The sequence below is a fragment of the Eulemur rufifrons genome, chromosome 29, assembly GCF_041146395.1.
Source record: "Eulemur rufifrons isolate Redbay chromosome 29, OSU_ERuf_1, whole genome shotgun sequence".
In the NCBI taxonomy this organism is placed as follows: Eukaryota; Metazoa; Chordata; class Mammalia; order Primates; family Lemuridae; genus Eulemur; species Eulemur rufifrons.
In genome coordinates, this window is record NC_091011.1 from 71,068,295 (window position 1) to 71,170,714 (window position 102,420).

At 37.3% G+C, this 102,420-nt stretch overlaps 2 protein-coding genes across 3 annotated transcripts; both read right to left on the minus strand.

Annotated features, from left to right (window-relative positions):
• Nucleotides 1-1,336: 1,336 nt before the first annotated feature.
• On the minus strand, nucleotides 1,337-38,813 carry WNT2 (Wnt family member 2). The gene is made up of 5 exons (XM_069462099.1): nucleotides 38,731-38,813; nucleotides 36,374-36,600; nucleotides 30,704-30,981; nucleotides 16,712-16,976; nucleotides 1,337-1,567 (listed from the first exon to the last, which is right to left on the minus strand). Exons 1-5 carry the CDS (start codon nucleotides 38,811-38,813, stop codon nucleotides 1,338-1,340), a joined length of 1,083 nt encoding a protein of 360 aa, XP_069318200.1. The 3' UTR covers nucleotide 1,337.
• Nucleotides 38,814-62,481: 23,668 nt separating this feature from the next.
• ASZ1 (ankyrin repeat, SAM and basic leucine zipper domain containing 1) lies at nucleotides 62,482-102,203 on the minus strand. 2 transcript variants are annotated; one of them, XM_069462126.1, is made up of 13 exons: nucleotides 102,067-102,203; nucleotides 101,549-101,648; nucleotides 97,412-97,534; nucleotides 95,579-95,690; nucleotides 83,484-83,595; nucleotides 82,796-82,930; nucleotides 81,063-81,187; nucleotides 80,221-80,296; nucleotides 79,153-79,209; nucleotides 78,062-78,171; nucleotides 67,155-67,260; nucleotides 66,232-66,345; nucleotides 62,482-63,002 (listed from the first exon to the last, which is right to left on the minus strand). In XM_069462126.1, the coding sequence occupies exons 1-13, from the start codon at nucleotides 102,169-102,171 to the stop codon at nucleotides 62,832-62,834; spliced, it is 1,446 nt and encodes a 481-aa protein (XP_069318227.1). In that variant the 5' UTR covers nucleotides 102,172-102,203; the 3' UTR covers nucleotides 62,482-62,831. The 2 variants fall into 2 exon arrangements, with proteins under 2 accessions (XP_069318227.1, XP_069318229.1); XM_069462128.1 differs by lacking the exon at nucleotides 83,484-83,595.
• Between the last annotated feature and the right edge of the window lie 217 nt (nucleotides 102,204-102,420).

Consider the following 102,420-nt stretch of genomic DNA (forward strand, 5'->3'; position numbering starts at 1 on the left):
ACTGATGTTCCCATAATTACAGTTGTGTCCCTTAAATATAGTCTCCAAGTTACGATTTGTTTGCAACATAATATGGGAGGATTACCAAGTTTATAAGCAAAGCTATGTGTCATTTGCTTTAGGCTACAGTATCACGTCATCTTGTAAGCATCGAATAAATACAATTAAACATGACAGGTCTTTAAAGAGTGTTTGAAGGGTGACGGGCACTGGCTGCTGCTCCCCAGCACACGTGGCCGACTTCTCTTAGGCATCTGCTGACGGTAAAGGCTGCCCCAGGCGTGGTTTAGCTCTGGAAACCTCTCTGTCAGCATTTTAGTTCACTGGTCTTGTCATCCCACAAGTTTTCATTCTCAAAGTCATTTCAGTTACAAAATGCCATGGGTCACATGCAAAATACCAGATCGGAATTTTATTCTCCTTTTTTTTTTCTTTATCTGTACAGACACATTTTCTGATAGTCCACGCACTGAATTATTTTCTGCCATATTCAACCAACAGTTAGAGAATGCTGCCAGATCGTCCATCTTCTTTTTAATTCCCTTCAGACCCTAAGTGAGAAGGAAGTCTCATCCCATAAAGATTCTTTATAGTGAGGGATGGTAATGCAGAGCAGGCGCTTTCTAAGGCTTTTGCTATCGCGAAGACTGAACATGCCACTGTAGCCGAGGACACACATTCCCACCTTGCTACATGAGCTGTTAATACGGCAATAAGTGCCATATTGGTGGCACATTTATTGGAAAACATACGTTTTAAACCTGAAGTTTACTGAAAGCCATCCTTCTCCAGGCAATGACCAATGACCCCTGGGGCTGGTGGCTATAAAAACACTTGCTCGGACAAAAGCCTTGCTTGTTTTTCTCAAGAATTAAAGTTAATTCAGTGGCAGTTGATTGTGCTTTCTTTACCTATCGAAGAGAAGTATGGAATTTCTTAACTGGGAGCATTTGTTGGAAGACATTGAGAAAGCTCCTTTGAGACACTCTTTTTTCTGCCTGGCCAATTGCTCTAGAAAGAGGAAAAGTCTAGGTGGATGGAGTCAGTGGTCTAGGCCCACCACCCTCCCCCTGGAACAGCCTGTCATGCCATTTCCAAAGAGAACTCACTAGGAAGAGAGGTTCCCAGAATGCCGGAAGACATAGAATAAGGTATGCTTTATGTGCAGCATGTGGCCCCCGGTTCTGGGGCCCCAGGGAGGAAAAGGGGGCTTCTGTTGAGACAAAGGCCATATGCCTTAGGAAACATCCCCCCAGAGAGAACCCCAAGGTCCAGCGTCCTTGCAGATCCAATGGAGTCCTTGCGGGAGGGAAGGTGGATGGTGACCTCTGCTGGGGTCATGTGGGGGTCGCCCAGTCGGCGTTCTTGGGGGCCTTACACGTGTGCACATCCAGGGCCTCCAGGCAGTCCTGACAGCGCACGGCGCAGCACCAGTGGAACTTACACTCGCACTTGGTCATCCGGGTGACACGGGAGGTGTCGTAGCCTCTCCCGCAGCACATGACTTCACAGCTGTCCATGCCCCGGGAAGTCAGGTTGCACACACGGCCTGCTGTACCCAGGGAGCCTGGAAGACAGGACAGGGAGATGTCACTGAAAAGGCTGGGCAGAGTACAATATGCCTCAGGAGAAGAGTCATGGGTCCATCCTCCAGGAAAACAGCCCTGGCACCACCTCACCAGAGCCTGGGGCTGTCCCAGCCATTCTGTGGGTCTGTGCCCTGCGTAATCCTCTGTGCCAGCTGCAGGGAGCATAGCAGTGCCAAGAGGGCCCAGTCCAGGAAGGACAGACGTGAAGTTTTGGATTTGTCTTGGGCAACCTGAATCCAGCTCTCTCACTTCTGAGTTGGATAAACTTTTCGGATTATCCTTACCTGGCCTTAAATTGAAGGATCCTTGAATGGGCAAGGCCAGATCAAAGTGAAAGAAGGAGCTATCCTTGTTTCCTCTCTCCTGACCTCAAATCAAATTAAGCAAAACGTGACCACGGTTAAGCTCTCTCAAAATTCATCAGGGCATGGAATCCTTGAAGGGAAGGAATTCTATCTCTACAGTCCTGATTACAGCGGCTTATTAGGAAGGGAATGGAATTGCAGTTGCTGAGGGGGAGATGTGGACATCATGTGTGTGAGACTTGAGGAGGGAGCAAGGTCCTGCTGGGTTTATCCCATAACTGTCTCCCCTGCTGCAGCCTCTCGGACCACACAGCCGTGTGTGTGGTGCTGGGTGAAGCCAGGATTCTAGGCCTTCAACGAACAAAGCTGGCATCAAAACCCTGTTGGAAATTACTGACAGAACATCAGCTTAGTTAATCAGGGTGATGTTGCTAACCAGCAATCCCTATTTATGTATTTGTTTCTGAAAAAGAATTTCAAAGATAAAAAGCCTCTTAATTTGCTTTACTCCTGCGGAAGTACCCAGAATTCTTTTACAAGAACACTATCAGACAACAGAACCAAGGGTAGCGGACATTTTTAGAGTTTGCTCAACTTGCAATGATCCTTTCTACTTCCTCTTCCACAGAGATGGCCACCTGGCAGCCATGTTGTACAACATGTCCCTGTTCAATGGCAGCAGATGATTGGACCAGGGGTGAGCACCTGACTCATGCTGGGCCAATCAGGTAGATTTCCCTGGAGATGTGTGATTTTGGCAGGCAGTCAACATCTCTACATATAAACTCGGTTGCCATCGGCAGCCACATCCCATGATGAGGTCGGTGGACTAGATCAGGTCCACACAGAGGCAAGAACAAAGCAAATGTAGAGACAATGAAGACCAGACATGGAATGAAAAAGCTACCCACATTCCAAACTATTTTCTGGTTCTGCATCTATTTCTCCCTGAGGCCTGGCTGCATTCCAACCTGTGAGGTCCTAGAGACTCTGTATCCTTATAAGAAATTTCCCTAGAGAAACTAAACTCTTTATTTAAAAACAAAACAAATCAGGGTGAAAAAGACAATGATTTAATTCATTTCCAGCTTCTCCATCATTTAACTAGGAATGTCTCCTTCTTCTAACTCCTACAGGGCCTCGTGACTGTCTCTGTTTATCACAATCCACTTTGTGTTAGAATTATCTACAAAAATGTCATGTTGCCCTGCCTGTCAAGGATGACCAGGGAAGCGGCAGGGTTCAAGCAGGGCGCAGGGTTAAGAAGAGGAGAGGGAGGGGTAGAACTTGCTCTGCGTGATCGGCCTCCAAGAGCAGGAAGAGCGGCCGGGGAATTTCATGAGGACAGGAAGGATGGCAAAGGGCCGGGGTCAGGGTGGAGGGTGGATCAGCCAGGGGTGGCCCTGAGCCTGCATCGTGCTGAAGAAGCAAAGGGTTGGAAGAGGTAGCAGCTGGGGCTGGATTCAGGGCAACCATCAGGACAGTCCTTAAAATTACCGACAGTGCAAAAAGGGTGCACTGCCAAATGCTGCCTCTTAACAGCACACCCATTATTTCATTCAATAAACATTTAGTGGACACAAGCATTTGTAAGACACTGTGCTGGCTGCTTGGGGTTTATCGGAGCAGGGGGGTGGGGGTGGGCGTTGGTGAATAAAATAACTAGGACTCAGTTCCTATTCTCAGGGGAACTCATAATGTGGTGCAGAGATAAATAGGTAAAGAGGTACTTCCACTACTTCGGGATAATTGTTTCATTTGCTGAAGAGCTACTGTGACCCACAGTAGAATCATGTCCAAAGCACCATGGCAGACAAAGCTCAAAGACAGTCAAGTGAGGTTATTTAGACCTTGGACAATCAGGGTTCAAATCCTAGCTTTGCCATGTGTTGACTCTGTGACCTTGGGCAAATTACTTCATTTTGTCAAGCGTCAGTCTCCTTTAATGCAAAATTGGGATAAAAACAGTACTTTCCTCATAGGGCTTGTGTTCAGGATGGAATGAGATAATGCATGAAAGAGCCTGGCATAATAAGTGCTCAATAAATGTTAAGGGCTCATTCATTCACTTAGCAAGTGTTTATTGAGTGACTACTATGTGCTAGGCACAGTTCTGGGAGCTTAGGATATATGAGTTTACAAAACAAAATTCTTGCCCTGAGGAGCATGAACCAAGAATACTACAATAATGATATTTCTTAGTATTAATATTAATAGTAACAAAATCAGAAAAAGAGCCATCAACTGTGAGCTTTTACAGAGGAGCCGGCATTAGAGACAGGATGAAAAGGAGGAGGAGATCTGCAGGTAAAGGGTGGGGTCAGTGGCACCCCGGGCAGGAGAGAACCTCCTAGCAGAAATTCCCAGGCAGGTTCACAAAAGACTATAGATTCAAGGTGACCCAGGCACGGGGTTGTGGGGAAAGGCATTAGGCAAAGAGTTTAGAGGGGGAGGTTGGAGCAACAGGTTAAAGAGACTATGCCGTGCTACGATTTGATTTTTATTCTATGGGGGGTGGTGGGCCAGTCCAGATTTTTAATCCCCAAAACCATGTCGGGATAAGTCTGGAAGAACAGTTTGGGCAGGCAGGGAGGGAAGTCTTGAGGCTGTTGGAATAGTCCAGGCAAGAGACAATGAGCAGAGAAGCAGGACAAATACTCGATGAGTTGAAGAGGGAGAGTCACTAGAATCTGGTGACTCACTGAAATAAGGGGTGGAGGAGGTGCCAAGTAGGGAAAGACTGAAATACGTGCCTTGGGCTCCGAGACAGGGAGGTAGCTGGTGCCTCCTCGCTGACAGCAGTTTCAGTAAAGAACGGAGGATGGTCCAGACGAACGCAGCAGAGTGAAGGAAGGAGAGGACTAGGGGACTGTCGGGGACAGTGAGGGCAGACCCGATTTCCAAGGAGCCCGGTGAGGAGGTGGAAGAAAGAGCACAGCCGTGAGGAGCCATGAGGTCGACGACCGTGAGGTTGTTTTAGGCCATTTAGCTTTTTGGTGGTTTGTTACGCAGCAATAGATACCTGATGCCAGGTTTTCATTTCAGACTAGGGGTTCATTTACAATAAGTACAAAAATGAAAAGTACTAGCCAATGTTATTAGAAGTCAGGGAAGTGATTTCTCTTGGGGAGTAGAGAAAAGGAGTGTGGGGGAGTCTTCTGGAATACTGAGCCTTTTTGGGATCCTCATCTGGGCACCAGTTACAAGGGTGTGTTCATTTGGGAAAATTCATTGTGCTGTACACGTGGGACGCGTGCACTTTTCTGCATGCATTTCATATTTCAGTAACAAGTTAAGAAGAGAAAGGTGGTGGTGTTGGAGGAGGAGGAGGAAGAGGAGGATGAGGGGAGGAGGGAAAGGGAAAAGGAGAAAGGTGGCGACCATATGTGTCAAGGCCAGGAAATGAGCAAAGCTGTGTGACACGCGGGGAGCGGCACAGCGTTCCCCACGGCGGAATCCAGCGCTGGGTCGGGGGGCCTCGCAAGAGATGGGGTCTGTGCCCTGAGTGGAAGCTGCACCGTGAGGGGTCGAGCGGCTTGAACTTCCGCTGGCGGGACTGCAGTGCTGCTGAGGCTTTCACGCAAAAGGCATCGTGATCTGACCCGTGTTTCCCAAGGAACCGAGGGTGTGGGGCTGTGTGGCATGAAGGGGGCCTGAGCGAGGACCAGGGGACAAGTCAGAGACCGAGAAAGTGCTCGGGGCAGCAGTAGTGGGAATGGGCGCGGTTAGCAGAGGCGGGACGTGGTGACTGCGTGGACGGATCGGGAGCGGGTGAGAAGCGTCCAGAGGGTTTCTCGGTTCTGGCTTGAGTGACTGCGTTGGCGCCGGCGATTCCCCGAGGTGGGGAACGCCTGGGGAGGGGCCCGCTTCGAGAAAAGATAATGACCTTAGTTTTCAACATGCGGAGTTTGCTGGGACTGTGGTCATCCGGGGAGAATGGCTGGGATGGAGACACAGATTGGGAAATGTTTTGCCCCGATGTGGCGGCTGAGGCCGGGGGTGTGAATGAGACCCTCAGTGGGGGTGAAAAGCGCTCTCACTTGGTATCGCAAAGGCAACTCTGAATTTTTACCTTCTTGTGTTTTGTTCATAAGCCCTACACGCCAATAAACATCCTTCACTTCACACACATCCTTGATCTGTGCGCATCAAAACCAGGAATACATTACTGTGCATTAGAATTCTTTATCCCCCTTGGGGCGGTGGGCTTAGGGGGCAAGGACAGGCAGGCAACGTGTCTTGTTCCTGACCCAGGCTGGGGGTCTCTTTCTGACGTCTAACTTGGTGGTCTTTCCCCAGCGGCTTGAAGCCTAACAAGGTTTGAGCTGGTGGTCTAACTCAGCCTCGTGCCATGGTCGTGGTGTTTTTTGTCCCCGGAACGCAGAAAACTTAACTGGACTCTGTCGGAACAAGACTGCTCAGGGGAATGACTCAGCAGAACTCAGAGAGAGGATCAGACAAAGCAGTGACCACTGACAAAAGCTTAACTTGGAAGTGGTTTCGGGAAAGGAAACAAAGATTCTGGCGGTGAGATGTCTCAGTAGTTCAATGCGCAGTTAGAAAACGCTGGAAAACACAATTAATCTGAACATGCCACTGTCCACTGTCTGCCCCAACAGGGCAGAATGAGGGCCCAGAAGAGGGAGGATGAGAGAGGGTTTTTGAGGACTGAGAGCCACTGATGTGAGGCCGGTGGTGAGGTGGCACCGGGGCAGCAGGGAAGGGGCCAGGCTGGCAGGGAAGGGCGGTCTCTGAAGCCGGAAGGGAGGATGAGGCAGCCTAGCAGTGGACGACAAATTGGCCCTGCCTTGGGGTTTGGATCTGATTAGACCCAAGGACAGGCTACAAGGCAGAAGGGCAGCTGTGACACTTGTCATTTTCGCAGAATATAGAACCATTTCATCACAACTCTTAAAAGTGCATTTCTGGAGTATAGAATCCATACAAAATTTGCTAGTATTGCTTTCCCTTAATGACTTATAATAGATTCCTTATTATTGCTGGCAGTAGGGCTATACTGCCTTAAAGACCTCCCATTGGTCTTTCCAAAACAAAGAACATCACCACTGTGCTTAAAATAAAAGAATAGAGACTATGTATTTAAGTGTGTGTATTTTTTTTTTTTTTTTAATGAAAGGGAGCCACTGAGTTTTATGCTTTGCCTACTTGTTTAGTTTAAAATATTTGGGACACATAGTTCTAGATCATTTTTTCCAAATTAAATAGAGTCACTCATCCCTGCTCTGGCCACAATAGAAACCACTGGGGAAACAATCTCAACTACACCTATGAGCCTGAAACCCATAAAGTGAGTTTTCAAATCTTCCAAGCTGGACAGAATGGGAAGTTCATCCATCCATCATCCTCCCACCCTTCATTCTTCTTTCTTCCTTTCCCTCTACCTCGCTTTTCACTTCCTTTCTTGTCTTTTTGTTCAGAACTGGAGCCGATATGTATGGATCACTTACACAGGCCAGGCCTTGCAATAAGCATTTTATCTGCATTATTTCATTTAATTCTCATAACTTTATAAGGAAGGTCCTCTTACCATCACCATTTTGGAGCTGAGGAAATGGAGGTTCAGGTAGGTTAAGTAACTTGCCCAGGATCACACAGCTAGCTGGTGGCAAGGTCAGGACTTGAAACCAGGCTTGTCTGACTCCAGAGCTCAAGCGTTGACTGTTGAGATATTCTGCCCCTCCGCAGAGCACCCCGTCCTGGTGCCCTGCCCGGCAAGAAAGCAGGCTCCCTCATAACCATACATGACCAGTGCTGCGGCATCTTTCCTGCTCTCTCCCTTAATTCTTTTATCTAATCAAGAACTTGCAAAAGTCCTGACATGTAACTTTTTTGGAAAGGGGTCTTTTTTTTTCCAACTCACAATATGCTGTTGACAATTAAGACATTTAAAGTTTTGTGAGAAAATGCAAAAGCTACTAACATGACATTAGTAGCGTTTCCTGCATTTTTTCCTGTTCTGATATTGTTAGGGGATTCCTGTAACCTTTTTGAGGAATGAGAATAATTTCTTTGCAATGTCAGGATGCACATCTCCAAAACACGTGTGCCCTTAAGGTGGTTTTGATGTCTGCCACTGATGTGACTGGGAAGAGCCCTCTCCAAGGAGAACCTTCTGGTTCAAGGAAGCCAATAGCATCAATTTGTATCTCATCAAAAATGGAATTGCTTAGCTTGATCACTTGTCTAACTCTTTATACTTCATTCTAAGATTCTCTGAGCCTTTCCAACAACCAGCTTGGTCTTCATAAGGCAAATATTGGCACCACACTGTATCTACAAAAAGCATGTGTGACTGGCTCTAAAAATACTCCAAGGGAGACATTTAAAAAATATTTTCAATTACTGGCCCTATCATTAGAGTCTCCCAAATTGATATTTTAAAAGTGTAAACACATATGTGGATGCTTCCCATTTCACATGTTTATTTTACACAATCATTCATATTGCTTTGTAATGTTATTTCGTATTGCACTTTGATTTACACAGTTCACGTATGAGAGAAGTGACAAGTTGAAAGCGCATTTCCCTGACTTCCATTTGCTTTATGTTTGTGATGTGTGCCCAGATGTGTGGCCTGCCCGGGTCCAAAGCCCGATCCCCAGACACAGAAGGTTGTAGACTCAGACTCCAACCTTCTTGTCATCTTTGCATCAAACTGTCTGAGATCATCTGCCTAAACTGTGTCCGTAAGATCCAGGCAGAATCTTGAAGACTGGGCAACATGTGCGCTGTGGGAAGTGCTGCTTCCAGCCAGATAGACCTTTCTCCTCCCTACACGTGTTGTCCTCATCCTGACTTGCACGAGAGCTCACATATGCATGGGAGAAAGGAAGATGGAGAATTGGAGTTTCTAAGTCACATACATTTAGCAGCACATAACACACTTTTGGTGGGGCAACATGGAGGAAACTTTACAGAATCAAGCATCCCATCCCCAGAGCTATAAAATTAATAATGGAGTCAGGGTTCCCAGTGTAAAAACATTTCTGTCTCCACTAACATGCATCTTCCTGACAGCAGAGGAGGAGCAGAGGGGCTCTTGCTAATAGTTCCCAGACCCACACTTCTAGGAGCAAGGGCTCCCTCTTCTCTCTCTCTTTCTCTCTCTCTCTCTCTCTCTCCACCCCCTCCCCTCTCCATAGGCCTGTGTCTTTGGAAATTCCTGCCACTCCAGGCTGACGGAGGCCCATATGTTGACTATTAGGGCATAAAGCAAGATTCACTTAAGCCTGTCATCCAATAGGCTGTTTCTCCTCTGCTTGACTTACACGTTGTCATTAATGACACAGATTTATTGGGGGAACAAAAGAATGTTAAAGAGCAAATGTTAGAGACCGCATGGTGAGGCCTACCCCTTCCTCACATTAAGGATCCCAAAGCTGAAGCTAGTTAGGAAAGACACTATCCTCACTTATCTCAGATGATTTTATTCAATGCTTACATAACTTGGAAAAGTTTGATTGGCACAGGAAAGCATGTCCTATTAAATTAGTAAATCTTACAAGGGAATTAAAGTCATTACAGTCACACTCTGTGAGGCTTTCCATGTCTGGCACTGCCTAGCCCACCCGAGTTATTTCCCACTGCCCCCCACCTGTACCCGCTACCCAGCCATCTCCTCACTCTCCCACCGAAACGACTTTCTGATGTCACAGCCCTGTAGACTGTTTCCTCATAAGAGTTACTCTCATCTGTTGTATTGGCCTTTCCTCTTCCTCCTCTCCATTGCAAGTCTTCCCATCCTTCAAGAGTCAGGCCTATTTTACAGGGCTCCCTGTCCCCAACCAGCTGACCTCCTTCGTGAGGACTGTGATGCATATCATGCAATTGGCCTCAAGAAATGCTTATTCACTTCTCATGCATCTTGACTGCCCAAGGACAAGGGTTAAGCCTTATGCTTTCTTCTATATACTGCATAGTGCCTAGGTGGTCAACACAAATGTGCTGATTCATTAAATATTAAAGTAAAAGCAATTTCTTAAATATTGAGACCAGCCTTCCCATTGAGGGAGTGGGCACCCAGTCTTCACACACCTTGGTGGTAGCAGACCAGCTAAGCCTTATCTCTGTTCAAATTGTCTCACTTGGTATAGAGAGAACACATACAAGAAAGGTGGCACATTTTTAAATGATAGAAATTAAAAATGACAACTTAAGGGAGTTTGTGGCATCAAGTTAAGGTTCTGTTACTGCAAACTTGATTAAAATTAATTAATAATTAATTCACTCATTGAATCATAGGAAGCTTAGAAATTGCTAGATGAAATATCCATACCTTTAGAGACCCAGGGAAGTGAATTTGTCCATGGCTACCCAATTAGTAATCAGGAGAAACAGTAATAGGTAGCAATCTGTAGCTCTAAGTCTTGTAAGGTTATGCTGGGCTCTTTCCCTAATATTATGGAATCTGCATATCTTTAAAGAAGAGATTTACCAGTACAAAACAGGGTTCATGAGGAAAGCTGAAGTGAAGTAGGCAAATTCATTATCTTGAAGTATTTAATATCATCCTTTCCTTAGTAACACATTAATGTGGTAATTAAAAGGGAGGGTTTTTTTCCTATTTTCAAAAGAAAAGGACATCTATTTGGTAAATTCTTTGTTGTCAGTTGTTCAAATTATGTCAAAGAATTGGAATAAGAATTGAGCATTGCTTTTTTGAAAGAAATTTTTCTCTTTTTTTGAAAAAAAGTTCTTTTTTTTCAATTTTCACAATTCAATCTGATTGCCACTGTCAATTCAAATTAGGGCACGTTTTGGTGTATACTAAAAATATAGTAATTCTAAGTTTGTATTTTGAAAAGTAACAGATTTATAGATCATGCCTATAACACAAAATAGCAGTGGATATAAAAAGTATTTTTGTTTATATTAACAATAAAATCATGAACTAACCAGTGATCTCACTGACAGTGGTAAATGAAAAAGCTCCCCTAAATAGAACTATCTGGTGGCAGCTAAACGCAATAGAGTCTGCTGATGCATTCATTTATTTGAGATTTTTATCTCTAGAGAAATGGCCAGCAAGCAACATCTTAAGCTCTGTAAATGTCCCACTCATGCAACTCGAACAGGAGGAAAAGTTCCATTTAACATTAAGCTTAAATGGGAATTTTCATAGGCCATGTGTTATAAGGTAAGCAGTGATAAGTGAAGACATGCTCCATAATTCCCTGCAAAGAAACCAAGTTATCTTTAAGCTATGACACGGCACCAACAAACCTAAGAATTCAGCTAATGTGATGAACCTATATTTTATGTTGTTAATAACCTGCCATTCAATTCAACTCAACGTGTGTTTATATATTAGGTGTTGGGGATCCAGTGAACAAGACAGATACAATTCCTGCCATCATGGAATCTCCAGTGGAGCCCAGCGGGGCAGGCAGGAAACAAACAAATATTTAAACAAACTCACTAAACACTGTGGCAGGTGTTATGAATGAAAGAACAGAGCTCTGTTTGGACCCGGGGGTGGCAGTGAAGACAGAGAAGCACATAGGTCCTTGAAACATTCAAAAGACGCTGGTGACAGATTGGACGGCGTGGCAGAGGCAAGAGAAAGGAGTGGAATGAATGACTCAGGCTTGTGGCTTGACCACCGGAGTGGGTGGCACAACCATTTTCTGAGACGGGGAGGACTAGGGGGAAAACAAGTTTTGGGAGTTCCGTTTTGAACAGAATCAGGTTGATATACATGTGGGGAATCTGAGTGAAGCTGTTCAGCAGAGAATTGGCCACAGGATGAGGGCAGAGAAGATAGATGAGGACAAGGATAGCATCTAAAGCCACAGGAACTGAGAAGACCAAACCTGGGAGAAAGTAGAGCGAGGAAAGAGCTCAGACTGAGCCTCGAAGCCTCAGACTGCTTCAAAGACCACAAGGTGGATGAAGCTACGAGGGCAACACTGAGTCCGCCTTCCTCATCTTTGCATTCCCAGGGCTTATAATAGTCTGGCACATAGAAGGAGCTCGATAAATATTTGTTCGGTGACAAATGAGGGACGTAAGGTGTCCTGGTGGGACTTGTACATACTAGCATCTAAATAAGCTCCGCCCATTGCTATTGGCGGACATGCTTGCTGTTCCCTTGTTTTTGTTCAGCTGCTGGGACACGATCACTGTTCACAAGGTTCTGCAAACCAGGCCACACCACAGGGCATGCTAGGACACTAATCACTGCAAACCAGGATCGAGATTTTGTTCCCGTGGGTTCTGAGTTCAGCTTGCCAAATATGATTTATGTGCAAAAAAAAAAGCGATACCTGAGAGCTTACACCATTCACAGCCCGGAGCTGTCAGGCTGGTATTGGGTTTGCAGCAGGCAACAAGTTAAACAACTGCTGATCTCCATTTGTTTTGTGAACTTGACTGGAGAAGAGGTGGAGGGTTGCTTGTTTCCTACAGTTGGAGAGGAGACCTCAGGGTGACCTCTGGCCCAGGTCAGGGTTTTTACATCCTAACCAGTCAAAGTGGCCTGTGATTAGGTGCAGACGCTTTCTCTGGATGGGACAGCAGCATTCCTCAGTCAGAGATGAAACTATCTCTAACTTAAGGGCTTCTTTGATTTACAGATGCCTGGGGCAATAACCAGAGTAGATAACCACAGAGCCACAGAATACTCATCCCAGAAAGCCTGGCTTCCAGGATCTAGTCTCCAATTTGGCCTGCAAAGTGTCACATGCACAACATCACATGTTTGTACGTACTCTTCTAATCTGAGCGGCATGGGAGAGCAGTAACAGTTGAACCTCAGGGCACTCACGTTCTTCAACTGAAGACTAGGGGAAAATGTCTTTTGTTGTTATTGTTGCCATAAGAATATCTTCCTTCTTGTGTTTTGGGGCTTACTATTTATTTCTTAGGAACAATTAAAGACACTGACACTCTTAAAAACTTGAAGGACTTCTCAGTGAAATGGGCTTCAAGGCAACTGAAGCTAAATGTGGGTGCAGCTGGATTCTGATCACTTTCAACCTCCCGACTCTATGGGCATCTCACCCCATGAAGGTCCTTTGTCCTCATGCTGCCTCCTTGTTACACAGGACTAACCCCCACCTTGAGCATGCACACGCGCACACACACACACACACACACGCAGATACCACCCAAATGTTAGGAGGTAAGTGGTACAGTAGGAAAGGCATGAATTTTTGTTTTGATTTTTATTTACTTATTTATTTTGTTTAGTTTCCCACTTATAGGTCATGCAATCTTGGGCTTAGGTAACTTTTCAGAGCCTCACTTTCCTTCTCGATAAGTAGAAGTAACTGCTGTGAAAAGCCAGAGAATATGCACATGAGGTGTACAGCAGACGGCCTGACTCTTAATAGGAACTCAAGCAATGTTCCCATCTTCCTTCCCCAGCTAGGTCTGCCCTCACCCAGGAACACCCCAGGGTCTCAACTCTGCGATTCTTCTCATCACAATTCGCTAGTCTTGGTACCATTATTTCAGGACTTCCCCAGTGGGCTGGCTTGATAACTTCTGTCAGACTAATTCCAGTGAAAGTTTTGATGATTGAACTCATTTTCATTTGTCAACTTGAAATAAAAGAGGGTTCCTGAAGACACAGGGCTTAAATGTGAAAGAATGGCCTTCTTATATTGGGCAAGCCAGGGTGGGGGCCTTTTGGGTAATGTTTATCTAGAACTCCTCAGATAAACACATTTTTCTTTTCCTTTGTAAGAGATCAGGTACTTAAGAAAAAAAAAGTCTCTCTGCATTTCTTCTACCTAATACTTAGGGAAAATCAAGAATCATGGGCCACCTTAATCACTGATCTTTCAGACTGTGATGTGCTTACATTTGAAAAGCATACAGCATCACAGTTCCTGAGATTCTGGTTCAATAGGTCTCTGAAGGGGCCCTCACTCTGAGAAACAGTGGACTAGACCTGTAGACTTTATCCACTGCACGGACCTAATTGGCGAAACAAGACAGCTCACGTCAGTCAACAAGTTACTCTGAACAGGAAGCAGTTGCTGACCAGCAAGAGTAAAACTAGTCTATTCCAAATACCCGTTACATGACAATATTCAACCTGCTCACCACCATTGCATTTCATTTTGGTAAGCAGAAAGTGCTCACTAAGCTGAATATTTAAATGTGCATGATTGAAAAACCAAAACAATGATTTAAGACAAAAGCAAAAGCAAAACAAAACAAAATACCCACAGCAAAGCAGACTGGGTGGTGTGGGATGTAACGTCAGGATGGGTCAATGCCATTTTTTAAAAGAGAAAATGCAAAAAATAGAAATTATGTGTGACTTGATTTAAATTTCACTGCAAACTTTTGACTTGTTTTGGAGCCTGAGGATAGCGCACTTCAAACATGTGAGAGCTCCATTTGGCAGAAAACAGGCCCTTCCTCATGTATGGTTTTAGCGCAGGGGAGAGGGTCCCTCGGTAACGTGCGTGTGCTGGGTGATTCTTTAACACAGGCTGAGAGGGTGGCCCGTGCTGACCCGACAGCTTCATTTAGAGGACAGGCTCCAGCATCCCACTGTGAGTGACAGACAGGAAACCTCCCCTCTTGCAGGCCACCGCGTGATCCTCTGACAGAGGTTAGAGGCTACTCCCGCATAATTCTGTACCCACAAACTTCTACAAATGTTTTTGACTGCCTGGCTAGAGCACATACTACAGAAGTTTCTAGTAAAAAATGGACAGGATAAAGCCTCATCTTTAAAAGGCTACAGCTATTGGTCACACAACCAAGAGCAAGGCCCTCGGCAGCTGTATGGGTTGAAAGAAGCTTTCTTAGATAAAACCCACCTTTTCGTACATGATGCCAAATATGAACAATGAAAAAAATTCTTTTCACAATCTGAACTTTTGCTTACATGATATCAAATATCTTGAATCGTATTTTTACTAAAATACTCATCTGATGGTCAAGAGAATTAAAAGGAAATATTACAAGGTTTGCATGGATAACTTTGGTACTCTTAGGCCCAGCTAAACAGGGCATGAATTAAGGCACTGTTCAGATAATTTATGAATAATTTAGGAATCTTTCTGGAAATCTGATCCAATACATTAGAATGGATATTTAAAAAAAAGAAAAGAAAAAAGAACAGGGTGGATACTGGGTAATCAACACCAAGCAAGCATCAAATTTACATTTTCTTAAAAGTCAGATAAACAAAAATGAGTCTAAGATGGAAGAGAAACAAGTGAGTAAATAAATTAGCTTCCCCCAGAAAGCCAGCACCTGCAGCTGCACACCTTGTGCCTGGTGCAGAGGGAGGCAGGATGAAATGGCTGAAAGGAAAGACTCAGGTTTAAGTTCCTGCTCTGCCTCTTACCAGCCACAATCCTCAAGTATAACTGCTTGCCTTCCTGTGCAAACTATTTCCAACACACTGATGTCATAGGGCTGCTCTAGGATTCAATAAGACCATGCATGCAGTGGTCTCGGTCCGGTACCCAGCACACAGGCATCAATACATAGGACCTAAAATGATCAAGATACCATCATCTCCATGTTCACTTTGTGGAGGCCAAGGTTAAATAGCAAGTGACTGGCAGAGGGAGAGCCAGACCCTTGGGACAATCCTGTATCAAAGAACAGGTTTCGTGGTGATTCGGCTGAAACTTTGGCCTGACAAGTAGGATGACTTGTTAGAGGTCCCAAAGCGTGTCAGGAATGCAGCAGGGCACAGCATCTGGTCCTCTGCTCAGTTGTCATTAATCCCTAGGCTGCGTGTACAAACCTGCTCAAATGCTGCAAGAAACTAGCGCAGCAAACCACGAAGGAAATTCAACCACTCAGGGGCAGAAAAGAGGCCTTGGCCTCCTTGTGACATTCCCTGGTAACCTTGTCTCTTGGTCAGTCTAATGTTAGGAGCTGGCTGCCAACTGCACTGTTTTACTGGTGCCTTTGCAATTATTTGGGAATGAAAAAAAAGAAAACTCAGAATCTAAGCTAAAGAATGGTTTTTCTGATAATGAATTCCCTTGTTCTCTACCAAGTCAGAGAAACTGGCCTGAGCCCAAGTGGGCTGTGGGCTCCCATCACCTCCTATCGACTTAAACTTGTACTCATTTTGCACCAGAGTCTGCAAAGAACAAGCCAAGCCTGGAGTTCAAGGCTGATCAGGAGGGGTGAGAGGTGGAGCACGCATGTGTCCAAAACCAGACAGGTGGGAGCGGCTGCTATGTGGAGGCTTAGGGAGCTGCTCTTTGAGAGAGCTCAAGACGGAGAGGTTGCCATCTGGAAGGGAAGCGCCTCTCACACAGCCATTATACACTGCCCACCTACAGCCTAGAGATGGGGGTGAATCCTTGCTGTTTAGTATTTGGCAACTTCTAAGCGCATTGAAAAGAGCAAGGGAAGGTGAAGTAGGGCACTTTCAGAGGAGGCTAAATTTAAAGCCCCACAACCCTTTTCCATAGTCACAGAGGGAAGGTACATTGCAAAGCTATCCTCCTCTCAGCTTCAGGATCACAGGAAAGATGCTTGGCTGTCATATCTACGTAGTGCACATTCGTGCACTAATTAGAATTTTGCCCAGGCTGAAGAATGTTGCTAATCTGCATATTTTGACTTTTTGCCCCGTGCATTATTGGGTTCCCATTTCTCCAGAATCTACATATTATCAATCCGCATAGAATCAACCCGTTTCTCCAGTTGCTTAGGAGAGCTCTCTGTGCAGTTTCAATGTGAATTATAAGGAACATGAGCTTTAAACCTGAAGGCAGCAGGCTGAAAATACAGAGCCTCGTTTAAATTGTGGAATATCCATCGTTGAAAGAATTAGGTGCCGTGAATAACATATTTTGAACTTACCTGCCTCTCGGTCCCTGATACAGTAGTCTGGAGAATTCTCAAAATACACGAGGTCATTTTTTGTTGGCTTCTTAAACCTCTTGTTAGCCACAGTGAAACCAGTGCCATCCTGGTTCATGACCACTTGGATGGCCCCATTGTACTTCCTCCAGAGATAGGCACCCGTTTTCCTGAAGTCGGCCATGGCCAGCCAGCACGTCCTCAGGGTACAGGAGCCGCTCACACCATGACACTTGCACTCTTGCTTCAAGAACCGCTTTACAGCCTGCAGGGAAAGACAGGGGCAAGTTCAACAGAGGTGGCCTCGAGCATGTGACACGTGCTACAACTTTCCTTACCTCCAAGCAATCAGGAAGTGACTCTGAGGATGCTGGATCCTGGGGCTAATGACTGGGAGACGGTGGAGCACCACTTGTCACTTGCTGGCCACTTTAGCCACACTGTGCTGACGCAGCAGGAGGGGTCAGTGGGCAGAGACTGGAGAGGTAGTGCCTAACTGCGACCCCCACTGGCTATCGGCATAACAAAAACCTCACATTTAATAGGGTACATGGCCAGTTTGAAGAGTGAGGGAACGAATTGGAGTATTTTCTAAATAAATATAGCTTTGCCATATTAAAAATGTGTACTATCATGCAAATTAGATTAACAAAGTAATTGCTAAGTCTGCGTCTTTCAATAAACCAATAATAGTAATTGTTACTATTTATGGAGTGCTTTCTATGTTCCAGGCACTATGCTAATGCTTTATACACTCTGTTTCGATGAGCTTAATCTTCACAACAATCCTGTGCTATTGTGTTTATTTTGCATAAGGCTGAGGACCATGATTTAGAGATGTTAAAGCGCTTGTTCACAGTTCACAGCCAATAAAGGGCAGAGCCAGGCTGCACTGAAAAGTCAGTTAGTGACCCGAGGCTGACATTAAATTAGGGGGATTATCCCTCCAATCTGCCACGTTATTCAGCTTAGATGACAGGGATGGGTTTGCTCTGATCTTTCTTAGAGAGGATGCAAAAGAAAGTGGGACAGGCCCATCTCAGCTGGCTCCCAAAACAAATGCCCCTCTTCTGTGGGTATGAGGTCTGGGGGTAGGGGAGGGGCAAGTGGTCCTGGAACTGTCCAAGGATGTTTCTGCTTTGGTCTTGGTATGAGCCAGCAGAGGTAGCTGCACCATCCCCAAAACAATTTGGTGAGAGCTATCCTCCCCTGGCCCGTTTCTCCTTGGCTCGCCTAAGTGAAGAGAGTTATTAGCGCTCATGGTCCTCACAACACCCCTGATCTACCGTTCTTCCCATTTTACAGATGAGGGAACCAGGGATCAGGGAGGTAAGGTGACTTGCCCAAGCTCAGTAACGTGATTTGCTCACGCTCTTTCCAGGTCGGGCCTTGGCACCTAGATGTTTCCTCCTTTGCCGCTATAGTGGACTGTGCCCCTGTCACATCTGAAATCTCTCCTCTCTCACATGAGCCAGCCATGGAGGTCAAGGACAGTGAAGTGAGCAGGAAGAACTTCATTAGCTTGGCTCTCTGAGTTACAGGGACCTGGGCATCTTTAAAGTGTGTCTTAGCATGAACTCCCTCTCTAGAATTACACCCTCCCACGTGCTGCGCCGCCTTTGCATTCCAGGTGTTTGGTATGAGGCTCACTGCATGAGCTGCAGGGCAGGCCTCTGCCACAGGCACAACCCTGGCTGTGCCATCTGGGCTCCCCACTCTGCCCTCTGTGGGGCTTGCCTGTCCAGGAGCTTTTCCTCCTAAGACCTTGGAGAGCATCACACAAAACTCACTCCATGCCACGTGCTTGGAAATTGAATACGAATGTTCATTCTTCCACGTGTATTCGTTTAAAGCCAGGTTATGTACTCATAAGTAATGCTCAAAAATGACAAGAAATAGTACTGCTCTCCCTTTGTAATGCTGAGTTTCCAGGGTGCAAACTTCAAAGCTGGTATTTTTACATAATTAATCAAAGGATTTACAAATGAATTTAAAATTGGATCTTAAAAATACAGCTTATAAACCCTTACAAATACATGTGGCAGTGACAGACACCGTTGATCACCTGTGCAGCCACCATTTCCTCCCTCCCTCACTAACAGTGAGATCTGGGGACAGGGGAGGGGACAGGTGGGCCTGGAACTGGTATTGCATTTGCTCATGTCTCCAGCCCCGATTGTTAACACACAACCCGCTCTGGGCTCAATCACAGTTTGGCGCTACCTCACCTCTTCTATGTCCTGGGTTTGCAGACTTGAAATTCAAACCCTTAACCCTGAAGAAGAAAAAACCCTGCTCAATCAGAGAGGCAGCGGGAAGGGGATGGGAGGGCAGGCGGCCTGTTCTAGAGAGCAGTTGAGGTAAGAGTAAGGCTACGGGACCGAGAAACTCACAAGGAGGGCTCCTGGTTTGGAACAGTTTTAACATTCAAATGTTATAATAACATTATTACAATAGTAGCCATTTATCCAGTATTAACTATATGCCAGGCTCCACATCAGGAGGTTTACACATATTACCTTATATAATTATTGCAATTAGGCTAAGTTATTGTTCCCATATTACAGTTATGAAAACCAGGACTCAGTGAGGAAAATCCCTAGAATCACCAAGCCAGACAGAGGCAGAACTAGGATGTGAACCAGAAATGCCTCCCTCCCACACCTGTGCCCTTTCTAAGAAAAATGCTTAAAATCCTAATATAAATCACATTATGATTTTCTGAAATTCTGAATTTTAATACTCAACTCCCCTCTGTTCCTTTGAATAATCAAGAACTAACTGGATAATATTACAGGCCTGTTATAATGGCGGGGGGGGGCGGGTAGAGAGAAAAATAGGAGGGGATTATATTGCATCTTCCAAACAGCCATCAAAAATTCATTAAATAGGCAATTCACAGAAGAAATACAAAGTACTAACAAAAAGACAAAAAGATGTTTAACTTCACTAGTAATCAGAGAAATGTGAACTAATACAACGTAACACCTTTTCTTTTTTTGCCTAGCAAATTAGCAAATAAAGTAAAATAAAATAAAAAAGATTAATAATACGATAATATTTGGTGCTGTTAAGAGCCAGGGGAAACACTTAACAGTGCAGTGCCCAACCCCAGGGCCATGGACTGGTGCTGGCCTGCGGCCTGTTAGGAACCGGTCTGCACAGCAGGAGGTGAGTGGCTGGCCAGCAATTGAAGCTTCACCTGTATTTACAGCCACTCCCTATTGCTGGCATCACAGCCTGAGCTCTGCTTCCTGTCAGATCAGCGCTGGGGAGCGGCTGCAAATGTAATAAATGTAATGTGGCTGAATCATCCCCAAACCATCCCCCCAATCTGTGGAAAAATTGTCTTCCATGAATCCAGTCCCTGGCACCAAAAAGGTTGGGGACCACCGCCTTAACAAACCATTGGTGGGAGAGTATATTGATACAACATTTAAATGGAGAGTGTTTTTGCACTACCTGTAAAAATTTTAAATGTACGTATCCTTTGACCTGGGGATTCCACTCTGGGAAATATTTCCACAAGTTTTGAAGGACACACACCCACATGGATGCTCACTGCAGCTACTGCATAATTAGTAATAACAAAATACGAGGAAAAAACTCAAATGACATCAACGGGAAAATGGCTAAGCAAATTATGGTATATGCTTAATAATGGAATATTATGTGGTCTCTGAATAATGAGGTAGATCAGTCTTACAGGGACAAAAGGAAGCGAATGTTAAAAGCAAAACGCAGAACAATATATGTGGTCTGATCCTCTTTTTAAAAGCCTGCATGTGCGTACACGGAAGAGGAGGGAAGAAATGTTCTTCTACAATCTGCTGCAGTTTGAGGGATTTCATGGTCTAGAAGGAGAGGGGAAAACAAAAAGAGTCAACACTTTGCATGGTAACGGGAATTCGAGGATTGTTCCCTGGCAACTGGAGGGAGCAGAGCCGAGTTTCCCATTCTTGGCTACACATTAAAATCACCTGGGGATCGTTTTTAGCCCCTCCCCAGTCTGGGTAAAGTAGACCCTGGGGTGGGCGTGGGGCCCGGGCTTTGATGGTGCTTGTGTTGCTCAGGTGTTTCTAATGTGCAGCCAGGGCTGAGAATCACGTCCACACGCAGGGATGCAGCGGGGAGCAGGAGTCTGAGGGCTTATGGAGGGCTGCAGCGGTGAGAAATTCCCGCAGCAGAAGCCGTCATTGCATTCCTAGGAACAGGGAAAACCGATGACTGAATCAGAAGTTGTTTCCTACTCTATGCCTCTAAAACGTCGGATCCTACAGGAGAAATGTGCCGCCAGCGACAATCTCTGCTAGCGTTGCTTTGGAGGGAATGAAAGATGGGTGGAGGCCAGTGTAAAACCCAAGCACCCATGGATGGATGGATCAGTGGGCCGCGGCCACAGCAGAGGAACAGGCTACAGCGGCGACCCCTGGGGGCTCCGGAGGAAGCTCTGTGGGAGGAGCTGGGAGTTCCCTTGTGTCCACTGAGGGAGAGGCTGGAAATGTTTCATTTGGACGATAAAAGAATGACTGACTAAAGTAGAGGACCTCTTTCTGTGACTATAGTTAAGTATTCCACAGCATGTCTAGATGTTGATTCTAAAACTTAAAAACATAAACATCTACATCATATTAACTGCATAACCAAGTACTGTGCCAGTGCTGTATCTCATGATCTCTGATCCACTATCACAACCTCTGCATCAATAAGGAATGTTCTTAAAGTGAAGTTTGGCATTTTCTTGTTTTACTTACTACCAATTGCATTGATCATAACTTCACAATCATGCCACCTACTCCATCAATTCTCATTTCCTGGGGGCTCCATGGTCCTCCATTCTCTGACTCCAACCTGGACTGGCTCCACAGCTGAGACCTAACACCATGCCCTCCTCACCCAGACACACACTCTAATAGATGCCATGTTGTTTCTTTTTTGATTTATTCCTTCTTTTTGTTGCAGCGCATTGTTGAGTAACTCCTTCAAGGTGGGCACATTTTTTGAATTCTTGCATGTCTCCTATGTCTTCATTCAGCCTTCACACTTGATTAATAGCTTGGCTGGGTATAGAATCCTGGATTGGAAATAATTTTCCTTCAAAACTTTGAAGGTATAGCACCACAGGCTTTTGGCCTCTAGTGTTACAGATGGGAAGTTTGGTATCTGGCTGATTCTTTTAAAACAGATTTGTTTTTTTTTTTCATTTCACTTTGTATTTTTCCCCTGTGAAAGCTTCTAGAATCTTTCCCTTATTCTTATGGTTCTGAAATATCACAATATTACCCCTGACATTAATCCTGTTGAGCACTCAGCAGGCCTTTCCAATCTGAACACTCATGTTCTTCAGCACTGAGAGATTTTCTTTAATATTTTCTTCCTCTCTACTTATGGCATTCTAATTAGTCACTGAACCTTCTGAATCAATCCTCTATATCTCTCATGTTTTTTCTCATGTTTTTTCAATACTTTCTTCCTGGCTTCTTGAGGAAGAAATTCTGTCTGAGTAACACTCCTAGCTCCCTCCACCCCATGTCTCCCCAGAGAAGTGACTTGTCCAACTGGTGAGTTTAGAGGACTTGTGTGCCTGGGCTCTTTCTGGGAATCTGCCAGCGTTTGGAAATGACTTACAATGGGCTCTGCCATCAGCCTGGGGCTCCCCTGCAGGGGCTCCCGTGGCCACCCAGTGATGGTGGGTCTGCCTGGCTCTGGGGTGGGCTGCGAGGAGCGCTGTGCTTCCAGGCCACATCCTCCAGCGCAGCTTTTTTTTTTTTTTTTTAAGTGAAACTGACATTTTTAGTCCATCTATCTGTCCATTTTTTCAGTTGGTTTCAAACTTAAGTGGGAAAGAGGGGGGTTGTTTATGGACCTCCTTAAATTCCATTTGTCTTTGGGGCTTTTTGTTTTACTTTCTGAGAGATTTCTTTGGCTTTCTCTTCTGAGTTCTTGTCCTCTAATTGTCACTGTTTCAAAGCCTCTCTTCTTATTTATAGATGTTAATATCTTGTATCTCTCTGAGGAGACTAATTCAGCTTTTTAAAAATTCTCTTATTCTCCCTGAATTACTGCTTTTTATTCTGGAGTCATTTTCTGGCAGTTTTCTTTTTTTTTCTTTCATGCTGCTGAATTTAATCTGTGATAATCCTTGGACAGTCTTTTCATAAGAATGAAGTAGTAAAAAGGTATTTAGGGGCTCTGGTTGTATAGGTGGGGCTTGTGGACCAGAGAATTTTGCTTTTTGGTGAATGGGTAGGACGCTGGCTCTTGAATCTTTCCTGAAAGGTCTCTTGTTTTACTCCTCTCTTTGATTCTTAATGCAGGTTGCTGTCAAGATTCAATTTTCAGCCTTCTTATATGCCTCTCTTCACAATTCTCACACCCTTGTGTCTCTTTATCTCAACACACTGGCCTGCGTGATCCCCTCTTCTCTCCCCATTTGCCTTAATCCCATCTAATTTTTACTCTGTGGCATCCTGTCAATACATACTAGCTCATTTGATATGACTACTTAAAAAAGGTAGTTTTCAGATAACATCTAAGGACGGCAAGACTCTGTTGGTGTTAAGCCTCGTAGAAACCATTTTTAGCTTAATATATATGTTTTCTCAACAAAAGTCTTCAATAGGCTCATAATTGCTTCAGTACTAAAATCTTTGCACATTTTTTTATGTGGCCCTTCATCTTTGATTTTGAACATTTTAATCCTTCGACCTGCAGAGGCTTATTTTCTACTTTAAAAATTTAAGAAAATTTAAAAAAACCCAAACTTCTAGATATTAGCATTCTATACTATAGAGACAGATGTCTGAAGGTTAAAAGAAAAATAAAGGGCTATGGAAGAAGGAAATACATGCATTGTGTAGGCTAGAACAATTCTATTTGATATTTCTCTGTCCGAACTTATTGTCAGAGTATAATAATGAAGCATAACATGCATTAGGTTCTTACCATATAGCAAACCATGCTAAGCACTTTACATTCACTACTTTATTTAGTCCACACAACCATATAAAGTATATGCTATTATTATCCCCATTTTACAGATGAGGATATTGAAATTCCCAGAAGCAGAGGAGCTTGCCCTAGATCTCACAGGCAGGTTATAACCCCAGCCTGTCTGACACCAAAGGTGACATGTTAAATCACTCTGCTGGTGTTTCTCATACTGGGGTTTGCCAATCTGGGAGGTTTATGTTTCTTGGATCCAATGAGTTCTACAAGTTTTTACCCTTAGTGTTTACATATCTAACTATAGTCTAAAAAGAATTATTTTGCCAGTTATAAAGACAAATTTTTCCCAAGGAAAATGAAGTTATGATTTCTTAAGTCTGCTTTTCTGAAGGTTCAGCCCAAGCAACACTTAGGGTGTCTTCCCAAGACATCTTTGAGGAGCATTAGAATTTTTGTCTTGTATCTGCATTTTGCTAAGTTGACAAACACTGTATCATGTCATACTGATACTCTTCCTATTAGAAAAAAGGCAATCCACTTTATACCGTGTGGAATATTTGCCAACTTAACAACTGACCTTACCTTAGAAATCTTAGTTAGGATTTATTTTAGGTCCTTAATATGCTGTTTTAACTAAATTATTTAGTTAAACCTGAACATGTGAAGTAATGTTAGTATTTCACTTTTTAGTGTATTCCACAAAGCAACTAACATATTTCTGTTCCTATATCAGTTTTCCTGAGGGAAACACCATATTAAAAACATTCTATTTAATTTTCAGATGCTGGCTTAAAGCCAAGTACATTTATTAACAATTAAACCCTTTTGACAGGTCCACATCTCTAAGATAGGAGTTACTGAAAACTGGACTAATGTATACCCTTCAAACATACATGCTCTGCACTAGGGAAACAAGAAATATTTATTAGCAAACTGTACAACTGATTTGCTTATGCAAACATTCATTACCTTAAATAAGACACTGTGATTTCTCAAGCCCTGTCATTCTTCAAAAACACTGACCGTGGGTGGGCTTAGCTAGAAAATATAAGGTGTGGAATTTATATTTGGGTAATTCAAGAACATTACCATCGACTGACCATATATATAATAATTCTTACTGACTAATGAGGCAAGTCTAAAAAACATTTTCCATTAATAATAGAACTTTACATGGAACTGTAACAATTTTGTTAAGAGTTATTCCCTCTTTTGGGACTTTAATTCTGGTTAGTTTTTGATTCATATGATATATCAAGAGCCACAGTATCAAGTATATACTTTTTCCTGCCCCAGAGTCAAGGGAAACCTTGACTCTCTCACCCTGGCTGGAGTGTAGTGGCGTGATCATAGCTTATTGCAGCCTCAAACTCCTGGCTTCAAGTGATCCTCCTCTCTCAGCCTCCTCAGTAGCTAGGACTACAGACGTGCCACGATGCCTGGCTAATTTTTTAATTTTTTGTAGAGATGGGGTCTTGCTATGTTGTCAGGCTGGTCTCAAACTCCTGGCCTCAAGTGATCCTCTTGCCTCAGCCTCTCAAAGTGCTAAGATTACAGGCAAAAGCTGCCTCACCCAGCCCACATACTATTTTTGGATCCAACAAGACAGAGGTGAGACCGGCAGAACTGACCTAATTTTTCAAAATGCATTTAATTTTATGAACTAAGGAGACCAATCAGAAAACAAATCTACTAAGTGAAATTTGTGCCCCACACAGATGCTCAAGATTACTGAAGGGAGGGTCGGGATGAATAGGAGGTTAAAGCAATCTGGCTCTGTAGTTCAGTGTAGATTTTATTTTCTTTCCTTTTGATATTCCTTACTTTTTAAGAGTATGATTTCTTTTTCATCATGCCCCAGTTCTCTTAGGTCAGACTTGTTATTTACTTATTATTTATTTTAAGTAGCATCAAGAGAACTACTCTTTGAAGTCTTTATTAGAACTTAGATTTCCTTGCCTGTAAGATTTTGCTTCATGTTGTACAATATCCATTTTCTGTTTATTTTGGAGGCTTTTCCTGAAGGTGGAACTTAGAACTCTCTGCTTTGTCCCAAGGCCCCAGTGGGCCACACTCAGGGACAGGCTCCAGAGCTCTGCAGCACTGGGTGCTGCTTGTTTGGACAGCACAAGGAACTAGAAACTCTGGATCCCCTCACTCTCTGAGTTTCCCCATATAACATACAAAATGCCAAGTTCCGTTTGAAGTTCAGATAACTTCAATTAGCAAATATATTCAATTTATTCTAATTCTGGCCACCCTATTAGACCTCAGTCTTCTCTTATGCAAAATGTGGCCAACAAGGGTACCTACCTCTTGGGCTGGCTTAAAACCTGGTGTGTATGAGTATGTATTTTAGTTTCCATGGCAACCCTAGTTAGGCAACCTGTCCAAGGTTATGCTCAAGTATTAGAGTTAGTTTTCTGATCCCAGAGCACTGTCCTTACTGTCTCAGTCAAGATGACATCTGTGGCTAAGAACTCCTAATGCGTAGAGTAGCCCATAATAACATTAACCATTATGTTGAAAATACAAATACAAACAGTTTCCATATGCTAATTTTTGTTATTAATAAACTTCAGGAAGCCTACCATATCTGTCCTTATTTGTATATTTAAGGCTAAAGATAAAATTTAGGGAGATAGAAATTTCTCATCATTTTCCTAGTAAATCTATTTTTTAAGTCATGAATTCAAATGTATTATTGAAAGTCGAACTTTGATATCTACCACTCTTTCAAAGTGGGCTCTAGAGAAATTAACAAATTCATAAAAATTGAACTCAAGTATTTAATTTTCTCCCCCATCATTCAATGCCTTCCTCCTGCCTTCACAGTGACACTCAACTATCTCTGCCCAGTGTTCACGGCTCTCCAGATCTGGTTGAGACAAATTTCCAGCCTGGGCTCCTGTTAACTCTCAGTGCTGAGCTCCATCCTAGAGCCCTCGTCATTCCTCAACTTTATGATAAACTTTCTGCTCCAATATCTGTCTTTTTCTTAGAGTCCCTTAATCCTGGAAAGCATTTTTCCTATCTAAACCATGGGCAATCTTTATCTCTAGTTCAAACACCCAGTTCTTCTATGACACAGTCTTTATCTCAGCTAACTGGCCCTTTGGATGATTTTTCTATTACACAACTTAGCATCACTTGCCTTGCAATTGCATTACACTCTTCTCCCTGACTAAAATTTAGTTGCCTGTGGTCAGGGCTTCTTTGTCTTACTCTCATCCACATCTGACCTGTACCCAAAATGGTGTCTTTCCCAAATATTTATTCCTTAATAAAATATCTGTTGAACCAATTTTAGTCCAAAAACACATGGGAATAGTGCTCTCAAACCTGCAGTGCTATTAGCTGAAATTTTGTGAAGCCCACAAATAAGGCTAAGTTGCTTCGAGCATGTTCACAATGACTAGCAGTTATGTTTTCAGCATTTGAAAATAACTTTTTCCCATATACATTCATTTTAGAAAATTTGTGAGGACATATACAAAGGAAAAAAGTCATGAGTAAACTACCTTCCACGGGCAGATGAAGATGCTTTTTTTTTTTTTTTAGAATATAGAAGTACTGTTTTTCTTGGAAATTCTCAACAAGGGCAACATGGAAATGTAGACAAAGGCATACGGGAGGATACAATGGGGTTTGAACCCCCAGACCCTGAGCTTCATGATTATGTGACTCTGTGTGAGCTACTGCATCTCTCTGAGGCTCAATTTCTCCTCTGAAAAGTGGAAACATTCATCCCATGTTTCATTCCTACAGGGGGTTTGGAAATATCAAGTTACAAAACACTGGATAGTATTCTGTAAGTTAGAAAATACTACATGCCTGGTTTTATGAGTATGTTAACTGAACAGGAGATGACTCCACGCATAGATGGAGTGATGAGGTTGAATCCTAAGTAATAGTTCAAATTGGATTTCTGCCTAGCTCGGTTACCTAAATCACAAATAACCTTCACTTCACTAAAGGGAAAGGAACTAATTTTTACCGAGCACCGACTCCATGCCAGGTTCTGTGCTATCTCCCTTACACTTGTCTTCCCACAGCGCCACGTAATACCCTTCCACACATGAGAACAACTGAGATGCAGTGAACAAAGCCACTGGTATTGCAAGACTAAAACCAAGGTGGTTTGATTTCAAATCCAATGTTCCTTCTATTTTCACTACAGTAGGAGACACCTTTTGGAGAAAGTATTTTTATGGAAGTCCTCTATTGTTATGGAAACTTCCGGAGTGATTGAAGGGCAGTATTTGATGAGATACATGAATTATTTTGATATCAATACCCTTAGGAGAGTAAAAAGAAGTTGTAATTATTTCATCTTAGAGGAAAGAGTGGACTAATTTAAAAGGCATTTGCAAGCCCATGAAAGGGAATAAATGCTGAATATTGACCTTGTATGTAATTTACCTAATACTATCTTTAAGTATAATTAGGAAGTTTTCATAGCATGGCTTCTTCAGATCTAAAAAGAGCTGAGGGAAACTATAGAATGTCCTTCTTGATAGAATATTTGTTTCAGACAAGGTAGACTTATCTTTTTAGTGCTTATTAATAGTCCAATATGGAGGAGGAAAACTAGACTCAATCAGGGATGTGTATTCAAGTAAACATGAAGGGAAAAATATTATTATAAATTCTGCTGAAACTGTGATTAAAATAAATGGTATTATAGCACAGAGGATCTAAAATGATATTACATTAAAATGATATTACAGTACAGAGACACATGAGGGTGCTCTAACCAGCTGCTTTAATAAATAAACTGTTCAAATATTGGGGAAAATTTAAGGCCTATTGTGAATGGAAGTGTTGAAGTCTCACTTTTAATATTGGCTAAACAGAACAGTCTTGGAATAGATGGCTTTTCTTTTAAATAAAGTGTACTGGTCTCTCCTAACCTTCCCAGTTTAAAAAGTAGAAGATGTTCATATTGGACAATTTGGAAAATACTGAAAAGCCCAAAGAAAAAGAAAACAGTGGACTGATGTTACTGTCAGCCCTGGGAGGATGGGGTTTTCTAGAACCAGGCCAGTTGGAGCTTAGCTCAGGAGGCCTGCCTTCAAACACAAGCCCAGCCTGTTCTCATTTTGATTTCACAGACCTTCTGCTGGTACGAAGGGGGAGTAGAGACTGGGGGTCTAATGACCGCAAGAAGAGAATTAGAGACGCATGTTTATCTCAATACATTTACTCTCATTAAAGTTCATATTCACTGACATCATGCATCTCCTTGAAAAAGTCTGCCCACCCACCATTAATTAAAGCCACATTTTAAAAAGTCAGCGTGTGCACTTTTATTCCAATCAAAAGTAGCCTCCTAAGTTTTGCAGAGTAGGCAGGAGAATATCTGAGGCCTGACAGCTGTTCACCTCTACACAGTGAAGAATCATGTGATTTACATTAAAAGTCATGTTTATTCAGGGCCTAAAATATCATAGTTAAAATCTATTGTCTTGAAGAGTTGAAACATTCATTAGCTAATGACCTATTTAGCAAAATTAACATTTATTTTGATAAGCCAACATTCTTTTGGATACAATGTATGATCATATGCCTTTATCTTTCCAAATAGAGAAATATAACTGGACTCCCTGTTTGAACAATTAAGGCAGCACACTTCTATCAAAGACACCACACTTTATAACTTATACATGCGGTATCAATGTTAAAGCAAAGGTCAATGTAGATTTTTTTTAATCCAAATCATTGCACAAGCAGTAATTACCAATAGTTGGAGGATTGCACAACCATAGTCTATATTCTTGGCAGTAGTCACTATAAGTTCATAAATTCATGGAAATAAGGAATGTTGATTTTTAAAGTTCAAGAAAGGTATTATTTGTAAACAGCTCAGGTCACACTCATCTTATTCCATGTGCTAAGAAAGAGTTCTTTCCTTCCAACTTTCTTTAAACAAGATTCGTTCTCTCCAGGATCCTAGTAAAAGGATTTTCATCCAAACAGATCTGCATTCTTTTCTGTTCCTTTTCCTATTAAAGCCTCCCTGGTGACCTTTCAATTTTATGCTGATCTTTCTTTATATATTAATATCAAGCACATTTTTATGTTATGTCGATAAAAGACAAATTATGGTTATCTCTTCCTATTGGCAATTAGATTATTCTAGAATCATTCTGACCAAATATTTGATTAGACCAGCCAGTTTATGCTTTCTATACAAAGGCAACAAGTGCAGCATTCAAATTCTCTACTTACTCTGGTCATGCCACCATATGGAAAGACATGGATCATCAATGAAGCTGAACATTGGCACCAAAATGGTTTAATCCTAAGTCAAAGCACCCTCAGGCTAGGAGTTGAAACCTGACTTCTTGTCCTGACTTTTCTACTGACTCACCACGTGACCTAGAGGTCTTTGGGTGCCTCAGTGTCCTCATCTAACAAGTGGAGGTTAGCAGGTGAATACTGACCCACAGCCCAGGAGGTTAGTTAATCAGGACTAGAGGGCAGGGGACTGGAGTACACTTTTGCGGCCATGTCTTCCCCTGGTCTACTTACTCATTCAATACCAGAAACCATGAGGAAGAGCTGGCTGGGTCTGATTCTAAAAGAGAGCATCCTTGAATCTAGAAGCCAACAAACCATACCTGGTAAGTTGCTTTCATGAAAAGTTTGGGAAAAGATGCTCTGGGTCTTGATATCCCTTAGATAAAAGCATCCAACATAGCATTCCTACGTGGGATGAAGCACTATCTTAACACACAGATTATATCTTCTGCCCAGATGATACAGTATCCACAGGGACCATAAAACACTTGACTCAACACAAGCCAAAAGCAGTGGGTGGACTCCTTCAGCTCAGCTGTGGACAGGAAGGTGGAGTGTGGATGAGGATATTTCAGCCCAGTCAGTGGTATTCTTTAGAACAAACAGCTATGGGCTGGGCAACAGTGGGAAACTGTGACTTTACCGCATTTTATCAACTCTAGGAAGATTTAAGATAAGCTCTGCTTAAGCGATTCATAAAGCCATGCAGTCTACAAAATGAGCACGCTTGCATTTCCATACCTTCCTGCCAGCTCTGTTGTTGTGAAGATTCATCAGGGCTCTGGCATCCTTTCCTTTTCTTTCCTTGGCATCCACAAACGCTCGGGCAAATTTGATCCCATAGTCAATGTTATCACTGCAGCCTCCCCAGTCGAAAGTGCCCTTGCTGTCCTTGGCGGTTCCCTTCTTCTTGGGATCACAGGAACAAGATTTTAATTCTCCTTGGCTACAGGCCCTGGTGATGGCAAATACAACTCCAGCTGAGGAGATGGCGTAAACAAAGGCAGATTCCCGACTACCTGAAACAAAAATGCTTTTCTTAAAAGTGGTCTGGTAGTGCTAGTTCTGAATAACTTTCACATGATGACTATTTCATACTTGATCTACCTCTGACATCCTCTACCACTGGACAAAAAGAAGTTCTGGTATTCTTGAAGGATTCTTTTCTAGAGCCGAGGCTCTTTCCTTAATATGAATCATCTCCATCTAATATAGGTTTTTGTCAATTTAGATATCTGTATGACAACTCTGCTTAAAGTAAATAAAGAATATCAAAGACAGCCATGCCCAGCTCCTAGCTTCATACTAGTCTCATACACACACTTGTCCTGCTTTAGCCAGGAGCCCTAGATGTCCTAGAAGAGCATAGCATCTCTAGGCCTCAGTTTCCTCATTTATGAAATACAGTCAAAATTCTACAATGCTGTCATTTTGTAATATATTTGGGTATTCATGACACTACGGTTTCCCTTGAAAAAAACTTCCAAACTGCTAGGCATTACTGAAGACACACATATACATTTAAATTATTGAGAATGAAATCCTGAATTCAAAGAAATCTAGGGACTGAGGTGGGAAGAGGTTTCTGGCAGTAAGCAGCCCCTTGCATTAACACTGGGGAGCTTTGCTTGGCATTGACTTCCACAAGTAATTGAGAGATTGTTGGAGGCAATATGCAATATCCTTGGGTTACATACTATGTTTAACTATTAAGGTGAATTTACTTTCTTCTGGAACACCTGCACTAATCACTAGTATTGGGTAAAAGACAGCGGAAAGCTTTTCTTTGGTTTTTCTGGAAGGAAACAAATTTACCGCCTATAATTAGACTTGGGCAAAAACCCTTTGGGGTGCTTTCTTAGAATTGTTCTTTATTAGAGCACAGGCTACTTTTACTTATAGGCTGAAAGGTACATATTTCAGTGCAATAACTACATTAAATTATTTTAATAATCTGTAGTAACTCATAACATGGTGTTGTGGTATAGTGACAGATATAAGGCTCTTTAGGGTCCGTGTGCACCTCGTTTTTCAAGTGGAGCTGTATTTCATTGTTATTAGCATGCCCTTTTATTAATGGTTGCTGCAGCAAATATATTAACAATCAAAATAGAAGCCGGACAACCTGATGCCCATGCAAGGCAGAAAACAGAGAACCATTCGGTGATTCAACATGTCAAGACGAGTGTGACTTTTTGAACCACACAGCTGGGAGAACAAACCACCTTTTCGCATTGAAGCCCTGCTTGTTTCCGTTTGTCATTCAGTGCTAAAATTTATTACACATCCCTCGCAATATTTGCTCTGCTAGTCTCATTATTAAAAATCAGGAAAACATATCTACACCATATTAAATGGCACTTACCTCAGCCTTCAGAAAATATCTCCCCCAAACCTCTAACCATCAAAAAAGGAATCAGTCATGCCCCGTAGTTAGGTAAAATCAATTATACGAATATTTGCCATAGGTAGCAGGTAGTGCTCTCCAGAGAGAACTGCGACGGTCATGGGAGCTGTTTTAAAGAGTCTCAGCTTATGTTATAAGGACCACAGATATTCCAAGTGGAACTGAGATGTTTTGTAAAAGAAGGTGACTAATAGATGCTAATGTGGCTTAATCTCAGGTAGTGGCTTTCAGATAAATAAAATTCTTATTATACCCATTTTTATAGTTTGGGAAAACACCTCGTCCATAGTTACCCTATTTATCTTCTAAAGCCTGGTTTGGGATTTGGAGTCCAGTGCCCATGTTTAGAGAGATCACATAGGGGAAAAATTCCCAAATGCTTAAGTATTTAGCACTGGTCTTATTTTTTAAGGAGAAAAAACAGAAGTTTTATGAGGTGGTCTCTTAGGGGAAAGGCATAGAAGATGTGGATGATAGTATGTCAGACACCAGGCAGTATTTTGAAAGCAATAGAGAAATAAATTGTCTATCTAGGTGCAGAATTCATCCTGGTGCAACTTGCAAAACATTACATTAATTCCTTGGCTGAAAGAAAAAGAAAACACACAATCTGTTACCTTTCAGGAATCATTTCCAAAGCAAAAATCACACCTTTCTAAATAGTTCTCATTTATTATTAAAACACATTATTAAATAGCTAGATGTTCATTTATTTAAATAAAAAAATTAGCACATTGACTGACTTTTCATTTTACCTCCAGATGGTCTGGTATCACGTAGATATGGCCTTAAGATGTTTTCAGTTAAGTGTTTTAGATGAATCACTAAAATGCTATGTGTGAAATAGTAGCACATTTCAAGAGCTGGCTTTGTAACAAAACAAATTTTGATCTTGGGCCTCTTCTTAGAAAAACTGATTCTTTTTAAAGCCATCACAAAAATGAAACAAAATCCAAACCTAAATGGTGATATTTAAACTTCCTGATGTATTACTATTGAAGTTTCTTTAATTTTTGGATTGAGATAAATCAAAAATGTCTATTAAGCACATAGGCACGGTTTTTATTTGGGGTGGGGGATTGTTACCTGGGAAGGCAAAACACTAGAAGTTAGGCTTTCCTGAAGGTTATGGGTTGTTCAACTCTCTTTTGAAAGATCTGCCTTTAAAAAAAAAAAAAAACAACAACATAACATTTACAAGGATGAGACCTAATCACCTTTTTGTTTTTTTAAGGCTCATTCTAGAATTTTGGAGGTGTATTTTTGCAAGAATATTTTTGGGTTTACAAGTTCTGTCTTTGTTTCTCTGCCTGTGACTGTCCGTTGACTGAGTAAATTACAAATGTTTCTGAAATTGTTCTGTCTTACTCTGACTCTCTCAAGCAAAACAGGCAAATGTTCTCCATTTCTGTATGACCACGGGATATTTTAGTAACTTTTATGTTCTCCCTATAAATAGTGTCACTCTTTGCCTTTCCTAGTCATCTATAAGCACATTTGGGTTTCCAAAGGAGAGTTTTTCACAACTCTAAGATGTAAATTTCCCTCCAAGCAAATTAATTGTAAAAATCTTTGGATAGCTTCATTGGAATTTCATGATTATTTCCAGGATAAGCTGCTAAAGGCCAAATTCAGCCCTCCCATAACCAACACAAAATCATCACTGACAGTCATAGGAGTTTGCATAAATGGGCCGGGCGTGGTGGCTCACGCCTGTAATCCTAGCACTCTGGGAGGCCGAGGCGGGTGGATTGCTCAAGGTCAGGAGTTCGAGACCAGCCTGAGCGAGACCCCGTCTCTACTAAAAATAGAAAGACATTATATGGACAACTAAAAATCTATATAGAAAAAATTAGCCGGGCATGGTGGCGCATGCCTGTAGTCCCAGCTACTCGGGAGGCTGAGGCAGTAGGATCGCTTAAGCCGAGGAGTCTGAGGTTGCTGTGAGCTAAGCTGACGCCACGGCACTCACTCTAGCCTGGGCAACAAAGTGAGACTCTGTCTCAACAAAAAAAAAAAAAAGAAAAAAAAAAAGAAAAAAGAAAAAGAAGGAGTTTGCATAAATGTGTAGGAAGGAATCTGGCCTTCTGTGAAGAATGGAAAGAAATTGTGTAGCATGAGTGTTTTAAGTTCTGAGTGCTTTGGCAAAGCATTCGAGCTTCATCTGAAAGAAATCTGAAGGAAGTACAAGTTAGAATCTCTTATTTACCTGAGGCCCTAGAATAAGTCAAACTAGTTCCATTTCCTTCAGTTCTAACCTTCTCCCTCTCAGCAACTCTACAACTCTGAAGAAACAAACATTGCCAAGATTATGTTAAAGTATTTTATGAATGAATCTCCAGCTTTCACAGATATACTATCTTTAGGATCACTGGTCAAAACTACTTCTTTGATTTGTGATCTAAAGTTGTTTTTTTTTTTTTTTTCTCATATGGTGACATCTTAATGGATCTAGAGGTGACCATTTTATAAATGAGAAGCATATCTAATTTGAAATCATTGCAAAATGGTTGTGAGCACTTTGAAAAAGAAAAATCTTGATACCTTTTAAACACCGAGAAACTGCACATAGTATATGCAAAGATTATTTGAGCAAACTCTCTTTGACGAGGTCCAGTACTTTAATTGATTCACTGGTGAGATAATCTAGGTGAAGTCTTAAAATTCCATGCAGCTGAAATTTACTATTAACCTTTCAAAAATTTGCGATGTCATATCGAAATTCCAAAAGGAATGCAGAAGAATATAGTTCTAAAACTAGAGAATAAAAATTGCAGAATATCGCAGTAAATTAACTTTAGGGATACTCTAAGAATGAGAGTACTACGCCCTTGGGGGATTTTAGAGACATTCAGTTATGCGTTTGGCCTCATAAAACCCTAGGGCTGTGATGATTACATGATAGAAACACCCTCTGTTAAGCATTACCAAGTGCACAGTCCGTATGATTTTCTTACGAATGGGGGGGTGGGCAAAAACAAGTGTAAAGTTTCCTGTTTCTGGGGTTCACACATAAACTGCTGTGTTTTCAGTCAGATTTCCTAACAGCAATGGGCTGTGACATTTCTTGGCGAATACTAATAATGCCAGGTTAGCAGATGGGTACTATTGGAAAATAAAATCTAATTTTCAATTAATTTTCTCCAATTGTATACTAGCTAGTGAGCTGCTTTCCATATTCAGAACTTTTAGGAAATTTATTATGTAATAAGATGATACTTAAGGCTCCTTCTAAGAAAGAAAAACTCTATGTATTCATGCTTTCCACCCCTATCCTCCAAAAATATCTTTATTGTCTAAAATGTAGCCGGAAAATAACAGGTGCTTACTACAAGTTCATCCATTCATTCATTGTAATGAATTCCTCATAGGGAATGAATGGGGCCTGCAACATACAGGGCACCAAACACCATGCAGGGAACAGAGGCTAGTTCCTGCCCTTATGAGAAAAAAAAAAAGTTTGATTTAGACAGAGAGTGACCGAAGGCTGGATCTTTGAATGGGCAGTCAAAGGTGGTGAGTAGAGATTTGTCTCTGCTTCTTAATAACACTTGCATGGTGGTGGTATAATAATGACAATCTTTGGCAGAGAAAAGATTTGAGCATTCTGTCCTGATCATAGGCTCATATTCTTTTGGAGAAGTCCCAGAAAGATGAGGAAAAAGTCGAAAGAGCCTTGTGGGTACGTCTTCCCTTCATCTAGAGACAAAATCTGAACAATCTGAACATGGCTGATGTGCAGGGTTGATGTGACAGACAAAGCAAAGAGTGAAGAGACAAACAGTCTGGGCACTACTTCCCACTCCATTACTGGCTTCCTGTAAGACTCTACACTAAAGTTTCTGATTTCTCTAGGCATCTATAAAACAGGGACAATGTCACCCAACAGAACAAACTTCTGATTAAATAAAACGCAATACAGGATGAGCAGGGGCTTTGAAGACTGAGGGGACTGTGTATTGATCGCAGGCACCCACGGAGCTGGGTGAAGGCAGGGGACTTACTTCGGAGCAGGACCCTGCCAAAGAGGCTGTGATCCCTGTCCAGGGTGTTGCAGTTCCAGCGGTGCTGGCGGAACTGGTGCTGGCACTCTGCTGTCCACTCGGAGACACCCAGGCTAATGGCACGCATCACATCCGGGTGTCGGTGGCACAGCTGCCGCTGGCGGCTCACCAGGCCTGGCACATTGTCACACATCACTCTGGAGGAGCCACCTGTAGCTCTCATGTACCTGTAAAGGGCCAACACAGAGGTGACAGCAATGTGAACAGCAAGGCCTGGCTCAGTGTTCCTCAGGAGACTAAAGAGTTTAAAGCACTTTTCAAATATGAATTCCTTATCCTTTTGGTGGTATTAGAAAGCAAGGGTTATTTACTTTGGGTTCAGGAGAGAAACAGGCGAGGCAGGCATGGTGAGTGACCTGGTAGAAGCCACGCCCAAAATGAAGTGATGACTATCTCTTAGACATGGTGGGAGGCCCGGGTGACATTCTGGGCAGGGTAGTAGAGGTAAGGTCTGGGTCATTTGGGTCGGGGAACTCAATGACGGGGAAAGAAGTAATGTGTTTTGGGGAGAAGACGTCAAATACTTTTTCCAAGAAAGCATAATGTGTCTGGACTTGGCTTCGGGGAAATCGACCTTTAGAAGCTCCTCGTTCCCATTTATTTGACATAATGTCTTAAAAAGTGTCTGTATCTGTCTAATCAACACCTGCTGGTATCTGATGTTACACTCTCCTCACAGACATGCTGTTCTTTCCTTACTGAAGAGTCCTTTAAATATTTCCATTTTCTAGCTCTTTTTGGCTTTTATAAAAAAAAAAAAACCTTTGGAAGAAATTCTTTCTATTGTTATTAAGGACACTAAATGTTTGGAAGAATCAAACAGTGTTATAGCTCCATAAAGTACTTTTTGAAAAGAAACTTTAACAAAAAATTACATCATCATCTCTACCCAGATGTTCTCTATTAGTTGTGAAATGTTTAGAAAGGTACCTTTTATATAACCCAAGCTGCCATAGGTGTCTTTTGAAGCGATCAAACAAGGAGAATGTCTTTTTCTTGTATTTTCATTATTTTATATGATCATAAAATCGTTACAGCTGTGACTTCCAAAAAATATATTTAAGTGACAGCTGAGAGACAATGTGACAAAAAGCCTGAGCAATAAATAATGTTTATACACCCATGGAAACAGAAATAGTCATTTTATTGAAAAATGGTCAGTCGGATAAATCAATCTTTGATCCTGTGTCAGCAGTGTCAAAGCTAAACGCCTTCCTGTTCAAAGCGGGCTTAGGAAGGGATTGAACCCCTCTTCCCATCAGCGCTTTGCCTTGCTCTTTGAAGAGCCCCAGTGTCTTCCTAAAAAGTTCCCTGCTCTAGTCTTTCTTTGAGACTCCTTGCTTTTGCCAGATTCTTTAAAAAATAGCTCATGATAACCGGTCTTTCTGAATCAACATTTTAATATCTGTTCTGTAACTGTTAGGTGCAAGGAAGTTACAGGACTCTTAACTCCATCTCTTTCCAAGATCAGAAAATCGGGAGATGGGGAAGAATTTCTGGATGGGGAGAGAATCTGCCTTTGGAACTTTTAGCGATGCCAAGACCCGTTACCATTCAACGTTCCATCACTCTGCAAAAATAAATAAATAAATCACAGATCAACGTACAAGGGAAAGGGGCAAAATTACTGTTTGGGGTGATGGTTTTGAACAGAGTAACATTTTAGAGACAGACCCCCCCACCCCCGCCCCCCGGGATCTGTAGCTTTGTATGAAGGCGATAGTCTGTACCTGGAGGCACCAACGTGTTCTTCCGCCCCACTGGGGTGAAGCATTAGGAATGTGGAAGGACGGGAAATAACACAAAATCACACGCTTTGGGCTCTGCAACTCCTGACTGCCTGCATTGGCCCGTCGGTTTATCTTGAGGCAGTTTTGGGAGGGCGGGAGGCGGGGTGGCTGGCGGTTGTGGTTTTCAAGGTGAATTTACACACACACACACACACACACACACACGTACGTCTGTGCTAGAGCTAGAGACCTGGCTAGCGCGTCTCTCAACAGGATAAGAAATTGGCTGATTTTGCTGTCGCTCAGCTGGATCCAAATAAACCAAACATCAGAGGTCTCATTTGAGGGGGAATGTGGTTTTTTTTGGAGTTGTCAAAGCCGAAATGATCTTCTGGGGAAAAGTGAAGGGGCTCGCGGTCGGGCGATGAGAGAGGGCAGTAGCCAGGGTTCGGGCCAGAAACCGAGACTGCCGCGGCCGCGGGGACGCGCCGCCAGGAAGGGTCTCTGTGGCCAGTGCGGTCCCCACTCCCATCTCCAAAGTCCCCCCGCGCCGGTGCGCGGACTTACCACCATGAAGAGCTGACCTCGGGGGTGAGCCAGGTCAAGAGCAGAGGGAGCCAGAGCCAGATTCCACCGAGAGGGGCGTTCATATTAACCCCCTTGCGTCCGCATCAGGTCAGACTCCGTGTGCGGGCGCCATGCGTGCCCGGAGCAGAAGCGCTCAGCGCCGGGAGCGCCTCGTCACGGCCGCCGGCGCCTCGCCGCGCCCCCGCCCCCCGCTCGCGTCTGCGGCGAGTGGCGAGACTCGCTGATAAAGTTTCAAACGACGAGCCCGGCGAGCGATAAAGGCCAGCGCGGGCCGCCTCGCCCACAGCCCAATTCCCCAGGCGCGGCGAGCGCTGGCAGCCCGAAAGCTCTGCGCGCCTCCCGCGCGCCCCTGTCCGGCTCCCCGGCGGGCGCAGCCCAGGGAGGGGGCGCCGCGCCTAGCGGGGGTGGGGGAAGCTCGGGGTTTTATACCGGAGTGGAGGGAATGATGGCAAGAGATGTCTGGGGGGTGAGGTGAGCCGGGGAGGGAACACCTCTGCGCGGCTTCGAGCACCCCCGGAGATAGGCACCTTGAGGGAAGCTCCGGGCCAAAGAGCATCTGTGGGCTCGGGCCACAGGAGCGCGCGTTCCGGATAGGCGAGGCTACCCTCTGGCAAACGGAAGTCCCTGAGCGTGTAGTGTGGAGAAACGAGGGGTAGGATAAGGAGATTACTGTGTACAGGATAAAAGAATCCAGAGATGATTTTCACTCATTGCTTTGCTTCTCTCCCTGACGCTGAGAGGAAGAGCAAGCACTTGTAAATTTGGAGGTGCCTGCCGTGTCTATGCAGGGCAATGTTTGGGGCGGGGGGCAGGCCTCAGGGTGCTGGGCTTCTATACAGAGCCCTCAGGGAGGAGACCCGGACGAGTGTGTGTGTGGGGGGTCCATGACCCTTGGGACCTCACCCAGCAGTTTCGGCCAAAGCGCCCAGGAAGGACGCAATTTTTATGCACACCCAGCTGCTGGTGCTGCGGAGCGCAAAAGGATCACGTAGGGAGGAATCGAGGCACCCAGGCATCCGCCGGGCGTGTGCGCCCCCGCACTGGTTGCACCTCTCACCGCCCGGGAGCTCAGCCTGCGCGCCTTGTGGAGATAAAGGGACGCTGGGTCCTGGACCTGGGCCCCCGCAGAGCCAACCGACGGGGGCTCGGGCCCGCGGGTGGAGCATCTTGAGCAGCGACTGGCTTGCAGCCCCGCCGTTTATCGCCGGAAAGGAAGGAAGACCAGGAACTCGCGGCGGCCGTGAACTGTTCCATTGCTCTTTTCCTGGGGTGGAGGGACGCGCCGCCCGCCCGGGGAGCGTGCCCTGGGGAATAGGGACTGTGTATGCTCAATTCGGGGCGGGGGCGCCGAATTGTTCGCTGGGCGTGGGGTGGGGGGCGTCCAGATAGGGAAGACGGGCTCTCCCCGCGCCCACCCCTCAGGCCTAGACGGGCCAGAGCGTCAGCCCTCGCTGGACGCGAGCTCGGTGAGAGGCTGGACGGGGAGAAGCTCAGAGACGCCAAAAACCTGAAAGATGCTGTCATCGCCACCCCTTCCCCCACGCCGGTCCCTGGCAGGTCCGGCCCCTCCCAGGCTGACCCAGATACATCCCCATTTGGGTCCGGAAAGGGAGGGGAGGGAAACAAGCACCGCGCCACCCACGACTCGGGAAGAGCAGGGCTCCCCGCCAGGGCCGCTCCGTATCGCTGGGCCACGACCCAGGGGAAGTTCTGCTCGGTCTGTGCCGGGTGCGCGGGAGGGGCGGGGGCCGGGGCGCGCTTCTGCTCGGAGTATCTGTGCATGGGGGTGGGAGGGGGTGCTGTAGGGGTGATAGGCACCAAACGGCAACAAATATCTTATATACCTCTACGCTTATGCTCACAAGTCTTCTTCCCGGATGAAGCAGAGGAATAAGCTAAACTTTACCTCCACCCTCCTTTGTCCCACGGTTTCTTGAAGTAAATCCAGACAGTTGGAACATGTAGAAGATGAGACGGTTGGCCTTGGAGAAACCATAGGTTGCCAAAATTTCACTTCTACCAGTGATTAAAGTGGGGTATGGATGTGTATGCTGGGAAAGGTAGGCAATTCTCATGGAGAATGTGAATTGAAACTTCCTAAAAAACTCCAATTTAAAGTTCCATTCCTCTCAGCACATCGTGTCCTCACAGCTAAGTGGTGTTAGAAATACATGGAGTGTGACCATCAGCTGAGAGGCCCTTCCTCTCCGCCCAGGGAATTATGGAGTGGCCAGGAGACCTGCCCTTCAGTTGATGGTGAGGCCAATGGAATGACCTAAACCTGAAACAGACCTCCTGGAAAAGGAATGGACTATCCCCAAAGCTAATTAAATCCACTCCAAAGGACTTCATCCTAGGGCAGGAGGAGGAGGGCCACATGTCTTCCACAGAAGAAATCAGTTTGGGTGAAAGGCAAAAGGCTGAAAAAGTTCAAGAGAAGCTAAATCCAAATGTGAACAAAGGTCCACCCAAACACCCCTTCCTGACCTGTCCAGAGGCAGTCTGGACCAGATGACTGGTCTCTTCCCAATCTGTGATTCCGTTTCCCTCCCATTCTCCACCCCTATTCACTTATGACCTATTACTTAGCCCCATACAACTTATCTTTTGCCAAAAAGGTCTTTAGTCCTTCCTCATCTGTACCTGTTCTCTTGATGGACCCCTGCACTTTGAAGATAGAGTGTCCACTAGTAAAGGCAGTTGTGAAATGCTCAAAAAAATCAGGAGGAAAGAAGTTAACAGCAAACCTCACTCTTTTGCAATAAAAACTACCATCCTAAAGAAGAGTTACTAAATACTGAAGTAAATTGCATATGACTTCAGCCTAGCTATAGCAGATTATGAGGTAAGGAAAGACAGGGTTCAGTGTGCCTTTAGATCTATGAATGTAATATCTGATTTTTGATTTCTTCAATGAGAAATCTCAGAATTGACTGTTAAATTCATTTACAATATACAGAACCCAATTCTCTTTCTGGAGATTAATGATAGTTTGCTTGTAACTTCAGTATAGCATTGTAGCCAAATGAGTCAGTCTATTTTTTTAGTTAGATCCATTGTTTGTCTAATCTCCCAGGGCAGAGAAAGAAAGAGAACTAATTTACTACCAAATCATCTCCACCCTTTAAAAATGGAGAATTACTTCTTCAACCAGTCATTTGCCTTTCAGTCTGAACCAGCTTCTTTCTAAGGCACTGACTCCTAATATAGACACTCACTAACCACAGGAAAAGTTCTAATATCGGCCATTTAAATCTTAGTGTGCATTTAAATTAATGGATACCAAAGACTTTTGCTTCCAGCCATGAGAAAGTAACAAGTACCCAACTTACTGTCCTACAGAAACAAACAAACAAACAAAAAACTATAAAACTGGGCAAAACTTTTTGAGGTGTGTCTTTTCAGATACTGGATAGTAGGCAGCACATGGCTGTAATCCTTGAAAGAAGGAAAACACATGAGGTTTGCTCTACAACTATCCCATAATTGTCCTAGTTTTTCTGCTGAAAAGTCTTTGTTTTCTGGGGCATAGGAAGATGGAACCCAAGCAAGGCAGTAGCCTCAGTTAAGGAGGGAGAGTCTGGAGTTTGGAGCTGTTGAAGCACCTGAAATTGGCAGGGTAGCATTTCTGAAAATAGGTAGTTGTAAAAAGGGGGACTTTACAAATCTATGTGGGGAATTTACTATGGGTCCTTGGCTAAGAGCTGGGCTGAGTATAGAAATGACAAGATTCTGCAAAGCCTAGAAGAGACTGCCTGCTGCATGTCATACACTGTTGAGAGACATTGGAGTTCCATCTCAGCAGGGTAAAGAGACCCCATTGAGCACTTCAGGAATTCTAGCATCTCACTGAGATGCTAGAAAGGTCATGCCTTAAAAGTAATAGTCAAGTCTTAGTGTAAAAATCATGCTTAGGATAAAATTCAAAATCTTGTTTCCCCATATCACATGCTGTAACAAAGAATAAAAACAAACCAGACTGGGGGATTTATAAGAACAAAAACATCCATTAAAAGAAGACAACATAGGCTGGGCGCGGTGGCTCATGCCTGTAATCCTAGCAATCTGGGAGGCCGAGGCGAGTGGATTGCTCGAGGTCAGGAGTTCGAGACCAGCCTGAGCAGGAGCGAGACCCCCATCTCTACTAAAAGTAGAAAGAAATTATCTGGCCAACTAAAGATATATATAGAAAAAATTAGACAGGCATGGTGGTGCATGCCTGTAGTTCCAGTTACTCGGGAGGCTGAGGCAGTAGTATCGCTTAAGCACAGGAGTTTGAGGTTGCTGTGAGCTAGGCTGACGCCACGGCACTCACTCTAGCCCAGGCAACAAAACGAGACTCTGTCTCAAAATAAATAAATTAATTAATTAATTAAGAAAAAAAAAAAAGAAGAAGACAACATAATACAGACTCTTTACAATGTATCATTAACAATAAAAAATTAATAGGCTGGGTACAGTGGTATGTGCCTAAGGCCCCAGCTACTCAGGAGGCTGCGGCAGAAGAATAGCTTGAGCCCAGGAGTTTGAGTCCAGCCTGGCAAAATAGAGAGACCCTGTCTCTTGAAAAAAAAAAATTAATAGAGAATTGAAAAACCCCAAAAAGGTGACCCATACTCAGAAAAAACAGTCAACAGAGACTGATCCTGAGGTGGTCCAGATGTAGGAATTAGCAGGAAAGAAATTTTAAAGTAGCTATTATGAATATATTAAAGTATTTAAAGGAAAATAGAATAAACAAATGAACAATGAACAAATAGATGGAGAATCTCAGTAGAGAAATGGAACCCATAAGAAACAAATGAAAATTCAGGGCCCAAGAAGTACAATTATCTAATTTATAAAATTATTTGTAAAAGTGCAAGTTATCTAATTTGAAGAATAGAGAGGGAAGATATTTATTAAAAATTAAATAAATAAAACTTCAGAGATTTGTGGTACAATACCAATCAGCCTAATATATGTGTAAGTAGAGTTAGGCACATCACACATAAATTGCTGACAAACACAGACAAGGAGAAAATATTAAAAGCAGCCAGAGAAAAGAAACATTAATTTCAGGAGAAAAACCATTCTGACTTTTCAACAGAAACTACTGAAATCAAAAGATGGTAGAATAGCATCTTAAAAAAGGGGTGCAGTGGGGAGGAATACTGCCAACCTGGAATTCTGTAATCATTGTAAAGATCCTCCCAAAATGAAGACAAAATAATGATGCTTTCAAACAAAAGGTAGGAAAATCCACTATTAGCAGAACTAATGATAAGTATTAAGCCAGTTCTTTAGATTGAAGGAGAATGATCCCAGATGGAATTATGGAATTGCAAGAAGGAATGAAGAACATTGGGGAAGGTAAATTTGTGGAAAAACATAAAATAATATTGATAGTTAAAACAATAAGTATAATATCTTTTGAAGTTAAAAACATGTAGAAGAAAAATATATGACACCACTAGCACAAAAAGCAGCCGGGACTCTTACTCCAGGTAGAATGAAGTAAGTACTCTGTCCTGTCTCTCCCACTGAGTATAGCTATATACCTTGGGCAGAATTTATGCAGAAGCTATTTGAGGACTTTGAAGACCAAATAGTATCAGGTGGACTAAAGAAGACCAAAATTTTCAGTACCACTAAATGGTGGTAATTTTCCCATTTTGTTTTTCCTCTGGTATCCTGCCTGAAGCCTAGATACAAGCAGCCAAAACCTTGAAGTGGGAACCTGGCATGGACAGAGAGACCTACAGGAGAGGTGTCCAGAGAAGCCCTCTAGTTTGAATTCAAGGACTGGGAAAGGGATTCCTAACACTCAGAGTGAGTGGGAGAAATCCCCTGGGTTCGCCCCCTGCCCAATTCTCTAACACTCCACCCCACTGGGCAGTCCTATGTGGATGTTGGCAGCAGTGACAGCAGCAGCAGGGAGAACCCACAGGTGCCTAAAACTCCAAGAAATGGGAAAATTTCTCTCCAGAGAAACTGTGGTCCCAAGAAGACAAGATGAAATTCCATAGCTTTTTCTCTTTCTTTCTTTCTGTCATGTGGCTCCAGACATGGGTGTAGTCATAGGAAATGTATGGCAGAGTGAGATAACTAAAGCCACAGTCTCTTGCCAGATGACCAAAAAGAGGAATCCTTGAGAACCAGAAAGTACCTAGGAGGTCATGGAGAATGAGGAGCTAGGGAAAAGCAATCCCGTAAAGTTATATGTGAACTCCTGTGCTTATCCCCTAAATTATGTACATGTGGATCTGCCTGTAAAGATCATACCAAAAACTTTGAGAATACATAAAATGCATTTGAAAATGCAATAGGCATAGAACAGTCATGACAATTCTGAAGAAAAAACAAGCTGAAAGATTTACACTATGAGATATCAAGCTTACTTACTACCAAGTTGTGATAATTAGGGCAAAGTAGTATGGTACAAGAATAGTCAAATAGATAAATGAAACATAACAGAGTTATAATAGACCTGTATGTAGGATACTGATTTTCAGCAAAAGTGCAAAGCAATTTAATGAGGAAGAAAGTGTTTGTTAGTAGAGCAACTGGATATCTGCATGGACATTAACCTTGAGCCCCACCTCCCATAATACAAAACAATAATTTGAGATGGATTATTAACCTAGATGTGAAAGCTAAAAAAAAATCAAGCTTCAAGAATAAAACACAAGACAATACCTTAATAACCTCTCTACAAACAAAGATTTCTTAAATAGGAGATAAAAAAATGCTGGGAAGAAAAAAAGTATGTTGAACTTAATTAAAATTAAGAATTTTTGTTCATCAAGACACCATTTTTTTTTTACATGATACGTGTTTTAATTCATATGTGGAAACTAAAAACATTGATCTCATAAAAGTAGAGAGTAGAATATGGTTACAGGAGTCAGGAAAGGGTGCTTGGCGTACCCAATATTGGTTAACTGATATAAAAGTACAGCTTGATAGGAAAAAATAAGTTCTAGTGTTCTATAGCAGTATAGGGTGACTATAATTAACAACAATTTATTGTATATTTTCAAATAGCTAAAAGAGTGGATTTTGAATGTTCTTGATACAAAGAAATAAGAAATATTTGAGGTAATAAATATGCTAATTACTCTGATGTGATCATTATACATTGTATATCAAAATACCACACTGAAGACACCATTAAGAAAGTAAAACAGCAAGCCCCAGACTGGGAGGGCATATTTGCAGTACATATATTCAATTAGGGATGTTTATCTTAAATATTTAAATAGCGTTTACCAGTCAAAAAGAAAAAGATAGACAACCCAATTATAAAATGTGTACAAGACATGAACAGGCACTTCACAAAAGAGAATATTCAAATACCCAATAAGTACAAGAACAGGTCCTCAAGGCCAAGTGAAACAAAAGGAGAATGATAAGAGTTCAAGTTTTCCAGTTTCTAGTTTCAAGGGAAAGGCAGAGCTACTGCTTCCCTTTAGACTTTCCATCTGGTATTATGTTAATGTTTTAAGGACAATCACTAAAAAGAATAAAAAAGAATGTAAATTTATAATCTAATAGAGAAAATGGAGGGGGAAGAAAAATCAAACTTCATAAATTTGGTGGAAGGAAAGCAGGAAATAAGAAAGGCTTATATAGAAAGCAGAAGGAATGGTAGTGAAATGAATGCTAATATACCAATAATCACAATAAACATAAATGAATTGAACTGTCCATCTCTGGTTAAAGACAGGGATTGGCAAATTGGTTTCCTTTTAAAACCACTACTATATTACTTAAAGAGATACTAGAACTTGAAGACACAAAGGATGAAAGTGTGACTAGAATCAGACAAATGAGATTTTAAGGCAAAAACATTAGTAGAGACGAAAAAGTTGATCACACAATGAGGAAAGATACATTTCACTTGGAAGACAATAATAATTTTAAATTCACCTAACAAGTCTCAAATCTTCATAGCACAAATTAAAAGAAATACTAGGTTAAACTGATAAATCTGTTCTTGTAGTGAGAGATTTTAACCCATCTCTCTCAGTAATTGACTGTATCAGTTTGCTCTTACTATGTATCACATCACCCCACAATTTCAATGCTTAAAATAGCAATCATTTATTAGCTCATTATTTTGTGGGTTAGATATTTAAACTGGTTAGAGCTGGGCAATTTTTCTGCCGGTCTTACCTGGGGCCATGCATGTTTGACGTCCTCAGTCACATGTCTGTGAGCTTTCTGGAGTGAGAGATAAATGAACCATATTTATCTCATTATCTATAAAGTTCCTGGAACTTGCTCATGTGACAGAAAATCAGAAAAACAGCAAGAAAGCAACCTTAATGCACAACACTTTTCAAGCCTTTGCTTGCATCACATTTGCTAATGTCCCATTGGCCAGAAAAGGTCCTATAACCAACCTGGATACAAGGGTTAGAGGAAGAGATTCCAATTTTTTTGATGGACCTGCTATCTCAGTGCAAGGGTACGGGTGCAGGGGGGAAAAGATTTTGTGACCATTTTTACAATCTACATATTGATAGAGCAAAAAGACAAATGAAATTAGTAAGGCTATAAGAAGATTTGAACACAAGAAGTTTTATAGGCTTGAGATACATAAAACTTGTACTCCACAATTAGAAAATATAAAATCTTTTAAAGTAGACATGGTACACTTACAAAAAATTGATTATATACAAAGCCACAAAATTAGTCTCAGTAAAGCCCCCCAAATTTGCTCTTTTATAAACCCCATTTTCATGCCAAAACTTAATTAAGCTAGGAATTAGTTATAAAATAACTTTTAAAAAGGCATATTAAGAAATTTAAAAATATTTCTAAAAAATTAATTGATCAAAACAGAATTCTTGATAATAATTATAAAATAATTTGGATGAAAAATAATGGAAATACTATGACACAACTTAATGGGATAGAGCCAAAATGACCTTTAGATGGAAGTTTTAGCTTTAGATGCTTATACTAGAGAAGAAGAATAATGTAAAGTAACGAGCTGTATATATCCCTGCAAATTAGAAAAAGAACAACAGAATAAATTCAGGAAAGCAGAAGAAAGAAAATGAAAAAGAACATAAATTAATGAAATAGGAAACAGATTCATTAGAAAGTTTCAACAAAAACAAATTCTAGTCTTTGAAAAGATTAATAAAATAGACAGCTAGGCAGGATGGCTTGTGCCTATAGTCCCAGCTACTTGGGAGGCTGAGGCAGGAGGATCTCTTGAGCCCAGGAGTTTGAGGTTGTTGTGAGCTAGGCTGATGCCACGGCACTCTAGCCCATGCAACAGAGTGACACTCTTTTTCAAAAAAAAAAAAAAAAACCCAACAACAACAACAACAAAACCCACTGTCGATGTTATTTATTATATAAACAGATGAGAGAGAAAAATATGATTACCCTAAAATATACAGAAAAAATATTTGATAAAACCCAACAGTTGACATGAATCATATATATATTTAAAAAACCCTTTTTACACAAGAGAAATAGGAGAAAACGTTTTTAGCTGATTGAAAGGAATCTACTAGACCTATAGAAATATATCTTATTTAATAATGAAATACTAGAAGTATCCTTAAAGTAACAAAACAAGAACATCCATTATCACCATTCACTATTATGAACTATAGGATTGAGACCCTAAAATGTTGTGATAAGATAACAAATCAAGAGATATAGGAAGTGGAAAGAAAGAAATAAAATTTTCATTATTTGCAGATGATGTGAACATCTATAGAAAACCTAAAAGTATCAATGGACAAAACTATTAGAATGTGCTGAGTACACTGGCATGCCCCTGTAGTCCCAGCTACTTAGGAGGCTGAGGTAGGTGGATTTCTTGAGCCCAGGAGTTCGAGGATAGCCTGGGCAACACAGTGAGATCCCCGTCTCCCCCCAAAAGAAACACACACAAAAAAACTATTATAATGAATAAGGCAGTTCAGCAAGATTACAAGACTCAAGGTTAAATACAGAAAAAACTTATAATTCTAAGCCAGCAATAAACAATTTAAATCTATTAAATTACTGTTATAGTACTAGATGTTAAGACATAACATAAAGTCTTAATATTGGCAGCAGTGAGTGCGATGCACACTGCCTGGGGAATGGACACGCTTCAAGTTCTGACTGGGGGGGATGGGGTGGGGGGTGGGGATGGGTGCATACCTACATGATGAGTGCGATGTGCACTGTCTAGGGAATGGACACAATTGAAGCTCAGACTCGGGGGGATGGGGAGGCATGGGAATGTATATAGCCTGATCTTTTGTACCCCCATAATGAGCTGAAAAACAGACAAAAAATAAAAATAAAATAAAATAAAATAAAATATTGGCAGCAGATAGATGAATGGAATAGAATATAAAATTCAGAAGCAGATCTATAAGTACATTAAAAATTATCTGTGGGAAATAGATTCCATTTCAAATCAGTGGGGAAAGGATGGATCATTCAATAATGGTGCTATGAAAACTGGCTCACAATAAGAAAAGAAATGTTAAATAAGACCAGATTGTCATATTGTGCACAAAAATAATTTTCAGATATAATAAGGACCAAAATATGAAAGCAAAACTTTAAATCAGAAGAAAAGATAGGTAGATATTTTAAAGGTTTAGGCAATGAAGAACCATCGACAAAATATAAGCAGTAGATAGGAGATATTCCAACATATTTAACAGATGAGGGATTATTATTTCAAATATTTGAAGAACTAAGTGTCAACAAGAAAAAGACAATCCAGTAGAAAAAAGGCAAATGATAGTAAAAATAAATTTATAGGGGAAAAATGGCCTATAATAGGAAGAGATACTCAATCTCACTAGTGATCAGAAAAGTACAAAATAAAACAAAAAAATCAACTTTATTGAATCCATAAGATGGGAGAAAATTTAAGTCAGTTAATACTAAGTGTTGGCATGGCTGTGGGGGTAAAGAATACTCTCACGCACTGCTGGTAGGTCTGTAAATTAATATAGGCTCCTTGAAGAGAAATATAGCAGTGATGTAGTTAGGCTCCCACTTGGAAACAGTGCACTAATTCAAGGAGGTTTGATTTACAAAGAGATAATTCATGAAGATGTGAGCAGAGGAGAGGAACTGTTACCCTCCCCTACCACCCCAGACCCAAAGGGACAAGAAGAAGGAGTGAAGGTTCCTGGAACCCAGAAGGAACAAATCTGGTAGAGATCGCCTTGAGAGGAGCAGTGCCCTTCAGTTAAGGGGCACAGCCCAAGAAATCTTGCAGGGAGCAAGGCAGGTGGATAAATACCTAGAATTCACTCTCCCTCAGCCATTCTGCTGAGGTTCTCATTGGATAAACCCAACCAGGAGCTGAAGCCCATTGTAGTTGATAGAGTTGTCCTCCCAGAGTGGGAGGCTCGGGAGGGGCAGACAGAAGATATATGGCAGTATCAGTAGTTAGTTAATTGAAAATATTTGTGCCCTACAACTAGCTATTCCACTGCTAAGTATAAAAAAACTTTTCCATATGTACATAAGGACACATACATGCATGTACAGTACAATACTGTCAAGAAGAAGAAGTCAAATAAGAAATCAAAATTTTATCAATGGGGAATAGGGAGGTGAAATGTGGGATGGACATGTGATGGTATACCACAGAGCAGCTAAATGCAATTAGTTACATCTTCACTTTTTGCCATGGATGCATCTGAAAACAATGTTGATGGAAAAAGTAAAGAGCAGAATGAGGCAATACAAGTATAACCCCATATTAGTTGGGAGTGCCTTTGGCACCATTAACAGAAAACTCAACCACAGTGGCTTAATCAAATAGGGGTTTATTTTTCCCACATTGCAAGAAGTCCAGAGTTTAGACCATCCAGAGCTGGTGCAGCTGCTCTAGGATATATACAAGGAGGGTTCTTTCAGCCTCACTGTTCTTAGTGTATGGCTCCATCTTATGGCTTTTAGGTATTTAGTAGCAGCCCCACTTTTGTGCTTAAAATTGAACATTTCAGTTTATTTAAGCATTTCAGTTAGCCCAGGCTTTTCCATGTCTTTAGTATTACTTTTCACATAGACTTGAAGTATGTAAATATTTTTAAAATCAGGTGCATTTAATCAATAAAAAGCAGAGAAAATGTGTACATTTCAGGATAAACTCTGGTGCCCCTGATGGTATGCGAAATGTGTACGTATGAAGCAGACAGTCTGAACAAGATTGAGTCACATACCTCTCCACACCACCACCAATCTTCATCTACAGAACAATAAGCATGCAAACTCTAGCTCTCCTCATTGTCATGAAAGGGTTTAATAAGCTTGGCTTTATAGACAAGTGGTTTCTGCTTCTAATGTGGTATAATTTGTTGGAAGGGGAGAAGAGAAATAGAGGGAGTCATAACAGGTAATTTATTCTCTGCTTGACCTATTAACTTGTCTTGTGGATTCTGAATACATCTGTGTCATTTTAGAGAACTTAAATATTTTTAATTATATGTCACTACACTATAGAAAACATTTCTCTCAAACAAAAATATGGTCCTGGCAATGTGAAAAAATCTGACTTGTTTACTCATGTAGAGTATCATTTCTGGTACAAGGCACTCCAACAAATGCTTTATTATGAATAATAACAATGGAAATTTACACTGGCTACCATTTATTCAGTGTATACCATATACCAAGTACTGTACAAAACCTTTTATATTTCTTAGTTCACTTAATCCTTATAACAACCTTACAAACTTCATTAGTTTATTAAAACATAGGTTTTATTAAATTAGCTAAATGACTAGCATATAGTAAATGCCCAATTAAAAGTATTACTTTTGGTATGATTATTATTTCTATTCTCATTTTATAGATGACATGGCAGAGACCTGGAGGGTCTAGGTAGCTTTCTAAAAGCTGCATAGTGGCAGAGCTGAAATTGGAATTCATGCCTATCTAGCCCCAAGTCTGCATTAATCATAAAGCTCTACAACCACTTCTCTGTCACTGCAGTTAACCCTCTAACAAAGACCCTAGCTCAGAATGGTATTTATTTTTCAGATTAGGAAACTAAGGTTCATAGGAAATAATTATTAATAATGATCATATATTTCATGACTTATGCAAGGGCACTGCTGGTTAGTGGCAAGAATTGGGTTCCCTGGGAAGCAAACACCAGTAGAGAATTGCATGTAAGGCATTTATTAGGGAGTGCTCTGGAAAGCAGCACCTGTGCAAGGGAAGGGAGGAAAACAGGATTAGGCAGAGGGAGACGACGGGCTGTGATGCAGTTTCAGTGAAGGCCTCAGCCATCCTCACTGGGGGCCCTGAAGTGGAATGGTCCTTCAGAGTTGTCTTGAGTTGGGAAAAGGGCCCCTGAAACTGGAGCCTTCATACTCCTATGCGGATTAATCATTCCTGGAAATAGGAAGTGCTTTGGGGAACTCAGCTATCTTTAGCAGAGAAAACTCCCAGCAGCTGGGGAAATAAATCCCTTATTCCTAAAGAGAGATTTGGGAGCCACATCATGCATTCACTTCAGGATACAAAACCTTACTAAGAACCGACTCTACATTTTTCTTTCATTCTATACTGCTATTCCTGTTTTATTTAGAAAACAATTTAAGGACTTTGCATAATAACTCTAACCTTTGTTTCCGTATTTTAAGTTCAATCTTGGTAAGCCACAGCTAACTATGAGTGTTAATTATAATATTACTGCTAACATAATAGTTAATTGTAATATTACCACTAAGATAACAGTTAATTATAAAATTACCACCAACTTGATAGTTAATTGTAGTTAACACTGAAAATTCTAGTTTGTCTTTTAATACCTTACATTGGGGACAGGAGAAATTGTACATATGAAACTCCCAAGATTGATTTAACTGAATAAATCTTGAATCCATGATAAGAAGTTGCCTATAAATCTGGTCTAAATCTCTTCACACACAGGGAACTTTGCTGATTTTTCCTTTGTAGCTTTTTTTTCTTTTCTAGGAGGCTTATAGGTTGAGACTGAACTCTACTCCCATAGGGGAGATAAGTGAATCTATCACTGTACTCTCAACTGTGGAAACTTAAACAAAACAACAAAAAACCTTCAACCACACCCTCTCCAATGAAACAGTCTTACAAAGTGGTTTTATTTTTTTTAAAGTCTGTATCTTTAAACAACACTAATCCCACTGATTCTCTTAACAGTAGAAGTATTGCTTTCTGACCTCATATAAAATATGTAATATATGAGTATAGTGCTTGTACATATTAAGCACTCAGTGATTATTTAATGAATTGAAATGCCATTATGAGTAAGCTTCCCCAAACTATTATACTGGCAACAACCAAATATTAAGAATAACTCTCATAATATCAAATCTCTGAATGTGAGATCAACAGCAAAACCACTTACGAGGGGTTCAATTTGTCTAAGCATTGATTCTCTTACATAAAGCCCCTAATGGTTTTGTTCTAATTTCAAGAATTCCAAATTGGATCCATTTCTGCAGACAGCATTACTCTGTTGATTTAGTCTGAGTGAGCATCTGTTTTACAGATGAGGAAACCAAGACCCAGAGAAAGTACAAGCTAATGACAATAGGGCTAGAACCTAGGATACCTTCTGTTTCATCTCACTGTCAGTGCAGAGGTAAGAAGATTAAAGGTTGAGAGGGGAAGGGAAAGCATGCAGCAGTAGACAAGGACTTCAAAAAGAAAAAAAAAAGATTGAAGTGTTAGAAAGATACTGGAAAGGAAGAAAATTCACAGAAACAATTAAGAAAGGTCAGTTGAGAAGAAAAAGGTGAGACATACTCTCTACTGAAATAAGTCCAGAGATAGTGCCATTCTTGAAAGTGTCTTTATTATTCTCTCTCTAAAAATGTCATACAGTATGAAAAACTTGTTCATTTTGTATAAAATATTGATAAGATCATCTGAACTTACAGGTAAAGAAATATAGCATTGCTCAAATGGTTTAGAATTGGTTTCTCTAATAACTAACAAATGTGTCAAATAAGTCCAGTATAACATTTTTATTGGCACTTGAAATAAATGTATTACTCACTAGTGGATAATGCCAAAAAAGAAAATCCCCACCCTATTTCCACCCCCTCAGAGCTACAAACGATTATTTATTAAGCAGTGACAGAATGACTTGGAGTGCAAAACAGAAGTCATCACAGTTATCTGTGCTCTTAAAGATTAACTTTCATCATAGTATTAAAAGATTAAAAAAAGGTTAACATTATAAAAACTTCCCATTTAAAAAAAAAATCAATTTTTTATTCTGATGTTTGCAACTGTGGATGAATTCATGAATGATAGATACCTTTTAGACTTTTAAATATCTTGTTTCCTATATTTAATAAATATAATTCATTTAAATTAGGTATTAGTTGAAATACCTTCCACAGGAAAGCTTTCAAAATTGAGAGTGTAGCCTTACTTTATAAATCATTTATCTAGTCCCAAGGTAACCTGGTCAAACCTAGGTGGTCTTTCCCTTTTTCTTACAAGAGGTACTCTTAGAATTTTCAGCATTCTACAGTATTAATCTAGAGCTAAATTTTTAGCATCCTGTAGTATTAACCTAAAGTTTATATAAAAGGTATTCATTTAGCTAATGTTTTTGGCTTTTAAAAAAAGAGTCCTGCACACTATTCTGGACCAAACACTACACTAAGCACAAAACAGATATCCTAGAAATATTGATTAAAGAGTTTTGATATGGAGCAGGGACTCCTCTTAGGGGCTGGCAAGGGCTGGGGTGGCCAGCATGGAAATAAGGGAAAACCTTGAGCCCCTTCAGGGGAAGTTCCAGACCCTGACTAGCCTTGAAAAGTGCATGGGCAACCTAATAAGAACAATAGCCCTCCAGGTGAGCCAGAGTCCCAGGGTATTTTGATTCCCTATAGAAACTAAAAGATGGCATCTTAACATATGTTCTTGAGTTGTTTTTCAGAAACCTCCCACTGGATGGAAAATGCAGATAAGGGGGGGTCAGAGAAACTAAACTCTGACCACCATTCTTTGTTCTAAATTACCCCTGAGGGGACTGTCATACTCATCTTAACATTCCTTTCTACTTTCGGGCAGGCAAAATTATATATCAATATATGGAGGTTATATGCAGTTTTCAGAAAAGTGCAAAGAAACAGGAAAGTGTGAACCATACACAAGAAAATGGGCAGGCAAGAGAAACTAACTGTGAGAGGGGCCAGATGTCATCTTTAACAGGCAAAGACTTCAATGAAGCCATTATATATATATTTTGTTGTTGTTGAGACAGGGTTGCATTCTGTTTCTCTGGCTGGAGTGCAGTGGTGTAATCATAACTCACTGCAACTTTGAACTCCTGGGCTCAAGAGATCCTCCCACCTCAGCCTCCCAAGTAGCAGGGACTACAGGCACATGCCACCACACCAGGCTAATTTAAAAAAAAAAAAAAAATCTATAGAGACAGGGTCTTGCTATGTTGCCCAGGCTGGTCCTGAACTCCTGGGGTCAAGGAATCTTCTTGCCGTGGCTTCCCAAAGTGCTGTGATTACAGGCATGAGCATCGTGCCCAGCCTGAAGCCACTGTAAATATGTTCGAAGTACTAAAGAAAGCCATGCTTAATGAAGTAAAGGATATCTTATCATAGCGAATATCAAAAAGAAGATAGAAATAATAAAAAAGAACCAAAAGGAAGTTCTGGAATTAAAAAGTACAATAACTGAAAATAAAAAATTCATAATTAGTGGCTCATGAGTTGATTTGAACTGGTAGAAGAAAGAATCAGTGAACTTGAAGATAAATGGATAAAGATGATGTAATCTGAAAGAGAGAGAGAAAACAGAATGAAAAAAAAAAATAACAGAGTCTCAGAGAAATGTGGGACACTTTTAGGTGCACCAATATTCATGTAACAAGATGACCAGAAGATGAGGAAAGGAAGAGAAAAAACATTCAAAGAAATAATGGCTGAAAATATCCCACTTTTGGTGAAAAACATTAATGAACACATCCAAGAAGCTCAATGATCTCCAAGTAGGATAAATGCAGAGATCAACATGGAGGCTAAAAAGCAGTGGGATGGCATATTCAAAAAGCTGGCAAAACCCCCCAAAAATCTGCCAACCAAGAATCTTATATCTAGCAAAACTTGCTTTAAAAAATGAATGCAAATAACAAAAACAGAGAATTCATTACTAGCAGACCCACCTGACAAGAAATACTAAAGAAAATTCTTAAGTTTGAAAGCAAGTAAACCCAAATTAAAATCTAAATCCACATAAAAAAAGAAAATGGTAAAGGTATTTATTAATTATAAAATACATTATGAATGCATATGTCTTCTCCTTTCTTCTTTAATGATTTAAAAAGCTATTATATGAAGGAATATGTATACAATTGTATTGTTGGGCCTATGACTGATAGAAATATATTATATTTGAAAATAATACCACAAAGGAGAGGGGTGGGAGCAGGGTTACATTGGAATAAGAAAATAACACCAGATGGTAACTTGAATCCACAGGAACAAATGAAGAGCCAAAAATGGTAAATAAGAATGTAAATATAACAAACTCTAAATATAAACTTGATCATCTTTCTTTTCTCAATTTCTTTAATAGATAAGATATTATATAAAATAATAATGGTAACACTATATTATTGGGTCTGTAACATATATAGATGTAATATACATAATAGTACAAAAAGAGGGAATATGGAGTGGAGCTATAGGAGTAATGTTTCTATATCTCACCAGAATTAAGCTACTATAAATCTAAAATGGATTCTTATAAGTTAAGATGTTTATGGTAAGCCCTAAAAGAACCACTAATAACTAAAAATATGGTTTAAAAAATCATTACGGGAACTAAAATGTTACACTAGAAAATATCCACTTTATGTAAAAGTAAAAGAGGAATAGAGGAACAAAAAAAAGCTATGAAACATATAGAAAACAAAAGTATAATGACATGTGAATCCAACTTTTCCAATGATTTCATAACACTGAATTTGACTGGATTAAAAATTTGATAAAAAGGCAGATCATTAGACTGAATTAAAAAAATAACATCCAACTATATACTGCCTATAAGAGGCACATCAGAATTTCAAAGATATAAACAGTTTGAAAGTAAAGGGATGACAAACGATATGCCATGCAAACAGCAACCATAAGAAATCTATAGTGGCTATGCTCTCAGACAAAATAGACTTTAAAACAAAAAAGATGTTACTAATGATAAAGACAGACATTTTATAATGATAAACCCATCCATAAACCCATCCATAAACATAACAATTATAAACACATATGTACCTAAACAACAGTCCCAAAATAACATGAAGCAAATCATGACAGAAATGAAGGAAGGAATAGTCAATTGAAAGTAATAGTTGAAAACCTCAATATCCACTTTTAATAATGGATGGAACAACCAGGCAGAAGATCAATTTCTGTCTATAAATAGAAGACTTAAACAACACTGTACATAAACTAGATGTAACAGACATCTATAGAATACTTCACCCAGTAAGAGCAGCTATTATAAATGAGATTGAGTTCTCAATGTGATTCTCACTTTGGTCACTGTTAGTGTATATCAGTGATATTGATTTGTGTCTGATGATTTTATAATCTAAGACTTTACTGAATTCATTTATCAAATCTAGGAATCTTTTGGAGGAGTGTTTAGGGTTTTCTAGGTATAGGATTTTATCACCAGCAAACAGATAATTTGACTTTCTCTTTTCTAATGTGGATGCCCTTTCTTTCTCTTGCCTGATTGCTCTGGCTAGGACTTCCAGTACTATGTTGAATAGAAGTAGTGAAAGCGGGCATCCTAATTTTATTCCAGTTCTTAGGGGGAATGCTTTGACAAAGCAGACAAAAGCATATATTGGAGAAGGGACTCCCTATTCAATAAACGGTGCCAGGAAAATTATCTCTCACCATATATAATAATTAACTCAAGATGGATAAAAGACTTAAATGTAACCCCAAACTATAAAAATTCTAGAACAAAGGTCTTCTGGAATTACTCTAGGCAAAGAATTTATGATTAAGACCCCAAAAGCAAGTACAACAAAAACAAAAACAAACAAATGGGACTTAAACTAAAAAGTTTCTACACAGCAAAAGAAATGATTTAATCAACAGAATAAACAGACAAACTACAGAAGGGGTGAAAATATTTGCAAACTATACATCTGACAAAGGACTAATATCCGGAATCTATAAGGAACTCACACAACAAGAAAAAAACAACCCCATTAAAAACTGGGCAAAAGACATGAACAGACATTTTTCTAAAGAAGATATACAAATGGCCAACGAATATATCAAAACATACTCAATATCATCAGACAAATGCAAGTTAAAACCACATTGAGATACCACATTGAGAAACCACATCTTACTCCAGTCAAAATTGCCATTATTAAAAAGTAAAAAAGTAAAAATAAATGTTTTCAAGAATTCAGAGAAAAGGGAATGCTTATACATTGTTGGTGCGAATGTAAATTAGTATAACCTCTATGGAAGACAGCATGGAGATTTCTTAAAGAACTAAAAATAGATCTGCCATTCAATTCAGCTATCCACCTACTAGGTATCTACTCAAAAAAAAAAAAAAAGGAAATAATTTTATCAAAAAGATACCTGCACCTCTATGTTAATTGCAGGACAACTCACAATTGTAAAGATATGGAATTTACCTAAGTGACCATCAACTGATGAGTAGGTAAAGAAAATGTGGGGTGTGTATATATATTATATAAACACACACACACACACACACACACACCCCCCCATGGAATACTACTTAGCCATAAAAAACGATAAAACAATGTCTGTTGCAGCAACTTGGATGGAACTACAGGCCATTATCCTAAGTGAAATGATGCAGGAATGGAAAATGAAATACCATATGTTCTCACTTATAAGTGCGAACTAAGCTAAAGGTATGCAGGGGCATACAGAGTGATATGATATCTGCTGAAGACTCATAATGGGAAAGGGTGGCAGGGGTGGAGGAAATAAAACTACCTATAGGGTGCAATGCACACTATTCAGGTGATGGGTACACTAACAATCCAGACATCACTATTATACAATTCATCCATGTAACAAAAAAAACCTGTACTCCTAAATCTATTGAAATATAAACTTTAAAAACAGAAATTAAAAGAATATAAAAACAATAGAGGAAATCAACATAACCAAAAGTTGTTGTTTGAAAAGATAACATAACAGAGAAACTGTTAGCTAGAGTGATCTAGAAAAAGAGAGAAGACTCAAATTATTATAATAAGAAATGAAAGAGGATGTTACTATCAATCTCATGGAAAAAGACTCATAAGGGAATACTATGAACTGTATGGTGATAAATTAGACAACTTAGATGAAATGGAAAAACTCCTAGAAAGACATAAACTACTGAATTTTCTAAGCACCATTTTTTGAATAAAGCAGCCTTTCTGCAGTGTATGTTTTTGTCTACTTTGTTGATGATCAGATGGTAGTAGGTATATGGTTTTATTTCTGAGTTCTCTATTCTGTTCAATTGATCTATGTGTCTACTTTTATACCAGTACCATGCTGTTTTGGTTACTATAGGCTTGTTGTATAATTTGAAGTTGGGTAATGTGATGCCTCTGGATTTGTTCTTTTTGCTTAGGATTACTTTGGCTATTCAGGATCTTTTTTGATATTAAAAGCCATATATGACAAACCCATAGACAACATTATATTGAATGCAGAAACATTGAAAGCATTCCCCATAAGAACTGGAAGAAGATAAGGATGCTCACTTCTACAACTTCTATTCAACACAGTACTTACTGGAAGTCCTAGCTGGAGCAATTACGCAAGAGAAAGAAATAAAGGGTATCCAAATCAGAAAAGAGGTCAAACTATCTGTTTGCTGATGATATGATCTTATGTCTAGAAAATCCTAAAGATTCCTTTAAAAGATACCTAGAATTGATAAATAAATTCAGTAGAGTCTCGGGCTACAAAATTAATGTATACAAATCTGATAGCATTTCTATACACTAATAACAGCCAAGGTGTATATATATGTGTGTGTGTATATATATATATACACAAACACAGTGCTTTATATATAAAGTACTTTATATATAAATACAGTAGAATCTGTAAAAGTACAGTTTATTTTTGAACAATACCACTTCCACATTTTTAAAATAGAAAGCTGCAGAAATGTGAGTTTGAGATCTCTATGAATTTTTTCAAAATCACCTTTTTAGAAAATGAGTTACAAAATGATTGCCAACACATACATATTGTAATAATACAATAGGGAAAATATACGTAAAATATTTAAAAATGAATGGTAATGAAACTATAGCACTTAGAATTAAGACAGGAAATAATAAAGGTGGGAATTAATGAAACAAACATTTAAAAATGTAGTTGACCAACAAATTCAAAAGCTGATTCTTTGAAAATACTAACACAATCAATAAATCTCTGGATAAACTATTAGGATTAAAAGGGAATATATAAAAATAAAAAGTAACTCAGTTGTATCTATGTAACATTAGACTAGAGTTGGCAAACTATACCTTGGTAGACCAAATCCAGGCAATCACGTGCTTTTCACATCCATTCATTTATGTACTATCTATAGCTGCTTTTGTGCTACAATAACAGCAGTGTTAAGAAATTATAACAGAGACCATATGGCCTGCAAAGTCTAAAATATTTATTATATGGCCTTTTATAAAAATGTTTGCTGACCTCTTAACTAGAGGAAACCCAGTTTGGAAGTTCTTTTTTAACTGATTCTATTTCCCTGGGCAATAAGCAGCAACAAGGCCATCATTTAAAAGTGAGTTGGGGAGGAGGTCTCCCGAGTTTGAGTAAAGAGCAGTATAAAATAGTTATCCAGTGAAAAGGTTAGTGTATGTTCCAGGGAAATGTATTAATATTAGTATTGTCAAACAGTGCTAAGCACTCCACTTAAGGATAGTGACAATATGGGACAAAAGTCTGCTTCTCTCTGAGAAATTCTTGCATCCCAACAGGTGCTTATAATGAATTGTTTGGCTTCCAAAGTTGGTCCCAAAGATATAGGAACATTTTTCTGATTCAGAGTAATTATAAACTAAATATCAATTAATTTAAAAAAAGGTTTACTACTTTCAAATGCATGGAATTAAAACTTGGTTGACAACATTTGTATCTGTGGTTCAGGGAAGTCTCTAAGGGACTTGTTTTAAGAAGAGAAAAAAATGATTTGTACTGAGTTGTCTGTTATAAAAGAAAGAATAGTCCAGAAGCAGTAAGTACTCCTCCCCCATAGTAACATCAGGTCAAATAATCGCAGAGTAGGAAGGTCTCTTCTAGATAAAATAACCAATTTTAAATCATAGGAGAAATCTTATTCATTCTATTGATACTATACCCAAAGAAATAATTTCCCTAAGAACAACAAATGCTGCCCTACTTATTCTGTCTGTAATCTAAAATGCATACTATATTTGTCAAGAGAATAAAAAATGTATTCAGAATATGCAGCTGCAATATACTTTACAGTATTTTCCCCACTTGAATAGCTAATCATATCTGAAACACACTGGGGCAGATCATTATTTTAAAGAATTCTGTCACAACTCCCTTTGGAAAACAAGTATCTTGTAAATTCATAGTTTGTCCTAATATTTTAGAGATGGTTTGGTTTTCCTAGAGGGAAAAAATAGTGACCCATCCAGCCAATAGAAAAAACATCATTATCATTAAGATGAATTGAGGTGAAAAGACCACGTAAGTACACAGTCTGGTAGTATTGGCTGTCATTTTCCTAGAGTGCTTTTTTTTTTTTTTTCCTTAAAGGAAACTAGAACTAACATTTATTAAATACCTTCTATTTGCCCAGGTACTGTGCTGGGAATGAAACACAATCTATGTTAAAAGTACTTATTTTGCCTCTAAGCCTAGTGGGATTTTTTTTTTTTTTTTTTAAGAAGTACCTATTCCCCTACTCACATTACAGTTTAGTGCTAAGTCTTGAACTTATTTAACTGAGAGATATCAGGAAAAAAAAAAACGCTAAATAACACTTAGGTTAAAATGTCAGACAGCAATTCATGGTGTGATTATTTTCCAATGATACATGGCTGAGTATATTCTCAGAAAAAGAATGATGATTCAAGTCTTGCTGTTTTGGTATGAGCAAGAACAGACACTGCTACCAATTATAGTTTTCTTATACTGTTCTTCCTTTCCACAATTCTTTCCCTTTACTTGATGCTTTCTTCTCAAACAATTGCAGATAAACTGCATCTATGTAAGTATGGCACTAAGTCAAACAAGATTTAAATACTATTTTCCCTACTAAATTGGGCCTAACTTCACTTTTAAAATATGAATATCACTGACTTTAGGAAAAAATATTATATTGCTTCTTTAGATATGAGAAATTATACACCAAATGCCATTCACTTTCATAACATCCTAAGAATGCTCAACATAGTAAGTATATCTCATATGTTCCCAAAAGTACTTTACAAAAAAAAATTCTAGTGTACTTTGTACCTTCTACAGTATTCCCTAATTTTGATGTTTTACTTTGCATTTAAAATAATTCTCCTGAGTAGTTAATCTATAATTAAAAACTTTTACATTTTACCTTGATCCTTTGCATTCTCTGGAATACTTTCAAAATTAGTAATTTCCTTATAAACACAACTTTAAAAATCTAATAAAAATTCTTTATCATGTAGTAATACAAGGAGAAAATGAGTAAAAGAAAGCTGTTAGTTTATGAACACGTCACAAATTCTGTAAGATGCACTACGAAAAATAAGCACACTCTTAAATGTTGAAGAATAGTACATGAAACTTTTATTTTGAATGTGATTTGGAGCCATATGTTCAAACTAAAGAATTACTTATAATTTACTGCTTGATAGAAATTAACATAAAAATATAAATTGTATTTCTAATTCAAACTGACAAAACTACTTTCTAAAGAAAAAAATCTCTGCTTTACGTTGTCATAATTTTTCTTATGGAATACTGGCAAAGAATGAGAAGTTAAACTGTGCCACAAATGGTTAAAAGCAATCAATGCTGCTAGGTAGTTTGAATGAGATATACATACATAACTTAAAAACAAATATTAGGGTATCTTCTCTGGACAGTTAGCTTGCAGATGAAAAGAAGAAACCCAAATCCGCATACTGCAATAGCTGTCCTCTTCAAAATTCTACTATTCCATGTAGATACTTCTTCCATTAATGGTATATGAGTTGGATCATTTTCCCGTTCATTTTGCAACTAATATTTAGTATAGGGGGAAAAAAAAGAGTTAATGTACAGTACACTGAAAATAAAAACATCTTTGATTTTAAAAACTACAATAATATTCTTGTTAACTCACTTGATTTAGGTGTCGACAACTCAAAAGCCCCATGAAAGATTTAAAATGAACACATATGACTTAAAAGACAGTCTGTCTTTCACCAGAATCCCATTATTGTAAATTATTAGTTTTACATTAAAAATAAATGCTTTCATAGATTATCACATTTTAAAATGGTGTTTTTATGTTATGGGACAAAGTTCCTTTAATGTTAGAGTTTCTATTTTACTCACAAAGAATGACAATTGATATTTATTTCCTTCTGTACTAAAATATCAATTCATGTCTTACAAAAAAGTGAACTCTTATAGCAAACCTACAACAGATGCAATTTAGCAAATATTTAGCATCAGATGCTAATGCTAGAAGTTTACCATTTAATTTAAATATAACTGTAGTAACAAATGTCAACAAAAACTTAAGTATTTCTTTTAGCACTTCTCAGCAATGAAAGTACATGACCCAGTCAGTTTCTAAATTCCCATAGATAGAAATTTCTTGCTAAAGAAGCTCTCCTTTCCCCCTCCCCAGTGTGTGTATGAGGGAGAGAGAGAGAGAAAAGGTTGGGGGAGAGAGAGAGAAAAGAGAAGAAAGAGATGGTTGCTAGGGTGGAGCGGGAGAGAGACTAAGCAGAAACCGAAGATCCTTGAGAGATAAAAACAATCAGGCACGTTTATAGAGTGATATTTACTGGAAACATCCTGTGCTGGAATGGTGATACACTTTCAATGTTAGCAGGAATAATCACTTCTAAATTCTACAGTGTAAATATTTAATTAAAAAAGCCTGACAAAATTAATTTTAAATTTATACCAGGAAAATGGACTTCAATGCCAATATCATTAAAACTGTATTCTTGGTCTAACTTCCAAATGGCTTCATTCAGCAACAGATTCCTTTTTGACACTGATGCTCCATTTACTGAATCCTGAGACAGTCACTCCTTTTATTAACCAATTACTCTTAGAATGACCCTTTCTGACAGGAGCCTGTCAGAGTGTTGGTTTGAAAGAGAGTGATGTGGTGTTAAAGTCTAGCCTTGACCTCTCCCACCCTCTCTCTGTTACCTCCATACACTTATCTGTGATAACACATACGTTTCTTTAAAAAAATCCCCTTCAGTTATTATTGGTAAACTCTGAAATAATATAAGCATAACAGGCTGATAGCATATTCCCAAACCTGGAAGCCTTCATAATTCTGTAAATCAAATCTCATGATGGTTACTACTTGTGTAAGACTTATCTGGAAAAAAACAATCCCCTAGCTTGCTCCAAAATGAAAACTTTCCGGCCCAAAGAACTGTATCTGCCATTATTATAGACCAATAAATGTGTTTTCAAGGCTAGTCCTTATACAGAAACATAAATTCTAAGTAGAGAAGATCACAGAAAAAGGCCTTCTATTTAGCTTAAGATTAAAGATGAAAATTCTCTTTATAGGTAGGCATTATTTAAAAAAATATTATAGTACCTGATTGGATTGTTTATGCTTTAGAGTCAGTCAGTCCCTATAATAAAGTTTCTTATTTTTATTCATTAAAAAAAAAATCTGGTTCTAATTTTGTCTCAATTCTCCACATTCCCCCATCTCCACCTCCATGTTTTTAGTTTGTTTTGTAGAAATGAAATTAGTAAACGTTGTGGCAAATATGTCTTAGGAAATTTCCTACACTAAACATTAAAGGTTGATGCTTTACAGAAAGTTATCTTTACATAAATCCTTCAAAATTTCCCATGGATCCCCATGAAATACACCATGTTAAGTAAAATTGATTTTGCTTTTCAATTCTTCTAGAGGAGATGGAGGTAGTGAAGATATATGGTGCTATAATTTTTGTGTTGTCAGCAAGTTCAGGCTCTATTTAGATTGTGTAGCACAGGTGCCTTACAGGTAGGCACTCACGTTTGTTGAATGAATAATTGTTAGAGATAATACAATTTCTAAGATGCCTCTTTCTTTGGAAGGGAGTTATTTTCCACAGATTTTTCTGAAACATATTGCCCATTTACCCATTTAAAATTTCTTTTCCCAGCTATTATCTTGTGGGATTTGCTTCACAACTTATTTCTCACTGTAAGACTCTTTTGATTGAACATATGTTAATAGCTAGACTAACAACCTGGAAAATGTATAAAATTTATTTTCAGGATAAGAACTTGCTTGATAAAATGTTAATGAAAATATTAAATGAATTAAGGGTTGAAGCTATAAAGTTTAAAGTATAATCTCACTTTCAAATCAGGTATTTCACAAAGCTTAATAAACATCAAATTTATTTATTAAACAGACATGAAGAACTCAGAAGTAAGTTTTTTAGTCAATTGAATGTTTTTCTTTATTCCTCACCTTCAACAAAGGTCAGAAGCTTAGGTCAGATTTTGTTATAGCCAATTTTCTAAAAGGGGGAAAATCTACCTGTCCTTAAATCCAGATATATACTTCTATAGGTGTATAAAAGCAGAACCAAAAAAGCCCATACTCTTTAAAAAACAGTTAAGTTATAAAAGATATTATAGAGTCTGGACAATAGAAGGAATATTTAACCTACAACCCTATCTCATTAACAGAGCTAATAAATATTTAATTTTGGTATTATTTCATATGTACATTTATATCTAAGTAATAACACACATACATAACTTCCTATCTTTAACAAGCCGATATCTGAGTTTGATTATGTTTTTCAACTGGCCGCATATTAACATAGGTATACCATAATTTATTCAATTATCCTCCTAGTATAGGACACTTATGGTACATATAATTTTGGAATACACTATTATCAAAAGATACAAATATTTTTATGGTCCTTGGCACATCTTGCCGAACTGTTCTTGAAAGGGGTTGTGGCAATAGTCTCACATGAGAATATCAGTTTGGTGAACTCTAATTAGAAATGGCTAGAGTAGTGCACTTTTCCCTGCTAACTGAAAAGATGAAAATGACATATTCTTTTAGAAGGCACTTCTTTAATGACCAAAATAGTATGTTTCCTTATTTCTTCTTTTGGAAACCATCCTTTTCCTGCTTGTCTAAATGTTCTATTTGTTGCTCTTATCAGAATTGCTTTATTGTCTGCCATCTTTTGCTGTAAATCATTTCCCTTAGTTTTTTTTCCCTTTTTTAATATTAAATATATACCTTCTGAATTAAGTCTTTTAGTTTGTGGACCTCTTCACTCAAATCTTCAACATTACTGACAAGTTCTTCACAAACTGAAGTAAAATTCCGGGGAGAAGCCCATTCCAGTACTATCTGTTAATATTTTCAAAAGCTACATTTTAAAGAATGGAAACAACTTTTCACAACTTTATATAGACAAAGATTATACAACATTCTTAAACACTAAATTATAAAAGTGAAAAGGATTTTTTGTTCAGGATATATTCTGACACCAAGAAATAAGTAATTTATACAATAATTGAATCAGCTTGCTGACTGCATTTCCTAAATACGAACATATAACTTTCTATATGGAGATTAATATTAGTAATATTTATGGTGCACAAATAAATTCATGAAGTTTTTAAAATAACATTATTCCCATATTAGTGTTACATAAAAATCACTAGAAAACAAGTGCATTTAAAAATTTTCACTACAAATAGCTAAAACCAAATCACAAAAAACTACAAAATTAAGTTGCTTTTACAGGTCACTTACCCTTTCTCTTTTTAAAATTTCCTTCATTAAAAAATTTTATACTCATATAATTTTTTAATAACACTCAACACACTGTTTCGTTTCAACTTTCACTTGGGTCTCCTGTCACTTTATATTTTAAACAATTAAATCCCCTTTAAGAACAAATGGTAAATTCAATACATGGATTAGTTTATAATTTTTGGTGTTACTCTCTTTTTCTTGAGGGAAAGAATGCTAAATTTTTCAATTAATTAGTATATAAACGAGTAATATTAAACAAACTGACTTCTTTAGATCTTATGTGATTTTATAGAACAAATGATATAATTTTACCAGAGCAGTACTGTTTATAATTATCATGAACTAATCTGGAATGTTCTTCAGCATTCATACTTTACTTAATAACTTTTATAGAATACCTTGTGAGAATTTACAGGTAACTCAGTAATGATATTCTGTACAGCAGTTATTAAATGGCCACACTGTTTGTTTAATTTCAGAAGAAAGTTGAGGAACTCATCACCACTAAAGAAAAGAAACAAATAAATAGGAATCACTAATTAGAGCAATTTACTTCATTTTACTGGGCTAGTTACTTAAAATCTAGTCATAAATTAATTAGATTCTTTAAAAAATATTTATGTAATAGCTATTAAGTATTAGGTACTGAAACAGGCATTGAGTATAAAAGAAAAAACAAGTCCCCCGTCTTGAGGATCTTAAAGTTCAGGATGAGATGCAGACATACAATTATAACATTGTATTCACAGGGATACATGAAGAAAGAAGACTGAAAAAACAGCATTTGAGTACCTACTATGTGAAGACGCTGCACTATTTTACATTTATTATTTCTTTAAATTTTTCGCAACAACCCCCGTAAGATAGATGTTGTTAACCATCATTTATAGTGGGGACATCTAAAATTCAGATAGAATATGGTGGGAATAGGGAATTAGAAATGCTTCACAGAGATAATAATGTGAACTGAGCCTGCAGTTGAAGAATAAATTTGACAAGCAGGCAAGGAAGAGAAGAGATTCTGGATAAAGAGAATAGCAAGTGCAAAAGTGCAAGGATAGGAGGTCCTTAAGGTATAACTAAAGTACAAATTATGGAACATAGTTAGAGAAAAGGTTGGATATAACCATTTATTAAAGGAACTTTTATAACATACTAAGGACTTGGATTTTATCTTTTTAATAATATAGTTACTACAGGATTTTGAACAAAAAAGTAGAAAATCAGAATTTAAAAAATTAGAACATTTATTTAAGAAGTGGTGTGGGTTAATGGAACACAAAAATGTTAAGTAGAGAGAATAGGAGACTAATGGAAAAATCCATCCATGAGATGATGAAGAAAAGCTTAAACTAAGGATCTGGCAGTAACAGTCTCACTGGGGGAAGGATGAGGAGTGGTGGTTTAAGAAACCTTTAGGAGAAGAAATTGAAAAATGTGGTGATGGTTTGCACGTGAAAGAAAAGAATGATTCTCAGATGTTTCTGGTTTCAGTGGAAGGTGGCGGCACTAAGCTGGGAATTGAATTTGCAGGCGGGTGGTGGGGAAAGCAGTGAGATAAAGAGAAAACATTATGGCATAATAATTAAAAGCACAGACTCTTGAGTAAAGAGCCAACCTCAGTTTGGAATCAGCTTCCATACTTATTCGCTTTATGATCTTGGGCAAGTCTAATCTTGAGCCAAATGTTTACATATCTCTAGAATGGAGACAACAGGACTATCAGGAGGACCGAAGGAGATGGACATAAAGTATCTAGCACTGTGTCTAGCACCCAGCTGGCGTTCAAGCAAACTTAGTTACGATGACTGCAATGAGGATGAGACATGCAGGTGGCAACAATCAGTAAGCAGTAGAAAATGTAGGTCTTGCAGGGGTATTTATCCTGGGCTTTAAAAACTCATGAGGCTAGATGTAATTCAGAGAGTCAATGAATCTCATTGGGAAAAAATTACATTTTTATTTCACTTATTTCTAACCAAAATTCAGTCTTTCTTTCAATTGTGAACATAAGCACAAACCATAGTAGTATTAGAAATGTCTATGATTTTGTTAGAAATAGAGATCAAAACTATGGTCATGAAGACCACAGGACACAACTGTGAAGACAGGAGAGTTGACAGGGGTGGAACAAAAAAGCCATTAAAGGAAAAGTATCCTGAGAAGTAGAAGAAAATCAGGAGTTAAGGGTTGTTATGAATGGCAATGAAGGGAATGGATTCAAAAAGGAAAGTATTAAACACATTAAGTAAGTAAGATAAGTCTACTGATTTTGGCAATGAGAAGACACTGGTGTCTAGATTAGTTTCTGTGACAGAAGCCAATTTACAGCAGAAGCTACATAGAAACTTAACTAATAGAAAAGCTGGCTAAGGATATGAACAGGCAATTCAGAGAAAATGAAAAAATAAAATTTGAATGGATAATAAATACAGGAATACAATACAATACATTCTAGCAGAATGACAAAAATTAAGTAGATCATTAATATCGGGAGTTGACCTTTCTGGAGAGTCCTTTAACAGTATATACTAAAATAAAATTGCAATGAAAACTACACCTATGGGACCAAAAGGTACTTCGGAGTCCAAATAGAAATTCTTATATAGAGAAGTTTTGACTACATGACTACACACTATACTAAGTTTCTTTCATACTACTTCTAGAAGGAAAGGTTATAAAAAGCAAGCAAGGTCAGCCTCCAAGGAAACTAATAGCAAACTTTTCTCTAAGATACATTGCTAGGACATATATAGTATTTTCATTTAAGACAAGTCTTTTCTCTTAGCTATTAGGTTGAAAAATTAAGTTTTTAAAGAGCTTTATAAAATATAAACTTTATAAACACAATACATTATAATCAAGTCGCTGACAGCAAAAAGTACCTGATAGTTGCTTTCAAAAAAAAAACTGAAAACAAAAAAATTTAGGTAAATTCTTGTTCTATTTAGCAATAAAAATGGTATTTTTAAAAGCATTTTTAATATATAATTCTTCTTTATTTTATTTCTGAATTTTACTCTAGAAAGAAAAGAACTTGGAGTATAAAACATATTTCTGCCAAAGCAGCAGCAGTGATTACTTGTATTAATTTTTGTTTCCATGTACTATTTATATAAGCTACACTTATAATTTAGATTTTATTGCTCTTTAAATATTCAAATTTTACTATCAGTAAAAAGAATAACTACTCAATGAGTAATTCATTAATGCCAAATATATGTATTTTTAATTTTATGAGCTCAAGAAAATTAAGATCCATTGAAATTGTCATTCAAAATATTAACTGATAGTAAGCATGTAATTCTAGATAGGTGATTCACAAATATTTAAGTGGAACAAAAACTTATAAGCTCAAATAAGCAGCTTATATTACTAGCAAAATTACAGTCTTAGTAAATGAAAGGAAAATATACACCTTTCTTGTGTCGTATAATTTTCAGGGCCACTGAATATGGATGGGCAAGTCGTACATGACAGCTTTATAGTGTACCATTCACATCATACACTGTGAATGGTGCCTCCCCACCAGAGCTGTACAGTAAACAACCTACACAACTTTACATGTCAGCCCTGATAACTTTGTACTTATTATAGAACTCAAAATAAGCAGCTATGACATAGGTATGGTAGGCTATTATTTAATCAAATTATCATGTCTTTTCTACTGAGCTAAATACTATTAGGCCCCTCCCTATCAAAGGATTATACTTCATGCCCCAATGACATGAGACCTAATCATGTGACTTGCTTTGGCAAATAAAATATGATTGGAAATGACTGTGTAACTTTTGAACAGAAGCTTAAAGGGTCATTGACTGATCCTGCTATCTCTCTTTTCCCTCTGTCATGAGAACAGTATGTCCTGAATTGGGACTATTCCTCCAGCCCACTCTCAGAATAACAAGGAGAGTCACTGTAGCTGACCCATTATATAGGTGATCAAGAAATAAACTTGGTTGTTATAAGTGACTGAGATTTAGAAGTTATTTGTTACTAGAGCATAACAAAGTTAAGCAAACTACAACAGACTGTATTTTAAAAAAATTGAAGTCAAGTATTCAGATAAATTTATACTTTAAATAAAGGTATTATAAATAAGGGTATTATGTGCTCATTGTAAAATATCTGAAAAAAATTAAAATCATCAACAATCCTATCATGCAAAGATAAAGACTGGTACTATTTTCTGCCAGAATATTTTCTTACAATATACATTTTCTTTCAGTATTTTTCCTATGGATATATATTAATATAACTGACATTATGCTTCACATGCCATTTTATATTGTGCCTTTTATACTTGAGTATTTTCCTATGACATTAAGTTTCAAAATAATTTTAATGATATAAAAAATAATTATATTGATGCAATGTAATGCAACCATTTCCCTGATGTTAAATATTTAGGGTTTCCAATTTTAGAATGTTTATAAATAACGGGTGTGAACAATATATTTTTATGTAAAATTTTATGTCTATATAGATTTTTCTTTTTAGAGGAGGAACATTTTCCTTGATGGACGTAATTCTGAGATGCTTTTGACACATTCAAGTGAATGTTAGGTAGCTGAAAGCTCAAAGAAAAGGCCTGGACAGAAATCTCTGAAAATTTCAAGACATGGATGAAGATTTATTATTTCTGTTCAAAATATCTCAAAGTAGTAATGAGACAGTTATTAACATTTTTAAATTGCATTCTTTAATTCTGCAAACATACTAAGACAGAAAAAAGTACATGCAGTGTGCATGTAAAATTTCTTCTTCTAACAGAAAAATTTCTTCTTCTAACAGAAAAAATTCTTCTAACAGATTATTTTAGAAAATTCTGACACATAGAAGAAAAGCATCTTAAAATAAATCAGTAGCTAAATTGTTGAAGTCACATCACAAGGAGATTATAATCAATCAGTTCAAGTTTTCCTGCTGTTAGTTTTCTTATGACTTAATGACTAATTTCTTCTTTAAAGAATGACTTTGAACAAATGGGAAGTAAAACCTTTTCCATAACAGCATGTAAACAAAGTCTGTGATTTAATAACGAGGTCAAATTCCTGGAATATATGTCTGCCAGTTTTATTTTTTAAAAAATTCAGCAGGTTTAATAAGTGACCCATTCAGGATTCTGCACATTCTTTAAGTCTGTTAAATCTCACAAAGTAAATTCATACAGGCAACTCTGCCACCATTCAAATAAGTTATATTAAAAAATTTAATTTGCAAGTCAGTCATGCAGAACTTAGAATATTCCTTCATAGAAATAATAATGAAAAAAATGAAAGAAAATAAACAAATATATTCAAAAAGTTTTGCTGATTTTAAGTCCTCACAACTAAAATCCTTCACAATGCATTTAAATATTTAAGAGCTATAATGTTATTTTGAAACAGTGATGACGTATTATTTTGAATACAGATTTTCCTATTATAAGGTGATATAATAAGAAAATGGAGAAATAGGATGAATAGGGAATTTTACTATAGGAAATGTCTAATTTAAACTGGGCAAAAAGTTTTCAAGAAATCAGGATCATCTAAATTATCCATTGAAAGACTTTTCTAAATTCTTAAATGGTGTGGAAATCTATTGTTTGTGTGTTTAATGTTTATCATAGTTAGAATGTTAGTTTTAGATAGGCTATGATAGTGATGATACTGTTGCACTTGTAATGTAAGGATTATATTTTGTAGGATGTTATAACTCATTGACTCATTTATCCATTTACTCAATAAAATTTGTCTATATAGTATGTCCCAGGCAATGGATGACATGGCTAATACATACGCCAAGCTCCTTGGGTCATCTTGATAACTTTTAGCCAGGTATGGGAACCACTAGTACAAATCATGGTTATCATCAATCCCCAATATATTTTAAAAGCACATTATATAGAAACCAAGTCTCCACTAACATGCATGGTACTTTTACCTTAGATATATAATCCTCATTTATAACATTATTTCTGGGGAAAAAAATCAAACTGCAATTATGTTAAAATTAAAAAAGAGTACCTATATTGTCAGTGGAAAAACAAAATTATTGCCATACTCTTAAATCAGCTAAAAAAAGAAAAATTAGAAAATAATACTAAGCTGGTATTAAAAGTAAAATTAGAGGAATCAGGAAGTAGAAAAATATTTGTGAGGATTTCTTACAGAGAACTTGCATGTACTTTTAATAGCTCTACAGGCAAAAATTTTTATTTGTCCTCTGTACAGGCATTATTCCTATATTTAGTCCCTGTGATAATGGTTACTTTTTGACCCATATGAAACCAAAAGGAGGAGGGGAAGAGTGTTTCCTAAACATTGAAAGAACACACAGGGCTGGACCCAGTGGCTCATGCCTGTAATCCTAGCACTCTGGGAGGCTGAGGTAGGAGGATCGCTTGAGGCCAGTTTGAGACCAGCCTGAGCAAGAACAGAGACCCTCTCTACAAAAAATAGAAAAATTAGCCAGGTGTGGTGGCACACACCTGTAGTTCCAGCTACTCAGGAAGCTGAGGCAGGAGGATCACTTGAGCCCAGGAATTCAAGGTTGCAGTGAGCTATGATGAGGCCACTGGTACTCCAGCCTGGGCAACAGAGTGAAACTCTGTCTCCAGTGGGGAAAAGAAAAGAACAGAACAGACAGAGGAGTTAAGAGAAACTTATATAAGCAAATGAGGGTAAGATGTAATTAAACTGACCAGGTGCAATGAGAGGCAAAGGGTGAGGGAAAACATATTTGGTGTACAAATCTCCAAAGGGGGAAAAAGCCACTGTAAAAAAAAAAAAAAAGTCATAGGTTGGTTATCAGGTGGTGTTGCTAAGTGACGGAAGTTCAAAATAACCTAGTTGGTGGAAATAAAATAATTATTATGAGTTATTTAGGATGCTAAAATCTAGGTGTTTTTACTATGGGGAATGTTTCTATATAAAAATATTTATAAAAATTACTGAACAATCATATAATCTAAAAAGCAGAAGAGGCCTTGCAGGTTTTCTATTTTATTCAATGTTTAAATTCCTTTCATTAACAAAAAACCCTTTAGCTCTAAGTATTATGTACAATGAAACTATTACCTTATTCATTTTCTGTACATTATATTTCCACTAATGCAGTCTAAGAGTGCTAGCGTTTCACGGCCAGTCGTGTGACACTTCTAACCTAAACTGAGTTAATATCCATAATCAACTAAAAGCCTTAGTGATTCTTCAGGTGTATTAAGTTAGGTCTCATCCATCCTATAGTAATTTAGTTAATCTTAGACTTTCCATTTATCCTTATTAAATTTAATCCTATTAAGTTTGGGGGGGATTTACTTCAACCTGTCAAAACCTTTAAAATCAATCTTGATTCTCTAGGTGTCTATTTAGCCACCAGTCACATATAGTTATTGAGCCCTTGAAATCACACAGAATATTTTCTATGACCAAAATGGAATCAAAGTAGAAATGAGTAACAGAGAGACAACAGGAAAATCTACAAACATGTGGAAATTAAACACCATATATTATCTATTATTTAGATAACCCATACATCAAAAAGGAAGTCTCAAAGAAAATAAAAATATACACTGAAGTGAATTAAAATGACCACATAACATACCAAAATTTGTGGAATGAGGCCAGGCACTGTGGCTCATGCCTGTAATCCTAGCACTTTGGGAGGCTGAGACAGGAGGATCACCTGAGGCCAGGAGTTCAAGACCAGCCTAAGCAACTTGGAGAGAGACCCCAGGTCTACAAAAAATAGAAAAATTAGCCAGGCATTGGTGGTGCAGGCCTGTAGTCCCAGCTACTCTAGAGGCTGAGGCAGGAGAGCTGCTTGAGCCCCAGAATTTGAGCTGCAGTGAACTGTGATTGCACCACTGCATTCTAGCCTGGGTAACAGAGTAAGACCCTGTCTCAAAAAAAAAAAAAACAAAAAACTGTGAAATGCAACTAAAGCAGTGCTGAATGGGAGATATGAAATACTAAATGCTTATATAAGAAAAAATGTTGCAAATTATCTATACTTCTACCCCAAGAAGCTAGAGGAAGAAGATCAAAACAAATTCAAAGCAAGTAGGAGGGAAACAATAGGATAACAGCCGCAATCAATGAAATTAAAAACAAAAATAATAGAGAAAAGTTACTAAAACAAAAAGCAGGGCAGGTTCTTTGGAAAGAAAATTGATAAACCTCTAGCAAGACTAACAGAGATAAAGAGAGAAGCCAAAAATCACCAATATCAGAAATGAAATGGGATATTACAACAGATCCCAAAGCCATCAAAAGGATAATAGGAAATACTAGAAACAACTTTATGCTTGCAAATTTGACCACTTAGAAAAAATGAACCAAGTCCTTAAAACCACAAACTACCAAAATTCAGCCAACATAAAAGAGAGAAAACTTGAATAGTGTTATAACCATTAAAGAAATTGAATTTGTATTTTAAGAGTTCCCCCCTAAAAATCTCCAGAGTTCCCCCCTAAAAAATCTCCAATGGTTTCACTAAAGAAAATCTACAAAATGTTTAAAGAATAATCAACATCAACTCTACACAATCTCTTCCAGAAAATAAAAGAGAAGGGAACACTTCCCAACTCATTTTGTGAGGCCAGCATTTCCCTAATACCAAAATTAGACAAAGTAAAAAAAACGAACCTATGGTGTAATATCTCTCATGAACTTAGATACAAAAATCCTTAGCAAAATACTGGCAAGTCAAATCCAACAATACATACAAAGAATAGTAAAACACAACCATATGAGATTAATCCCAGGTATGCAAGGCTGGTTCAGTAGTTAAAAATCAAACAATGTAATCTACCATATCAACAGGCTAAATAAAAAAGTCATATGATCATATCAGTTGGCATAGGAAATACATTTGACAAAATTCAACAACCATCATGATAAAGCTCTCATAAAAATAAGAATACAGCAGAATTTTCTCAATCTGATAAAGAGAATCTACAAAAACCTTACAGCTAACACCATAGTTAATAGTAAAAAAACTGAATGGTTTCCCTTTAAGGTTGGGAACAAGGCAAGAATGTCCACTAACCACTACCATTATCCAACATAGTACTGGAAGTTCTGCCCACTGAATGAGGCAACAAACAAACAAAAAAAATCCAAATAAAAGACATACATATTACAAAGGAAGAAATTAACCTTTTTCAGACTACATAATTATCTATGTAGAAAAATCTCAAAGAATCTACAAAAAAAGCTCCTAGAACTAGTAAGTGAGTTCAGTAAGGTTGAAGGATACATGATCAAGACACAAAAATCAATTGTACATAAAACCAAAATTAAAAAATCAATACCACTGATAATTGCTCCAAAGAAAATAAAATACTTAGGTATAAATTTGACAAAATATATATAAGATCTGTGTAATTAAAATTACAAAATACTGATGAAATAAAACAAAGAAAAACCTAGATTTTAGAGATATCTGAGCTTATGGATTAGTAGAATTAATACAGTTAAGATGTTAATTCTGTCTGAATTAATTAATAAGATTAATGCAATTACTATAAAAAAATCTTATCTTTATCTAAAATGTATATGAAAAGAAAAAGGACCTAAAATAGCCAAGACAATTTTGAAAAATAATAAAAGAAGAGGAATTAGACCTCATCAAAATAAAAAATTTTTCTCTGTGAAAGACCCCACTAAGAAAATGAAAAGAAAAATTACAGACAAGGAAAAAGTATTTGCAAATCACATATCCAACAAAAGACTTGAATGAAGACAATGCCCACATTAATCCAGTAGAAAATGGGCAAAAGACATTGTTAGACATTTCAACAAACAGGATATACAGGCGGCGAATAAGACCTGAAAAAACTGTTCGACATCATTAGCCATTAGGCAAATGCAAATAAAATTATAATAAGCTATCATGACATACCTATCAGAATGGCTTAAAAAAATAGTGCTAACACCAAATGCTGGTGACGATAGAGAGAAACTGGATCACTCACAGATTGTTAGTGGGAATATAAAACTGTGCTGCGATTCTGGAAAACAGTTGGGCAGTTTTAAAAAATACTAAATATGCAACTACCATATAACCTAGCAATTGTCCTCTTAGGCATTTATCCTAGAGAAATGAAAACTTCTTTTCTAGCAGAATCTTGTAAATAAATGTTCATAGCAACTTTATTTGGAATAGCCAAAAACTAAAATCTACTCAGATGTTTTTCAACGGGTAAATGGTCAAACTAACTATGGTATATACATACCATGGAATACTACTCAGCAATTAAAAGGAATGAACTACTGTATTGATACATACAACTCTGATAAACCTCAAGGAAATTAGGCTGACTGAAAGCAGGCAATGTCAAAAGGATACATACTTTATGATTCTATTTATACAACATTTGTGAAATAACATCATTATGAAGATGGAGAACAAATTGGTTGGTAGGGGTTGGGATGGAGAGAGGGATGGATGTGGCTATAATGCAGTAGTATGAGGGAGTCTTGCAGTAAAAGTATGTTAAGTACATTGATAGTGGTTGTGTTTACATGAAGCTACACATGTGATAAAATTGCACAAAGTTATATATACATACACACAAGTGAGTACATGTATAACTGGTGAAACATTAATAAGCTCAGTGGATTATACCAATGTCAATCTTCTGGTTTTGACAGTTATGCAAGATATTAACATTGAATCTAGGTGAAGGGTGCATGGGACCACCCTGTATATTGCTTTGAAATAGCATATATAGCTATAATTATTTCAAAATAAAAAGTTAAAAAAATCATGTACAGCTCTATAATAGATTAATAAAACCAAATATCATTATTTTCAAAATAGATTTTAGGTTATCAATAATCAGTGTTTGACAAGTTTATAATACTGGATGTTAACTTTATATATTGATAACATAATTTGTCATTTTGTTAGGCTAAACATAGAGCTGAGCTTCATGAGAAATGCTTTCTTATTGTCCCAAGCAAAAATATTACTACTTTGAATTTTTAATTTAAATGATTTAGAGAGTAAAAGATATACTATGAAAAGCATGGGATCTCTTACATAATTCAATCTAGCAAGGTGCAATGAAAAAATAAAACAAAAATGTTTCTATGTGAGTTAACAAGAAAATGTATTGCTTTGCTTTTTGGTAAAATGACTTTATAAAAACTGACTTTATAAAGTGCATCGCATTTTAGAACTCAGTATATTCCAAAATCCATTTCTCTGGAAAAATGGTGGTATCAAGTAAAATGACTCAAACATTAACAAATTAAACTAAAAAAGACTACTTGGTTCTAGACAATATTAATGTAAACCAGTAAGTTATTACCTGATTTCCAACTTTGCCACTTCTGGTAACTCTCCAAATTTTATTTCTTCTACCTCTAGTTCTTTAAGAGCAGACAGAATTTTCTCCTGATCTTTACTGGTAATTCCATTCTAAGTAGAAATAATTTTAAAGTGCAGTGAGGTAGTTATGCTAAAATAATTTAATATTCAAAATTGCTAAAGATGTTTTTCTACTTGATGAATTCACATCTTGAAAAAATAGATACATATTGGAAAAACAACAAATATACTAAAGAATATACAGTTTGCTTGTAACTGTGATTGACAAGGTTACATCATTAAAATATTTAGATACATGGGGACTATAGTCAATTTTTTTGTAGTATATAACAATTGTGATAGATTCTCAAAACAAATGACTAGATTTTAATATATAATCTTTCAAAAAACACAATAAAACAATTATCCTTCAAGATACTATTTCAAATATTACCAGCAATAAGTGAGAATTAAGCCCTCTTTTTGTCTGTATTCTACCTTTAGTATTAAACTAAATTTTCTATTTTAGATTCAGTTAAGTAGTATGCATATTTCGATTTTTAGTGATACTAAAGATTTCATGTTTCCAACTGAAACCTGTGTTTGTACATCAAGATCATTGCTTTTTAAGTATCCTATTTATCAAAGTATCTCTAATACTTGCCACAGCTATTGGTTACTTAATACTAGATGGCAAAATAATAGGTACTAATGGTTTTGAGAACCAAGCAAAAGGCAGTATTTGGAAGACACATGTTCATACCCACATATAAAAAAAAATACCTCTTATTTCTAAGTAGCCTGTTTTACAAATCTATTTCACATTTGGAAATAAATCACCAGTTTTAGTTGAGATGTCATGACAATCTGAAGAAAAAACCCACAACTTTAAGTCTTTAAATGTTCTTAAAGTAATTTAATACTGTAACACAAGATTTTAGATATGGCTATCCACCGTCATAGCTAGTCAAGAAGTTAACAAAAGATTCATCACAGTCTGTAGCCCTAGGATTTTAAAAATAGAAAATAAAACTATACACAATTTAGAAAACATCAAAGATTATATCTGGAGTTTTTGAACTTGATACTAACCTTTGTAAATTCATCTTTCCTCATGGTCAAAAGGTGTCTTAAAGTTATATCCTTTTCCTGTAGAAAAGGGAAAAAATGCTACCTTTCCACATAAATAAAATAGTAGAAGGGGATGTAGACAAGTGTACATAAGTTAGTCAGTTATATGCTCTACTCCTAACAACTTCCAACTTTCTAAAGGGAATAGCATATGTACATACAGAACTATACTATTGAGTAGATAGTAGTGAGTATCATAATACCTATATTCACCTAAAAAAGTACAAACATACCTGGTTTTCCAGATTCAAAGAAAATAATTACCATTCATATTTGTATACATAAAAAGAAAAGAAGTTCTATAAAATCTGACAGAAATGTTTTATGAATATTTTATATTTCTGACTATATCACATTAAACCACCAATAACATGTATTTTTACTCACAATTTCTCCTAATAGAAATTTCAAGATTGTACAATGAAACCCAACTCTGAAATATTTGAACAGAATGTGCATACTCCTAAGGGGTGTCTGTCTTAAATAATGCTTTATCGCTTCAGTATCCCCACTTAGCTGATAATAATTGTCATCTACTCAAATCCAGTAATGTATGCTTAAAGCACTTAGTGCTTGGCATATGATCTAATTTAACCTGCATGACAACCCTACAGTAGGTATTATTATCCTTATGGACAAAAAAGAGATATTTAACTAACATATTTCAGTGAATAAACATTACAGCAAGAATCTGATACCAGGTGTGTTTGGTTTAAAATCATACTTCCTCTAATATTCTAGAAGGAAGATCAGCAACTGCAAAAACAAACTAAGGGCATAGGTGTACAGAGGCATTAGGCAGTGAGTAAAAGCTGTTTAATCTAGCCAGATTCTAATTTATGTAAATTTCTAGAATAATGAAATTTTTGAAATGCTTATTGCAAGTTTAAAATGGGATATTCTACAAATTATAGAAAAAAGCGAATTGGCACTCATTCATAGGTATGTTTATGAATTAATATTTAATGTTATATTAGCCAACAAATAAACATTTATACATAACTCATTGGAGGTTATATAAAATCATACCTTTAATAAATCTGTCATATGTTCAAGTCCAAGACCATGTAAGAATATTTCCAGATCGCCAAATGCTGTATATGAACTATACACATTTATAGCAATGTTAAATTTCAGAACAGACTATAAATGCACAAACAATGAACATATTTTTATATTTCAGAGACAGAATGAGAATAAAATTGAGTAAGAACGAATCCATGTAGAATATATTTGCAATTTCACACCAGTCCTATGCTATATCAAAGGAATGAGCAAGGTTTCTTGAGTGAAGATACAGAAAGAAAATGGTGATGGTAAAATGTAGCTCATCTTTCCTAAGAATGAAACTATTTGCCAATATGTATTCCTAGTGAAATCTCTGTACATAAAAATCTCTTTAATTGCACTAAGCAAAAATTAAATAACAAGCTTAAATGGGGTAAGTAGAGAATGGTTTTTGGCATGTACAGAACACTGTTCAGGGAAAAAATGTATAAATAATTTTAGCTTATAAAATTAGAAATGTGCTAAAAAGAATTAGAAACTAAGGTACAGTACTGTTTGAATACTAACATAAATATAATCTTAGAACCTTTTAAAAATAAATTTTATTGTTGATATTTTACCTAAAGTTTACATGTAAAGTCAAAGTTATCATTAGTGTTAGTACATACGAATAAATAAAAATTTTCTAAAATTCTGAAGAACACTCAAAATCCAGACATTTCTAAATGACATTTTGAAATGTTTGTAACAGTTTAAAATATGACATATTTTAAATAAGTCACCATATTTGCTACAAGTAATAAAAAATGCTCTATTTTTACTTATTCATAGGTATTCTGTTAAACCAAAACATGTTATGTTACCTAAATATGTGATCCTTTTCTTTATCAGAATCTGTTGTCAGTAGTTTACAAATGGTCTCTTCCTTAGTTAGCTGTTTAAGATTTCCTTCCAATGGATTTAAAGTCAAAGAAAGAAAATTGAAGATCTGAAAAAAATCATAAACCATTCAAATATAGTTAACATATACTATCACTTACACTTAAAAGAAACTGAACATATGACTATTTTATATCTAGAAAGGACGTTTTAACAAGGGGAGAGGGACAGTATTTTCACAATTTACTACCCTGAGAACAACTTTTAAAAAAATTAATATATCATAGCTGTACATTTTGGGGATACATGTGATATTTTGATGCATATGTACGAGTAATGAACAAATCAGGGTAATTGGGATAACAAATAAATGCTTCCTTGTCCAGAAATAATAATCAGAAAAGCAAAAAGAAATACATCTAATTCAAAATAGTCAAAATTAAAGGAAGATAGTAATTATTATAATAATATTTTTGGTAAGATATAAAACAAAACTAAAAATTCCATTTTGATAAATGACTCGGATTAAGTACTGAGGTATTTTACATACATTGCTAAGTGGAAAGGAAGTAATAAGCATGACTAAATGTATACAAATTTCAACTGCACATCTCAAAGAGTTTGGAAAACCCTTAGTTTTCAAATCTAACAGAAAGTCAAGCCAATGTCACATAATCAGCTAAAATACAAGATCAAATCTTATCTGAAGAAATGATTTACAACTCAAAATATCTTTTGATGTTCATAAACTTCTCATGTCAAATTTAGTGACATCTATTCTAAATTTAATAATGCTATAAATTTTCAAAGCTTAGAAAGAACGGTAAATTTGTTTTTGAAGTTTTATAGGGCTTTAGTGATTAGCATTCACTCTAGAATAATTTTGGAAATATTAAAATATTTGGAAAATGATAGGCATGTTTATCAGATTGCTTAAAAAATTAGAAGAAGTTACTTTACATGCCGTAAAAGTGGCATGGTTTGATGATTATATGATGGAATCTTTGAAATTACACATGCTTTAAAATTCAGAAACTTGGTGTTACAAACTCTTGAACTAAATAATTTAGTTTTACTATTGCACTATATGATCCTTACTTAGAAATTACAGACTTTCTGGATAAAGCTTTAATGTTCAGTCCAAAAGTTTGTATCAATAAAGTAATTTAGTATATATAATAATTTATTATTGAGCTTAACATATAAATGACAGTAGATCATATTCCCAAGTATATTATCACTTTATCATATACCTACCTTGTCACATGTATAGGAGTAAATGTTGTTTAAAGGATTTAATTTTTAGATTGTCTAATATCTATTAATTAAAATTATAAAATGATGTTTTACATACATGTTCAAGTTTTGACAGTTTATAAGCTTTCTCAATACAGCAATTAATTTTTAAAATTCTAGACCAGTTTGAAATGTTTAAATAGTCTACTATAATTTTAATCTTAGGACTAGAACAAGATTTTATTATCCTTTTATATAACTTTTAAATTACCACATTATAAGTACCATTTGTTTAATAGAAGATGAATACTCTAGCAAAAGTTTTTATTACCTGGCTGGAAGAAAAATGCATATTTAAACATTTAAATTAGCCAGATACATTACAATTACACTTGTAAATTCTAAAAAAAAAAATACAAAAGTTCTACAAATGATAATGTGACATGTTACAGAAAAATTAGTTCAATATATAGAAGCATACCTCAAGATGTTTATTTCTTTTTGCAATCTCACTTGGTATCTTTCCATCTTTGGTTTGCAGCATTTTATTAGCTCCAAGTTCAAGCAACTTCAAAACTACATTTTTATGACCCTGACGTGCTGCCCATGTTAAAGCCTAAGTGGGGGGAAAAAGAAGATTGTTTAAAGAAAAGGAATATATATGAGACAGATACAAAAAGTTTTCAATAGTATTTATGGCACAATAAAAAAAGAGAACATGGTTAATTAATGGAATGATGCAATCTCTTCTTTCACAATGTAATGTAAACATATTTCTAAAGTTGTAATTGCAAAGCAGACTGCAATGCTCACTGATTTTATAAATCCAAACAATGTTTTTATACAGTTACTGATGTTATGGAAGAAAATGATTTATCTGCTAATCACTGAAGTGTTTTCAATTCAAAAAAGAACTCCCATGTATATTTTAGAGTCCCGGCTTTGTTGTCTGTTACAACTTCTTTTGTCAGGAAGGAGGACTAAGAGAGTCAGTTCATTCCTTTATTTCTATTTCAGCTATTGCTTTTTTTTTTTTTAAAACCAAACAGTAATTACATCCCAGTCCTTCTGTAATTATTATTTCTTTAAATTCTTTTTGTAGATTACTGATAAAAACAAAATATTGATGTCATGGAAATAAAAAGGAACATTGTATAAGTGTTTCTCACAGTATAACCATTCTCATCCTGGGCATTGACTTCTGCTCCATGAGCAACAAGGAGAGCAACAACCTGAGGGTGACCATCTCGAGCAGCATACATGATTGGAGTCATAAGTCTCCTAAGCAGGAGGAAGCAAAGAAACATTTGTGTTAATGCTGCCATTAACAACTACTCAATTTCATTAATTTAACCACACAAAATACCATTAAGTACTACTTTGAAAACAAAAAGAAATGAAAGCTTTTAATAAAGCAGGTGATTTAAAAATCTAATTTCCTGGTAAATAAGTAGATATGAAAGAGATAACACTTTTAAAGTATTGAATGCTTACACAGCACCCTCTAGTGAAAAAAAATGTATCTTCAAAATCACTAAGTAAGCCACGCTGTTGTAATACAAAGTTTCACAAATGTACACATTCTTCTAGAAAATTATCAGAGTACCCACAATATGTTTATGCTGGGAATATAGTGATGAATGACACAAATAAGATCCCTGCCATCACAAGATTTGCTCATACTAAATGCTTATTACATTTTATTTTGCAGATTGCTGAAATAAAAATATAAATTTAAATCAGGGGTCATTAAATTTTGTCTGTAAAGGGCAAGAGAGTAAATATTTTAGGTTCTGTGATACATACAGAGATTTGTCACAACCACTCAACTCTGCTGTTGCAGCTTGAAAGTAGTCATAGACAATATATAAACAAATGAGCACGGCTGTGTTCCAATAAAACTTGAGAGGTCTGTCAACCTCTGGATTTGAGTATCAGCTGTGGAGTCAGTCTGCTTAGGTTCAACTCTAGCCTTCAACATTTACTGGCTGTGTAACCTTAGATAAGTTTCTTAAACTCTCACTGCCTCAGTTTCTATAATTTTAATATGGACATTAAAATGGTTCCTACATTTGTGGCACTTATTTGTGATATTATCGTAATCTGTGATAAGATAAAAATGTTCAGTAATAAGAAGAATGCCAGGCACAGAGTAAATACTGTTGTTATTAGCTATTTTTTATTAACTGTATCTTGTTTTCTTTTCTTGCAAAGACAGAGTGCTTATAACAAGCATCTTTGCCTTATTCCTGACAGTAATACAAATACTGCTACTGTTTCTCCATTAAACATATTTGGTTAGGCTTCAGAAGGTATATATATTTATGAAGTTAAGGAACTACTCATCTAATCAAATTTTACTAAGGTTATACATCAGTAATAGATCTTAACTTTTATAAAATGCCCTCCTGCAATCTATTATAATGATAACTATCTTTTTAAAAAAATCCCTTGACCTATTTATGAAATTGTTTCCTTAATATCGAACATTTTTCCATAGTGATATGAATTCCATTTGATCATAGTATATTATTCATTTAATATTTCCTAATAACATGAAATTTGCTGATATTTCATTAAGAATTTAAGATTTTTGTATGTATGTTCATAACCGAGATAGATTTATAAGGCTTTTTGAAATGGATCATTTTTAACTGGATGAAATCAGTGTTATATATCCTTTATAAAAAAAGAATTGAAAGGATTCTTTTTTTTTTCTTTGTGTTTAGACAGTATTAATATAATCTATTCCTTGGAAGTTTAAGAAAATTAATCTGTTAAACTCTGAGCCTAACACTTCTTTTGGAAGTCAGCTTTCTGACAATTTTTCTCAAAGGATACCTAAAAGTCACAACATAAAAAAATTTTAAAGCATAAACAAAAAATAAACTAGAAATAGCATTTGTAGGCAGACACAGTGTGGCTCATGCCTGTAATCCCAGCACTTTGGGAGGCTGAGGTGGGAGGATCGTTTGAGGTCAGGAGTTTGAGACCAGTCTGGGCAACACAGTGAGACCCCTGTCTCCACAAAAAAATTTTAAAAATAAGGAGAAAAGAAATAGCATCTTCAATACATATAACAATTATAAAAACTAAAAGATCCAATATACAAAATGTATATATAAATCAGCAAGAAACATGTGAACCACCAAATAGAAAAATTGCAAAGGACACAGTCAGTTAATATACAAAGAAATATAAAGGACTAACAAAAATGTGGGAAACCAATCAAATAAATATTATTGAAAAGTAATTATGCAAAGTAAAATGAGGCATCATTATTTGCAAATCAGATTGGAAAACTAAAAACATAAAAAAATATCTAGTGCCGTCACTATGTATCTCTTCTCAAATACTGTTGGTGGTAACATAAATTTATTCAACTTTTTCAGGAGATAATTTGGCATGACCTATCACAATCCTAAATATATATATATACCTTTGTTTTGTCCAATCCACTTTAGGAATGTGTTCTATAGAAAATCTACCCAAATTGCCAAAGATGTTCATTATAGTATTTTTTTATAATACTAAAAATTTGAGAACAATCCAAATGTTCTTCAATAAAATATTGGGTTAAGTAATGATATCACATCCATACAGTGGAATATTGTATAGCCATTATAAAGAGAGAAGTATATCTATACATACTGGCTGGTACAGTGTCCATAAAACACAGTTAAGTTAAAAAGAAGTCAATTGCAGTACAATATAAACCCCATTTAAAAACAAAGAAAAACAAAAGCAAAGCCCAAACATATGGAAGAAACTCTGCAAGAATATATAACAATGTGCTATAGAGTATGGAAAATGGAAGACTTTTTACTTTCTAAGTTACATAATTTTTCAAAATTTTAACAGAAACCTTTTATAATGAGAATTTTAAATAAAAATGAAATGTGAAAATTCTATCTTGAGGTACAATGGAACCAATGTTCTTTAAATTCAAGCAAATCTACTTGCTATTTTCAATTCTGAATACATAGCCCACGGCTTTGGCAAGAGCAAAATGGCCTTAACTGGACCTTATGGCTCTAACTCATCCTCAACCTGATGTCAGAATAACTTTTATAAAGTACTATTATGTTCATTCTTCTCCTTAAATTGTTCAACAGCTTTCAGGATGAAATTCATATTTTTCTAATGGATTACACAGGTTATTGTATAGCCACTGCTGAATTCTGACCTACTTTCTACTGCAATATCTCATGATCTGGTTACAGTGTTTACAAGTACCTGAATGAAACATGCTTTCTCATCCTTCTCTGTCTGCACATGTGCCTCCTTCTAAACTATACATTCATGTTTGCCATCTTCAGTTGGCTAACTCCTATTCATTATACAAAAGTAAGTTTGAGAGATAAACATTTGTCATCTCCACCTCAGTTAAGTTTTTCCACTTTCTGTTCCCGGAAATATCCTCTACTACCTATAATTTTAATATGCTGTAAATGTCTATAGTCTTGGAATCTCTTCTACAGTATTGTCAAATTCTTGAGGATAGGGTCTTTCACCTTGTATCTCCTAGTGCTTGGCATATATTAAGTGTTTAACAAAAAAGTTTAAAAAGTTAGTGATAATTGTTTTTTTTTCTTTATCTACCAGACTTCTTCAAATTTTTTAACAGTCAAGAGTTGGTTAAAAAGAATAAAGTTTATGTATATTATATAACCATAATGAAAATTTTTTTCTGGATGATACAAAGCCTTTTATTAGTCTTACTTTCTGGTTATTTCATTTCAATAAAATCTCCACTAGGGGGCATACAAATAAAAGCAGAAACAAAACTCTCAATCTGACAGAAAAAATATACCTTTACAATGATGTATTTATCACTTCTCTGTACTAAGCGTAAAATGGTTGATTTGTCTTCATGTCATATTTTTATGAACGGTTCAGTATTATCTACTCTGTTTTTAATCTTCTTAAAACAATGAGCTTATAGTTGGGAGATAAATGAAACAACTCTGATAAACGAAATTTTGGCAATGATAAAATGCTAGGAATTGGACATCCATTTCCAGCTATCAGAATAGTTTTATTAGATTAAACTTTCCACTGACAGAGGCTTTAAAAGCTAATAAAATACAAAATATGTTTGAAGGCACAGCAGAAAAACCAAGGCTGCCAGAACATGAGAAGCCGAGATCCAAGAAAGAAAAGAAGCATTTGTTGAACTGAGTCCTACATCCTCTGTCACTTTTTCCCTTGAGATATTTGCCAAATCCTAGGTGGCATTAGCAGAAAGCAGTACTTTTAGTCCTTCTCATGGGGCTAGACATACAAAAATTGGTCAGGGCTACCAAAGCACTGAGAACTTCAAGGATCAAGAATCTAGAAAAAAGAAAATAACAGAAAAGTGACCCTGCAGAGAAGTGATCTTCTGACGAGCTTTTGCCTTCAAAGCATTTGCAGATTCCTAAACTGTAAAAAGTGTGTGTGTGTGTGTGTGTGTGTGTGTGTGTGATAGGAGTGGAGCAGGAGAGGAGAGGAAGACTACAAACGCTAAGCTGAAACCAGCTGCTAAGAGGGCTTTCACTTTCAGCATTCCCAAAAAGTTGAAGAAATAAAAATTTGGCATTCATGAGCCTAAAAAGGAGAGTTGCTCAGGTAAATACCCAAAGTTTGAACTGATAGCACTGAAAGGCTATACAGGAAATAAACTAATCCTGAAACCCAATCCTGAACCATCTTAATCCCTGATTAGATCAAGGTGGTCTGCCCTTGTTCTAATTATCAGTCAGAAGAATATTAAATATCTTCTGAAAGCAAACAAACACGTAAAATGTTTATACATAATATCCAGCATTCAATAAAAAATTACCAGGCATTCTAGGAGACAGAATCAAGTGACTGAAAGAAAAGAAAACAGATAATATAAATAGTCCTATAGATGTTATCAGAAACACACTTTAAAATAAGTGTGATAAATATGTTCCAAAAAATAGAAGGCAAAAAGAAAAATTTAATTAAAGACCAAAACTTTAGTCTTTGTATATTTGGTATATATTGACTGATAAAATATCAAATTCTCAAATGAACTAATTTTATGAGGCAGTAGCATAATTTTAACATAATCAGTGTATATAACATTATTATAATCAACAAGATTTATGAAAAGGCAGTCTATTTGATGGAGAACTGAGTTCAATCCAAAAGTAGTAATTTCCTACCACGTACCAAACACCAGTAAGACAAAAGTCAAGTCAGAATTTGGAAAATTTTTTTTTTTTTGGTCTTGGTTTCTGTGCATGTGTTTTGAAAGATTAGTGTTAAGAACTTTCCATCAACTAGCTTTTCTCACCTCTATCCTCTCTTTTGTGCTTTTAAAAGGACGAAGTAGATTTCCAGTTACCTGAACAGCAATATTAATGCATGCCTTAAATATGGAAAGTAACACTAAGATATTTGTAACTGTTTGCATGCATGTAAAACTGCTAATAAAGATAAAACCAGTTCCTATGTGCAGATAAAAAAAGAGGTGAGACCTTGTCTCTACCAAAAATAGAAAAATTTTAGCCAGCTGCAGTGGCCTAAGCCTGTAGTCCTAGCTACTCGGGAGGTTGAGGCAGGAAGATCCCTTGAGCTCAGGAGTTTGAAGTTGCAGTGAGTGATGATGATGCCACTGTACTCTATCCCAGGCAACAGAGCGAGAAACCGTCTCAAGAACCAAAAACAAAAAAGACAGAGAAAGGTAAATTTAGAAATGAGCACATTATATGAACAGGTAATTTATAAAAAATATATAAAAGGCTAAAAACATAAGGAACAATGTTCAAACTAATTAAATATCAGAAAAATAACAATAAAAACTGTGACATGCTCATTTTTTATCCATCAGATTGCTGGATAGTCATAAAGCCTAATAACATGCAAGGATGCAAAAAAATGGATGTGCTTTCACATGGTTTACATATGTAAACTTGAAAAAACTTTTCGGAAGACAGTTTAGATGTACCTTGCAAGATTTTAAATGTGCAAACCTGCTTTGTTAAAAGATCAGTTGGTTGTAGGTATGTGGCTTTATTTCTGGATTCTCTATTCTGTTCTATTGATCTATGTGTCTATTTTTATACCAGTACCATGCTATTTAGGTTACTATCACCTTGTAGTATAATTTGAAGTCAGGTAATGTGATACCTCTAGCTTTGTTTTTTTTGCTTAGGATTGTTTTGGCTATATGGGCTCTTCTTCAGTTCCATATGAATTTTAGGCTTGTTTTTTCTAATTCTGTGAAAAAAAGGACACAACTTAACAAGAAAAAAAAACATTAAAAACTGGGCAAACGACATGAGCAGATATTTTTTCAAAAGAAGACACACAAATGGCCAAAAAACATGAAAAAATGCTATCACTAATAATCAGAGAAATGCAAATTAAAACCACAATGAGACACCATCTTGCTCCAGTCAGAATGGCCATTGATAAAAAGTCAAAAAAACAACAGATATTGTCAAGGATGCAGAGAAAAGAGAACACTTATACACTGTTGGTAGGAAGATAAATTTTCCTGCCTCATGGAAAACAGTATGGAGATTTCTCAAAAAACTAAAAACAAATCCACCATTCAATTCAGCTATCCCACTACTGGGTATCTTATCAAAAAGATACCTGCATCTGTATGTTTATCACAGTACATTCACAATAGCAAAGATATGGAATCAACCTAAATATACATCAACTGATGACTACATAAAGAAAATGTGGTATATATATGCCATGGAATACTACTCTGTCATAAAAAATAATGAAATAATGTCCTCTGCATTAACTTGGATGGAACTCGGGGCCATTATCTGAAGTGAAGTAACTCAGGAAGGGAAAATCAAATACCACACATTCTCACTTGTAAGTGGGAGCTAAACGATGGGTATGCAGGCCATAGAATGGAATAATAGATATTGGAGGCTCCAAAAGGTGAGAGGAGGGTGAAGGATGAAAAATTATCTATTGAGTACAATGTACACTATTCAGGTGATGAGTACACTAAAAGCTCAGACTTCACCACTACAAAATATATCTATGTAACAAAACTGCACTTGTACCCCCTAAATCTATAAAAACAAAAATAAATTGGCAAAGGGTCTGAATAGGTATTTCTCCAAAGAAGATACACATAAATCATATAAAATAGAAAATATTCTGAAATTGGTTAGTGGTGATGGTTGCACATCTTTGTGAATACACTGAAAACACTGACTTGTACTTGAAAGGGTGAATATTATTGTATATATTAATATAGAATCACTGATTGCCAAAAGGTTGTACACATATTGTTTTCAGTTGGACTAAAATAAATGCTTAGTATTTTTTGTTGTTTTTGTTGTAGCATGAGCTCTGGAATAATCTGATGTGAAATGGAGCATTTAAGATTCCAGAAAGAATAAGTTCCCAACTGAAATAAAGGAAATAACCAGGAAAAAAAATAAATGTGCAAATCTTTTGAACAATTCTAATCCTAGAAGTCTTCCACAGAATTAACATGAACCAAGAATATTAAAATCGATGTTATGGAAAACATTTGAGTGCTTACTCTACACCTAGGCACTGCTCTAAACACAAAACAACTTCATGATGTGAGTGATGTATTTATTCCTATATTATAAAAATGAAACTGAGAAGATGAATAACTTGCCCGAATTACAAGGCTAGTAAATGATAATGCTTGGATTCAAACCTTGGCAGTCTGGCTCATGAGACAGTACTCTTAACCACCACATCACATAAGAACGTACAAATTCATACAAACAACTTAAATGTTATCAATATGCTAATGGTTCAATAAATTACAGTGCATTAATAAGGAATACTATGCAGCTATTAAATTGAGGTAAACTTATTATATATTGACAAAGAAAGATCCCAAACACATTTTCAAGTGAAAATATACATATATACACATATGTATATATGTGTGTGTATGTAAATATATTGAATAAAAATGATTGGGAACATTTATCAAACTGAGGCAGAGAATTTAAGGAATTTCTTTAGTCAAAGAAGACTCATGATTTACTACATAGACTTCTATATTATTTTAATATCTCACAACAAAAATGTATTGACTATTTACAGGTTTAAAAGGGCTAGGAAGAAAAATTATAAATGACAATTTCTAGTAATGTCTCTAAATAAGCTATTTAAAAAATTCTTTCTGTGAGAATATTTTTGTGACTTTAGTCTGTTTTCATAGCAACAAATGATATGTCACTTACTTATAACTAGAAAATAAGTTACTATGATAAGCCAAAATTATACCTCAATCTATCAAACTGCTCTAGTGACATTTACAACTAAATTTATATTCTGAGAAAGAAAGCAACATTTTTCCCAAGGTATCTTCTGTTTACTAAAACATGCAATAACATTCAACAAGTTAACAATCACACAATGATTACGTCAAAACCTTGGGCGTTAGTTAATGTGTGCTGTCTTATCAATAGTAATAAAATATCTGTTGAAATTAAAATGCCACATCACTTTGAAAAGCCCTTATCTTATAACTGAACAATCTGAATACAACAAAGTCCTCTGCCAGAAAAACATAAGGATTTAGCACATTGGGCGGGGAACCCACAATTTCTAAAACCAGAAATGTTAATTGCATGTACTTTTAAAAGGCTTATTATTACTCTAACAATAAAAATGTCAATTCTAAATTTAAGGCTACATTGAAAAGGGTCTCAATTTTGTCGTGAATGCAATAATCTAAATAATATAATATGGATCTTTATGTTACTAATTTATATCATTTTTATTGTATTAACATAAAAAAGAAAATAAGGAATACAAAATCTATACTATATGAAGTTCCAATTAATTTTATCAAAGGCCACCTTGTTTTCAACTAAAATGGTAACATTTTTCTGTTCACATACTTCCTTTTCCAGTTTGTAGACTTTTTAAGTCAAAATATTCATATTTTTATATGAATACTATTTATAATATTTGAATTCATTATTTGTAGTGTTTATATAAATACTATTTAAAGCATTATTCTCATACATGATACTATAATTTAGGGAAAGGGACAGAAAAGAAAGCCCCAAAATCCATAGATATAGGCAGTTTAACATAAACATATGTTTTGCAACAATTAGAAAAGTAATGCTGTTTAAACTGGTGTATGTTGAAAAAACCCTCAATGTAGACAGACAAGATGGGGAATATAATACATTCTACTGGTGGATCCTGTTCAGATTAAACTATTATAAATACCCTTATCAAATCTCTGCTAAATTCAAAGGCACTTAAATACTTGAGTGCCAATTTTCTGTTCTGTAAAAACATCATCAACCCCTGAGTTTTAAGGATTTAGACAACATATTTAAAAGCAATTAACACACTGCCTGGTACACAGCAAATATTCAATAAATGTTTCATTTAAAAACAAAGTAAAAAGCCTAACCCCCAAAGCAAATACTAAAGCCAAAACAAACACACCGGTATTAAATTTCTATATTTGCTAGACACAGTACACTGTGCTAAATATTGTCAGTAGCAAGATTGAAGAGAAACATAAGATGTGATTTGTGTCCTTGAGAGTTAATTTAAAAACAGCTTTCAAGTTGTCAGTTCTTAAGCATTAGTCTCACAAGAAGGAAAATGAAAATTAAAGAAGTTAAGAAAAAATAATAAAAGAACAAGGTAGATCTATATATACTAATGTGGAAAGTTGTCCATGAAATATTAAGTCAATGCTATTTCCAAAGCCATTTTAAATAAGATTTTTAAAAAGAAGTCTGCATGGAAAACAAAGAATGACAGAGCTGACAGAAAAACAATTATAAATAAGCAAATAATTAAAAAATTTAGAAGATGCTGATTTCTATTTCTAGTAATGGCATGTTAGATAATTTGGACCAAAATTGTGAAGGCATCTAAAACAGCTAGGTGAGAAATTTTTTTCAATTTCTTAAAAACTGAAGATCTAAGATGCTGAGAAACTATTAAAATCTAGATGGCAAAAAGCCAGAGAGCTAAACTTAGCAATCACAGTTGCTTTTGCCATGAGGGCATTTGCCAGTCCAGAAGAACCCAGCGGAAAAATGAACTATGGCTTTGGTGGCCTTCAAAATCAAGAGGAATGAATTCAAAGCCGTGAACTTATACAAGGTATGGAGTTTGATAAACTGTATTTAAAACACTTTCAGCTGGTATTCAAAGGGCTCTACCCTCAGCGTAAGGATTAACCAGAAATAAATAAGCTCTTTATGTTTACACCCCCAAAATGGTCCAGGGAACCACAATACCTGAATTTAAGATTACATGAGTCCTGGACTGATAGGGCCTCAAGTACCTTTTAGAAATATACAAAAAATCCTCTCTGATAGATTATCCTAGCCCTCATATTATTCTTACAAGATTTTAAATCTAATGACTAGCACCTAGTCATGAATGAGAAGCATGAGAAACATTGCTAACAGAAACAAACCCCAAAGACTTAAGATATTGGAACTGTTCTATCTAGGTGATATGTTTACCATATTAAAGATGTTTTTCAGTTTGAAAATATTTTCAGTGTAACAGTAGAAGTGAAGCTTAACACGACTAGCTCCATTCTGCCTCTGACCCTCTGTGGTAATATCCTTTAGGTTAAAAGCTTCTGCTTAGCTCTGCACGTAGGCCAGCTAATTATAGGAAGAATTTAGTTTGTGGTTCAACTCTACAAGAAAGATGATAACCGTCCCTTTCCCAAAACTAACTCCCGGGGAGATAAGGAAAGTATGCACACAAGTAACAATGCTATGGTAAAGATTTATAGGAACATTGTGACCTGACCTACATCCTCCAAAGTTAACTGACCAAGAACGAAAAGTTTTAAAACCTCCTCGAACCCTCGCTGAGGCCCCGATGTCTGCAGTCTTTGGTTACCTCTTCCAAGTCCTCTCCTCTTCCCCCTTCCCTTGGTATAAAAAGGAGCCTAAAGTTCATGCTAACTTAAGATGGTTCTTTAGGACATTAATTCTCCATCTTCTCGGTTTGCTGGCTCTTTGAATAAAAGTCACAGTCCTTGTCCCAGTACCTTGTCTCAACTTATTGGCTGTCATGTGGCAAGTGGTATGAGCTTGGACTCAGTTACATCAGGGAATAAAAATTGACATTGCAATTTAACAAAAAAATCAAACAGAAGTTCTAGAAGTAAAAAAAATTAGCTGAAATTATGAACTCAATTGATGAGTTTAATGACATATTAGAAGGTGAAGTGAGGCAGATCAGAAGCTATTATCCAGAAAGTGGCACAATGACACAAAATGATGGAAAATAAAAGAAAGATATTAGGGGATACAGTGAGAAGATCTAATGGATACACAATCAGAGGCTCAGAAGGAGAGTAAATAGGGTATATGTAGTATCTGAAGAGATAATAGATGCGAATTTTCAGAACTGAGGCACCAATCCAAAATTTAGAAGATGCCTGTCATGACATAATGATGGCAGATGGAGATACCTTAATGACACTGCATTAAACTGATGTTTTTTTTTAATCAGCCATTTTCAGGATGAAACAAACAAAAGAAATGTTGGAAGAAGCTAAGATATTTTTGCGAAAAACATTGACACCCAGGAATCCAAATAGTATCAGCAGATTTGAATGTTTGCTTAGATATAAAACTTGGGAGCAACATAAACTTCTAAGCAGAGGAGAATTTCTCTTTTAATCTATTTATGTAGTAAATTTGAACATTAAATGTTCACCATCATGAAGTAAAATTTTACTTATTTAATACAATTTTTTGAAAAAGGCCAATCCCCAAAAGGTATAAGGCTTTTCTTAGGCTCCTCTGAGGGGAAACTAACAAAGAGCTTTCTCTTCCATGGACTGAACAGGTGACTGAAGAACATTTTCAAGGCAAAAAAAGAAAAAAAAAATTGTGGACTCTAGGAAAAGGTTAGAATTCAATTCATAGATCTGTAAAACAATGGGAAATCCCAACAGGAATATTCTAGGTACTTTGCTGCTAACAATTTGCTGAATGGGTAGGTTGATTTTCCCTGCCTTCCCTTGGTGGCAAGAAATGATAGTTCATTGTCCTCCTTTCCCTCTCATTCCAAATTCTTATGACATTCCTCTAAAAATTAAAAGTTGAAAGACTATCTTCATGATATACTTTGATAATCTTATAGAATTGGAACCATGACCTTATGACCTATTTTCATTCATCAACTATTTGACCAAATAACCAGACATTGTTCATGATTTTTAATAGGTTAATAATCAAAAGTATCTTCAACATTTTTTAATAGATATAAAGTCTCTTACCTACAAGCAATATTTGGATCAGCATTTCTTGAAAGTAGTAGCTCTACACACTTCAAGATCTGTTCCTCTGAGCCACGAGCAGAACATGCAGTTATCAAAATAGTTTGCTTATCTATAGTAAAGGGAAAAGTTAGGAAAAATACTTCACATATCAAGAAGTGCATATAATTGACTTTTTTTTTTACCATTCAAAACATTCTAAATATTTACTGTACTCTTAAATTCTATAACCTCTTCCCAAATCTCTCACACTTAGCAGATAACTTTAAGTCTTCCTTTATCAAAAAGTGAGATCAGGGAAGAATCTCTTTACTCTCCAAATTATATCTACAATTCATTTATTAATTTCCTTCCCCTATCCCGTTTCTTCAAGGGAGAACAGAAAGTGGGTAAACACATGGACTCTGTAGTCACACTGTCTAGATTTGAACAGTTTTTGGTCAATTAAAATTGCCTTGCAGAACTCATGATTGGAAAACAATGATCTATATTTTCTGGTTTCATTTCTTTACTTCTCACCCACTTGACAACTCCTGAAATCTGGCTTATACACTACACTACTGAAACTGCTCTAATTACCACTTCATTGATTTTTTTTCAGTCATTTTCTATTTGATGTCTCTGAACTCACTGTTTCCTAAAACTCTTCTTCCCTTGGCTCCTATGATGTTAATGGAGATCAGAGTGGATTAAAAACAAACAAAAAACACTTCTCAATTAAAACTCGGGAATTCAAAATAGGTCACCCCAGCTGTGGTTCATATTAGTGGCTCAATCTGACAAAGCATAAAGATTCTAGTCCCAGTTTTGCCACAGAGAAACTGACTCCAGTGATGTCTTAATATCTCATTAGGCCTAATTTACAGATACCAAGGTAGTATCTGCCCTCTTTATCTGATAGGGATATTTTGTGGCAAACAAAAGAATTTATGTGAAAAATATAAAGTGTTTTTTAACTGTAAGTATCCCTCTGATTAGAAGGAGGGAGAAGCAGAAAAACTATTAATCAATTTTTTGAGCAGAATATGTTACACACTTTTAAAACTCTCAATCCTAAGTATAGTTTTCCTTGAGTGATACTTTAAAATGATGTAATCAAAAGAAAAACAAAGCATAGCAGACTAAACATGAAACTGTTGATAAGACAAAAAACTATGTAAAATATAAGTGGGAAAACAGAATAGAAATGGTTTTACAAATATCTAATGTAGATACAAAATTTACATGAAAATTAATTCTAAAATGAAACCTACACCTGAATTATGAAGTGAATTTAATTACTTGCTTAAAATATGTTAAAAATAAGTAATCGGTAATTCAATATAATAATTAAACTGGATTTGCTCATATACTTATATTAAAAGCACTCAAAGCACTATTGGGTGGAAATTATTTAGTAACAAAAACAGAAAGATACAAATTTCATAAACTACCTTTGAAACAACTTTAAATGATATAATTCAGAGTTGAGTTTAAAATTCCAGACTGATTTTCAAGTAACTTTCCACAAAATTACAAGCTTTTTGATGTTTCTTTCAATGCATTTTTTCCTTTAAAAATAACCAAAATCCTCTAGCACAAAAGTTAAAAGTATATAACATAACTAGCCATAAAAATAACTGAAATCTGTCTTTTTGGAAAGACAGTTTTTCAAAACATGTATGGTTTCTAATTTTATTCTGTATATTACTTACATAATACAACTAATAGAGAGGTTTTTTTCAAACTGCTTTTTTATTTTTTTATTTTTTTACTTTGTATAATAGCTGCTTGGGAATCAAAGAATCACAGTAAACATAAACATAATCAGTTAAATTCTCTCAAACATCTTACCCTTATCAAAGCTTGCATTAGCACCTCTGTTCAAAAGGACCCGAACCAGCTCTACATTGGCAATGCTAGCAGCATACATAAGGGGAGTCCACCCATACCGAAAGCTGGAATCTACACTAATTCCTGTCAATATAAAAACAGCTTTTAAAAACCCTACCACCAAATGAAATCATTGTCACTTTAATATGCTTAAAGTACTGTGTATACTAACACACCATGCACTTTATTCTACAAGGGAATTTTTTGGTAATAATGGCTTCAGAAAAATAGAAAATAGTTATATCAGGACTTTAATAAAATTTGCTAACTTCAATTTCACTATAAGCAATATGTTTCAAGAGACCTGATCTGACCAATGTTTTATTATATAATATATAAAATACCTATATTATAACAAGTTTCTACATGCTACCTTTTTCTCTCTAGGGGAGTTGGGAAAGGTTCAACTGAGGTAAAATGTCTTGAGAATTAGAATATTATTCCTAGACAATATCATACATCTCTATGGTATTTATGTACATAAATATCACATAATCCCTAAGATACCCTTAATTGCCTTCCCAACACTAAATTTATCCATGGGTGACTGACAAAACATGAAGCTCAAAAGATAAGTTAGGGTTAGATTATGAAAGCTCTGTTAGGAAGTGCAGACTATATTTTGTGATCCAGGAATCAAAATCATTACATCTGTATCATAAAGGCAACATAGATACCACTGTTGAGAATGGGACAGGAGGCAGCGAGACTAGTTATGAGGCTAGTTTATACAAAAATCAGAGCAAGGGCAGTAGAGAGAGAGGGGAAGTAAAACAAAAGGATATTTTAAAGGCAAGGTCATAAGAATTTAAAATTACTTTGATGAGGAGGGGTGATGGAAAAGAACAAATCAAAAATAACTATTAGGTTCTACCTTGGACAAATGAATGACAAGCAGTGAGCTAAAATAAAGTGGGGCACAGATGAGATATCAGGCCTTAGGAGTAGGATAAAGTTTTAAATAGCTACTTTCGAAAATGGGACAAGAAGAGACAGATAACAACTGTTAAGAAAGCACAAGAGTCAGCTGACTTTAGAATCCTCAAATCATTAATGGTACAAATCCTTGGAATCATCTGATCTTGCCCAACAGCACTGACTGCTTTGGTAATATAAAAAATTTTAAAAAAATGACTGAACTGATCTAGGATTGGATCTAGGACTGAGGAGGAGCATAGAAGATGAGACACAAGGACAAGGATACAACAAGGCAATGAATACAACTCTTTAAATGTATGTAAAGCTTTTTTTTTGAAGAATCAAGATTTAGTAGCAATCTCTCTCTTCAACCCAAGAATCATGTGCTAACCTCAAGAAAAGAAAGAAAACAGAACACTTTTCTGTTTCAAAGAAGGAAAGCTTGTATGTGAAACAGCACTGAACATGTGCTGTTTAATACCTTAAAATTTAATACCTTAAAATTTACAGGTTCTTCACACTGCATGAAGGTGCTGGAATAAAAAATAAATGACAGATTCTATAGTCTTTGGCTATATAGTGTTCCACCTGAAAAGATGGAGGTCATGTCACTGAAGAAATGCAAACTTGGGTTGGGGGGAATCACTTTTTTTTCTGTAAAAATACTAGGTCACTGAAAGACTACATATGTCCAATTCTAGTCACCTAACTAATTAATATAAAGTACATGATAATCACTAGGAGAAAAGTAACCTTAACTCTCTTAGTACATACATATACTGCTGGTCCAACTTGTCTTTTCTAAAAAATTTTCCTCTTTAAACTGCTGCAATCGAAAGACTATCAATAAGATCAGAGAAAAGGGCATCATTTTCTCATTATTCTTTTTTTTTAGACAGGTTCTTCCTCTGTTGCCTGGGCTAGCAGGCAGTGGCATCATTATAGCTCACTGCAACCTCAAACTCCTGGACTCAAGCTATCTCCCTACCTCAGCCTCCTGTGTAGCTGGGACTACAGGCACATGCCACACCAAATAATTTTTTGTAGAGATGGGGTTTCACTCTGTTGCTCAGATTGCTCTTGAACTCCTAGTACCAAGCAATCCTCCTGCATCAGCCTCTCAAAGTGCTGGGATTACAGGCATGCACCAACACACACAGGTTATTATTCTTTTATTGACAGTATTGGTAAAACTGTGACAGCAAAGGTAGCATGGAAATAATGTGAAGAAAAAGAGAAGGAAATGTGGCATTTTAGCATACAAATTCTTACTAATCATCACCTCTAATACTTACAGTATTAAGCATCTATTATGTTCTAGGCATAATGCAAAAAAAAGTTTCAAAAGGAATGACAGTGAAGGCATTCAAAATAACACTATATTGTTTAGGGACATATACCTATATAGCAAAATGTAAAGATTCACAGGAATGATAAACAATATCTACAGAAAAGTGATAACATCAAAGGAGGGAAAGAAATTTCCATACCTCTCTGAATGTCTGAAATATTTAATAATTTAAAGAGAACTGAAAATGTTAGTACATAGCAGAATAACAAAAACTGGAGATATCTTCAAACTGTTAAAAGTGGTGGACTAAAAGGATACTTTCATTTTCAATTAAAGTTTTCAATTGGTGTAGAAATATGTTTCCAAAGCAAGAATGACTTTGAAAGGTAAAAAATTAAAAATCTTTTAAAAAGAGTTAAATAATGACATCTGGAAAGAAATACACTAAAACAGGAGTTACCTGTGAAAGTAAGACATCAGTACTAACAGGGGTAAGAGTAGGGACAATGGTATCTTTCTACTTATACCTATACTGTTGATTTTTAAAATAAGCTTTTAAAATTTTTGTAATTAAAAACAAATTTCAAATGGTTGACTAAATACCTACATAGCAGTAGGCTCTGTCCAAGAGACTGAAAAATCCGTATTTGCCCACCAATCATATCAAGTCCTAATCCTTCAAGAAACGTCATCACCTTCACTGTACCTAGTCCTGCTACTCCCAAGGCAAATTCTCTTTTCTAAAACAAATTTCTGCCTATTCCACCCTACCTAATACTATGTACACTAGACATATATTCATATCAGGTATTCAGGACTCTTTCCACTTATATAATACAAATTTTATTCATTATTATTCCTCAATTACAAACTCAAGTTTCACTGTCCACAAAATCATACAGATCCTTCTCATTTGTTACAATAACAGCTAACATTCACATAATGCCCATATGTTCTGAGTCCTTTATTTATGTATTTTAATCCCCTCCCCCAACAACCCTTTAATATAATGCATCTTCATCTTAAAAAGGGAGAAATTGAAGCTTAGAAATGTTTGGTAACCTAGTCAAGATTATAGAGCCATCAAGTGGCAGTTAGAATCAAATCCAGATCTGTTTTGTTTCCAAAATGGTTTATTTTCCACTAAGCTATGCATTGTCTCTGGCATAGAAGAAAAACATTTTGCCACATACAATCTCATCTAACTATTTTGTATTATTAATGTTTTGTATCTGCAACTAGATGGAAAATTCCTGTTCCTCCTTTGGATAACTGTTACAATCAACAATTTACATTTGTATGTGAAAGTAATTGAAAAAAATTTGTAATCCACAGAAAAAATATCAGGGGCCTAGAGCAGAATTATGATGCTGTACATAAAGAAATTGATGCTCTGGAAGTTTAAGTGACTATCCCAAGGAACCACACTGAGTATGCAGTAAAGCTGGAACAAATATCCAGATACTTATTCTGATTCCTAGCTTCAGGCTTCATTCCACCAAAACAAAACAAAAAAGCAGAGGGGAAGAACATATCTAAAATGTACATGACTCTCAACATGTGAATTTTGAGAGAAAAGAATAAATAAAACAAAATAAAATGTACATGACTAGAAACAATTCTCAAGAAATATATTATAGCCAAGTAATGTAAAGTAAAAGTGATCAGGGTGGGGTAGGATTAGTCAGAGTAAGCCTCCTAAATAGGTTGTAAGAACTAATGGAAGATAATTAGGGTAGCCTTCCAAACATAAGGATGAAAGAAGAAAATAAGGCACACAACTAAGTCAACTAAGATATATATGTAAGACAACTGATATATTAACATTCATGGTAATTCCATTGAAAAAGTAACTAAAATAAGGGCAATTGTGTTCCTTTGTCTCTCACCAGAATCTAGGAGCTCCTGGACCAATGAAATATCTCCTGTGGTCAATGCTTTCTTAAATGTTTCACTCTTTTCTTCACCAGGTAATGGCCCTTTTAATTTCTAAAAAAACAGAAAGTTTTTTTTTTTTAATCTTGTTATGCATATTTTCATTCCACTGCATCAGGAAACAATCATGTTTGGTTACGTATACAGGAGTTTTTTTTTTTTTGGTTTGGTTTCGGCCAATATGCAAAGTTTGTAAAGAATTCATGTCTAAAATTATCTTTAAAGGGAAATGGGTAACGACGGGTCCAAACTCAAGTGCAGAGCTACGATGATCTAAAGAAGCGCATCTGATGGAAACCACAATAGGGAAACAAGAGGACAATTCTGCGGATTTAAGTCCAAACGCCCATATTTCCACTGGGAAAAAGGGAAACAGGCGAGGACGTAAGAGGGTTCACAAGGCGAGGCTTTGCCTTCGAAGGCCACGGGAGGCCGATGGGAAGTGCGGTCAAGACAAGGCCTCTTCCGCTACCTGAGACACGCGGTCGAGATACCCGATCTCCCAGCCGTCATCCTCGCTGTCGCTACTCTCGCCTCCGCCGGCCACTGCCAGGCCGCGTAGCGCGCCCGACGCCATGCCTGCCAGGAAGCTCCCTACTCGCACCGCGCGCCCGCGGGCTCTCCCGGCGCCTGCGCACTGGGGGAGCGCGCAAGGCTGCGCGGGAATGGTTGCACGGGAAGGAGCGACACGCGAGGGCCTGGGCCTTGGGAACCTCTGACGCAGGCGCGTAGATGCAGGACTCTTACCTCCCTGGCTGCCTCCAAACTACTGCCACCCGAGGTGGAAGTCTGGCGTGTCTGAGGGGGCCCACCGGGCTGACAAAGT

Coding starts and splice junctions, on each gene's coding strand:
- WNT2 (XM_069462099.1), bottom strand. CDS start 38,813: ATGAACGCCCCTCTCGGTGGAATCTGGCTCTGGCTCCCTCTGCTCTTG. Junction 36,601..38,730: donor GAGGTCAGCTCTTCATGGTG/GTAAGTCCGCGC, acceptor GGCCCTTTACAG/GTACATGAGAGCTACAGGTG. Junction 16,977..30,703: donor ACAACAGAGCTGGCAGGAAG/GTATGGAAATGC, acceptor CTTTCCCTGCAG/GCTGTAAAGCGGTTCTTGAA.
- ASZ1 (XM_069462126.1), bottom strand. CDS start 102,171: ATGGCGTCGGGCGCGCTACGCGGCCTGGCAGTGGCCGGCGGAGGCGAG. Junction 97,535..101,548: donor CCAGGAGCTCCTAGATTCTG/GTGAGAGACAAA, acceptor TTATATTGACAG/GAATTAGTGTAGATTCCAGC. Junction 80,297..81,062: donor GAAAAGGATCACATATTTAG/GTAACATAACAT, acceptor AAATGTGTATAG/TTCATATACAGCATTTGGCG.